The 144,179-nt window shown below is 43.6% G+C and overlaps 3 protein-coding genes across 5 annotated transcripts; 1 reads left to right on the forward strand and 2 right to left on the reverse strand.

The window, feature by feature from the left end:
• Positions 1–2,579: 2,579 nt before the first annotated feature.
• Positions 2,580–71,178, reverse strand: CLASRP (CLK4 associating serine/arginine rich protein). 3 transcript variants are annotated; one of them, XM_082264484.1, is made up of 21 exons: positions 70,914–71,178; positions 63,791–63,918; positions 58,414–58,511; positions 58,218–58,319; positions 57,187–57,266; positions 54,760–54,844; positions 54,357–54,499; positions 50,067–50,163; positions 49,506–49,584; positions 49,234–49,307; positions 29,704–29,745; positions 29,386–29,592; positions 25,836–26,081; positions 24,903–25,061; positions 21,107–21,146; positions 20,363–20,423; positions 13,353–13,411; positions 8,598–8,644; positions 7,951–8,030; positions 6,152–6,176; positions 2,580–2,948 (listed from the first exon to the last, which is right to left on the reverse strand). In XM_082264484.1, exons 2-21 carry the CDS (start codon positions 63,905–63,907, stop codon positions 2,906–2,908), a joined length of 1,884 nt encoding a protein of 627 aa, XP_082120610.1. In that variant the 5' UTR covers positions 63,908–63,918; positions 70,914–71,178; the 3' UTR covers positions 2,580–2,905. The 3 variants fall into 3 exon arrangements, 2 of the variants coding, with proteins under 2 accessions (XP_082120610.1, XP_082120609.1); XM_082264483.1 differs by having other exon boundaries at positions 29,359–29,592; XR_014225523.1 differs by lacking the exons at positions 2,580–2,948; positions 6,152–6,176 and having other exon boundaries at positions 8,004–8,030; positions 21,103–21,146.
• A 25,675-nt stretch (positions 71,179–96,853) lies between these two features.
• TRAPPC6A (trafficking protein particle complex subunit 6A) lies at positions 96,854–107,623 on the reverse strand. The gene is made up of 6 exons (XM_082262543.1): positions 107,248–107,623; positions 102,007–102,074; positions 100,806–100,923; positions 99,032–99,115; positions 98,615–98,708; positions 96,854–97,042 (listed from the first exon to the last, which is right to left on the reverse strand). The coding sequence occupies exons 1-6, from the start codon at positions 107,326–107,328 to the stop codon at positions 97,011–97,013; spliced, it is 477 nt and encodes a 158-aa protein (XP_082118669.1). The 5' UTR covers positions 107,329–107,623; the 3' UTR covers positions 96,854–97,010.
• Positions 107,624–117,651: 10,028 nt separating this feature from the next.
• BLOC1S3 (biogenesis of lysosomal organelles complex 1 subunit 3) lies at positions 117,652–118,273 on the forward strand (the record flags this gene model as incomplete). The annotated part of the gene is made up of 1 exon (XM_082262921.1): positions 117,652–118,273. One exon carries the CDS (start codon positions 117,652–117,654, stop codon positions 118,204–118,206), a length of 555 nt encoding a protein of 184 aa, XP_082119047.1. The 3' UTR covers positions 118,207–118,273.
• Positions 118,274–144,179: the final 25,906 nt, after the last annotated feature.

Consider the following 144,179-nt stretch of genomic DNA (forward strand, 5'->3'; position numbering starts at 1 on the left):
AAGTTGCTTCTTATGAGTCCTTCCCATTCTAGGCAGCACAGTGCATGTGTTTTCATATTTATGCATTGGGATGCATTTAAGCAGTGGTTCCTAAACATCTTCAAGTACCCCCAAACAGGTCATGTTTTCAGGATTTTTCACCTTGCATAGGTACTTTAAAGGATAAGTTCACCTTTCATAACAAGTTACACCCATATTAAGGGTGTAACATGGAATACATCGGTCCTTGACCCCCCCCCCCCCCTCCGCTGTGACAGCAGAACGGAAAGTGTGACTAAATTCAAAAAATGCATGGCTGCGTCACTCATTCACAGTCCTCTGTGAATGGAAAACTACAAAGTCCGGCAGCCCTTGTGGCTGTCCGCTTGTAGTTTTCAATGTTCTACCGTGGCGCTGTGATAGTTCATAGTTTCTTCCTGTCAGAATGTATCAGCTTTCTCATACGAGGAAGACTACCATGGCAGCAGTCATCTGCTGATCACTGCTGCAATGCTTTCCAAGCTCCCAAAAAATAGTAAATGCACTTTTTTTTTTACTTACAGAAAAATGTGCATTTATTATTTTTTGTCAAAAGGTGAACTTCTCCATTAAATTAATGTCCATGGCATGGCATTTATGACAGCCATTTAAGAAAATTTCCCAAAACATGCCCGCTGGAGTTACTTGAGGAAAAACTACATTAAAAAAGGTGTGTTGTGTACCGAGTAGCTGTGTAAGGCCCATTACAAATTAATGAGCTCACAAACCGTGAAAGTAAAAAAAAAAAAAAAGAAGGATGCAGTCCCTGCCAGAAGGTCCCTGAGCTTCTAACAGCTGCACTTTCTGGACTGGACTCTGGACTAGCCATCACGTCTATGGTTCTTTGGGAGGTGTCAAACTGGACCTCCAGATTGGGAGACTCCCTGTGGAGACACCTTTGCAGGTTGTCTGCTGGCTGTCTACTGTTGAGTATAAGTGGCTTATGCTCCCTTTCCAACTTGTACTCCCCACTTCGTTGTAATTCAATTCTCCCTCTCATGCTCCTGGTTAGTAACTTAGTTGCCTCTTTACATGGGCAGCAAGTGCATAATCATTTCCACACAAGCACAACCAAAGCAGGTCCCTTACCTGTGTTAGGCACGGCTCTAATCGTTCATCACTATGCTACCTGCAAAGTCTGGTTTGCCATCAAATGTCCCTTTGCTTCATGGCCAGCCAAGAAGTCCCGCTCCCTGGATGGAGCCAGCTGAACGACATAGGTGTCATTTATTTGGTTTACCTGTGGCAAATCCACATGGGCCTTGGAATTGAGTGTGGTCATATTGTTGGTAACAAACCAATGAAATTAGCCAGTGGGAAGGCTATTCCGTCTAAATATCGGCAGTGAATTGCTTTTACAACCAGCCTGGTTTTCAAAGGTAACATAGTAACGAACAGGTTGAGTAGTCTTCTGACAAAAGCAGAGGCTTCCCTGATTTATAATATACAAACTAGGGGTGCCATAAAGCACAAGTTCTAAAATGCCTTACAATTGTTCAGTTAATTGGCTTCAGAGCTAGCTCAAAATTCAGGATCTCTCAGAAGGCAGCTCTTGGGTTTATGTACAGCAGTCTGTATATAGCAGCCCAACATGCTCCCTGCAGAAAGCCTCAATTTTGTACAGGCTTGCAATTAAAAACCAAGCAAAAAGTCATACATTTAAAAATATTTTTTTTATGCATCCTCAGTTTGCCTAATTTAATTAATATGAAACTACAATTGGACTTTAAACCTAAACTTCAGTCAATATAAAAAAAGGCATATGTGGCCACAGGGAGCTCACTGAATAAAACAAGGTAGGGCATTTTTATTGTACTGCTCCTCATTTCTCTGTCCAATCAGCAGGCTGGGGTTTGTATTGATCAAGTTTTGCTGCTGCAATGGATGTCAAGCGCCTGAGTTTTCTGGCAGGGGTGACCTGATCCCAAAAATGGCTGAAGAGAATAACTCCAAGAACTGACTAACCGGGCAAGAGCGAATTGCATTGCAACTGTGCATTTAGTAACATAATAAAAATCAACTGTCAGGAGAACAGATAAGAAATTAGGCCTCTTATGCTTTCTTGAAATCTTTCAAGATATTCAAAATGTCAAATAGTGGCCATGTACCTATATTTTGGGTGATTATGACAGCATGTTAGTTTTGCGCTTGACTTTATCTGGCAATGAAACACTACTGACAAAAACAGTATCAAGAGATTGTAGGAAGATTAAATGTGTTTGTATGCCTACACTGTATAATGCTGATGTTGGGCTTGAGCACCAAACTGCCAATATTTAAATTTGGCGACAAGCAAAGACAAAGATTCACTTGCCCAACTTTTGATTTAGTGATCAGGTCTACAAAGGCAGATGGACATCTTAGGTAGCACCCATTTTGTACGCATCTAGAACAAAGCTGAACATAATTACGGAAAGTTCAAAGGAAAATGATCTGTGCAGTTATTAGTAACCAATAACTTCCTCTATTTCATTTCATATATTCATCAAAAACATAGAAAGAGGGTAGTTGCTATGGACAACACAGTCGGTTATTAATTAGGATACCCACTGGGACTTCAAAAGGAAGACAATTTATTCCAACAGTGGTCATTTCAACATAGATTCACCAAGTTGATAACCTTGCTATAGCATTTGTTCAGTCAATATGCCTCCAAAAAAGGAGGCAGCCATTTTGTTGACCTCATTGATGCAAACAGTATTGAAGTGCGTTCTGATCAACATCAATGGTTCATTTCCCCAAAATAACGGCTTCCACCTTGTGTGGGCAAATTCTGGCGGCTTCCATACCTTCTGTCTCAATGGAATGTACCAACATGATCAACAAGTCACATTTACCTTATGTGACAACATAGTAACAAAAAAAAAGTCACCGAAACGGGGGAGGATCAATGACGATGATGAGGGCTCCTGGATCTCGAACGGGACCTCCTGTTATAGAAAATAGTTTATTTTCAGAAAAGGAAAAAAAAATCTAAACATTTAAACAGGCATACACTTTTTCAGCAAGGAACAAAGCCAAAGTAATTTGCTCCTTAACCACTTGCCGACTACCCCACGCAGATTTACTACGGCAAGGTGGCTCAACTGCGCATAATCACGTAGATCTACATGATTATGTGCACATGGTCTCGGCGGAGCGCCAGATCGCCGTCGGCCTCCCGCAATCTTCACGGAAACTGAAAGGAGAGCCGCCTGCCCATGTGAACAAGGCAGGTGGCTCTCCTGTCACACAGGCACAATAAGATTGTGCGTCTCAGCTAAGCTGGAACACCAATTGGTGTGCATGTTGGTGCCCCCCCCCCCCCCCAGTTAGGAAGCACAATTTAGGATTAAACTTAACCCCTTGATCACCCCTAGTATTTACCCCTTCCCTGCCAGTGTCATTTATACAACAGTGCATATTATTTAGCACTGATCATTGTATTTGTGTCACTGGTCCCCAAAAAGTGTCGCTTAGTGTCAGATTTGTCCGCCGCAATGTCGCAGTCTCACAAAGCCAATATACGCTTTTTGGGGGGGGTTTTTTACCAAAAATATGTAGCAGAATACAATTGGCCTAAACTGATTAAAACACATTTTTATTGGGAATGTTTTATAGCAGAAAGTAAAAAATATTAAGATTTTTTTTTTTTTTTTTAAATTGTTACTAGTTTATAGTGCAAAATCTAAAAACCGAAGAGATGATCAAATACTAAAGAAAGCTCTATTTGTGGGGAAAAAAGGATATCAATTGTATTTGGGTACAGGGTCGCACGACCACGCAATTGTTAAAGCAACGCAGTGCCGAATCGCAAAAAATTGCACGGTCATTAAGGGGGGTAAAACCTTCCAGGGGCTGAAAGGGTTAATTAGGAGCCTGTACACAAATCACTGCATACCTGCTCTAAACGGGCCTGTTACTAAAAGCCTTGGCAAAAGGCTGATCGGAGCCAGATAGTTCAGCTTCTTTGTGGCAATTCCCATTCCATCAGTTTTAAAAAATGTAAAACTTTTAAATTTTCAATAAAAAAATGGCTACTTGCATCATCATTCTAACGAGTCATATAATACCAAAGCCTCCTGTAGTTACAGTTGATCACCTGCAGATCAAATAAAACATACATACTTGTATGGTATTAACGTGACCCTAGCCGTGAAAAAAGCAAGGGGCCTCTGAAGGATACGAGGTTATTGGGTTGCCTGTATAGAGAGCCTGTCATTTTCCCTAATGGGCAAGAGGACAGAGTTTCTTTAGGTATCAAATTACAAAAAAAAGTGTTAATGTGCTTAAAGTTAAAATGCAGGCTCCAAATGTTAAATGTCAAATTACAAGTTTACGGGTAAAAGAAAAATGGGATTTTTGACTTACGTAAAATCCATTTCTCTGATGTTCATTGGCAGACACCGTTCCTGATCTTAACCATTAGGACTTTCCAAAGCAGTGTCAAACATGAGGGGTGAGAACAGCGAAAAAAGAAATCCACAAGACTAAACTATAGCCAACCAGGTAAACAGGAGCTTCACCAAAACAACTGGAGCCCACCTGAAAAAAATACACCCTCAAAGAGGACCAGGTCCTCTAAATAGTAGCCTGCAAAACCTTGTGGCCAAAAGGAAGCATCTGCAGATGCCCAATTTATAGAACTTTGTGAAAGATACACTGACAACCAGGGTGGCCGCCTTGCAAACCTGCATCACTGGAGCCTGATGATGGAAGGCCCAGGAGGCACTGAGCGCCCGAATAGAGTGCGCCTTAAAAGGAGGAACCTGACCCTTGATGGAATAGGCTTGAATCACTGTCTGTCTGATCCATCTTGATATGATCGCAGAGGAAGTAGACAACCCTTTCCGAGGCCCACCCTTAAGCACAAATAGCGAGTCTGATACCTAAAAGGCTCCTAAAAAGCGAGGCCTCAATCCTGCGTAGAAGTCTTGGCAGAAGCTTGAGAGGAGGGAAGGCGTAAATCAGACTATACAGACTCCACAGGGCCACCAGCGCGTCTGTGGCATTCGCCAGAGGATCCTGTGACCAAACCACAAACCTCTGCACCTTTCTGTTGACCCGAGATGCCAACAGATCTACCTCAGAGATGCCCCACCGGAGACAACTGCTGAAACACTGCCGGACGAAGGGACCACAGCCCTTGATCCAACGCCTACTGACTGAGGAAATTTGCCTGCCAGTTTTCCATCCCGGGAATGTGTACGGCAAAGAGAACTGGAACTAAACAATTCTGCCCACCTCCATAGCCGCCAAGACACTTCCCGTGCCCCCCTGGTGATTTACATTAGCCACGGCCATGGCATTATCCAATTGAATGCACACTAGACATCCCTGAAGACGAGACGTCGAATGTTCCAGGCACAGTCTGATCGCTCGGAGCTCCAGGACATTGATCGGTAGTCTGGACTCTCCAGTGTCCACACCCTCTGAGCAGAATTTCTGCAGAGGACACCTCCCCACCTGGACAGGCTGGCATCCATGGTGACCCCTGTCCAATACAAGGGGATGAAGGAAGGATTTGCCCAGCCGAAGAGCCAGAGAATGAAGCCACCATATCAGGGACTCCTTCGTTCCCCGGCTCCGATTGTCCAGAAACTTGTTCCATTTGCCCAGAATATCCCTTTGAAGGGACCTTGTATGGAACTGTGCAAACCGAACCGCCTCAAAAAGGTAAACACCATCAGGCCCAGTACCCGCATGCAAGTCGGAGGGATGACCATCTGCTGGACAGCAGGAGACGAATTTGTCCAGAGGAAGGAGCACTCTGGCTAAGGCCGAGTCCAAAGTCAGACTCAGATAGTCCAGCTTTGTTGACAGAAGCAGAGCAGAACTAGGTCCTTACTCCTGATTAGGCAGAAAAAAAAAACTGAGTACCTATAGCAGAGAGAGGAAGTATACCCGCTGGGACTGCCCCTAGGCATAACCAGACTATTTCTGCCTAGTGTCCTACTCCTGTAGGGGGCAGTATAACCCAATGGTTAAGAAGATCCGGAGCGGTGTCCGTCAATGACTGAAAGAGAAAGCATGATGGCCTATTAAAAAAAAAAAAAAAACGCTTACTCAGTATTTTCACTGTTCGCAATCATTGGACACCTGCTCTACCTTACTACACAAGCATACAACCTGATAAAGTTTTTTGATCTCTTACCTTTTTGAAGAGCTGTGTTCCCGACCTGCATAAAGAAAGATCTGTGCTGTCATACGGCAACTAAACAATGGCATGACATTTATCAAAATACACCATAATAAGAACAAAAAAAAAAAAAAAAAAAAAGCTGTTGAAGGTCCTAAAAATACAAATCTCTTGCAGTGGGGAACTGGCATATACCATAACCGATCAGCAACACTGCAAGCCTGCAGGATCAGCCTCCCAGGTTTACACTGCATTCAGGTGCTAAGCAGGAACACCGATCTCTCTTCATCCAGTCAGAGCAACCCCCACACAGTTAGCAAGCACCAGCTAGACACACACAACCCTTTGATCGCTCCTGATGCTAATCCCTTCCCTGCCAGTGTCATTAGTACAGTAACCATGCATATTTTTAGCAGAGGTGATCAAATACCACCAAAAGAAAGCTCTATTTGTGGGGGGGGGAGGACTAAATTTATTTGGGTAAGGCGTCAAACGACCACTCAGTTGTCAGTTAAAGTAATGCAGTGCCAAAACGCAAAAATTGGCCTGGTCATTAAGGGGGGAAACTTTCTGGGAAATGGTTAAAGTGGAAGCTTCGCTCCAGCATTACCTCACCTCAAGTAATAAGTATTGTGACATCTGTGACCTCGCTTGGCTGGCACATTCTTGCCAGCTTGTTCGAGATTTAGAATCCTTGACCATTTTACAATTCATACACAGTGCCAAAGAAACTTTAAGTCAGATAGGCCCCATTATAAGAACTTTAGAGGGAGCTATAATCAGAGGAGGGGAGCGGTGTCATAATAAGACATTGCTCCAGGATAAGGGAGAAGCCTTTATCCCGAGAGGCGTTTTGCCTTTCCTGTAGGCCATCAGCAGAATGTGCGTTAAGTCATTTTGTTCCAGCTCCCTTTCCCCAGTGAGCTGCCGCTGCTAAGTGAAGGTATCCACAGAATGAAGTTGACTGTGTTAAGAAAAGAAGAGCTGCTAAAAAACACAGGCACTGACCTAGCTCCTTTGCAGTCTCTCTGTTGTAGAAGGTGGCAGGAAGTGTAGCAAGTGTAGGAACCACTTCTCCAAAAAGGAAAAAAAGTAGTAGTTGGGTGGGGGGGGGGGGGTAGTCAAACAGGTGACAGGAAGCTGGTAACCTTTAGATTACGGTATGTGAAATATATAGATTATATAAAAATCGGGAAAAGTAGTTGCACTTAGAAGAGGGATGCCTTAACCTTTCCACAGGTCTCTTGCCTCCTTTTTTGAGGGGGGGGGGGGGGGGGGGGAGAGAAAATAGGATATAAAATGGTTGCAGAGAAGTTTCCAGGGGGTACACCTTCTCTTATAGGTTTGTAGTCATTTTTATTGTTATATATAAAACTCATATGCTTTTCTATTGTTTTTTTTTTAATGCTGGTCTTGGTTTGCAATTGTGTTGTATTGTTGCAGGTACTCTAACTGGTTAAATACAAATTTAAAAACACAGATTAGCTGCTATAACTCAGGCACTGATCTAGTTTCCTTTGCGGTGTCTGTTGCAGAAGTGTAGCAAGTGTAAATACTTATAGCATTGAAGATAGGATCTATTGCCTGAAGCAAACATTACAGGCCAACCAAACTACAGTGTTATCATTACAAGTTACTATTTCAGAAACTGTTAGACAGCCCCGGTCAATAAGCAGTCAAATTCTAATAAAAGTCTGAAAAAAAAAAAAAACACACAAACACACACCTAAAGAAAAAAGTACCATTATTTTTATTCTACAATTATTCCAATGGAAAAATACTATTTCCAAGAGCTATTCTCACACTACACTTACTGTGTCTTGGTGAAGGCGATCTGCTTCTGGTATAGTGTCTTTCCCACTCGTCACGCTCCCTCTCACGGCGCTCACGCTCTCTTTTGAAAAGCAATAAATACAGACCACTTACTAAGTTGCAACATACAAAAAGGAAAAGATCATAAACACTCATTGCTGCCAATATGCAGGCAGTGAAGAGAAATTCAAAAATCAGACATCTGCAGGAGTATCAATTTTCTGATCCTCCTCATGTCCTATAGGAAAGTAGGGGCTGACAGAAGGAGCCAAAGAGCATATCGGTGGGGACCAGTAAAATTGACATTACTAGAAGTGTGGGATTCTAAGGTGTCTAAGTGGCAACATCTCTTCAATATAGCAGAGACTAGGGGTGAGGCCAGCAGCAGGGGGGCAAGTATTTACCATCATCTATGCAGGGAAGCTTTACATTTGGAAACAAAGTCTTTTGGGGGAAAAAAAAGCTCTAGTCCATTTCCTAAATGTTGCTTTGGATGCAGTGGTTGATATACAGTAGGGTCTGTATGTGGTACACCTAATTCTGTAGAAATAATTTCATCTGGTGTTCACGAATACAGGTAAAATAAATGAACTGGAATATAACCTACTACTGTTTGCACATTCACACATAACTACCATAGTTCACTCACTTCATGCGGATCTTTCGGGCCATGGCTCGTAGCTCGTCTTCCCGCTCCTGTAAAAAAGGAATAGAAGTTGCTGGAAAATCTTCAGAGCATGCTTTATTGCGCTTAGGTCTACATACATGTCAGTATTTCATGGTTACTGTATAATACCTAGAATAATGGAAGAGCCACTAAGAAAGTGCAGATACTTGTGCCAACATCCCAAAGATATTTTGCACAAAAAGGAGAAACAGGAGACTAGTTCCCCAGCTATCAAGTCTCCAAAAAATGAAACAGGACTTTCTAGGTGCCTTAAACACAAATATGTACACAGAAAATATATACAAATTTTATTTAAAACAAATTAGTTAAAAATAAACAGATGCAACGCATGTCCAAAAGATTGTGTTCAACAAAAGGAACATATAAATATAGCCAAGCATGGCTAGGTATCTATCCAGACGGTAGAGGTTATATGCACTCAAAAGGCATTAACACAGAATCTTCCAAACTGGAGTGTTCATTATTCCCAACAGGTTTCGCAGGTGATGACCCGCTTCTTCAGGAGGATGACTTATGATCACTAAGGAATGTAATGGTAAAATATAAAGTATAGATGTATAAACATACACAAAAAAAAGACATGCTAGGTCATAATAAAAAATAAAAAAAAAAGGCAAATTATGATATAGATATATAAATATAGATAGAGCTATCTATTCATGTGACAGCACTGAAGAAATGACACTTTGCTACAATGTAAAATAGTGAGTGTACAGCTTGTATAACAGTGTAAATTTGCTGTCCCCTCAAAAAAAAAAAACGCAGCCATTCAGGTCTAAACTGCTGGCAACAAAAGAGTGCACCCGAAGTGAAACGGTCCAAATTGGGCCCAATTAGCCATTTTCCCTCCCCGGTGTCATGCGACTCGTTACAAGGTCTCATGGGGAATGGGGAGCAGGTGTGGTAAATTTGGTGTTATCGCTCTCACTCTCTCATACTGGTCACTGGAAGTTCAACAAGGCACCTCATGGCAAAGAACTCTTGAGGATCTGAAAAAAAGAATTGTTGCTCTACATGAAGATGGCCTAGGCTATAAGATTGCCAAGATCCTGACACTGCGCTGCAGCACGGTGGCCAAGACCATACAGTGGTTTAACAGGACAGGTTCCACTCAGAAAACAAAAAATAATAAAAAGGAACAGAGCGCACACCGCCCTAGTGTAACACCATTTATTTGAAGTTAATAGAAGCCATAAAAACAGGTACTCACAAACAGATAGGAAGTCATGCATGGAAATAAATATCCCCCAATGATGTTTACAGGGCTCTCTCCTCCTAGCCTCGGCGGCTCAGCTGTTCGTCCTGCACTAGTCAGCGAGTATCGTACGGCTAAGCCAACCGCCTCGGATTACTCAAGGAGACTCGATGTGGTGAGCCTGCGCACGGTCCAGCCGCCGCCGCACACCCTCCAAGAGCCGGATGCTATAGCCGCTCAGAGAAACTGACAATGCGGTTAAGCAGAGGGAGACTCCACGATCGGGACCCAGAGCATGACTTGCATGGGGTTGCTAAGGACAACGTTTCGGAGGCGTAGCCTCCTTCTTCAGATCTCAACACCCCAGAGATCCTTTGCCCTCATTTATATAACAATATAGCGGCTCCTCCCCTCACTATTTCTTAAAGGGACATGACAATAGAGAGCCTGTAATCAGGGGCAATAATATCCAAACATTCATATATATCCATGAATTGTACATATCTAATAAAAATTTATAAAAGTGAATAAGTTCATAATACAATAAAAACTTTAAAAAAAAATTTTTTTTATATACACACACACTATATATATATATATATATATATATATATATATATATATATATATATATATATATATATATATATATATATATATATATATATATATATATATACATACATACATACATATACACACACATACATACATAAACCTACATGACACTGTGGAGACTAGACTAACAAAACAAGATAAACACCATATATGTGCGCATATGTATCTCAAAATATTCCCGTATACTGATACTGGGTGCGTATAAAGGAACATGCATGCCAACATACATGTACACTGACATAGAAGACCATAAGAGATGAGGAAGATGTAAATATATGCTGACAACATGTAAAATATATAGACTGGTACATACATAAAAACAAAGTTTTAAATCAAAGTGCCAACCTCCAATTACTCATTCAAGCCATCGGGGGACATAGAGTTAAGCGTAAATATCCAATACGTTTCGCGCATACATAGACGCAAAAATCTTTCACCTTCTGATAATGTCATAGGGATGGCTTCAATATCAAATAACTCTAACCCCTCAGTGCTGCCCCCATGTACTTGGCAAAAATGGCGGGGAACACTATGTTTGTCTTTCTTTTGTTCGATGAACCGGCGATGTTCACCAAATCTGGTTCTCATAGCCCTCACCGTTCTGCCCACGTAGAATAATCCACATGGGCACCGCAGACCATATACAACAAATTGTGTGCTGCAGCAGACAAACTGTTGAATATTAAATGTCCGCCCATCTTTTCCAACAAAGTGCTTTTTCCCATGGTGCGTGAAATTACAGGCCATGCACCTTTTGAGTTTACATCTATAGGAGCCCACCATATTTAGGAATAACGGAATGTTATTTACTGACCGTTGTTTCTTGTTTTTGACTAGGTGCCACAATATTCTGGACACTTCTAGCCCGTTTAAAAACGATCTTAGGTTTAGTAGGAAGTACTCTACATAGGGCGGAGTCTTGCATAAGGATGGGCCAATGTTTTTTAAATGGCCCTTTTGACAGCCCAATGTTGATTGGTAAACTTGGTAATAAAGAGGGTATTAGAGGGTTCCTCACTTTTACCTTCAATCCTTCTACTCTCGCCACCCATAGTATACCTATCAATGGCCTCATCAATGTGCTCCTCATGGTACCCTTTTTCTAGAAATCTTCTCTTTAATATATCAGCCTGCAGCAGGTACTCTGAGACTTCTGTACAATTCCTACGCAACCTACAAAATTGGCTGTGGGGTATATTCTCCTTCCACTTAGGTAAATGGCAACTTGTACGATGTAAGTATGAGTTGCCTGCAGTCTCCTTAAAATGCGTCCTAGAGGTGATGTTTCCATCAGCATCCCAGGATAGCTCTAAATCCAGAAATACCAAAGTTAGCGCATCGACTACATGTGTGAAGCTGATACCATAGGGATTGGAATTGCAGTAGGCCACAAATTCAGAAACTGAATTGAGGTCACCATCCCATATGATAATCACATCGCCGATGTAGCGCCCATAATAAACAAGATGCTTGGCAAATGGGTTCCGGGTCCAAATATGATTTTTTTCCCCAGAAACCCATAAACAAGTTAGCATAGCTCGGCGCAAAATGTGCACCCATAGCTGTGCCAGCAACTTGTCTATAAAATGAGCCAAACTGGAAGTAGTTTCTTTCCAGCGCAAATTTAGTGCACGAGCATATAAATTCAGACTGAAGTGGGTGCATGTATTCCGCCTCAGAAAGAAAATACTCCACTGCTCTTAACCCACCCTCATGCGGAATAGATGTGTAGAGAGAACACACATCTAGGGATAACCACAGATATGAGGTTCCACTCAGAACAGGCCTCGCCATGGTCGACCAAAGCAGTTGAGTGCACGTGCTCAGCCTCATATCCAGAGGTTGTCTTTGGGAAATAGACGTATGAGTGCTGCCAGCATTGCTGCAGAATTTGAAGTGGTGGAGGGTCAGCCTGTCAGTGCTCAGACCATAGGCCGCACACTGCATCAAATTGGTCTGCATAGCTGTCGTCCCAGAAGGAAGCCTCTTCTAAAGATGATGCACAAGAAAGCCCACAAACAGTTTGCTGAAGACAAGCAGATTAAGGACATGGATTACTGGAACCATGTCCTGTGGTCTGATGAGACCAAGATTAACTTATTTGGTTCAGATGGTGTCAAGTGTGTGTGGCAACCAGGTGAGGAGTACAAAGACAAGTGTGTCTTGCCTACAGCCAAGCATGGTGGTGGGAGTGCCATGGTCTGGGGCTGCATGAGTGCTACATTTACTGTGACATACTGAAGCAGAGTGTGATCCTCTTCCTGGGCTGCAGGGCAGTATTCCAACATAATAATGACCCCAAACACGCCTCCAAGACAACCATTGCCTTGCTAAAGATGCTGAGGGTAAAAGGTGATGGACTGGCCAAACATGTCTCCAGACCTAAACCCTAATGAGCATCTGTGGGGCATCCTCAAATGGAAGGCGGAGGAGCGCAAGGTCTCTAACATCCACCAGCTCTGTGATGTGGTCATTTAGGAGGAGTGGAAGAGGGCTCCAGTGGCAACCTTTGAAGCTCTGGTGAACTCCATGCCCAAAGGGTGGGGACAGTGCTGGAAAAAAAATTGTAGCCACACAAAATATTGACGCTTTAGGGTGTGCGTCATAACGTTCGTGAGATACGAAAAAAAAAAAAAATATATATATTATGTATATACATTTTATTTTTTTGTGTTCTAAAACACAAATCATGTAGCAGGGACGATCCTCCAAAAAAGGTGGACGAAAATAGAGCTTGGAAATCTAACAGAATATAACTAAGTAATCAATTCATTAGTTTTACAATTATATTAAAGTTATAACTGAAATACAGCTTTAAGGGGGCTGACCCTTTAAAGAAAAAAATATTTAGCAGCTCAAAAAGGTTGGCTGTGCTAAAAACAAACAGTTTAGTGTCTACATACTTGGCGTTCATGCTCCTGTTGAATAATCTTCTCTTGAGCTGCCTTTTTATCCGCCTTGTCTAATAAAAAAAATAAAAATACAATTATGAACCAGGCACATTTTAGTTACGTTTTACTAGCACCAAATTGACTTTGAGGTGAAACTTCTGACTTCAGCCTGCAAGAACCTCATTATAAACTTTCCCATTAATTTCTCACATCTGAAGGTATGGTATAGCCACATGTACCGGGGCACATGATGGGGGTCTGACATATTATAGCCATTTTAGAAGCAAGCAATGCTTCTAAACTTGTAGTTTTGCAACAACTGGGGGGCCACAGGTTGCATATCCCTGCTATCGAGTGTTACCAGAATGACACCTTCAAGTCTGCTGATATCACCTCCAAGATGGCAGCATACAAGCAGCACCCTTAGGGCATTTTGATAATTACTATGTTGGGTTTTTTTTTTTTAGATACTGGTGGGTTCAAGGAGTCTCCCAACTTCTGATTTAAATTACAAGGTGTAAGGCTAAAAAAATCATTGGAAGGTACCTGCAACAGAAGAAGTATTGTACTCACATCTCTGGTGGCCTGTCTCACATACATTTGCTCCATTCCAGCACTGCACTACGTGTATCTCCTTAGCATTAGTCACTTCCAGAAGTGTCAATGTGGTTCCATCTTCTGACTCTTACATCACTGTTGTGTCCTGTAGTAACACAGGGTTTTGGAGGATGGTGCCAAACACAGCAAGAACACTTCCAAAAGTACCAATGCTAATTAGACTGACTGAAGCTTCAGAGCACTGTAGGAGGTAAGGATACGGTGTCTTCTATTGCAGGTAAATTCCAGTAGATATATATATATATATATATATATATATATATATATATATATATATATATATATATATATATATAACACACACACACACATAGACACACACAGTACTGTACTGTAGGCAGGTGTGAAGAAATGATGTAAAGCAAGAATGCTTTCAAAAATAAATATTTTAAATTGTTTATTTTTATCAAAATGTACAAAATGCAAAGTGAGCTAACAGAATATAAAGCTAATTCAGATCAGTATTTGGTGTGACTAATCTTTGGCTTCGAACCATATCAATTCATATAGTGTGTGTTACACAAATTTGGAAAGTTTGAATCAGATGTCCAAACAAAAAATTTGAAAAAGGAACAAACTCCAAAATGTACGTAATGATTTTTGTTTAAATGTGTACTGTTTTCGTACGAGAAAAATCAGAAAGACTGTGCATCGTCAAAAAAAAAAAAAAATAAAAAAATAAAGCTTTTCGCCTGATTTTCTGATTGTCCACAAACCTTTACACTTACACAAAGTCAAGGATTTTGTAGGATTAGAGTCATATGTATGATTAACCAATACTACCAAGCAGAAGATAATGAAAATTAATTTCAATTGTAGATTGAAATACAGTCAATACCTGAAAAAGGCCTAAAACTGGGCAAGGAACAGTCAAACTCTGCTACTAAAAGGTGAGGTTGTGGAAGACCCTTTCACGTCACAGGTCATACACAATGGCAAGAGCACAGCAACAAGACTGGTAATTATACTGCATCATCTTTCCAGGCAAAGATTTTAAAGCAAACTGGGGTTTCAAGATTTGCTCTTCTGAAGAACAAAAACAGGCTTTGTTGAGGAACGTAGACGTAGTGGTCAGCCAAGGAAATTTATTGCAGCTGATAAAAGACACACAACATGCTTATTTCCCTTCATCATCATATGATGTCCAGCAGTACTACAACAGCACAGAACTGGCGGAAACCAGTGAGACCTAGGTACACCCTTCTACTGTCCTGAGAAGTCTGGCCAGAAGTGATGATAACCGCTTGCCGATCGCCGCAAGTAGATTTACTGCGGCGGTCAGCCCCTGCCAGGCAGAGTGACGTTAATTAACGTCACTAGCCTGGGAGGGTCTGGGGAGCGGGCGCGGTCACGGACCCCCCCGCGCGTGTGACTGGCGGACCCGATGTCCACCGGTCACTCGGCGATCGGCGGGGGAGAGGGAGAAAGTCAGGCGGCTTGTGTAAACAAGCCACCTGTCATTCTCCTCGGTGTAAAGACACTGATCACACGGATCTACTATGTAGATCCATTGATCAGTGTCCTTACAGCTCAAGCCACAGCCAATCACAGTAGAAAGCACGCCCCTAGGGACACACACAGCCCCTCCCTCCCAAATAAAGTTAACCCCTTCACTACCAGTGTATTTTTACAGTAACAGTGCATATATATAGCACCGATTACTGTAGAAATGTCACTGGTAACTCCAAAAAAGTGTCAAAAATGTCAGTCAAGGGTCTGATCTGTCCGCCGCAATGTCGCAGTACCGCAAAAAAAAAAAAAATAAATTGCAGATCGCCGCCATTACGCGTTAAAAAAAAAAAAACAACAAAAATGACAAAAAAACTTTCCCTTTGTTAGTAAACACGATAACTTTTGCGCAAACCAATAAAAATACGCTTTTTGCGATTTTTTTTACCAAACATAGGTAGGATAAAACAAATTGGCCGAAAATGTTAAAAAATTTAGATTTTTACATTTTTGGGGAATTTCATATTAAAAAAATGTGAAAAATATTGCTATTTTTGCAAAATTTACGCTCTTTTTTTGTTTATAGCGCAAAAAGTAAAAATCGCACAGGGGATCAAATACCACCAAAAGAAAGCTCTGTTTGTGGGAAAAAAAAGGATGTCAAATTCGTTTAGGTACAGCGTCGCACGACCGCGCAATTGTCCGTTAAATTCACGCAGTGCGGAATCGCAAAATACCCCCTGGTCTTTTAGCAGGAAAATCCTCCGGGGCTTAAGTGGTTAATGGAAGAACTGCAGTCAAAAAGCCATACCTCTGACATGGAAACAAGGCTAAGTCACTCAACTATGCATAAAAATATAGGAACTGAGGTGCAGAAAAATAGCAGGTACTCTGAACTAAGGAGTCAAAATCTGAAATTTTTCGCTGTAGCAGGAGGCAGTTTGCTCGCCAAAGGGCTGGAGAGCAGTACAAGTCTCTGCAAGCAACTGAAAAATGATGGAGGCTCCTTGCAAGTTTGGGGCTGCATTTCTGCAAATGGAGTTGGAGATTTGGTCAGGATCAACGGTGTCCTCAATGCTGAGAAATAAAAGGCAGATACTGCTCAATCATGCCATGCTATCAGGGAGGTGTGCGATTGGCCCCAAATGTATTCTGCAGCAGGATAATGACCCCAAACATACAGCCGTTGTCATTAAGAACTATCTATAATTCCATTAGCGTAAAGAAGAACAAGGAGTCCTGGATATGATGGTTTGGCCCCCACAGGTTCATGATCTCAACACAGTGTCTGGGATTACATGAAGAGACAAAAGGGATTTGAGGCAGCCAACATCCAAGATCTGTGGTTAGTTATCCAAGATGTTTGGAAAAAACTACCTGCTGAGTTCCTTCCTTAATTGTGTGCACAAAGCACTGTGTACCTAAAAGAAGAAATGTTGCTGGTTTAAAGCCAAAAAGGGTAGTATCACCAAATATTGATTTGATTTAGATTTATCTTCTGTTTGCTCATTTTTCAAATTGATAAAAATTAAAATCCATGTTTTTAAAGCATTCTTACCCTACAGTGTTTCTTCACACCTACCTAAAACTTCTACACAATACATATACAGTCTCTCACAAAAGTGAGTACACCCCTCACATTTTTGTAAATATTTTATTAGATCTTTCCATGCGACAACACTGAAGAAATGACACTTTGTTACAATGTAAAGTAGTGAGTGTACAGCTTGTATAACAGTGTAAATTTGCTGTCCCATCAAAATAACGCAACACACAGCCATTAATGTCTAAACCACTGACAACAAAAGTGAGTACACCCCTAAGTGGAAATGTCGAAATTGGGCCCAATTAGCCATTTTCCCTCCCCTGATGCCATGTGACTCATTAGTGTTACAAGGTCTCAGGTGTGAATGGGGAGCAGGTGTGCTAAATTTGGTGTTATTGCTCTCACTCTTCTACTGGTCACTGGTAGTTCGACTGTACCTCATGGCAAAGCATTCTGAGGATCTGGGAAAAAAAAAAAAAATAGTTGCTCTACATAAAAAGATAGCCTAGGCTATAAGATTGCCAAGACCCTGAAACTGAGCTGCAGCACAGTGGTCAAGTCCACACAGCGGTTTAACAGGACATGTTCCACTCAGAACAGGCCTCGCCATGGTCGACCAAAGGACCAAAGATGAGGTTTCACTTAACCCTCCTCTTATGTTAGAATTCCGTTACTATCCATGATGTTAGGGTCAGTTTTGACCCGTGTTTTAAATCAGCCATAAAATACCCTCTGAATAATTATTTATCATCAAATTTGTTTCTTACCTCTTGGTTACCTTGTTAGGCTTCTTTATCCTTGAAAAGATTGGTTTTAATATTTTTGGTGTGACCCCTAGACCTTTTTGATAGCATACCTCTCATTGTCAAATTTAAAAAATGGTAAAATAAAGTCAGCAACTCTGAAATGAATTTGTCCTATGTTTCTTCACTTTATTTAGAGAAGCAGACAAGCAGGAAAAGATAGGCCCCTCCCTAACTACAGCTCACAGGGTTGAGAGGGGATTGGCTGTCACTGTTACTAAGCAGAGAGAGTGTTTATGATTTCAGTTTTGGAACTTATTAGTGTCCTAAAATCCTATATTATAACTGGGTCAGAATTGACCCTAACACCATGAACGTCTTAATTTTCACCACAGTATTTTATAATTTAGTGAAAAGGATTATTTTTCTATTACATTGTTTAAATAGAGGTTCCTGACAAAGTAAAAAAATCTTGATGCAATAAACAAATTTATGTGATACTTCTAGACATTCAAAACCTGAAAACGGGTCAGTTTTGACCCTAACACAAGAGGAGGGTTAAGGTCAGTGCTGCTTACTCCCAATCCAATGCCTATTTTGACTGCCTGTAATAATAGGGGTCAAGTTAATTTCGGTAAGTGGGATGTGCATGCGGTGTCAGTGAAGGAGAGCACTAACCCACGAACACGAGTGACTGGTGGTTTTGACATTTACTGAAGCAAAGTTTTCCATTATTTATACAGGTTTTCACATGGAATTTTTTCGGGACATTTTCTGAGCGCGGTCTTTTTCTCTTTATACATACTTAAGCTAAATCGCTTACAGGGGGGTCACTCGAATATAGATTAATTTCATTTATTTCACGTATTTACTTAGTCACATTGTTTACATTTTTTCCTGTGCGCAATTACATTGGTGTCATTTGCTCTGTTTATCTCTTAAAAAAAGTGTGTCTTGTCTACAGTCAAGCATGGTGGTGGGAGTTTCATGGTCTGGGGCTGCATGAGTGCTGCCAGCACTGGGGAGCTACAGTTCATTGAGGGAACCATAAATGCTAACATATACTATGACATACTTAAGCAGAGCATAGTTACATAGTAGTGGAGGTTGAATAAAGACATCAGTCCATCCAGTTCAACCTGTACAGGTGTGTGTGTGTTTCAGTAGCCTGATCATTTCCCATAACCCTGAATGTTGTGATCTGTGAGATGCACGTCCGAGAGTCTTTTAAAAGTAGCCATACTACCCACAGCTACCACCAATTGTGGAAGAGTTCCACCTTCTCACCGAATGAAGAACCCCTTAAGGTTAAACCGCCTCTCCTCTAATCTCAATGTGTGGTCTTCTTGCACTCCTTGAGACTAAATAGTTCTTTGCTGGGATCGCCATTAAGGAATTTGTAAATCGCTATCATGTCCCCTCTCAGTCATCTCCTCTCCAAGGAGAATAAATTAAGCGCTTGTAATCGCTCCTCATAATTAAGGTCCTCCAATCCTCTTATTGGTTTAGTTGCCCTTCTTTGGACTCTTTCCAGTTCCAGCACATTCTTTCTGAGGATTGGCGACCAGTACTGGACAGAATACTCCAGGTGTGGCCGGACCAGGGTTTTATAAAGTGGCAGGATTATAGCTTTGTCTCTGGAATATATCCCCTTGCTTATGCATGCTAATATTCTGCCGGCTTTGACAGCTGCAGCTTGACATTGCATGCTATTACTTAGACTATCTTCCACTAGAACCCCCCTGTAGACCTTAGTTTGTAGATTAAGCGTTTGTGGGGAACAGTGTCGAGTGCCTTAGCAAAATACAGATACACCACATCCACAGGTCTCCCCCTATCTAGCTCACCTCCTCGTAAAATGTTAACAGATTGGTTTGGCAAGAACGTCCTTTTGTGAATCCGTGCTGATTACTGCTGAGCCGATTACTGCTGATATTGTTGTCCTTAGCAAATTCCTGGATATAGTCCCTTATCAACCTTTCCATTAATTTACATACAATTGATGTCAGGCTGACCGGTCTATAGTTTCCCGGAATATCCCTCCTCCCTTTTTTGAATATTGGTATTACATTAGCTTTCCTCCAGTCACCTGATACAGTTCCTGTCATTATACTGTCACTGAAGATTAGGAACAACGATCTCAGCTCCGTGAGGTCTTCCATAGAGGAGTGGAAGGGGACTCCAGGGGCTACCTGTGAAGCTCTGGTGAACTCCATGCCCAAGAGGGTTAGGGCAGTGCTGGAAAATAATGGTCACACACAAAATATTGACAGTTTGGGCCCAATTTGGACATTTTAATTAGGGGTGTACTCACTTTTGTTGACAGTGGTTTAGACATTAATGGTTGGGTGTTGCGTTATTTTGAGGGGACAGCAAATTTACACTGTTCTACAGGCTGTACACTCACTACTTAACATTGTAGCAACAATATTTACAAAAATGTGAGGGGTGTACTCACTTTTGTGAGAAAAAAAAAAAAAAAATTATATATATATATATATATATATATATATATATATATATATACACATACATATATATATACATATATATATATACACACACACACACACATATACATACATATACTCTCATTTTAGTTATGCCAAGGTTGCTTTAATCCATCTTCACCACATATTCATATTTTTTTACACGCTGGTACTTACACTGTTTATTAAGTGCTTTCTGCATGCGGAGTTTTAGCTTCTCCTGCGGTGTTAACTTGGCCTAGAAATAAGAAGGAAAAAAAAAAAAAAAAGGCATGAATGAAGAAAGACCAAATCTTACAACAGAATAGTATTGTGGATATGAAGTCCAGGAATGGAAAATGGCTGCAAAGAAAAAACATTAGACAAATGGAAGAGCTAGGGATTGGAGGAAATGTTAAGTAAATACTTAGAATTGTATGGTTTTATTAAGAAAGCAAAATTCAATACACAATAACTGTGCATATTACATAGTGCTAATAAATTTTGCATTACAATAATTTCAGATCCTGCAGGTGTAAATGTGGTAGTATATATTTGAATAAACAAACGTGTGCCTGTCATATGACTGTCAAAACCATATTTACAGCAACACGTCACAAAAAAGTTAGGCACGCATAGAGTCAATGGTAAAAAAGGGACTCAGACACCCCACATGTAAATGGGCTACAGTCTACTATTTTAAAATGTCAAACACCTCAATTTAGAAGCATTTTTCACCAAACACCACTGCACGTGAGTTATAAATGCAAAGTAGACATAGATTACATTACTCTAGGTTTTCATTACATTCTTCAAAAATCTCATCAACAAGCCACTCTGCAAAGGGGTGCAGCATAACGTAGCCTGCGCAATACATGCTCTGCGTGCTATAGACAAAACTGCATCCTGCGTCAATAACAAGGTGGTAAAATTCTTACTGACTTTGGCTGTTCCGCTCTCTTTGCTAACAGCAAGCTCAGGTCTGGGAAAAGACAGACAATAAGGTTTTAGTTTACTGTACAGTACAATCTATTCTAAGTTGCAAGATAACTAGAGCCCTCAACAAAAGTTGAAACACTAACATTCACAAAAACAGAATACAATGATTTGCAATACTCAAAACACATTTTCTTTACATATCAAATGTTTAACCTGAGAAAATGTACCATTATATATAAAAAAAAAAAGCAATTTTGAAATTGATGGCAGTAACACGTCTCAGACACAGCACCATGTATATTACAGTGTAGCATGCCCTCGTCTTTTAACACCCTAAACATCTGGGAATTGAGACCAGTTGCTGGAGTTGTGAGAAGACTGTTGTCCAATTCATGACTGCTCAACAGACCTGGGGCTTGTTTCAGTTTTTTTCAATGAGTGAAAGGTCTGGACTGCAGGCAGGCCAGATAAGCACACAGATTCTTCTACTACAAAGCCATGCTGTTATAGATGCAGTACGCGGTTTAGCATTGGCCTACTGAAATGTGCAGGGCATTTCCCGAATAAGTCCTTTGGGTTGATTTACTAAAACTTAAGAGTGCAAAATCTAAAACAGCCGTGCATTGCAGTCAAACAGTTTCAAACTTTAGCTTGTTCAGTTGGCAAAAAAAAAAAAACCTGCAAGCTTATTGTTTTTATGCAGAACTGCACCAGATTTTGCACGCTCCAGCTTTAGTAATCAACCCTATTGTCTGAATGGGAGCATATACTGCTCTAAAACTAGGATAGATAGAGATAGTTAGATACTTTCCAGATGTGCAAGCTGCTCCTTCTATACACAGTAATGCACCCCCATACTATCAGAGATGCAGCTTTTGAACTGAGCGCTGATAAGCTGGAAGGTCCCACTCCTCTTTAGTCTGGAGGAAGCCATGCCATGGTTACCAAAAAGGAATGTCAAATTTTGATTTATCCGACCCTAGAACAGTTTTCGACTTTGCAACAGATCATTTTAAATGAACTTTGGACCAGAAATGACAAGGGCCCTTTCTGAATCATGTTTCGATCTAAATTCATTTTTGGAAGCATTCCTGAGCCTATGCAGTGATGCCCATTATAAAATCATGCCCATTTTTAATGCAGCACTGTCTGAGGCCTTGAGGGTCATAGGCACCTAATATTGCGTTTAGGCCTTGTCCCTAGCGCGCATATTTCTCCAGAATCTCGGAATCTTGCTATTATGTAGGGTAGATTATATATTTAAAGGGGTTGTACGGTAGATTATATATTTCAAGGGGTTGTAAAGTCAGAATGTTTATCTTCATGCATTCTATGGATTAAGAAAAAAAAAAAAAAAAAAGCCTTCTGTGTGCAGCAGCCCCCCTAATACCTATCTGAGCGATGTCCACAAGTGTCTCAGCCAGCCCGGGACGCTCTCATTTGATTGGCTGAAATAGCAGTGGTGCCATTGGCTGAGTTCAAAAGCAGCGGGAGCCAATCAGGAGAGAGGGGGCGGTGCTGAACGGCAGCCCCGGGTCTGAATGGATACAAGCTGCTTGCTGTGGGGACACTCAGATGGGAGGAGCCAGGAGCTCCAGCCAGGGACCCGAGAAGCAGAGGATCTGGGCTGCCCTGTGCAAAACCATTACATAAAGCAGGTGCGTAAAAACATTTATTTATTTTTAAAACCACACACACTAGGAATTTACAATCACTTTAACCATCTCCCGCCCATCGTATTTAGCAAAATGAAAGCGGGCGGGATCCCCTTTCGTTCTGGGACGACGACATATGACTCACTGCTCATGGGGCCACGGCATGACCATTATCTCGGAAAAGAGCCATTGACGTGGCTGTTTACCCCATGTGATTGGCCATGTCCAATGTGATTGGCTATGCCCAAACCAATCACATGTAAACATGGAAGTGCCGGTAATCAGCTTTCCTCGCCTCACACAGACAAGAGTGTGAGGAGAGCCTATTAGCGGCATCTCCTCACAGGGGAGGCCTGTACAGGAAATCATGGCACTGATCATCAGTACCCTGATTACAGTGCAGTCCCAACAGTGCCCATCAGTGACTCCAGTCTGTATCCATCAGTGACGCCAATCTGTGCTGCCTTTCAATGCTGACTCATCAGTGCCACCTATCAGTGCGGCATAATAGCGCCTCCTCATCAATGCCCATTAGTGCAGCCCCATCAGCATAAATCAGTGGAGAAAAAAAAAAAAAAAAACACGACTATTTACAAAATTTTCCGACAAACTTTATATTATTTTTTACTTTCGTTTTTTTGTTTTTGTTTATATAAATAAAAAACGAAACACAGCGGTGATTAAGTGCCGGGTCACACCTGTGTGATGCGGGAAGGCTGCGAATTTGCAGCCTGTTCCCGCATCGCAAATGCACATCTGGCAGTTCACACTGCCATATGCGATACGCAGGGGGTGTCAATGAAATGTTAACGACACCCCCAGTTTGATTGCATTTCGCAGTGCGATCTGACAGTTCGCACAGGATCGGATCGCACAAGTGTGAATCACTGTGCGATCTGATCCTGATGCGGCTGAAAAAAATTGTCATGTACGACTTTTGTGCGGGTGCAGTGCGATTTTAGCCATACAAAGGGTATGGCTGAATTCTCACTGCACATCCGATCGCATGTAATGAAGGAGCAGTGCGCTCCAATATTACATGCGATCGACGCACACGCTATAGTGTGAACCGGCACTTAATACCACCAAAAGAAAGCTATAAAAAAATCGAATTTAGATACAGCATTACGACCGCAAAATTGTCAAAGTGTGACAGAACCTGTAAATTGGCCTGCTCAGGATGGGGGCAAATGGGACCAGTATTGAAGTGGTTAAAGTCTGCAATTTTATGTTAAGGAACATTATGCTGAAATTGTTTGACAATTTTTAGGTGTAGCTTTTCACAGATTAAGATGGGCAGCAGTTCACCACTTTTTGAGACACTTTGAGGTGGTTCTAAAACATGCCATAATTCGCACTTCATTCTCCACTCCTGTGACCCAGGTTCAGCCGACAGGGGGCTTAAATTAATTGTTGGCTGACATCACAGAGCTGACCCTAGCGCTAAAGGATTCCTCATAATGTCGGGATCTACCCACGATAACTAACCGGAAGCTGGCTCAGACTTTCTGCATGCCAGCTTTTCCCATACCTTCCACAGTCCCAACGTTCCATTGAGAGCTGAAGGGGCAGAGCACAGAATGGAGACTAGCAGTCACCGCTCACTGCTCAGAAGAGACCCAAGAACTGAGCAATCAGCAGTCTTTGATTGCATAGGTCTTGGTGTAGGAGGCAGCGGGGAACAAATGCAGCATTGGCTGTTGCATGCACCTTGGGGAGTATGAATTACCCCCCCCCCCCCTTTTCACACTTCTCTTTTAACCCAAATAGTTGCAAAACGTTCTTCCATGTTAGCACCATTCACTTTGCCAGATTTTTGTTGCTCTATCCAAAAGTTTTTTTTAAATCGTGCTGCTGCCATGAATTTCAGAAAATACCTTATTTCCTAAAAGGATACACTTGAAGTTTAAACTTTTGAGGTGTTTTCCCATATTAAAATATGGGTTTATGAGACTTGCAAATCACTGCGTTTGGTTTTTATATGTAGATTTTACGCAGCGTCCCATCTTTTTTGGAATTGGGGGCTGTTTTTGTGCTAGGTTTTAAAATGGAAACTACAGTCTATTATTAGTGAAATCTTATTTTGAAGGTATTTTTATATAATTTTACTCAAGATAAGGTGATCCGAGAAAAGCAATGCTTACCTTTTCAAACGCTCCACCACAGCTGGGGATACCTTCTTTCCAGATACTTTTTCTCGATTTGGTGAAGGACTCCTAGAAATACTGCTTTGGTTACTTCCATGTGGGCGCCCACTGCTCCTTCCACCACGCCCACGACGGTCAGGTGACCGAGAGCGACTTCTAAAACACAAGAGTCACGGTCAGACATTAAGGTGCACACAAACCACAGATTTACAGGTATCCTATTCAAAGAATACAAATGTAATATTTTCCAGTTTACCAGTCCTTTGATGGTGTTTGCATTTTTTTTTTTTTTTTTAACCTGGTGATGCAGGAAGAAACACACTTACTGCTCTGGGGTGACAATACGCGCACATTTTTTTGGAGGTGCAGTAGTGTCACTCTAGGCCAGGATGTATTTTAGGCAAAGAGAACACCTATCCCTCTCTATCACATTGAAGGGGGGTTCCGTAGTTCACAGAGAGAATGGATAATACTGCTAACTAATACCAGGTAGTTTAAGCAAAAAGTTTTTTTTTTTTACTTAGATACAAAATATGCAGAAATATTTAACTGACCAGATGGGATCGGGATCCACCCATATTCTGGCTGGACCGGCAGCTGGCTCAGCCTCCCAGCAAGCCACAGAGCCTGAGCCAGATGCTCCCACGCCCTCTACAGCCCAGTACTACAGTGAGTGCTGAAGGAGCAGAGCAAAGAGCTCTGGTTGATGACAGTCACCAGCTCTCTGCAGCCAGAAGAGAGAGAACTAAGCGATCAGCGGTGTTTGATTACTTAGTTCTCGGTCTTGGACTGATGCTGCATCCACCTTGAAGTAGAGTTTTGTTTTTTTTATGAATCCCACACTTCTCTTAACTAATTTTATACATCAAAAACAACTAGCAAAGCTATAAACGAAAACGATTGCATAAAAATAACTAATTTGCCATTCACCGGGAGCGGCGCCTTCCACCATAATGCCTATCACGATCAGGTGACCTGGAATATCTTCTGCTATCTCTTGCCCCTCCTCCACTTGAGTATCGTCTTACAGGACTGCGAGAATAACGCCTTGAGCGGGAACGAGAATTTGACCTTCGCCTTCGATTGTCTCTTCTAGATTTTGAGCTGGACCGAGACCTGGAAGATGATCTAGATCTTGAGGAGGAAGATGATGAGGAAGATGAAGAAGCCCTCCGTCTGCAAATTTAAGAAAAAGGGGAGAACACAAAATGTGTCAAACACACAAAGTAGCAAAATTTAGCACAAAAAAAAAAAGAAAAGAAAAAAAAAAACGCAATACCACTGTACGTCAAGAGCTTCTAGACTCAAACACAGAAACTACACATTTCCATTAGGATTGAAGCAACCTGTTCCTTTGCCAAATATGAACTATTCAGCTTCTATGCAACTCACCGGCATAAACTATGAACAAAATGCTGCTCCAGCCTGTGCCCCGAGACACAAGTCTTGGGGCACAGGCTGGAACAGCAAATGGAGGACATAGTCCTTCATTTGACAGTACCATCCTGCCTCTCGTACTGCATAGAGAGAGTAAATCTAGTCTGTCAATTACTACCTGCATATCGAAGACTATGCTGCCCTTTCAAAGTCACTGTTTTCTATGTATATCAACAGCCTGGCTCACAGGAGACGAATGGATAGGCTGTTTTCTGTCAAAAGTTTAACTTTAAAAATTCGTAATGTGGTTTAATCTTAGACTACACATTTTGACACAAGGAAATGTAGTTTTTATATGGCTTCTAGAGCAATTTATGAAGTTACCACGGTAATTACAAAATTGAATAGAAAGGTTCAATTTAATAAAAAAGAAAATAAAATTACATCTATGCTAGGTCACATTAACTGTTGTGATTAATTTACTATCTACTGAAAGTAGTATGTCATGACTGTAACCTAGTTTAAACTTTCAATAAAAATTAAAATGTTACTAAACCAAGTACCCTGCATTCATTATAACTGGTTTCCCACATTACACAGAACATGCAAATGCAATAGTTTTAGTAAATATAAAAAACTGATAAATAGCTTTTCTCTTTAGCAGTATATGACAGTTTTGTAACTTCTATTAGTGTCTGGTTAAAGCTTGTAGGAGTTTTCATTCTCCCCAGATTGTCCTATAAGGCTGCAGACCCCTGACCCTGCCTGGACAGTGTCGAACGGCCCTGTGCTGACCACATGCACTCTCTCAAGAAGAAAAAATAAATAAAATAAAAATGGATGGATTGGAGACAGTGGAAGAGGGAGGATCAGAGACTGGAACACACAGCCTTTTATATACAATGCAGAGGATTAACCCCTTAGGTTCCAAAGTGAGTATAACAATATAACAAGCATGCTTTACTGCATATACAGACTGATTTTACTGTTGTGGGTTTAGTAACACTTAGAAAAAAAAAAAAAGAATCTCCCTGGGACACAGACAGTAAACATTTGTATTCACTTTGTCCTCTTAACAGAAGTTTTAGCTAAAGTTGGGCTTCAAAAACCAATCAAGATGTCTACACATGGCTTAGAGTGGCCCAATATGCATAAAAATGTGGACATTTATAAGTAATCAGGTCATTGAATATATATCTATTAGTGGGACACAAAAAGAAATAAGGCGTCCTGCACACTGGGTGTTTAGCCATCTCTCCTTTCCTCTTGGCATCAAAGTTTTGGCAAAAAAAAAAAAAAAAAGCTTGATGCTTGTAAACTCGTGTAACGCTTTGAGGCATGTCTAGTGCTTGGGAGCGAATTTCATTGACCAGAATAAGAAATTTGAGGCCACTGAAATTAAACTTAAGCGTATCAAGCATTTTTTCTGCCAAAACGCTACTACTTTTGGCTGTGTGTGTGTGTGGGGGGGGGGGGGGGGGTTCTTCCTCTAAACAACCTATGCAAGAACACATAAGGCTAATATGCAAGGCTAATATGCAGGACCTTTTAAAGGGAGGGAAAAAACCCATGCCAAAACATCCCTCAGAGCAGCAGAGAAGAAAAAAAAATGTCCAGTGTGCACAAAGTCTATAGCTATGGATCTTCTGTACCCACCTTAACATAGATACTTAGATGCCTTGAAAGACATCAGCAGTATGCATCTGACATTCCAATATCAATATGTGACCCACATATAGGCATTACAGCGGGCCAACCTCTGGAATCATCAGTTTAAAAAACAATTGGAGCATGAAGCTCTTTAGGTGAAAGGAAACTAAATATTTAAATGAATTGCTCTTAAAAAAAAAAAATACATCCGAATCGTAAAAATTTAATTTTAGTGATAAAATTATAGCTTAGGTAAAAATGGCATTTAAAAAAATAAATAAATAAAAAACCAAGGGGGAATAAGATATCTGTACCCATACCAATAGTATAAAATATTGTAGAGTCTAGACAGCAGCATGTTCTAGTAATAATGTCTACAGACCTGGTGGGGCTTTTTTAGTTATGCAAGGGACAGAATTCCTGCAATAGGCATGTCTAATAATTGCTACAGAAGTAAACGTTTTTAAAGAAAAAATCTTCCCACACACTTTACACAGTTTGGGCTAACCCGTAAGGCTGCTAGATGGGTGGTATGCTGCAGTAGACTTCTATGTTCCAGGTATGAAACTACATACAGTTTATACTGCATATCTAGTGGCCTCACAGGTTAGTATGTAAAGTGTGTGGAAGATGGGGTTTTTCTTTAAGCCAAACAAAGACAACAATTCATAATCATTCCCCAACAATTACTGGCTGCACCTCACATACATAACCCACAAATGTCTGCTGCGTCTGAACACCCAAGTTATGCAGCCCCTCTGTGCCAAATGTATAGGGTTATATATAAAACAAGATTGTACTTACCCATTTTCCCCAAATATAAAATTAACCAAAAACCCCAAATATTCAACAATAATTTTTGGATTTAGTACATAGATTATAGATTAGTTACAATAATAGTATTCAAAGAAATTCTCACAAAAAAAAAAAAATCCCTGAAACAGAAAAGCTTTTATATTAACAGCCTCTCCAGTGACCTGTGTCCTCTGACATTTGACACTTTTTGTGTTTAAATCCTGAGGGCAGAATGTGGTCTTTCCTTTAAAAGGACAAAAAGGGGCTGCAGCAATGAAACAGAAGGAAGGTAGCAGACACAGGCCACCAGAGAGAATATAAAAGTTCTTTCTGAGCCTTTGATTGGGCTTTTCTCTTAACCCGACAGGGTTGTTCTCAACAGGTCTTCAATAAGTTAATCCGATTTTGAAGGACATAGCATTATCCATCTAGGTTTTAAATGGTGTCACAAGAACTTAGATCGATAAATACTTTTCAATAAGCTTTAGTAAGACTGAAAATGATTGAAACAGCAGGGCCGCATACAAGTACTGCCCCATTCCAATTACCGGTTGGGGAGTTCCGGCCCTTCTAAGGCAGAAGATTCTGGGCCTCCCGCCCTCCCCCGTAAAGGCCGACCCACACGACATACGGCTGGGGAGAATCTAAAGTTACCGACCGGGAGGCCTCTTTACGACCTGAAGAAGTCCCAGAGGCCTGTGAATGTGGGGCCCTTTTGCTTCCAGTTCCTGCAGAAGCTGGGGTTGCATGACCAGATGCGGACTCATCTTCACTACCGCCAAAGCTGGTTATAAAAGTGATGGCTTCCACTCGTCCAGGGCTTGGTGTATGAGAACGTGAACCGGAGGAAGACTCTGACTGGGACCTGAAAAAAAAAAAAAAAAAAAAAAAAAGATGTTCAAAAACACACAATCCCCAAACCCAAATGGTCAAAAATAATTTCTCTGCCATCAAGTATATAGTTCACCCAGTTTACCTTCTATAGGGATCATATGTTGGACTGTCTCGTCGGGCGTAACTGTGTAGTGTAGGACAATAAAGAGAAGTAGTTAATATTTTAACACATTAAGCTAAAAATAGGTTGACTATTTTAATACCTAGGAGCAATGCTATCAATATAACAAAAAGCTCTCCCAAAAACATTTAGAAAGCATGCTGGGGCCAACACTCTCACTTAAAAGGTATAACAAAGGCAAAACATTTTTTTTCCAGTTTTGGATAGAGTGGAGAAGGATTAGAATGATTGTCCATTTTTATTGCTGTCTATGGCCCCATGGAGACTCATCCTCTCCATTTGTCCTGTTTACTATTATCATTGAAAGTAAAAGAAAATCCAAAATGTTGGGTTGTCCCCAGAAAAGTAACAGGGAAAACCTTCCAATTGGGATTCTAGTTTGTTGACCTGGGGGTCCCCAAGTAATTCTCTTAATTTGCAGGGGATTTCCTCTCACTTCCTGTTTGGCTATGGGAGAGGAAGAAAAGGGAAATCTCCGCAATGGGAGACAAATGGTGGAAAAAAAAAAAAAAAAAATCCGGACAGAGGTTCCAACTCTCCCTTATCCCATCCAAACCAAACAAAAAAAAAAGGTTTTGCCTTTAGTTCTACTTTAATTTAGCAGATCTGGGAAGTTCTTTCATCATTTTCTTCTCAAGGCTTCAGTTTGCCTGAGTTTTGTAGGATTCAACAATGATAAAAAAAAATGTGAGTTAGACCAGCATTCGCAACATTGGGACGAGCAACTTCTCAATGCAACGCTGTGAAGAAATTATAACTGAACATGGAGGTGGTCATCATCAACCATTAAAAATAAAGACTTTAAAGCAGGGTTCGAGCCTAAAACATGACTGTGGCTTGAATAATAGAGGACCCCAGCCCCAATCATTCTTGGATATTATTATTTGGTAGCTTTTTAGTAGTCTTGAAGCTGTACTTCCATCCTACCTTGCCACAGCAAGGTACGTTATTTCCGCTTTTCCATTGGCTCCTGGGATAGCGGTGTAATCAATCCTAGGAGTCAATGGTCATCCCTCGCAGCTAGCATCGCGTTATTTCAAAACCAGAAATGATGCAATGCTGACCGATATAATACAGTGGGGAGGGCTTCTTTCCCACTGCACATGCGTGAGATTAGGGAGGTGCATGCATGCTGGGTAGCCAGTATGCACCTAATCCTGTAAGAGGGTCCCAGCAGGCTTCAGATGCCCAGTATCAGGATGGCCGCATTGTGAATCAGGCGCATAAAGTAATTAATGCTGCACAAAAAAAAAAAAAAAAAAAAAAAAAGGGGGACACTTGAGAATTTCCGATTTCTGAAGCATGAGCTGGGACTGTCTGGGGAGGCTATATATATTATATATGAGTCTTACCGTAAAATCCCTTTCTCCTTCGTTCACTGAAGGACACAGCTCCATGTCTTCTAGACCATTGGGATGTCCCAAAGAAGTGTCAATATGAGGGGTGGGAAAAACACAGCAAGATAGAATTCCACACAAGGCTAAATATAGCCAACCAGGTAAAAAAAAAAAAACAAAAAAAAAACAAAAAAAAAAAAAAAAAAAACACAGGAGCTCAACCAGGAAAAAAAAATAAATAAATAAACAAAATTACACCCTCAAGGAGGCAGGAACCTCTGCAACCGCAGCCTGCAAAACTTTGCGGCTGAACGCTGCATCTGAAGATCAAGTATATCCACCTTATAAAACATTGTGAATGTGTGTGCAGATGACCACATAGCCGCCTTGCACACCTGAACCACTGACGCCCGATGACGAAAGGCCCAGGAGGCACTAAGCGACCTTGTAGAATTCGCTTTAACAGGGAAAGGAGAAACCTGACCCTTAATGGAATAGGCCTGCACCACTGTCTGCCTAATTCACTTGGAAATGGTCGCAGCAGATGCGGCCTGCCCTTTACAAGCTCCATCCGTATGAACAATAATCTGATTTTCTAATTTGTTCAGTGACTGCCAGGTACACCCGAATCGCTCTGACCACATCCAAGGAATGTAAAGCAATTTCCTTAGGATGTTTCAGCTTAGGACATAAAGGACGGTAACACAATATCATCAATCAACTGAAACCCCAGGACAACTTTAGAAAGGAACGTCTGACAGGGTCACAACACCACTTTGTCCCTATGAATCACCGGATAAGACAGCCGACAGGACAACACAGCCAACTTTGACACCCTACGTGCGGAAGTAAATACGACTAAGGAGGCCACCTTCTGTGACAGTAAGCAGAGCAAGTTCTCGAATATTTTCAAAGGGAGACTTTTGAAGCACCAACAATACCAAAAATTGAGGTCCCACAGAGGCACCAGGGATCTCACCAGTGGAGCCAGATGGCGAACTCCATGCACAAAAGTGTGAACCAAGGACTTTGCCACTAACGGCCTTTGAAAAAAATATAGCCAAAGCGGAAATCTGGCCCTTGATGGTGCTCAGAGCCAAACGTTTATCCACACGTAGTTGTAGACACTTCAACAGGCGAGACGCAGAAAAGGAAGAGGGAGAAACAGAACCCCCCCTCCCCGAGACTAACACCAAGTAATGTAGGCCTTCCAAACTCGTTGATAAACCTTCCTGGGAGGTAGATTTCCTAGCTTTCAACAGCGTAGGAATCACAGACTCCGACATCCATCTGTCCTTCAGCACCTGGCTTTCAATAGCCAAGCCGTTAAAGCCAGTGACTGTAAAGCAGGATGAAAGATTGGTCCCTGAGGCAGAAGATCTTCCCTGAGAGAAAGTTTCCAAGGGACGTCTGCTACCATGTGATATGGAAATACTCGCGCCAAGGAGTGCAAATTAATGTGTGTTGGGAAGCTGCAATGTAATCAGGTGCACTAAAAATTGAAAATTAAAAATTAGTGATCTAGGATTGTGAACAGAAAAAAGCTTACTGCGCTACCCTTTTAGCTAGTGAACAGCTCTTGGTATGGGTTGTTGATTGACAAAGTGCAGTATAGTGAATAAAAATAAATAAATACGTGGGTAAGTAAGGTGGATTCTTATGGCGTACGCCAAAAAGAATCTATAAACGCTTGTGTGTTTCTCCTAACCTCGGATGGTCCGGTTCTGTGTTTGGCCCATATGTACTCGGGATAAACAAGAAAGAGAAATGCTCCTCATAGTGTAGAAAGGTAACGACCTTTATTACTCGAACACATGCATAAAAACACACTCTTCATGTAAAAACACATCCAGTAAAAAGTCCTTAAAAACTGTGATGAACTCCAGAAACTCTCGTGCAAATACCGCAAAGAAAAACCGTGATAGGTCACAGCAAAAAGTGTGGGGTACCCATATGGATACTAATACCGCTGCTGAGCTTCCATAGTGCCTCGCGGCACGGTAAGTCTGGACGCTGTGTGATCACCGCTGGGTTCGCCGTACCCGGAAGTGGTGTGGCGGCGTGCGGTCCAGCGATAGCTCAGAGCGAGGCAGCGTGCGTACCAGCTTGACGCGTTTCGTCAGAGATGTGACGTCTTCGGAAGTGGTACGTGCGCTGCGTGTCAGCTTGGTTTTATGCGGAAGGATCAAGGTTCAGCCCATCTTGATCCCGCCTCAATAATTTATGCAAACCGGAAGTAATTCATTGAGTCCGCGATCTAATTTCTATGTACATATTACTCCCATTTGTTATTGATGTTAGATATGAATAGCTTTTTTGGATCGGCCTATGACCATTTATTTAGTTTAAAATCATCCCGAAGCCATTTTATTACTATTGTGCCATAATGTATATATAAGAATCAATCAATTACTTCCGTATGGAGCATAATCGATTGTCATTGTCATTGTATTCCTAATTACTAAATCACTCTTTAACCAACAATAATAATTTACATCATTATTAAACATGTTACAATACGCTAAAGATTTGATTAATAAATAGCTCGCTCAATACTGATAGGCCTACTGTAATACACTATGGAATTTGTTCAATATGCAATAAATACAACATGATGAATGTCCCCTTACATTGTTTACATTATAAACCCCTTTGTGTGTTGCAAATATTAAAATGATAAAAATATATGTATGTCCATTTACATTAATAGCATTAGAAAATAAGTTAAATAAATTACTTCAGATTGGAAACCCCTCAATCTATTTAAAAATTTGTTATGAAACAGTTTATGTCTAAATCTTTGTTCATTCCACCAGGTTGTAATGTGCCTAACTCACATATCCAAAAAGTTTCGTTTTTAGATATTGCAATTTTTCTGTCTCCTCCCCTCCAATGCAGGTCTACCGTGTCTATGCCGCAAAAACGTAATAGTGAGGGGTCCCTATTGTGATGGGTCCTGAAATGCATGGAGAGGGTATGTTTCTTATATCCTCTTCTGATGTTCCCCAGATGTTCACCTATTCTTGTGCTCAGTTTTCTAGTAGTGCGGCCTACATATTGCAGACCGCATGGACATGTGGCCAGGTAGGTGACATGGGTGCTTGAGCATGTTATTAGTTTTTTAATTTCATATTCCTTAGAGGTGACGTAAGAAACAAAGGAAGTTTGTTTTCTAACCCTTGATCTCACTGTGTTGCATGCCTTGCATTTATTGCATGCGTAGAAGCCCTTAAAATCTAAAAAGGTGGATATCATCCGCCTTGGTGGATCAGGAATGTTATGGGCTAACTTATCTTTTAGGTTAGGTACTCTGCGATATATGAATTGTGGCTTTGGTGGTAGTATAGTTTTTAGGGTGTTATCCCTCATTAGTATGTGCCAATGTTGTTTAAAAACTTTTTCTACTTGTTTATAATTTCTATGGTACTGTGTAATAAAAGCTAAATTAAAGTGGCTGGTGCTTGGTTCATTAGCCCTATTTTTATCTTGCAATAGGGTGGTCCTGTCCTTATTTTTTACTTGATCTCGCAATGTAATTAGTTTTTGTGTGTCATATCCTTTGTCTGAGAATCTTTCTATGAGGGTATTAGTCTGTTCAATATAATCCCTGTCATCCCTGCAATTTCTTCTCATTCGTAACATCTGACCCTTTGGGATTCCCTCAATCCATCTAGGGTGATGACAGCTGTGGGTGGGTATGTATCCATTGCGGTCTGTGCTCTTAAAAAAAGTTTTGGTATAAAATTTCCCCTCTCTAATGTAAATAGTCAAATCTAAAAAATTTACTTCATGTTTGTTGAATGTACCAGTAAAACTTATCTTATAGTTATTAATATTCATGTTTTCCATAAAAACTTTTAAAGACTCCTCTGTTCCGGACCATACAATAAAAATATCGTCGATGTATCGTTTATAAATTAAAAGATTCTGGTTGGATGTATGGAATATTTCTTCATGTTCCCATTTGCTTAAGAAAATATTAGCAACACTGGGGGCATATTTCGCCCCCATAGCAACACCTCTGTGCTGTCTGTAATATTGTCCCTCATGCCAGAAGTAGTTGCCTCCCATGGCCAGATCTAGCATTTCTCCCATTAAAATTTGTTGTTCTAATTTTAAATCTGTTTTATTTTTTAAAGCCCACATTATTGCTCGTAGTGCATCCGTCTGGTCTATGTTAGTATACAGCGACTCAACGTCGACTGTAGCCATGATCAAATTCGGAACACACTCTGTTTGGTCTAATATATTAATCAGTTGTTTGCTATCCCTAAGGTAGGCCGGATAGGACTGTACCAGAGGCTGCAGGTAGAAATCCAAGTATTCTCCTATTCTGGAAAAGATGGAATTTATTCCACTAATAATGGGCCTTCCTGGTGGGGCTGTGGTGCTTTTGTGTACTTTCGGGACTTGGTATATTACTGGTAATCTTGGGTGGTCCGGAATGAGGTATCTGTACTCTTTTTTATTTAGAATACCTCTTTTATGTGCTTTTTTCAATAGTAGTTTGACTTTACTTCTATATTTACTTGTGGGGTTGTGTTTTAGTTTCTCATAGGTAGATATGTCTTGCACCAGTCTGTTCAGTTCATGTTTGTACATTTCTTTACTTAATATGACTATCCCCCCTCCTTTATCTGCGGGGCGGATAACGATGTTTTTCCTTTTTTCTATTTGTCTAATGCCTTCCCATATATCCTTTTTTGATCTTGCTTTATATTTAGTAATATTCTTTAGATCCTGAGCTACCATATTTTTAAAAGTGTCCGTGTAGTGGTTGTTTAGGGGTTTAGGATTAAAAGTTGATTTGTTTTTAAAATTACTATGTTTAAAATCACTGGGGGTAGTGGGCATAGGATTTGCATCCTTTCCTTCATTATTTTCTTTTTGGTGGAAGTGTTTTTTTATATTTACTGTTCTTATAAATTTTTGCAAATCTATAAATGTTTGAAATTCATTGAATTTATTGTCCGGGGCATATTTTAATCCTTGGTCAAGGACTATAAGTTCTTTCTCTGTAAAGGTCTCATTGGTCAGGTTGAAGATACCCTGACCTAATGATCTCTTTTTCTTTTGGTGGCGGCCCCCTCTGCACCCCCTCCTTCTCCGTCCTCCCCTCCATACCCTGGCTGGGGGGGCGGAGGCGGAGGTGGTGGAGGGGGGGGTGGGTGCTGATAGGGGTAGGGTTGGTACCAGGGTTTCCCCCTTCCCCCCCTTCCCCTTCCACGGTATTGGGGGTTCCATCCTCTGTTTCCCCTGTAGGAATGCGGAGGTCCTGGGGGGTTGCCATACCCTCTGTGTTGAAAATCCTGAGGGTGAGGATAGTAGGGGTAGTTAGATGGATGATAATTGCCCTGTCCATTGTCCCTGTATTGGGGGCTATTATAATGGTTATTGGATGGATGTTTGGGTGTCCTCATTGTTTGAGGGCCTCCCGGTGTTTTCGGTTTGTTTTCTATTCCTGATTGATTAGGCCTCCTTGGAGTATTGCTCATGCTAGTACTCGGCTCCTGTCTATCTCTGGCAGGAGATGAGTCCCTGGAAATGGCTTCAGGTTCCTCCAAAAGTTCTTGCCACTTATACACCAATTTTGTTTCATAATCCTTGATGTCTCTCTGGTATTTTTTTAACCTTTTTATTTTGCGTGTCCCCATCTAGTTTTTCCAAAAAATCTTTCAAATTTTTATACCTATCTTTATACTCAGTGGATTGTGTATATGGTTCTAGTTGATTTTTTATGGTTTTTATTTTCTCCTTAATATTTAATAGTTTTTTCTTTCGTCGAGTTACTATTAGCTCTAATAGTTTAGTTTCGCTATCTTTAAAAAAGTTGTACCATTCCTCTTCTAGTGTTTTATCTTCTATACCGTCATTGGGGGCTAGGTCCCACCGTAGCCTCCTAGGAGTAATGTCCTCCTTGATATATTTTTCCAAGGTGGTGATGTCCCACCAAGTTCTTATCTGTTTATCCATGTTATTTTTCAATACTTTAAATAGCTGTTCCAAATTGGGTGTTTTGGCTTCAATTTGACCACCTGAAAAGAGTAGATCTACATCTACTCTTTTGTTGTCAGCATAGTCAAAGATATTGCCAAGGTCCATGGCTGCGTGTAGCAATTAGTCACCAGTGTGAACTAAGGAAAGTGCAATGTGATATGGAAATACTCGCGCCAAGGAGTGCAAATTAATGTGTGTTGGGAAGCTGCAATGTAATCAGGTGCACTAAAAATTGAAAATTAAAAATTAGTGATCTAGGATTGTGAACAGAAAAAAGCTTACTGCGCTACCCTTTTAGCTAGTGAACTTACCGTGCCGCGAGGCACTATGGAAGCTCAGCAGCGGTATTAGTATCCATATGGGTACCCCACACTTTTTGCTGTGACCTATCACGGTTTTTCTTTGCGGTATTTGCACGAGAGTTTCTGGAGTTCATCACAGTTTTTAAGGACTTTTTACTAGATGTGTTTTTACATGAAGAGTGTGTTTTTATGCATGTGTTCGAGTAATAAAGGTCGTTACCTTTCTACACTATGAGGAGCATTTCTCTTTCTTGTTTATCCCGAGTACATATGGGCCAAACACAGAACCGGACCATCCGAGGTTAGGAGAAACACACAAGCGTTTATAGATTCTTTTTGGCGTACGCCATAAGAATCCACCTTATCTGGTAAGTGGGCTACCTTACCTTCGAGCACTGGAGGGTGATCAAAGGGTCACAGGAGTCACCACCGTTTGAAATTTGCACAAGAGACTTTTATCTAGCACTTTGCACTTTAGTCACGATAAACGGACTGTCACCATTTTTAAGTCATATTTTTAATGTATGCTGTTGTTGCACCATTCTTTGATATTTATACTTATATTGTTATTATACATTTCTTTTTATGTCATATGGGTATCTTTGCACTTTACATTTGAGTTTGGAGTGATCCATACTTACGTATTTATTTATTTTTATTCACTATACTGCACTTTGTCAATCAACAACCCATACCAAGAGCTGTTCACTAGCTAAAAGGGTAGCGCAGTAAGCTTTTTTCTGTTCACAATCCTAGATCACTAATTTTTAATTTTCAATTTTTAGTGCACCTGATTACATTGCAGCTTCCCAACACACATTAATTTGCACTCCTTGGCGCGAGTATTTCCATATCACATTGCACTTTCCTTAGTTCACACTGGTGACTAATTGCTACACGCAGCCATGGACCTTGGCAATATCTTTGACTATGCTGACAACAAAAGAGTAGATGTAGATCTACTCTTTTCAGGTGGTCAAATTGAAGCCAAAACACCCAAATTTGGAACAGCTATTTAAAGTATTGAAAAATAACATGGATAAACAGATAAGAACTTGGTGGGACATCACCACCTTGGAAAAATATATCAAGGAGGACATTACTCCTAGGAGGCTACGGTGGGACCTGGCCCCCAATGACGGTATAGAAGATAAAACACTAGAAGAGGAATGGTACAACTTTTTTAAAGATAGCGAAACTAAACTATTAGAGCTAATAGTAACTCGACGAAAGAAAAAACTATTAAATATTAAGGAGAAAATAAAAACCATAAAAAATCAACTAGAACCATATACACAATCCACTGAGTATAAAGATAGGTATAAAAATTTGAAAGATTTTTTGGAAAAACTAGATAGGGACACGCAAAATAAAAAGGTTAAAAAATACCAGAGAGACATCAAGGATTATGAAACAAAATTGGTGTATAAGTGGCAAGAACTTTTGGAGGAACCTGAAGCCATTTCCAGGGACTCATCTCCTGCCAGAGATAGACAGGAGCCGAGTACTAGCATGAGCAATACTCCAAGGAGGCCTAATCAATCAGGAATAGAAAACAAACCGAAAACACCGGGAGGCCCTCAAACAATGAGGACACCCAAACATCCATCCAATAACCATTATAATAGCCCCCAATACAGGGACAATGGACAGGGCAATTATCATCCATCTAACTACCCCTACTATCCTCACCCTCAGGATTTTCAACACAGAGGGTATGGCAACCCCCCAGGACCTCCGCATTCCTACAGGGGAAACAGAGGATGGAACCCCCAATACCGTGGAAGGGGAAGGGGGGGAAGGGGGAAACCCTGGTACCAACCCTACCCCTATCAGCACCCACCCCCCCCCTCCACCACCTCCACCTCCGCCCCCCCAGCCAGGGTATGGAGGGGAGGACGGAGAAGGAGGGGGTGCAGAGGGGGCCGCCACCAAAAGAAAAAGAGATCATTAGGTCAGGGTATCTTCAACCTGACCAATGAGACCTTTACAGAGAAAGAACTTATAGTCCTTGACCAAGGATTAAAATATGCCCCGGACAATAAATTCAATGAATTTCAAACATTTATAGATTTGCAAAAATTTATAAGAACAGTAAATATAAAAAAACACTTCCACCAAAAAGAAAATAATGAAGGAAAGGATGCAAATCCTATGCCCACTACCCCCAGTGATTTTAAACATAGTAATTTTAAAAACAAATCAACTTTTAATCCTAAACCCCTAAACAACCACTACACGGACACTTTTAAAAATATGGTAGCTCAGGATCTAAAGAATATTACTAAATATAAAGCAAGATCAAAAAAGGATATATGGGAAGGCATTAGACAAATAGAAAAAAGGAAAAACATCGTTATCCGCCCCGCAGATAAAGGAGGGGGGATAGTCATATTAAGTAAAGAAATGTACAAACATGAACTGAACAGACTGGTGCAAGACATATCTACCTATGAGAAACTAAAACACAACCCCACAAGTAAATATAGAAGTAAAGTCAAACTACTATTGAAAAAAGCACATAAAAGAGGTATTCTAAATAAAAAAAAAGAGTACAGATACCTCATTCCGGACCACCCAAGATTACCAGTAATATACCAAGTCCCGAAAGTACACAAAAGCACCACAGCCCCACCAGGAAGGCCCATTATTAGTGGAATAAATTCCATCTTTTCCAGAATAGGAGAATACTTGGATTTCTACCTGCAGCCTCTGGTACAGTCCTATCCGGCCTACCTTAGGGATAGCAAACAACTGATTAATATATTAGACCAAACAGAGTGTGTTCCGAATTTGATCATGGCTACAGTCGACGTTGAGTCGCTGTATACTAACATAGACCAGACGGATGCACTACGAGCAATAATGTGGGCTTTAAAAAATAAAACAGATTTAAAATCAGAACAACAAATTTTAATGGGAGAAATGCTAGATCTGGCCATGGGAGGCAACTACTTCTGGCATGAGGGACAATATTACAGACAGCACAAGAGGTGTTGCTATGGGGGCGAAATATGCCCCCAGTGTTGCTAATATTTTCTTAAGCAAATGGGAACATGAAGAAATATTCCATACATCCAACCAGAATCTTTTAATTTATAAACGATACATCGACGATATTTTTATTGTATGGTCCGGAACAGAGGAGTCTTTAAAAGTTTTTATGGAAAACATGAATATTAATAACTATAAGATAAGTTTTACTGGTACATTCAACAAACATGAAGTAAATTTTTTAGATTTGACTATTTACATTAGAGAGGGGAAATTTTATACCAAAACTTTTTTTAAGAGCACAGACCGCAATGGATACATACCCACCCACAGCTGTCATCACCCTAGATGGATTGAGGGAATCCCAAAGGGTCAGATGTTACGAATGAGAAGAAATTGCAGGGATGACAGGGATTATATTGAACAGACTAATACCCTCATAGAAAGATTCTCAGACAAAGGATATGACACACAAAAACTAATTACATTGCGAGATCAAGTAAAAAATAAGGACAGGACCACCCTATTGCAAGATAAAAATAGGGCTAATGAACCAAGCACCAGCCACTTTAATTTAGCTTTTATTACACAGTACCATAGAAATTATAAACAAGTAGAAAAAGTTTTTAAACAACATTGGCACATACTAATGAGGGATAACACCCTAAAAACTATACTACCACCAAAGCCACAATTCATATATCGCAGAGTACCTAACCTAAAAGATAAGTTAGCCCATAACATTCCTGATCCACCAAGGCGGATGGTATCCACCTTTTTAGATTTTAAGGGCTTCTACGCATGCAATAAATGCAAGGCATGCAACACAGTGAGATCAAGGGTTAGAAAACAAACTTCCTTTGTTTCTTACGTCACCTCTAAGGAATATGAAATTAAAAAACTAATAACATGCTCAAGCACCCATGTCACCTACCTGGCCACATGCCCATGCGGTCTGCAATATGTAGGCCGCACTACTAGAAAACTGAGCACAAGAATAGGTGAACATCTGGGGAACATCAGAAGAGGATATAAGAAACATACCCTCTCCATGCATTTCAGGACCCATCACAATAGGGACCCCTCACTATTACGTTTTTGCGGCATAGACACGGTAGACCTGCATTGGAGGGGAGGAGACCGAAAAATTGCAATATCTAAAAACGAAACTTTTTGGATATGTGAGTTAGGCACATTACAACCTGGTGGAATGAACAAAGATTTAGACATAAACTGTTTCATAACAAATTTTTAAATAGATTGAGGGGTTTCCAATCTGAAGTAATTTATTTAACTTATTTTCTAATGCTATTAATGTAAATGGACATACATATATTTTTATCATTTTAATATTTGCAACACACAAAGGGGTTTATAATGTAAACAATGTAAGGGGACATTCATCATGTTGTATTTATTGCATATTGAACAAATTCCATAGTGTATTACAGTAGGCCTATCAGTATTGAGCGAGCTATTTATTAATCAAATCTTTAGCGTATTGTAACATGTTTAATAATGATGTAAATTATTATTGTTGGTTAAAGAGTGATTTAGTAATTAGGAATACAATGACAATCGATTATGCTCCATACGGAAGTAATTGATTGATTCTTATATATACATTATGGCACAATAGTAATAAAATGGCTTCGGGATGATTTTAAACTAAATAAATGGTCATAGGCCGATCCAAAAAAGCTATTCATATCTAACATCAATAACAAATGGGAGTAATATGTACATAGAAATTAGATCGCGGACTCAATGAATTACTTCCGGTTTGCATAAATTATTGAGGCGGGATCAAGATGGGCTGAACCTTGATCCTTCCGCATAAAACCAAGCTGACACGCAGCGCACGTACCACTTCCGAAGACGTCACATCTCTGACGAAACGCGTCAAGCTGGTACGCACGCTGCCTCGCTCTGAGCTATCGCTGGACCGCACGCCGCCACACCACTTCCGGGTACGGCGAACCCAGCGGTGATCACACAGCGTCCAGACTTACCGTGCCGCGAGGCACTATGGAAGCTCAGCAGCGGTATTAGTATCCATATGGGTACCCCACACTTTTTGCTGTGACCTATCACGATTTTCTTTGCGGTATTTGCACGAGAGTTTCTGGAGTTCATCACAGTTTTTAAGGACTTTTTACTGGATGTGTTTTTACATGAAGAGTGTGTTTTTATGCATGTGTTCGAGTAATAAAGGTCGTTACCTTTCTACACTATGAGGAGCATTTCTCTTTCTTGTTTATCCCGAGTACATGTGGGCCAAACACAGAACCGGACCATCCGAGGTTAGGAGAAACACACAAGCGTTTATAGATTCTTTTTGGCGTACGCCATAAGAATCCACCTTATCTGGTAAGTGGGCTACCTTACCTTCGAGCACTGGAGGGTGATCAAAGGGTCACAGGAGTCACCACCGTTTGAAATTTGCACAAGAGACTTTTATCCAGCACTTTGCACTTTAGTCACGATAAACGGACTGTCACCATTTTTAAGTCATATTTTATTGTATGCTGTTGTTGCACCATTCTTTGATATTTATACTTATATTGTTATTATACATTTCTTTTTATGTCATATGGGTATCTTTGCACTTTACATTTGAGTTTGGAGTGATCCATACTTACGTATTTATTTATTTTTATTCACTATACTGCACTTTGTCAATCAACAACCCATACCAAGAGCTGTTCACTAGCTAAAAGGGTAGCGCAGTAAGCTTTTTTCTGTTCACAATCCTAGATCACTAATTTTTAATTTTCAATTTTTAGTGCACCTGATTACATTGCAGCTTCCCAACACACATTAATTTGCACTCCTTGGCGCGAGTATTTCCATATCACATTGCACTTTCCTTAGTTCACACTGGTGACTAATTGCTACACGCAGCCATGGACCTTGGCAGTTTGGCACCCGCAAAGAAAAAAGTAAAAGAGCTTTTTTCTGTTCACACGTCTGCTACCAGCCTTACCAGTGCTGCGTACCAAGACCGACGAACAAGTCTGGTGCCACCAGAACTGGAATCTATTCTACCTCGATTCTGTGTAACAGTCTCGACAGAAGATGTATTGGATCCCAAGACCTTGACACAAACCTCTGCACCTTCCTGCAGAGGCTGCAGGTCCACATCGGGGGTTACCCACGCAAGGCACAGTTGATGAAACCCCTTCGGGTGAAGGGACCATTCTCCCGAATGCAACGTCTGCCGACTTAGATAGTCCGCTTGCCAATTCTCTACCCCTGGAATGTGCACAGCAGAGAGGGCTGGAAAATATAGTTCTGCCCACCTCAAGATATTGGCCACTTCCCGAGCCGCCAGGGCACTCTTGCTGCCCCCTTGATGATTGACATATGCCACAGCCGTAACATTGTCCAATTGTATCCGCACAGGGAATCCCTGCAGACAATCCGACCAATGAGACAAAGTCTGATCGCCCGAATTTACAGGATGTTGATCGGAAGCCTGGACTCCTCTCGAGTCAACACATTGGGCCGAGAACACTCCCAAGAAACCATCCCATCCGGACAGACTGGAATCCGTGGTGACCACAGTCCAATACAGGGAAAGAAAGGATTTTCCCAGATGAAGGGCCCAGGGACGTGGCCACCATTGCAGAGACTCCCTCAAACCCAGACTCAGTCGGAACCGACATCAGACCCAGCACTTGCATGCAAGTCCTGAGCGACGACCGATCATTGAACAACAGACGCCGAACCGCATCCTGTAGCTTCAGAAATGTCATCTGAGGATGGAAAAACCCTTGCTGACACCGAGTCCAGCGTCAGACCCTAGTCCAGCTTTGTGGACGGGTTCCGTGCAGATTTCTGAAAATTTAGTGTCCCATCCAAACTTTTCTGAACCCGCACAAAGTAGTTTAGAGCCTTGAGATCCAAGATCGGACGAACCTTGCCTTCCTTCCTGGGAACTGTAAACCAATTTGAATAAAAGACGTTCTGACAATAACTCCTTGTGCTAACAGGTCCTGCACTGCTCCATAGAGGCCCTGTAGCCGCTCTTGAGACAGGCGAAAGTTGGAAGGAAAGAACCTTGCTGGAGGGTAAGGACCAAAATTTGATCTTGTAACCAAACCAAGTCATGGACGCATCTGTCCTGAATGAGCAAAGTCCACGGATCCAGAAAAAGACGAAGACATCCCCCTCACCCCTGATGCAGGTGAGGGCGCCCCTTCAAGATGGTGAAGGCTTGTCCGCGGAACCAGAAGTGCCCGCTTTGGACTTACCATTCCAGGGTCTCTAGGAGCCTCCCGCAAAGTTACGGGTGGATCTGGAACCCTTTTCCTGCAATCCAGACAGACGAAAGGGCTGCTTGTGAGCCAAGAAGAAAGGACCACATTTACGACAAGGTTCCTTGCCCCTAGCAACCTGCTGAAACAATGCACTCTTAAACCACAAGTAAGACCCTTAATGATCTCTTTCATAGAGGCCCTGAACAAATAGTCACCTACAAAGGGTAGATCCGTCAGCACCTTTTTAGAAGCCTGATCGGCCGACCAGTACTTCAACCATATCACGCGGCGAAGAATCACCGTCATCACAGATACCCTGCCGGCCAAGGGGGCCGCATCCAAAGATGCATTACAAATGTACTGTAATCCCCCCCGGATCAACTGATCTGCCATATCAGGAGGGTGTTGACTCCCTTCCAGATGCTGGCGTGAAATCTTTGCCTATTCCGTTAAGGTCTGAGATACCAAGGTGTTCGCAAACACCGGCTTCAAAATTGACCCAGTCACGGTGAAAAAGGTATCGGACCAGAGCCTCAGCTCTTGTCCACTGGATCTTGTCCACTGGATCCCTGAAGGTTGGAGAATCCTCCACCAGCAAAAGTGTGGCCTTGTTTAGGCTGGAAACCCGAGTCCACCGACGGTGGAACTGTCAGTTTCTTCAAAAGAGACTCCTCAAAAAGGGATATCTCCTAGCGAAGCGCTTAGGTATTCCAACCATGCGTTTCGGGGAACCCCACTGACTAGTGACAATCTCAGCAAAATAGGCAGGAAAGGGGAACACCTTAATCACCTTGGAAGATTTGCGGGTGCCAAACTGCACCAGCATCGTTGACTCAGCATCCGCTTAGTCTTCCAACTTTAAAGTTTCCCGCACAGACACAATTGGGGCCTCCACCAGCTCTTTTTCCTGCACGGCTGTGGAGGAGAACTCCTCCTCACTATTAGAGCACTCAGTGTGCGTGGACGCAGACCCAATGGGCTGACTCTCGTCCGCAGCGGCCAAATCCACCACAGGCTCTGGTTCTTGATAGGCATCCTTTGCAGGGCCATATCTACTTTGGATACAAGTGACTGCAGGGATGCAGCCGTGGCCGCAGCTTCCAGGAGTGGGTCAGTTTTTTTTTTTTTTTTTTTAATGGGGGACCCCGTGCGCCGCTGGAGCGCCACAAGAATCAGCGCACTTGCGGCGCTGCATATAGCAGAGGAGGGATCGTATACCCCCAGAGACTCACCACTCAAGAGCGCCAAACAGCTTGCCTCTCTGCGATGGAAAAGGAAGAGGAAGTGCCGACACTGACACCAGAGGCCCCCACTGTACTCAGACTACAAGAAAATGGCCGCCACTATTCTCTATGGGAAACCCAAAACATGGCCGCTGGACTACACAAACATGGCCACCGAAGCTGGGAATGCAGAATCCACTACAAAATTGACAGCGTCACACGGGGCTGCAAGGGACCCCAGCGAACAGCACCAGGAGGGGGGACTGACCCCCCCCCGCAGGGTTGCTTCTCAGCCAAGGGAGTGGTCTCACTCAAAAATTTTTCCTAAAAACACAGCCATGAAGAATGGTACAAAAACATCATCCGAGAGCAACTTCTCCTAGTCCAACAAATTCTGACAAACTCCAAGCATTGATTATGCAGGAATGGGCTGCCATCAGTCAGGCTGTGGCCCAGAAGTTGATAGACAACATGCCAGGGTAAATTGCAGAGGTCTTGAAAAAGAAAGGGCAACACTGCAAATTTTGTGTTTTTTTGCATAACACTTCTGAAATGCTATTTATATTACAGTATACCATAGTAACATTGACAAAAAGATCCAAAAATACTGAATCCGCAGACTTTGTGAAAATTTATATTTGTGTTATTCTCAAAAAGGGGGTTGTTAATCAGTTTCAACTGCTTTTGTGTTAATGAAATTAACAGGTGCACTAGATGGGCGGCAGGACGACCTACAAAATGGTTTTACAGGTGGAGGCCAATGACATTTTTTCCCAACTCTTTTCTGACGGTTTTCACTAGTTTTGCATTTGGCTAGGGTCAGGGTCACAACTGGTAGCATGAGGCAATACCTGGACCCTATAGATGTTGTACTGGCAGTCCAACTCCTCCAGGATGGCACATCAATATGTGCTATTGCCAGAAGGTTTGCTGTGACACCCAGCACAGTCAAGAGCATGGAGGAGATTCAAGGAGACAAGCAGATACTCTAGGAGAGCTAGACAGGGCAGTAGAAGGTCCTTAACCCATCAGCAGAACCAGTATTTGCTTCTTTGTGCAAGGAGGAACAGGATGAGCATTGCCAGAACCTTACAAAATGACCTACAGCACTGGTGTAAATGTCTCTGACCAAATAATCAGAAACAGACTTAATGAGGGTGACCCGAGGGCCCTACGTCCTCTAGTGGGCCCTATGCTCACTGCCCGGCACAGTGGAGCTCGATTAGCATTTGCCATTGACCACCAGTATTGACAGGTCCGCCACTGACGCCCTGTGCTTTTCACAGATGAGAGCAGGTTCACCCTGAGCACGTGACAAATGTGAACGGGTCTGGAGAAACCGTGGAGAATGTTATGCTGCCTGTAACATAGTTCAGCATGAACGGTTTGGTGGTGGGTCAGTGATGGTCTGGGGAGAAATATCCACGGAGGAATGCACAGACCTCTATAGGCTAGACAATGGCACCTTGACTGACATTAGGTATGGGGATGAAATCCTTGGACCCATTGTCAGACCCTACACTGGTGTAGTGGGTCCTGGGTTCCTCCTGGTGCACGACGATGCCTGGCCTCATGTGGCGAGACTATGTAGCCAGTTCCTTGAGGATTAAGGAATTGATACCACTGAATGGCCCCCACACTAGCCTGACTTTAATCCAATAGAAACATCTGAGACATTATGCTTCGGTTCATCAGACGCCGCCAGGTTGCCCCTCAGACTGTTCAGGAGCTCAGTGATGCCCTGGTCCACATCTGGGAGGAAATACCCCAGAAAACCATCTGTTGTTACATTAGGAGCATGCCCTGTTGTTGTCAGGCATGCATACAAACACATGGGAGCCATACAAATTACCGAGTACCATTTTAAGTAGCCGCAATTAAATTTAAGCAAAATGGACTAGCCTGCTGCATCTTTTTTCACTTTGATTTTCGGGCTGTCTGAATTCAGCCCTCTGTAGGTTGATCATTTTTATTTCCATCAAAAGATCTGGCATCCTTTCCTTCCTAACACATTACCCAGTCCATATTAGTTTAGATATCCAGCATTATATTTTTCCCCTTGGAGATCAGTTGTGTTTTTAAAAGTGTTTCTTTAATTTCTTTAAACAGTGTATATCAGTCGAGCTGTCACTAACTTGCCTAGAAAGATCAAGTCGGATTGCCAAAGCATGAAGCAGAAAAAAGTTACATAGAACAGATTGGGAAGCCTCCTGTCAGCTGAATTACAGATACCACTCATCCATACCTGCCCTTACCATCAGAGAAAGTTAACGAAATTGGGCTACTTCACCTTAGGAACCTTCCTCATTTAGTCCTAAATGTATGCCTAAATGAAGCAGACAAATATGGTCTGCAGAAATTCTCAAAGCTCCCTAGAAAAAAAAAAAAATCTTTCACCTGGTTGTAGCTACAGAGTAGATTCCTACAGACCTCTAAAATGCCATCTTTCAAGTACTTCTGTTGTTTTATGTCCATAGGGATTAAATGTGCATGTGGTCAAGTAAATTAAATGCACGTGTGGCCAGGGTGAAGACATTTTTGTGCAGAGGCTTTGATAAATCCTGTAGTGCAAAAAGTTTCTGATTCAGGTAAATATACCCCTCCAGGACGGACGGAAAGGTAGGCCCAAAACATTTTTTTGTTAGAGTAAGGAATGGTTAAACTTTTGTTTTGTATGTGTATTTTTCTATGTCCCCTAGGAAAGGCTGCCCTTTACTTCCTGTCCCAGAAACAAAATGGGAAGGGAGAGTGTCTCCAGAAACTGTGTGTTTCATTGGTAGATTTCTCCTCACATCTGGGGACAACGGTAAAAACTTTGTATATCTCACTACTGTCTTGGTAACAATGATCACAAGGACGAGCCTACCTAGTGGTGATAAAGAGAGCAATAAAAACTTAACCAAAGATCCATCCTTTTTCTACACTAGCTATGCAGCTCATCTTTATTCCAGCATTACTAACTCAGTATGCCTTATCTTTGCATGGACGCACCCATCTTGGTAGATGGCAGGGCCTTCCTCCTTCATATCAAAGCCTCTAGCTGAAGAGTGAGCAGTGCAGTAGTGACAGCACCGAATCTCACCCCCAATTTCCTGAGGATAGCAGACAGACAGCAGCGTTTAAGCTCTTACACTGCAAACATCCAGCCACAAAGCACATCCAGGAGGCACACTTCTTTTTTCCTAACGAAATCCAGACAGATACTACTGCTGGATGTTCCCTAAACGTATACAAATTTTCACGTTTGAGTACAGGACTCTTTTTTCCACACCAGTTTTACAATTTAACCGAATCAGTAGAAACTGTCAGACAGCCGTTCATATTTCAGATAAATGACAAGTTATGTTTTTGGCGAATCTATTTTGATCATCCATACCTTGGTGGACTAATCTTTCTTCCCTTTAGTCGTTTTTCTCTGAACTCCCTCCTCTGGCGACGGGAACGGCGTCCCTGGAAGTACATATATAAAACGTTACATCTGTACGAGACCAAATTAGTCCAATCCTAATAAAACCAAAAGGTCTGTAGACCGTAAAACAATCTGTTGGGGAAGCCCCAAGGCAGAGATAAGCAAGTTACTAGCTGAGGATATCAGTCTGCTGCAATGAACCATGTCACGTCGAGCTGTTATATGGTGCAGATCCTTACAGAATACATGGCCTTCTCTTCTTCCAGTGCCTTAGCATGTTTTATTGCTTCGGATTCCTCTTTGTCTTTACGTAGCATTCTACAAAATACAACAAACAGATACCGATTACACCTGCTTAACATACAAAGTTTGGAATTAGAGAGCTCTAGAAAGCAATTGCAAGTCAGCAATATTCAAGAGAAATATGGAAGCTAAATATATAAAAGTGCAGGCTATAGGAATAACATTCTCATTCTTACTTCATGACACCAATTTGGACTGGTCAGATATTCTCATTTAACTAAATAAATTTTCCCTGGTTATTGATTAAATTAGCAGTAAAACCAAGATGGCCAACCTAAAGTATATCCCTTTAAAAGTCACTGATGGCAGGCGCCACATAAACAGAACTTCAGTACATTTGCAGAGACCACCACACTGCCAAATCCTAAATGACAAAAAAAAAAAAAAAACCCACCCACACCCCTATGTGCAAACTTTTTTTTTTTTTTTTTTTTTTACTGTGTTCAGTGAATTTTGTGATCCAAACATGCCTTCCGGAAAACTGCACTGTTACTTACCGTACAAAATCCCCTTCAGCCATTCCATAAGTTGTTGCTTGCCTATTCAGATCAGCAACTTGTTCTTCCGTGACCTCATCCACATCCACCTCGACATCTAACAAAAAAAAAAAAAAAAATTATATAAAAAGTGAATCTTGCAAAATATATAAATATTCTAAGTCTCTCAAGACAGCAATATGGAGCTGCAGCCAAAACCTTTGCACTTCAAAAGAGTGGACAAGGGAGTGATTACAACCGGTCAGGTTTTTACTGTCACTTGTGTTACGGTTGAGAATATTTTCTCTCACCAGGACTATATATATATATATATATATATATATATATATATATATATATATATATATATACACACACACACACACACACACACACACACAGTATCACACCTCTCATATTTTTGTAAATATTTTATTATAGCTTTTCATGTGACAACACTGAAGAAATGACACTTTGCTACAATGTAAAGTAGTGAGTGTCTACTGGAATTTTTAGCACTAATAGGTAAAGCGGCAAAACTAGGATCAGTCATCATATTGGGGGACTTCAATTATCCCGACATTGACTGGGAAGAGGGGACTGCACACTCGCATAAGGCCCGGCTATTCACGGAAACCTTACAGGATAACTACATGTCGCAGTTGGTGGATTCCCCTACTAGAGAGAATGCTATCCTGGATCTATTGATCACTAATGACCCAGACATAATCTCGGAGGTAGGAGTCCAGGACAACCTGGGCTCTAGCGATCACAGGATGATCACATTTAGTATAAATAACAATATAAAAAGGCAAGTGGGGAACATAAGAACCCTAAACTTCAGAAGGGCAGACTTTCCAAAATTGTACTCATTGATGGAAAGGGTAAACTGGGACCAAACCCTGGGATCACTGACCACAGAGGAAAAATGGCCTTCAAGAAATATAAATCAGAGGGCACCGTATCGGCCTTCCAGCAATACAAGGAGGAAAATAAGAAGTGTAAACACGAAATCAAGATGGCTAAAATCAACTTTGAGAGACAAATAGCGGAGCATAGTAAAAAAAACCCAAAGAAATTCTTTAATATATCAACAGCAAAAAAACTAGGGCAGAGCATATTGCACACATAATTAGCGATGATGGGAGGATGGTTACAGAGGACACTGAAAAAGCAACCGTGCTGAATTCTTTTTTCTCGTCAGTCTTTACGCAGGAAAAGGAAGGGTACACTGACCATGACTGTATGGTTAGTAGTAATACACAGGACTTGCCACTATGGCTAACAGAGGGGGAAATCAGGGAAAGACTGGATAAACTTAACACAAACAAATCACCAGGCCCGGATGGCGTACATCCGAGAGTGCTCAAGGAACTCAGTATGGTTATATCTAGACCACTGTTCCTGATCTTTGCTGACAGTATTAGGACAGGAGATGTACCAGGGGATTGGAGGAAGGCTAACGTGATTCCGATATTCAAAAAGGGCCAGAGACATATCCCGGGAAATTATAGGCCTGTCAGTCTGACATCAATAATATGTAAACTTTTGGAGGGGATGATAAGGGACTATATCGTAGAGTATGCTAAAGACAACAACATCATCAGTAGTAACCAGCACGGGTTTACAAATGGGCGATCTTGTCAAACCAATCTCTTAGCATTCTACGAGGAAGTGAGCTAGATAGGGGGAGACCAGTGGATGTGGTGTACTTGGATTTCGCTAAGGCGTTTGATACAGTTCCCCACAAGCGCTTAATTTATAAAATAAGGTCTGCAGGTATCGACAGCAGGGTTTGCTCTTGGATACGGAATTGGCTAAAAGGCCGTGTCCAAAGGGTAGTAATAAACAGCGCATACTCAGACTGGTCTGAGGTAGTAAGCGGGGTGCCCCAGGGCTCAGTCCTGGGACCAACCTTGTTCAATTTATTCATAAACAGCATTGAGGACGGGATCAGTAGTTCGTTATCAGTTTTTGCAGATGACACAAAATTGGCCAGGGCAATAACTGCACAGCATGAAGCAGATATCCTACAGAATGACCTGGACAAAATTACGGAGTGGGCAACGACATGGCAAATGAGGTTTAATGTGGAGAAGTGTAAGGTTTTGCACTTGGGGACCAAAAACATAAAAACACAATACACGTTAGGAGGGGAACCCTTGGGGGAATCAAAAATGGAGAAGGATCTGGGAGTCTTAGTTGATGATAGATTAGGCAACAGCATGCAATGCCAAGCGGCAGCTTCCAAAGCCAACAGAATATTAGCATGCATAAAGAAAGGGATGTATTCCAGAGATAAGACTATAATCCTTCCACTTTATAAAACTCTGGTCCGACCGCATCTGGAGTATTCTGTCCAGTTCTGGTCGCCAGTCCTCAGGAGGGATGTGTTGGAGCTGGAGAAAGTCCAGAGAAGGGCAACTAAACTAATTAGGGGGTTGGAGGACCTTACCTATGAAGAGCGGCTGCAATCGCTCGATTTATTTTCCCTGGAGAAAAGACGTCTGAGAGGGGACATGATAGCAATTTATAAATATCTTAATGGGGATCTCAGCTTAGAAGAAAAGCTGTTCATTCGAAGGAATTGCATGAGGACTCGAGGACATACAATGCGATTAGAGGAGAAGCGTTTTAACCTCAGGCAACGTGGGGGGTTCTTTACTGTTAGGGCTACAAGATTGTGGAATTGTCTACCACAAGAGGTGGTTTCTGCGGGTAGTATGGTGACTTTCAAAAGACTCTTAGACTTACATCTCAAGGATCAGGAGATTGAGGGCTATGTTAGATGATTACAGTCACACACACCTACACAGGTTGAACTGGATGGACTATTGTCTTTATTCAACCTCACCTACTATGTAACTATGAGTGTATAGCTTGTATAACAGTGTAAATTTGCTGTCCCCTCAAAATAACAACACACACAGCCATTAAGTGAAAATGTCCAATTTGGGCCCAAAGTGTCAGCATTTTTTGTGGCCACCATTTTCCAGCACTGCCTTAACCCTCTTGGGCATGAAGTTCACCAGAGCTTCTCCCACTCCTCCATGACATCAGGGAGCTGGTGGATGTTCGAGACCTTGCGCTCCTCCACCTTTCATTTGAGGTTGCCCCACAGATGCTCAATAGGGTTTAGGTTTGGAGATGTGCTTGGCCAGTCCATTACCTTTGACCTCAGCTTCTTTAGCAAGGCAATGGTCATCTTGGTAGTTATGTTAGAATACTGCCCTGCGGCCCAGTCTCCGAAGGGAGGAGATCATGCTCTGCTTCAGTATGTCACAGTACATGTTGGCATTCATGGTTCCCTCAATGAACTGTAGCTACCCAGTGTCGGCAACACTCATACAGCCCCAGACCATGACACTCCCACCACCATGCTTGACTGTAGGCAAGACAGACTTGTCTTTGTACTCTTCACCTGGTTGCTACCACACACGCTTGACACCATTTGAACCAAATAAGTTTATCTTGGTCTCATCAGACCCCAGGACATGGTTCCAGTAATCCATGTCCTTAATCTGCTTGTCTTCAGCAAACTGAGGCCTTTGTGTGTCATCTTTAGAAGAGGCTTCCTTCTGGGACGACAGCCATGCAGAACAATTTGATGCAGTGTGCCGCGTATGATCTGAGGCTGAGCACTGACAGGCTGGCCCCCCACCTCCTTCAACCTCTGCAGCAATGCTGGCAGCACTCAAACGTCTTTCCCAAAGATAACCTCTGGAAATTACACTGAGCACGTGTACTCAACTTCTTTGGTCGACCATGGCGAGGCCTGTTCTGAGTGGAACCTGTCCTGTTAAATGGCTGTATGGTTTTGGCCACCGTGCTGCTGCTCAATTTCAGAGTCTTGGCAATCTTCTTATAGCCTAGGCCACCTTTATGTACAGCAACAATTCTTTTTTCAGATCCTCAGAGAGTTCTTTGCCATGAGGTGCCATGTTGAACATCCAGTGACCAAGTATATGAGAGTGAGAGCGATAACACCAAATTTAACACACCTTATCCCCATTCACACCTAAGACCTTGTAACACTAACAAGTCACATGACATCAGGGGAGGGACAATGGCTAATTGGACCCAATTTGGACATTTCCACTTTTGTTGCCAGCGGTTTAGACATTAATGGCTGTGTGTTGAGTTATTTTGAGGGCACAGCAAATTTACACTGATATACAAGCTGTACCAGCCCTCGCTCTATATGGTTACTTACATTTTGAAAGAAGAAGTTTTTGTTTAGCCAGCAACCTTTTAACAACAGAATATAAACAAATTGAGTGTATTATTTCCCCAAGGCTGCAATAAACAAACCTATGTCAGGGATTACTTCATCTTCATCAGATTTGCTTTCATCATCAGAATCCTCTTCATCCCCTTTATCTGGAGATTCCCCCAATTCAGCAACAGTGCTGTCATCATAAGTATAGCCAATTGTGGCCTTCTTCTCTGCTAGCCTGCAAGCAAATTAATAAGGTTTACTGTGACGCTCTTTACAGACAAAACCATGTTGTCCCTAATTACAACGAACACTGAAAAAAAAAAAAAAAAAAAGGGAGAAAAAAAAGGATGAACATTTAATGCATGACAAAAATTGCAGCGCTAAATGCTAAAGAAAACATTTGAAGAAGACTAAACATTCTTTGTTTTGAGGTCATCAGTATCAGAACCTTTTTTAGCCAAGGTTGTAAACTGAAGGTGTCAAACAAGAACTTACTTTTTCTTCTCATCTTCGCCAGGTCTCTGTAGACCACCATAAAGCTCATCAATATAGATCTGGTATAAGCACTGCTCTTCAGAAACTACAAAACAAAAGAACAAATTATTATACTGTAACCATAACTATGCTGCACATATTCTGGAGCAAGGTTTTTGTATACTACATGTACCCTATTCAGACAATAACTGTTACATGTTTTACCTATACCTGCTAATGCTGCCACAAAAGTGTATATCTAGGGAACAAAAACATTTGCAGTTTCTCTCCAAAATACATGTACAGTTCCTTATGTTTTGTCTATTTAACCATTTAAAGACCAAGCCTTATCTGGCACTTTTGTTTTTAGGTTTAAACCAGTATTTTTTGCCAGAAAATTACCCTACTTATAACCCCCAAAGATATAATTTTTTTGCAGCAGATATCCTAGGGCAGGGGTATTGAATTAAAATTTACGGAGGTCTGATCAGTAAAATTTTCTTCCAGCAGAGGTCCGAATTACATGTTTATGTGAAGACTCAGATCTCCTTCCCACCACAGCCAACCCCCCCCCCCCCCCAATATTACAATCCTGTTCTTACTTTAGTGTTATGAGTCCCTCGCACATCAGTACCTCATTTTACATCACAGTAGTGTACTGAACCCCCGTTTAAATCATCACCCCCCCCCCCCACATAGTTCACATTACAAATCCCTCCCACAGCACTGCCCCTTCACATCACCCGTCTCCCCACAGCACTCCCCCAACCACACAAAGTGTGCTCTGCACATCATTTAGTGATGCCGGTGTCCTGCCGAAAACTCCAACCTGCCGAAATCTCCAACCACGTTATTTCCGGTGACTGTACGCTGGGAATAATTGGAGATTTCGAGCATTTGGTGTTTTCACACAACACCGGCAGCCTTTACACACAAGTACATGGTATAATTAGTGCAGATTCTTACAACCCCCGCTAGTAACCAAAAACATGGATGCCTCCAAGGCGGCGACAACAACCGGGCGGAGTAAGAATCTGCATTAATTATACCATGTACTCGGGTGTATAGGCTGCCGGTGTTGTGTGAAAACACCAAGTACTCGGAATCTCAAATTATTCCCAGTGTACAGTCACCAGAAATAACATGGTTGGAGATTTCAGCAGGTTGGAGTTTTTGGCAGTACACCGGCCAGTGTACAGTCACCAGAAATAACATGGTTGGAGATTTCAGCAGGTTGGAGTTTTTGGCAGTACACCGGCCCTGGGGAATAAAATGGCGATCATTGCAATTTTTTTTTATGTCACACAGTATTTGCGCAGTGGTTTTTCAAACCTAATTTTTTGGGGGAAAAATACGAGGAAAAAAATAAGATAAACAAACACCCACTCTATATATCCACAATGATTTTGTAAAATGTGAAACCTGTTACACCAATATATACCCAACAGGTCATGCTTTAGAACTGCACATTTTCGTGGAATGGCGACAAGCTACAGTACTTAAAAATCTCCATAGGTGACATCAAAAAAGATCCCAAACTTGCTCTTATACCTTGAAAAGCTAAAAATCTAAATCTTTTCTCTTTAAAGTAAAGGATCAAATAAAATAATGAATTGTTTACTTCCACCTTGAACCAGAGGGGACATTATGACATCGATCCAGTCCTCCAAGGCCATTGAGGCAGAGACATCTAGTCTTTCGCTGCCTCTGTGACCAGCCGGCCACACCGTCAGATCGTTTTTCGGGCAAACCGGCAGAAACAGTAAGCCCGAGAAACAACAGCGAGCAGCGGAGGGACATCCCCTCCCGCCACTTTGGAAAGCGATCCAGTGGCTTATGAGCCACTAGGATCGCTTTCATGAGAAAGCCAGCCGCCAGCTGAAAATAAGATACTAGGGTTATGGCTGATGGCTTTAGCCATAACCCCCAGTAAACCACTTGCAACCCACAACGCATATATACATATGCTGCAAGTACAGAAAAATAACTGCCTCTCTCACCAGAAACTCTGAGTGTTCCCTTGTACAACTCCACGCCAACAAAATTGCTGCACTGAAATCAAGACTTTTGTCATTCTTATCAGTCTTCCCCTCTGCTTAGCAACACCAATTCCATGCCCAAGTGGAAAAGGCTGCAATGGGCTCGCAGTGTGGACAATACATGAACCATCAAAACACCCTGATATTCACGTTTACAGGTTCAAACTCAGAAGAGGTGGATCAGCTAGGTGAAGATGATGAATACCAGGAATACAAAATGTTATCACTCAGTAAATACAGTCTAGATGCCATGAAGTTAATTCATCCAAAATATTCATCCCTGACTTGAGTGTACCTTTAAATTCATGATAAGTTATTCTTGCATTTAGTGTGACTTGCATAAAAAAAAAAAAAAAAAACCCTAGGTAATTTTGTCCAAGTCAGGCTAAAACCCAGAAAGAATACTCACTTCCAGCAAAGTCATTCTGAACCAAGCCTCGATATCGCTCATAATTACACTTTCTGTCGTCAGCATCTTGCTCAGGCGAGCTGATGAAATAAATACAGGTGAAATATTTAATATAATCAAGTCTCATCTCCAAAGGGTAGATTTGGACATGCATCTAAATCTCCTTTTCCTCTAAAGCATGATCCACGTTTTGTATCATGGTTCAGAGGCTACTGACAGGCAGAAGTGATGTGACATCGTCTCACTGCCTGTTTTAACCCCATTTTTGCAGACAAACGCATGCACTGCATGCGGTTGCTAGGCATATGCGGTGCTTCCCTATTTGCCAGAGCATGTCGTGTTTGGCAGGCTTGCTGCCACCAGATAGCAACATGTCGGGTAGACTTTGCTGCAGGCATAAAGCATTGAGCCTGCGGCATGTAAACACCCCTGTTCAAGGACTTCTGCAGCTTAAGAGGGGGCAATTGGCAGGCACAAAACAACTCAATTGCGTATAACTGAAGCCTTACTGGATTGCTAAAAACTAAAGAATATGTAAATTCTATATTTTAGATTCCTGATGTGTGCCTGCTGTACTATGTACTTGTATAAGAACTTCCGTTCTCTTTGTATTGCTTCCTCTTATTGAAATTCCTGGTGTTCCGGCCAGTCGCTCTGCTTTCCTATCAAAAACTAACACTAGGCATGAGAACACAGCGCGGTCAGTTTTCTTGCTTTCCTTCAATGATCAGACTTGTCCTGACAAAACCCAACACAGCCATTCACTAGAAAGACAAGTGTACTGCTATTGTTTCCCTCCTCCCCAAGCTCTTATGCAGCTGAGAGCATGTGATCACACATACATTACAGTTTTTTTAAATGTTTTCTCTATATATTATACACATATACACACACACACACACACACACACACACACACGTTTTGCTATTCATTTCTATTTAAACAGAATAGGTTGTTGTACAAGGTAAGGGGTTACCTATACTTTAAACCATTAACCTTGTACTGCGCAAATTACAAAACTGGATACTCACATTGTTGTAAGGAGAGGGGGTTTATATTCTGGAATGTAGTCCAGGTGGGCTCGGACATCAAAGCGGTCAATCATGTTATTAGGATCGCCTTGCCATGGCATCCTTAAAGTAAAAAAAAAAAAGTGTAATTGAAAGGCTGTCATTCTGTCTGAAGTTGGTTTTGAAAACTATGCCGTTTGCTGTAAAAAATGCTCACATGTTAACAGGGCTCTCTGCTGCCAAAGCCACAGCAGAATCCAGATGGATCTTACATGATCTCCCGTGTACTTGAAGAAATTGAGCAGGATCCTTTTTCTGTGGGAAAAAATTACATGTTTTTTTAAATCTAACATACACTAATAAGGACCTTTTAAAAATGTCCATACTGTATTAAAACCTCCAATTTAAATAATAAAAAAAAAAAAAAAAAAAAAAAAAAAAAAGAAGACTGTGGTTTTAAAAAGAGGATTTGATGAAAAAGGAACTAACAAATTAGCACTTTAAAAACCTTTCTTTGCTGTAGGAAAGCAGCTATAACCCACTCGTGCAACATGAAGTGAACCTAATAAGAATAGAATTTCTTCACTGCTGGCACACATATATCTATATATATTAAAAAAATGTAAACATTCCCGAAAGGAAATATGGGAACTGCCATTGTTCTAACAAAACAGTTAGGTACCTGGCAACTCTTTTTCCTGAGAATTCTTCCAGGGCAGCACCTGAGAGATAGACTCCTCCCACCTCAAACAGGAAGCACAATAGTCCGCATTATAAAAATATTAGTCATACCTTCTGCCTCAGTAATATCAAAGCACCGAAGGAACCCTCAGTAAGCTTAAGAATCTGCAAAGACCCTTTTTTATGGTTGTTTAGGGCGGGAACGAGTGCTGCCCTGGAAGATTTCTTAGAAAAAGAGTAATAGGTAACTATTTTCTCCAATCGTCTTCCAAGGTAGCATCTGAGAGGATGTAGCAAGAAATACCTACCAGGAAGGTGAAAAAGTCTGGAGCACTTGGTGACCAAATATCTGGTCCTGACTGGACAGCTGGTTGATGCAGTAATGCCTTGCAAAGGCATTGAAGCTTGACCATGTCGCAGCCCTGCTCCGGTGTTGCCCCAGCTCTTTCTGCGCTTGATGCCCAAGCTCTGGTTGAGTGGGCCGTGATTCCACTCAGTGGGGCAAGATTTAGTGCATGGTAGGCTGTCTGAATAGCAAGCGTTATCCATCTTCTGGCTATCGTACTTTTGGGGGCCAGCTTTCCTTTGTTGACTCCTGCATGGAGGATGAATTGTGTGATGGCTTTTTGCCACTCTTTGGTTCTCTTGAGGTAAGCTATCAGGATCTTTCCTACATCTAGCTTGTTGTAAGTGAATCTTTTCCTGCTATCCACTGAAGCTGGAAGGGAGAGAACGGCCACCCGAGTTCTGTGGAAAGTTGGAGACTTTTGGTAAAACCATCAGAGACGTTTTAGCAGCCAAGAATCTTGTGTAATTACCATCTGAATATATTCAAAGGAATGCAGTAGAAACAGAACCCCCGTGTCATTATATAAAATACATTAAAAATAAAGTGTTCTGTATAGTGCACCATCACATGGAAACTTTTGGAAAAAAAAAAAAAACCTGCTTCTAAAAGAAGGCTTATTAGAAACAACGCATAGATGGAGCAATAGTTTATAAAATGCAATCAGATGTGAATTTCACATGAAACGTTAATTTAGAAAACAAAGGAAATCTAGTTGAACTACAGCCACCAGAGATCCTGCCCCCAATATATCTACTTCATGTGTATGTTCAAGATAGACCTAAAATACTAGCATACTGCAGAACCCAGGACAGTCATGGTGCATTCAACTCCTTGTCTGCAATGCATACGCAATTGAGGTTTAGGTCATCAAGGAGATAGAATCCAGGACCTAGGTAAAAACTTTCTCTGTGGTTACCAATGCATTATAGATCTATGCAGAGGAAGTACTGGGGGACTTAAGGTAAAAGGCATGAAGGTGAGCACACCAGGTGGTGTGTATAGTGGATACTAGTAACGCATGATAGGTACAGCTTCCACTCCTCATGGACCATGTCCACATGTTTAGTTGGAATGAGTCACCCATAGAGAGAAGTACGCTGAAGTAAACCTGAATATCTCACTCAGTTCTCTCAATTCCTGAGGTCTTAGGCTGACCATACTTATAAAAGCCCTAATTGGATACAATTGAAAGTGTTGTATAGTTTTTGACCTCGCATCACATGGTCTTTGGTAAATCCAAAGGAAAAATTGCACAAGATAAGTGAACATGCATGGCCAGTCTTAACCTGGTCAGGCCTGTTGGTAAATTAAAGCTTCTAAAATCCTGAAAATGTATCCAGAGCAGTCAGAAGTACACCACCTGCCTGTAAAAATGAGCAGTCATTAGGCACAGGTTTCTCTATGCAGCCCTTGCTTAGAGGACTATCCAAGATCCAGTCAATTATATGTTGCAGGATCCACACCAAAATCAAGCACAAAGATCTGATTGCACTTAGACTGAAGGGAGAGGAAGGTGTCTGACTTCTTTTGCAGAGGAGACTAATCCTTTTAGGACTCCAAGGGGTTCTTTTGCCACAGGTTTGCTTATGCACTTTAGGCAAAGATTTTTGGCCCAGCTGGCTGCCATTTGCCCTCATAGGAAGCAAATGCTTAGGGAGGGAATGCGTGCTTCTGGTCTTAGCCAAAAATCGCTGCTACCACTAATTAGCATTATAAGCATAGTGGTTTGACATGTACAGAGGTGGCCTCAGCATGCTCTGGCTTACCTTGGAGCAGTCCTGGCTGGCAGGATCTGCAGGGCAGGGAAGGGAGGCATCAGAACTGGTCGGTCTCAGAAAAGGAACCACAGCATAGGGACCTTTTCCTGCTTCCTGCCCAGCTCCAGCCCCGCCCCCAGCTGCCCCCCATGCAGGTTGGTGGACATACCAGCATTGTAACCTCCGGGTATCCTTGGGTCAGCTTCTCGTAAAATTGAGGCATTTAGCTTCCCTCCAACAGCGAGGATGCTGCCTGGAAACGCCAAGGCGGTCTTCCAGGCCAGGTGCCCCGAAGGATGGAAGGACCAGAGGTGCTGTATGCAAGGGGCACATGCCCCCCCAGGATAGCTGTGGCTAGCAGGAACTAGCCTAGAAGATCCACTGGCTCCAGGTACGGTTTGGGGGGGGGGGGGGGGTGAGACCGAAGGCTTCTGTGGGTCCGGAGGAAAGACAATCAAACTGAGATAGAAGGTATGACTGACATGTTTATAATGGTGGACTATTGCGTTTCCTGTGTCAGGTGGGAGGAGCCTATCTCAGATGCTGCTCTGGAAGAACATTAGATTAAAACTTTGAACCAAAGACCAGCTACAAGTATGCAGCACAGAAACTTAGTGTCACAAATTTAGGGATAGATTCTCAAAGAATTGACACAATGCCAAACTGCATATTGGCTTTAAATCAGTGATGTTCTAGAAAGGACAACAGGGCCACAGTCTGCACCTTTATCAAATTAATGGCAGCATGAATACCTTTAGGCCCCGTTTCCACTAGTGCGACTTGACACGTGTCAAGTCACATGACAAGTCAAAACCTATTATTTTCAGTTAGGACCGTTCTAACTGCTGCGACTTGAGTTGCAGCAACTTGATAAAAGGTTTTTGCACTACGTCTCACAGGTTCCATTCAAACCGGAGAACTGTAACTATGCGCATTACCTTCTCTACATCTTGAAGTAGAGCCAAAGCTTTTTTTGACTATACTTCTATGGATCACAGGAGTGCAGTTCGTTCTGCACTCCTGTGACCCATTTTTACCCAACAGCAGCATTAAACCGGTCCAGGCTCTGAAAAAATCCCAACCATATGTCAGGATCCACCCAGCAGTCTGAACTGGCACCTGCCAAGCCCCTCCTGCCCCCTCCACAGCCCAGCATTACAGTGAGTGCTGGAGGGGCAGAGCAGAGAGCCAGTAATTGACAGTCTCAGCTCTCTGCTCAGAGTGAATTATCATTCAGTAACATTACACAACAGCCATAGAGTTTGCAAAGTTAATAGAAATCTGAACTAAAACACAGAAGGTGCCATTGCTGATCTTTTTCTGATAACTACCCATCTGGTCATCCTTGGCTTTAATTCCTTTTTGTCAGAGGTGTTGAGAGGATGCTAGAACCTTAGGGTAATTTGCCACAAAATATGCAGAGTTGATAAGGGCTTAATGTAGAATGACAGAGAGGTGGATTTAGGAGACGGTGCAGGAGATTCACAGGCATCCTCATCAACAGCTGGTGTATGTATAGTTAGATGCACCTTAAGCAAATGGTGCAGCAGCTGCAGATCCTGTTTAAACCCAACAGGCTGGTTGTACACAAGTTGATTGGATCAACAGTGTACGACCAGGGTGCCCATACATGGATCAAAATGAATGCGGTCCCTGCTAAACCGGAAAGATTTCGATCCATGTAAAGCCGCTTAAGACAGGTAGCTAACATTCTTGGAAGATCAGCAATTTTTTTTGAAAAGTTGATGGCTGCGCTGGACTGACCTGCTCAATAGGAGGGTCTGTGGGTCGGCGGTAGGTGAGAGAGGGCCACTTGGGGAAATTCCCAATCAATCTGGCCCGACTGGATAAAAAAAAGGCAGTGGACCCTTGTTAAGGGGTCTGGGCTGCTACCTTAAGATATGGCCTAGTGGTCATTTCCAAAGTTTCTAGTGATGGTCAGTTAAAGAAGCAATAAGAATACCACTTGGATCAAAAGATTGTCGTTTTGAGTTATGATGTCGGTTGCAGATACGAATAGCAACATTTATGCCCTGAAGAAGGGGGGAGTCTGTTCCCCCGAAATGCATTGGCTTGAACATGTTCTGCTACCAATAAAACGACGATCTTTTGATCCAAGTGGGGTTCTTATTGCTTATTTTGGGCACTCCTTTAACCGAACACCACTAGGAAGATCAGCAATGGCAGCTTACACATTTGATTTAGAGCAGGCTGTCTTTATAAGTAAATTTACTATTTATACATGCTGACTGGTTCCTTTTTAGTAAAAGTACTCCATACGGTTACATTTTCTGGATGGATATGGTTTTCAGCACCAATGTCTCATTCACACAGGAACTCTACCACATGCAGTACTTAGAGATGTATATTTACGTTCCCCCCCCCCCCTTACTGCTGAGCTGCATGCAGGCAGCCCAAAGAAAGTAAATAGGTACTCATCGGCCATACACTCACTCACAGCGCCAAATTTGACAGGTACACAGAGATGAGCACACAGATCTGGACGCAGAGCCTGTGCCTCCAGATCCTTGCACCTGTCAAAATCTACCATGCAGGCGAGTCCCAAAAGCTGATGCATACCTATTCACTTCTATGGGCAGTCTGAATGCAGCTCCTTGGTATTGAAAAGAGGAAACAAATGGCTCTGGCCGCTGCACTATCCCTATGTGAAGAAGCCCCTTTATGCACACTTCATAAATTTACAAATCAGGATACATCGCATTTAGTATTTAGTATACTGGAACTCGAAGAATGAGTATCAGTGCCTTGCACTGTGGCCATAATACCAAAATGATTATACCACTTACAATTTTCTCATAGTATTCCCGTCGACGTTCCGCCCGCTTTTTATAATCCACCATCATCCCCCGAAGCTTCCGCTCGTGTTTACGAGCTTCATGCCACATCCTTGAACCGGTCTTCATCCGCCAACTGACTGAGATATGGGTGAGAAAAGAACAGGCCATGAGATATACACAACACAGATACAGATGTGAGCCAAAATTCTTATGTGATTGTATCGTTCAGACTGGAGTCATCTTTTAGCCAATGGTCTCCCTCTGTTCCACCCACCCTGCCAGTCCCAGGTCCACAGCAGAGCCTGGGATACATGGCAGGGGCAGGCTGGTACCTGCTGGCTGTGGAAGTGATCGGGCGGCTCCACAGCACCCAGAATTACTTCCACCTTAAAGCAGATTATCTGCTGTAAAATTTAAGCACAGTGGGGGAATTCATCAACACTGTAGCTGCAAGAATGGGGAAAATCAAGGGATTTCATTTTCAAGTAATCGAGCGAAAATTATTTTTCTTCTTCCTTTTTAAAAGCTATTTTAAATATACTACACCATGGGAGAATTCTTTCTATGGCGTATGGTATATGGTAATCCCGGAGCACAGGAGAATCTAAGGGGGACATACAGTGGAGTGACCGATATCCCTGGAGGAGGTGAATTGCAGAATTGCCAGTGTAATCCTATTGGGCTCATACCTTGCCTATATCTGGTGAGTAGGGAGGAGAGAGGGGAGCACTGTTTACAGCACTGGGCACAGTGAGGAACATGAGTGTGTTTTGTCTGCACATCAAGCCTTGTCACTTTATTAATGGACTTTTTGCACCAGCACTTATCACTGTATTCACTTATTTGTCTTGCTTCATTTATATCAGATCTATTTATTTGTTTGTTATCATATTAATTTGAGTGTGTATCACAGGTATTGCCGTATGGCACCTTATATTTATGGTACCACTTTTTACTTAATATTCACATGTGCACTTTAGTATTTGCTAAGGGTGGCAACACGCTTCGTAATGATTTCGTATTTTGTAAAACAATTCACAAGTTTATGGATAGTAGTTCTTATTTTTACATTGGCTAAAGAGCAGCGCTGAGATATATATATATATACATTTATCCCTGAAGGAACCTTTCCTTTTTTATCAGCAGCAGCCCAAATTTGCATTGTGCACTGGCATAAATTTTAATGTTCAATAGTTTTTTTTATTAAAGATTTTGCAAAATAACATAAAATAAGAAGTTGGAAAATCCAACAAGCAAAAGAAAAATGTTGTTACGGCAACATTGTACAAACACGTCAATGACTTTCTAGAGCAGGGATTCTCAAACTACGGCCCTCCAGCTGTTGCGGAACTACACATCCCATGAGGCATTGTAAAACTCTGACATTCATAGATATGACTAGGCATGATGGGAATTGGAGTTCCTGAAAAACTGGAGGGCCATAGTTTGAAGACACCTGTTCTAGAGTGTCCCATCCATATGCACAGCGATCCCAATATATAACAGCTTGTGTCAAAACAAGTGGGTTCAAAGTAGCGATCACTAGCGACAGTCACATAACAGAACAGCATGGGAGAACATGAACTGTAAATAAACCGTCCAAGGCATTTCGGGTTGTCCCGATCGAGCAGAGATCAAAGCTAATAGAGCAGAAGAGAAAGAGCAAAAGAGAAAGAGAAAAGGAAAAGAAAAGGGAAAAATGGAAGGAAAAAGAAACAAAAGAAAAGAGGAGACGAGCATGTAAGACCCCCCCCAAAGTCTGAGCCCCAATGCGAATCTAGCATACCTCCCCGCGTTCATGGAGCCTGGAGATAACCCACCCACGGGTTGCACACCCTCTCAAACTTTGTCTGAGTGTCTCTACGAATACTAGTCAACTTTTCATTAACCATGATCCAAGATATTTTCTGTTTAACCATCACAATATTGAGGACCGGCGACTTCCAGGAACGACTGGCATATGGCATAAATTTTAGAGACACTTTCCTAAGCGCAGGTACATTCTTTCTTTTAAGGGAGGATTCTGACCCCCCGTGAGGTTTTTTCTTTGTCATCTAAACCTCACCAGGGAAATTTGCCTTTACTATCTGTCCCATAGTCAAAACAGGAAGTTATAGGAAATCCCTGGTGTTCAACAGAGCTAATGTACCCATTGGAAAAATTTCCCTCTACTATTATTCTGGGGACAACCCAAAACATGGGATTTTCCCTTCACTTTCAGTGATGATGGTAAACAGAACACATGAAGAGTGAATCTCCCCAAAAGGGGCACAAACAGCAAAAAAATGGGTGGAAGGAAAGAAAACTGCCCTATTAACCCATTAGCACAAGCAGTGTGGATGGGGGAATCCCTCTCACAGCGCTATTGTATTCTGCTGGCGGGAAGCCTTCCTAACAGCAGAATACAATGAGCTACTCTGGAGCATTTTTCATGTTGCCTTCCATGTTACAATTTGACTGTACAACCAACTTTACCAAAACAATGTAATATGAACACATACCTGATCTATCCCATTTGTATCCAATCAGGCAGGAGGCTCTTTCACTATATAGTTGTTGCTAGATCTAAAGGGGACTGTAAAATCCGATTGTATAGTTTGATGAGCTTATGAGGAGATTTATTTAAATTATAACTAAAAAGGCAAAAAACTTTAATATAGAGGAAAGGGACTAAAACACCAGTGAGGTTAATATTGCTGCCTATGCCCCCGCTAAGGAGATTAAACCTCTCTTAGTCCTGTTTATTATAAACACCAAGAGTGAAAGAAAATAAAATACTACATTTTGGAATTGTCCCTAGAACAGGAAGAGGGGGGAAATCGAATGGGGACACTAGTTCTGGTGACAAGCAGGAATTCTCTCATTTTGAAGGGTTTTCCTCTAACTTCCTGTTTTGGCTATGGGACAGGAAGTTAAGGAACATCTCTCCAAAGTGACACAAATGGCAAAAAAAAAAAAATATTAGCCTTTTGTTTTATAAGACAAAAAGAACAGGGAGATGTCCTTAAAGCGGAGTTCCACCCTGGAATTTTTTTTTTTTTTTTAAATACCCCCGGGACAGTCAGGGCTAGTGCATTCCACAATGGCTAGCCTCTGATCTGTCCCGGGTTGCACTTACCTGTTAGGAGAAATACTTACCTTGAAAACGTCTTGTCCAGCACTGCCATCTCAGGTGTGGGCAGCTTGAAGCCAGCGAGATCCTCTTCAGCATCCTCTTCCGCCTTCTTCAGTTCCACGATGCCCTGCGCCGGCCCCGCTGTCACTTCCGGGTCGCGCGCGTCATCCCTCCACAGCTTCTGGGCATGCCCAGAAGCTGTTTAGAAGGGGATGATGCGCGCGGCCCGGAACTGACGTCGGGGCCGGTGCAGGCGCAATGATTCCTGGGAGCTATGACGTTCAGCTCCCAGGAATCATTGCAGAGCCAGGAAGTGACGACGGGCCGCGGCCGAGGAAGGAGGAAGAAGGAAGTAAGGCAAGTACATTTTCTTCGCTACGAGGTAAGTAAAAAAAAAAAAAAAAATGCGATTAGCCATTTCTTTTTCAGGTGACCCGGAGCGAGAAGATGGAGGCAAGTATAAAATGAGGGTGGAACTCCACTTTAAAAAGCGGAGTTCCACCCAAAAGTGGAACTTCCGCTTTAGGTAGTGCTAACCCCCTGACATGCCACATTTGGCATGTCATTTTTGGGGGGGGGGGGGGGGGGGGGGAGCGTGTACCTAGTTTTGACAGGTACCCGCTCCCACTTCTGCTCGAAGCGCCACGGCACCCTGAGCGGAAGTTCTCCTCTCCCCCTCCCTGCAATCTTCTGGGACATGTCAGAGGTCCCAGAAGATTGCCGGCCAATAACGACGCGTAGCGCAACTCGCGCATGCGCAGTGCGTACCTGGCCGTGAAGCCGCAAACTGTCACAGCCGGGTGCCCACACCAGTGATGCCGGCGCTGGAAAGCAGAGAGGGAGAAGAGCGAGGCTTCGGGCGGCCGCATCGCTGGACCGTTGGACAGGTGAGTGTGTTAGGCTGGAACACCGCTTTAAAGTGGAATTTAGTCAGAAAATGAAGTGCTACTAGATTACTTCAGGCTGGCCTCTTTTGCAAGTATAGCTATGTAAAACATTCAAAATAAGTGTCTAAAATCCAGTAATAAACTGTCCTACCCTGCTCTGCACATGCTCAGTTGCGCTCTATTTTTATGCACTGCCAAATTTGTAGAGGCCGATCTGCTGACAGCCTCAAAGCAAAATAACCCCTCCTACCCTTTACAACCAAGGAAGGGTTTCTGTTTAACCTGCAACTTCCATGGTGCTGCACATGTGATCAGTTAGGACACCAGCCATTTGATGGTTTGACAGTTTGGTTTAGGAAACAAGCAAATGTGTCAGTATTCCAAAAATGTAACTTTTTTTTAAATCTTGAAATAAATGTTTTTATTTACGCTTTATGATTTACTTCTGTTCAGGGGCTCTGGGCTTCAGCAAAATGGAAGCTTCCAGTAAGAAGAAACAGGAGCAATGCTGAGGCAATTTACAGCACACAATACTTGAGCAGCATAATTATTGATGTATGTTCCTTGCTAAAGAACATTAGTTAGTATGGGTAAAGTTCCACTATAGCTTAAAGCGGAGTTCCACCCAAAAGTGGAACTTCCGCTTTAAACAGTTCTAACCTCCTGACATGCCAAATGTGGCATGTAATTTTTTTTTTTTGGGGGGGGGGGGGAGCGGGTACCTAGTTTTGACAGGTACCCGCTCCCACTTCCGCTCGGAGCACCCTAAGTGGAAGTTCTCCTCTCTCCCTCCCTGCAATCTTCTGGGACATGTCAGAGGTCCCAGAAGATTGCCGGCCAATCACGACGCATAGCGCAACTCGCACATGCGCAGTGCGCGTACCCGGCTGTGAAGCCACAAACTGTCACAGCCGGGTGCCCACATCAGTGATGCCGGCGCCGCAGAGCAGAGAGGGAGGGAGAAGACAGCGCATCGCTGGACCGTGGGACAGGTGAGTGTGCGGTTAGGCTGGAACTCCGCATGACTGTCAGGTTGCCATATTTCATGATTTAAATCTATTGGCTCAGGCAAAATTGAACTTAGCCATACACAGAGATGCCCAATTAGTATAAAACGTGGAATTTGGGTGAGCCAAAATGTTTTTTATATAGGGATTGCTTGTTTTTGTTTTTTTTTTTCAGAATTTCCCCGATGAAATGTATTGCTGTCATGTTGCCAAGTTTGGTACCTTAGTTTATGACTTATATCACTTGCCTCGGGCCAAAATTAACTTTTCTACATAGATGAAAAATTAGTATAAAACTAGTGAAATTTGGGTGAGCCAAGATGGTTTAAATATAGGAATAGCTTGGCTTCTTATTTGGAATTTCCAATTGAAATGTATAGCTGTCAGAGTGCCATATTTTATGATTTATATTAAGTGGCTCAGGCCAAGTTGAAATTTTCTATATAGAAGGATGCCCAATTAGTATAAATCTAGTGAATTTTGGGTGAGCCAAGATGTTTTTTTACATAGGAATAGCTTGGCTTCTTATTTGGAATTTCCAATTGAAATGTATGGCTGTCAGAGTGCCATATTTTATGATTTATATTACGTGGCTCAGGCCAAATTGAATACATAGAAGGATACCCAATGAGTATTAAAAGAAGTGGAATTTGGGTGAGCCAAGGTGGGATTTATATAGGGATAGCTTGGCTTCTTATTGTGACTTTCCTATTAAAATGCATGGTAAACACGGTGACAAGTTTGGTGCCATATTTCATGATTTATATTCACATGGCTCAGGCCAAATTGAACTCTTCTATATAGAAGGGTGCCCAATAAGTATAAAACAAGTGGAATTTGGGTAAGACAAAATGGTTTTCATATTAGGAATAGATTGGTTTCCTCTACAGAATTTCCTATTAAAAAGCATGGCTGTCAGGGCGCCATGCTTTACTATTTATATCACTTGGCTCAGGCCAAATTGAACTTTACTAGAGAGATGTCCAATTATATGAAAACAAGTCACAGATGGTTTTCGTAGAGAAAAGGGTATTTATTCAGAATTACGTGGCAGTTAGGGAGATATAATTGTTGCAAAATTTCACAATTTTGGTATAAACTTGGCAGATAGTAAATCACTTCTGTGCATAAGATCCAACCTTAATAAGCTGTGTGAAAAGAAGGGTAAGGGCTCTTTCACGCGGTCCGCCTCCGTAGGTAGATCTGTGCTGCTCAGCAGGGGATCGATACACAGATCCCCACTGAGCAGGAAGGTGACAACTTCCTCTCCGCTTTGTGTACAGAGAGGGAGGTATCAGAGCCCCATGCATCTCTATGGGGGAATCGGATGAGAGCGGACCGCCTGTCTGCTCTCATCCGATCCCATCTCCTGGACGGATGGGAAATAGGGTTTCCCTCCGTCCGGATTTCACGGACAGGATCGGATGCGGATGGCAGCGGGTGTCATCGGACATGTCTCTGCTGACATCCGCTGCCCCATAGGGGTGAATGGAGCATCTGATCAGATCCGCCTAAAAAACTGACAGGCATATCTGATCGGATCACTCGTGTGAAAGGATCCTAACTTCTGCATTCCAATAAGAAGCTGGCCGAAGGGGAGCCGGCTTCAGCATCATCAAAACGCACATGTATATACATTTTTTGTGCATTTCTATTGCAGTCTATGGATCAAAAAAACAAAAAATGCAAAACAAAAACAAACATTACTGCATGAAAAAAAGTCCCAGCACCTCTTTCAAAATCACATTGCAGGAAAGTGCATAGATGTGAAGGGGGCCCATAGGAAGCCATGATAAAATCAATTGACGAGCGTTCCTAAAATATGCTAAAGAACACAGGTGCGAATCTCACCTTCGGAGGCGAAAACGCTGCCAGGGTTTCTATCCCTCCCTGTGCAAAGCACAAACTAAGCTATATCCCTATGTGTATAAACTCCTGTGTCTGATAAAACTGTTGCACTCTCCATATGTACTTCCTGCAGAGCTGGCCTCTGTGCTCCCTGTGCACGTCCATGCTGTATAGAGATATAGACTGACTGACCATAGTCCTAGTCTTCCAGAAAGCCCCTCCACACCATACACAACCTATGGCCATTACACCCTACAGGACACACACACACTTACCAGCTGCTTGCAAGTTAACACCGGAAATGACGCAACGTAAAGCAGCTACACCCGCACTGAGGATGCGCGCTTATCAGGCCGCAAAGGTTACGTCACTCAGCCCTCTGAGTAGCACGGTGCAGAAAGATGTACATTGGCGTCCGTAAGTGCCGCGTACAGTGACCAGCGGGAAAGGCCCAGCACCAGCGGCCTCTCCTAACCTTCCCCGCACATCCAGCGTGCAATTCTCGGGTAGCCTACGCCCTCTTGAATAAGCTGTCTGCTGATTGCTCAGGGGAGATCACGTGACGGGTGTCAGGCTTTTCTCCGTCTATTGCTAGAGGAAAGGCTGTACTTCCTTTCAGTAAATCTGAACTGTATCTTATGTCTCCAATTACGGAAGGAAGCCATTTTACCGGAGACCTAGTTTCTTGTAGGCAGATGCGTTCATAGCAGTCAGATGTACACTATATTGTCAAAAGTATTGGGACGCCTGCCTTTACACGGATATGAACTTTAACCACTTCACGGAGGATTTTGCTGTCTTACGTCTGGGCCATTTTTTGTGATTCGGAACTGTGCAACTTTAACTGACAATTGCGCGGTCATGCAATGCCGTACCTAAACGAAATTTACGTCCTTTTTTTCCCACAAACAGAGCTTTCTTCTGGTGGTATTTGATCACCTGTGCGATTTTTACTTTTTGCGCTATAAACAAAAAGAAAGCGTAAATTTGAAATTCCCCCCAATAAAATGTAAAAATCAAAAATTTTTATCATTTTAGGCCAATTTGTTTTCTGCTACATATTTTTGGTAAAAAAAATTGCAATAAGCGTATTTTGATTGGTTTGCGCAAAAGTTATTGCTTTTACTAACTAAGGGAAAGATTTCTGTCGTTTTTGGTGTTTTTTTAACGAGTAATGGTGGCGATCTGCAATTTCTTTTGCCGGACTGCGACATTGCGGCGGACAGATCATACCCTTGACTGACATTTTTGAGGGGTACCAGTGACATTACTACAGTAATCAGTGCTATAAATATGCACTGTTACTGTAAAAATGACACTGGCAGGGAAGGGGTTAATTTTTATTGGTGACCAAGGGGTTAATGTATGCCTGGTGCTTACTGACGTGTGTGGGGGGGAGGGGACTATGTGACACAAGGACAGATCGCAGGTTCAGCTATGCTGAACCCTGCAATCTGACCCTGCCTGTCACTTAGGAGATCCGCCCACTTGTGTTTACACAAGCAGGCGGATCTCCACACTCGATTCCCCGACGATCGCCGCCGCTCCTCCCCTGGCCCGACTTCCGCTGTGACTTAATACAGCGGGAGCGAGCCTCCGGCGGCGTGCACGCGCCGATGAAAGAGGGGAATGTCTGGCGACGTAGGTCTACATTATCAAACGTTATCGAGCCACTTTGCCGCAGTAGAGCTCTAGTGAGCATTGGCAAAGTGGTTAATGGTTCAATATTGAGTTGGGCCACCCTTTGCAGCTATAACAGTTTCAGCTCTTCTGGGAAGGCTGTCCACAACGTTTAGGAGTGTGTCTATGGGAATGTTTGACAAGTCTTCCAGAAGCACATTCGATCAGGCACTGATGTTGGACCACCATGGATGGTGTCCGCAACAAAACCCCGGATGTGGGTATAAAGGACATCAAACTGGACCTACTTGCTCCCCCAATGTAAAAATATAAATTAAGAGGTGACAAAGCAAAATCTTCCAATAAAACCACATGTAGTATGCCTCTGAAAATTAAACTATAATATAAGGACACAAAATAAAACAAGGTTATGTGTCGCCTTAAAATAAATTGTTCAGTCTAACGCTGACACTGGAAGTACCCTTTTTCCTCTTACAACCTTGCAATAACATCTTAATGGATGAATGTAGGTTGGGACAGCTATAAACTAATCGAATGCAGGTCTAATAAATACATTGACCAGGATTATAAATGCATTACAACAATGTATATCAGAAATTAAAAATTAAATGAGAATTAAAAATAAATTCTTGGATCTTATAAAATTGGGTTACCCTCAGGGGTACAGTATACTTCCCCATAGTGAGGAAACATATATGCTAAAAGGAATTTAGGAATGTATATTAATTAGCATTAAAAGGAAATAAATTGTCAGCTATTATTGATATGGGCATTTATGTCCCATTCAATATTGTGTCCCAATGGGCGGAAACATTTGAGTTCATAAATCCAGAAAGTTTCCCTTCTAGATATTGACCTTTTTAGATTGCTCCCTCAACAATGAGGAACATATTTTTCAATAACAGTAACTTCAAGGTTCGTGGGGTCTTTTTGATGACACTTGGCGAAATGCTGTGAAAGACAAAACCTTTACAGATATTGGCCAGATGTTCCCCTATGCGTATACTGGCGGTCCAGATAGTCCTCCCAACGTATTGCTGTCCGCAACTACATTTAAGGAGGTACACTACTCCTTTGGTGTGGCAGGAGATGAAATTCTTGATTTGATATTCTTTTCCTGTGACCGTTGAGGAGAATTTATTGGTTCTAATGGTTTTAGATTCCTTGCATACTCTACAGCTCTTGCGCTGTCACTTACAACATCCGTGGTCCACGCTGCAGGCGGCCACGGACATCTGAGGCTATCTGGCTAAATCTCAGTGGCCATATGGTGAATAAGAGCACGGGATCACTTCCACAACACAGGAGTTTACTCTTGGGGGAGTCTATTGCACCTTAACCTTATCCGTCTGGTAAGGAGATAGCCCTAGAGGTGGTGGGATTCACTTGCACGTCATTCGTATTTTGATGTACATTCACTGTTTTATTTGGATCCACATCTCTTCATTTTTTCACTTGAGGATTCGTGGTTTATACACTATGGACATTTGTGGACTTTAAGTTTGGACACTAGTCACTATTTAGTTTTACTTTGTTTGAGACACATTTGGATCACATTATTTGATTACAGATACACAGATTTTATTTGTGGTTCTTGGTTCTTTTATACACGGAAGATAACAGTTGTATATAATTATTTATTCAGCATAGCGCACCAAACCACTATTTTTTCATTTTCATTATTCCAAATCAGGTATTTGGATCTTTGGTTGCAGCTTTAGTTTTATATCAGCGCACCCTTCACATATATTTTAAATATATATTTGAAATTAAAAACTTTACTATTTTGTGGAAATAACATGGTGTGGACGAATTTCTGGCAGTCGCAGGCTGTGTCACGCTCCCCCCCCCCCCCCAAGCCTGTGTCTTAGAATAAGAGGGAGATAAAGCCTCCAATAATCTACATGTAATATCCCACCCCCATTGTGTTAACTGGTTAGAGGGCATGGAGGAGGGAGGGAGGGAGTGGGCTGTCATTTACCACTGTGTATACGTCCACATGTGTGACTCTATAGTCTCATGGGCTGCTCAGAGGTGATGGGGAGGAAACGCTCAGTATAGAAACTCACCAAAAACTGAACATGTGCAGAGTTGCCACAACAACTACAAAATCCCTAGCTGAATTGGGGACATGAACAGAAGTTGGAGATAGAGAACAGCAGAATCAACCAGGTTTTTTGCAGAATACAGAAAAAAAATCTCATAGTGACCATACCTTCTGTCCCGGATTCGCCACGACTGTCCCAGGAGTTGATGTAATTCCCAGTGCATGAAGGCTTTGTCCCAAGTTCCAGCACTTGTCTCCAGTATCTTGCCCACAAGCAAGCACCAGCACAGGCAGAAGTAACATCCGCCCTGTGGCTTGTGTAGGATGTCTGGGGTACCACCCGCCATAAGCATAGCTGTGTATATGTGAGAGGCAGCCGGGGGTCAGAGATGCCTGCTGCCTCGCATATACACAGAGCACTGCTGAACCCGCCTCCTTCCCCTTGGCTGCAATGCTGTCCTGCACACAAACAGGAGGGGGAGGTGGGGAGGAGTCATTAAAGGATCGTGGGGTGGCACCCCCAATTCACCTGTGCCCTCCCAGGTTGGCCCCACATGGATACTGTGCCTGGTTGCTCTGCTCCTTTGCCCATTCCTGCACTCAGGGGAAGGTCGCCTGGAGCAGGTAAGTTAAAAGTCTGGAGAGAAGAGACAGGGGCTCCTGTGATTCCAGCAATCCTTCATAAGGCAGATGACACCGGATCCAAAGATCGGACTGTACACGGTATGATTAGCGCCCCCTATCTCTTCCAAGGACTGCCTTCCGGCAGCAGGAAATGTGGATGGGGGACAGTAATCATACCGTGTACAGTCTGATCTAAGGATCTGGTGTCATGTGCTGTATGGAGGAGCATTGGTATGGCAGGAGGGGGCGAGCTTAGCCCGCAACCCCCCCCCCAACGATTTTGTACTTAGGTTGGGATGAGAGGTTTGTGAAATGAGGGGGGGGGCATTTGCACAGGGAAGGGTAATTGGGGAGGAGGGAATTATGCTAGGAGGGAGAATTTGGTTAAGAGGAATGGGGGAAGGGGGACATTTGTCCCCCCTTGTACCCTGCCCTACTGACTCCTGTCCTCCATCCTGCTTACAAACAAAAAAGAGGTTGGGGGGAGCACACCCTGAACATGCATTTCTAAAGCTGGTGCAGCTATAGACCAAGCGACATGCATATTTACAAAAAAGCGCACACATGCAAAAGAAATGACTATCAAATATAAGGCAATCAATGAATAAATAAAAATGGGGTTTTGGTCCCACCATATGGCCATATCGTGCTCAAGCCCACCACTACGTCAAAGTACCCCATTGTCAGTGGGTCCTACACTATCCATGTAAAAAAGGATGAATCCAACTTCTCAAACCCTTGGAGATACTAACTCCTAACTGGGAGAGATGTGCAACTGCACTATGTGGAACTCATCCAATATCTGCTAGTCAATGGACACTAATGGAGTACAGGTGTGGGAGGGTGGGGTGCTCACCTCAGAGTCTGGTCAGACCGAATACATTACAAACAAAAAAGAGGTTGGGGGGAGCACACCCTGAACATGCATTTCTAAAGCTGGTGCAGCTATAGACCAAGCGACATGCATATTTACAAAAAAGCGCACACATGCAAAAGAAATGACTATCAAATATAAATGGGGTTTTGGTCCCACCATATGGCCATATCGTGCTCAAGCCCACCACTACGTCAAAGTACCCCATTGTCAATCAATGAATCAATCATTGATTGACAAAGTACCCCATTGTCAATCAATGAATCAATCATTGATTGACAATCAATCAATGAATAAATAAAAATGGGGTTTTGGTCCCACCATATGGCCATATCGTGCTCAAGCCCACCACTACGTCAAAGTACCCCATTGTCAGTGGGTCCTACACTATCCATGTAAAAAAGGATGAATCCAACTTCTCAAACCCTTGGAGATACTAACTCCTAACTGGGAGAGATGTGCAACTGCACTATGTGGAACTCATCCAATATCTGCTAGTCAATGGACACTAATGGAGTACAGGTGTGGGAGGGTGGGGTGCTCACCTCAGAGTCTGGTCAGACCGAATACATTACAAACAAAAAAGAGGTTGGGGGGAGCACACCCTGAACATGCATTTCTAAAGCTGGTGCAGCTATAGACCAAGCGACATGCATATTTACAAAAAAGCGCACACATGCAAAAGAAATGACTATCAAATATAAGGCAATCAATGAATAAATAAAAATGGTCCTCCATCCTGCTTACCCCTGTACCCTGCTCTACATCCTGCTGACTCCATGTCCTCTGTTCTGCTGACCCCTGTACTCTACCGTACTATCTCTGTCCTGCTGACCCCCGTACACTGCCCTACTGACTCCCTGTACCCTGCCGTACTAACTCCCTGTCCTCTGTCCTGCTGACCCCCGTACACTGCCCTACTGACTCGCAGTCCTTCGTCCTGCTGACCCCTGTACCCTGTCCTACGTTCTCCCTGTCCTCCATTCTGCCATATGAACTCCCTGTCGTTTGTCCTGCTGACCTCTGTACCCTGCCCTACTGAATCTCCCTATCCTCCTTCCTGCTGACCCCTGTATACTGCCCTCCTGACCCATCCACTGCATAGCATATGTGTTTCATTGTCTTGATCTGGGGCACGCTACATCAGTGTCCCCAAGAACTGTGAACAAGCTGTCAATGATAGCGCATAGTAAAGTACTGATGATCAGCAACGGGAAGGATGGGCTTCTGATGACGTCAGCACTCTGCAGCCAATTACAGTGCCACATGATCAGGAGCCCCCCTACCAGCCCGGGCATCACATTCCATTTAACTACTTCTGGACCGGAAGGTTTTCCCCCTTAATGACCAGGCCATTTTTTGCAATTCGGCACTGCATTACTTTAACTGACAATTGGGTGGTCATGCAACGATGTACCCAAATAAAATTGGTGTGCTTTGTTTCCCACAAATAGAGCTTTAATTTGGTGGTATTTGATCACCTCTGCAATTTTTTTGTTTTGCACTATAAACAAAAAAAGAGTGACAATTCTGAAAAAAATATATATATATATATATATATATATTTTTCACTTTCTGCTATAAAACATTCCCAATAAAAACAAAATTAAAAATCAAAAATTTTCATCATTTTAGGGCAATATCTATTCTGCAACATATTTTTGGCAAAAAATCTCAATAAGGTTTCTTTCACATGATACGCCTTCCGATGAGCTCCGTTCTTTGCTCAGCGGGGATCGATCTGCCGATCCCCGCTGAGCAGGCAGATGACAGCTCCGTCTCTGCACTGTGTGCAGAGAGGGTGGTGTCAGAGCACCGCTGCTCTCTATTGGGGAATCGGATGACAACGGACCGTCTGTCTGTTGTCATCCGATCCGATCTGCTGGACGGATGGAAAATAGGGTTTCCATCTGTCCGGATTTCACGGACAGGATCGAATGCGGATGTCAGCGGAGATGTCTCCGCTGACATCAGCTGCTCCATAGGGATGCATGGAGGATGCGATCAGGTCCGCCTAAAAAACTGATCGGCGGATCTGATCGGATTGTTCGTGTGAAAGGACCCTAAGAGTAAATTGATTGGTTTTTGCAAAAGTTATCGCGTCTACAAACTAGTGGAAAGCTTTATGTCATTTTTATTTATTTTCTACTATGAATGGCTGCGATCAGCGTTTTTCGCGGGACTGTGACATTGCGGTGGACAGATCGGACACCTGACATTTTTGACACTTTTGACCAGTGACATTACTACAGTAATCAGTGCTAAAACTATGCACTGTTACTGTACTAATGATACTGGCAGGGAAGGGCTTAACATCAGGGGCAATCAAAGGGTTAAATGTGTCCCTAAGGGGTGCTTTCTAACTGTGTGGGGGATGTTCTTATGGAATTAACACAGGGACCTTTGTTCCTAAATAGGAGGAACACAGGAACCTTGTGTTCATTGTAGACAGAACAGCGGTCTGCTGTGTTTACAACGGCAGACCGCTGTTCTGTCTCCACGGGGAGAGATTGCGGGTGCCAGGCGGCAACCGCGCCCACAGATCAGCTTCCCCTGTGGTGAATAGGGGCGTGCGCCCCCACTTGCGGTCCCCCGAAGCGACGTACAGTTACGTTGTTTCATGGGACAGAGCCGAACTGCCGCAGTGTATGTACTGCTGGCGGTCAGCAAGTGTTTAAAGTGCGGGCTCCTGATAGTATAGAGAGGTTACGCAGGCCCACTGCTGAAGCATCAGCCATATACGCCTTTTCTATCAAGAGTAGGGAATCCTGTGCCTCTTCAATGCCAGGAACTTTCCCCAAGTGACCCCGGAGCTGGTCGAGCCAGAAAGTCACATTCCTGGGTACACAGGTATTTGCCATGTTGGGTTGAAAACCAGCCGCCCCTGCCTCGCACGCCTTCCTTAGCATCACATTGATCTTCTTATCCAGTGGGTCTTTGAGAAGGCTCGTATCTTTAAAGGACAAATCTGAATTTTTAGAAGCCTTTGCCAAAGGTGCATCCACCTTTGGGCATTTGGCCTGGACATCTTCAGTTTCCTGGAAAGGTAATCTTCTTTTTAAGGCCTCATGAAAGAACAATTTGTTCTCCGGACATTCCCACTCCTTGTTGATTATTCTTTTAAGAGATTGGTGGACCGGAAATTATCAGTTTTTGGTCTCTTGCATACCTCTATGTAACCGGTCCCGGATGGTGTTGGTGTTCTCGATCTCTTGTATATCCTCAGTCAAGTTAATGGCCTTTAGGAGTTCCTCCGTTTCTTCCACTGGAAATAAGTGTTTTTTGTGGCACCGCCCGGTCTGATTCGACAGAAGTACCTTAAAAGACGAGCTCCCCTTTTTCCGATTCGGTGTCAGAGGAGGTCAATCGCGCCAGGGGGACGGCTGGGGATTTTCCCATCTTTTTTGGTAAAGGCTCCTCGGAATAGCTGCTGATGTTGACGGCTGGTCCAAGTTTTTAATCTCGCTAATGGATGCCTGAAGGAACTTCAAAGTTGAGGTTACTTCTTTCTTGAAATCCAGAAATGCCTTTGATAATGGCTTAGTCTCTTCATTGATAATATTTTTTATGCATTTATGGCATAATCATTTTTCGGTATCTGAGGGGATCTTTACGCCGTAGGGAGAGACTAATTTCTGTACATCATATCAGACAGTATAGCAGTGTAGGGAGGGCCAGGTTCCTGTGTAAGGTAGAGAGCACGTTCTTTCTTTACATCAGATACCAGTCAGTCAGAGTATTGTTCATTGGTTAGTTTCTGCAACATTCTATAATATTCTTGGACCGCTAGGAATAGAGATCACTTCAGATATCAGCCAGAGTAATCATTGCTCAGTTCTGGAACATTCTATAAGCATCACAGACCTATAGGAATAGAGATCACTTCAGATATCAGCCAGAGTAATCATTGCTCAGTTGTAGAACATTCTAAAGGCATCACAGACCTATAGGAATAGAGATCACTTCAGATATCAGCCAGAGTAATCATTGCTCAGTTGTGGAACATTCTATAGCCATCACAGACCTATAGGAATAGAGATCACTTCAGATATCAGCCAGAGTAATCATTGCTCAGTTGTAGAACATTCTATAGCCATCACAGACCTATAGGAATAGAGATCACTTCAGATATCCCAACAGGGACACTTTCCATGTTCCATGCTTGGCACATGTTCTGAATCTGGTGGGGCAGCATTTCTTGAGCAGATACCCGGGCTTCCAAGATCTCCTGAGGCAGGCCAGGAAAGTCTGTGGCCATTTCCGCCGTTTGTTCAATGCCAGTGATCACTTATCTGACATTCAACGGGAATTCAACCTGCCCACAAACCGACTAATTTGTGACATGCCCACCAGGTGGAACTCATCATTCGCAATGCTGCAGTGGCTGCACATGCAGCAAAGGGCCATCAATGAGTACCTATGTGAGTATGGCACAAGGACAGGGTTAGGGGAGCTTGGCTTTTTTTTGCCATGCCAGTGGCTTTTGATTAAGGATGCATGTTTCGTCCTGTCACCATTTGAGGAGGCCACAAGGACGGTGAGTCGGGATGATGCATGCATCAGTGACACTATCCCGCTAGTCTACCTGCTGGAGCACACATGGTGTGGAATCATGGAAAGGGCACTTGAGGCAGAAAAGCGGCAGGAAGAGGAGGACTTCCTTTCCTCACAAGGCCCCCTTTATGCAGATATCATTCCTGCAGGGCCACAAAACACACAGGAGGAAGAGGAGGAGAAGGAGGATGAGGATTTCAGCAGCATGGATGTAGAGGAAGAGGATAGCATACAGCAGTCTTCAAGGGATGGTTTTGATTCCCCAGAAACCACAGGAGTTGTACGTGGTTGGGGAGAGGTTGCTCCTGCTGACAATGTCATCCTTAGTGACCGAGAGGACTCAGAATCTCATGCCTTCTCCAACTTACGTTGCATGGGCTCCCTGAATCTGCAAAGCCTGCGAAAGGACCGGAGGATTCGTGCTATCAAGGAGAGGGATAATTACTGGTTGGCAACCCTTCTTGATCCACGTTACAAGGGTAAAGTTGCAGAGCTCATCCTGCCTTCGCAGAGGGAGCAGAGAATGAAACATCTTGAGGAGGCCTTGAAAGAAAATTTGTTCACAGCCTTTCCAAACACTGGGAGGTCAACATTCTCCGGACGTGTTTCTAAGGCATCATTCAGCCAAAGGAGGAGCAGTGGAGAAGGTGGCCGACTGACCGATGCCTTTAAACAGTTCTTTTGTCCTCAGCAGCACCCAGGGCTATTAGGTTTAAGCAACCATTGCCAGCGTCTCCATCATATGGTGCATGATTATCTAGTTGCAAGAGCAGACTTGGAGACCTTTCCAGCTGCGCATCCACTGGCTTACTGGGTCTTGAGGCTGGACCACTGGCCAGAACTTGCTCAATATGCAATTGAGCTACTGGCCTGTCCTGCTTCCAGCGTGCTTTCCGAACGGACGTTTAGCGCTGCTGGAGGTTTTGTGACGGACAAAAGAGTGTGTCTGTCCACAGATTCTTTTGATCAGCTGACTTATCAAAATGAACCAGTCCTGGATCAACAAGAACTATCAGGCCCCTGATGCTGATGTAACTGATTGAATTTGCTAGGGGTCTGCCATCCCTTGAAGACTGCATATGCTGCCTATCCTATTCATCTACCTTAATTCTGCTAGCTTTTCAACAATGTTTTTGGTTTAGGTCACTACCAACCCCCAAGGCCTAATTTTTCTGCACTTGTATGACAGGTGCATGCAATTGAAATGTCGTATGTCATTTGTAACATCAGACCCTGTCCCTGTGCCCTGCTAACTGTGAGGAGTTACGGTGTTCAGGCACCACCTACCGCAAAGGCCCAATTTTTGGCCTTTGTATAGCACATGCACTTTCAAATATGCATGGAATTCTTACCAGCAGGTCCTGTTCCTGCACCCAGCAAGAGTAACTGCGAGGCCTTGGTTACGATGTTCAGGCACAACCTACGGCAAAGGCCCAATTTTTGGCACTTGTATAGCACATGCAATTTCAAATTTGCATGGAATTCTAGCATTTTCAAACGAATTGTATACTCCTGGAGTAAAAATCGAATAATATATTATTATAAGGTTTGAACACGCACTACAGACACAGATTTAGCCATTGAGATATACAACATCTTTACAAATAAAGCCAAGTTTCATAAACAAACAGAAATATTGCTTTTTGACAAACCGAAGTGCAACTTTAAAATAAAAAAACCTCAAAAAACTGTAAACTCCATTGGCTGTAATGTCATTGCACATATTACCTGAATATATTACCAACATTAAATATTAGGGAAAAATATAAGAAAAGCCTTTTTCCTAAATTGTTTCGTTTTCAGCAGCTTAGTAGATGCTCCTTACTTACAGTATGTGTATGCGGTAGTGCAATACATGTTTAAACTTTAATGTGCTATTATTACATGCTCTGGATGGAATTGTGTTGCCGATAAAGAAATAGCCAGCAGAGGAGTGTTCATTTTGATGATGTCAATTTTTTATTTAGTTTTAGTTATAGTTTTATGACTAAAATGGCATTTTAGTTTTAGTCGTATTTTAGTCATCTGAATTGTTTTAGTCGACTAAAATTGTGTTAATTTAGTCGACGAAAACGTTTTAGTCGAGGAAATGAACACTGGTATGTATATTTGTACATGACATTTTTTGCTTTAGAAATGTCAGTATTGCTGCAGCAGGTTACATACCGTAGAGATGCACTACTTTACAGGCACATTCAGGGGACCCCCCAGGCACGATATTAGAAGGAATTTTTCATTTTTATAGTTTCACTTTAAGCCTCATTAAAATCAGTAAAATCACTGCTCCTTTAAAAACAATTGTTTTTAAAAACTTTTTTTTAATTGCTACATGTTCCCCAGGTCAGTACTCGGACCCCCATACACTTTTTTGGGGCAATAACTTGCATTTAAGCCTTCAAAATGAGGCCATTTGATTTTCGAGGTTCGAGTCCCCATGACTTCAATGGGGTTTGTTTGTTCAAACAAATTTTCCTCTGTTCGCGGTGTTCTGGTGCGAACCGAACCGGGGGGAAGTTCGGCTCATCACTACCCAAGAGCCTGAGTATCGGTGACCTCACTGGCTAAATCCATGCAGAGGGAGGAGGTGTCCAGGGACACCTGCCTTGGACAGGGTAAAAAACAACAAACAGGGTGAATGTCGTCTTCAACTAATGCTTGCAGGACAGGAAACACAAGAACTGATGGGCGGCCTTTTTAAATCTATCTGTGCTTGCGTTTCCTGCAGGAGGAGGAGCCTATCTCATGTGACCGTCTTGGAGGATGACTTGGGGGAAAAAAAGGGTTTCTGTGGTCACTGTAAAATCATTTTCTTGGACTCCTTTGAGGGACACAAGAAGTCATACATTTTCAGGTTATGGCCTTATTTACATGGGCATACCAATCCATACACCTATGTGATGGCCTATCTTTACCTGCATGGGATGCACAGGTGTTCTGTTTAGGTATCCTGTTTAAATCAATTACAGGGAGCTAACTGCACAAATCATTAAGAGCACCCAGAGTGTATATCCATGCAGGTCTGATGCATAGATCAGAAAGCAGCCTGTCTGCATTTTGATCAGTACATAGGACACACACGGGTGTACAAAAACGCTTAAAGCAAGTGTTCCTGTAAAGCATGTTAAACAGCACAGTGCTTATGCTGTGTAATTTGTCCCATTGTATGATGTAAAAATACCTGGTTGATCCTGCCTGTTCCTGTCTCTGCTAACCAAGGTAATCATGGCTGCTGATCCATGATACCATGGGTCAGTTTGCTACCTCTGTCATTACGCCATCTGCTCTCTGTCTCTCCTTCTCCCCCTCCCTCCCTGTCAGTTCCAATGCCTGTGTGTGAAAGCTATCTCCTCCCCGCCCCTCCCCTCCTACTGCTCTTCCCTATCACTTAAAATACCATTTAACCACTTTAAGACCAGAAGGATTTGCCCCCTTAATGACCAGGCCCTATTTTGCGATTCGGCACTGCGTTAATTTAAAGGACAATTGCGTAGTCGTGCGACGCTGTACTCAAATAAAATTGACGTCCTTTTTTTCCGACAAATAGAGCTTCCTTTTGGTGGTATTTGATCACCTGTGCAATTTTTATTTTTTGTGCTATAAAAACAAAAAAAGAGCAACAATTTTGAAAAAAAAAAAAAAAAAAAAAAAACAATATTTCTCACATTCTGCTATATGATATTTAGGCCAATTTGTTTTCTGCTACATATTTTTGGTAAAAAAAAAAAAAAACCGCAATAAGCGTATTTTGATTGGTTTGCGCAAAAGTTATCGCATCTAGTAACTACGAGAAAGATTTATGACTTTTTTTTTTTTTTTACTAGTAATGGCGGCGATCTGCGATTTTTTTTTTTTTGCGGGACTGCGACATTGCAGCGGACAGATCGGATCCCTAACTGACACTGACACTTTTGGGGGTACCAATGACATTACTACAGTGATCAGTGCTATAAATATGCACTGTTACTGTAATAATGACACTGGCAGGGAAGGGGCTAACAGTGTGGGTGATCAAGGGGTTAAATGTGTAGGGGAGTGATTCTAACTGTGGGGGGGGGGGGGGGCTTGGCTTCTGAAATGACCATAGAGACATGTGATCCTATATAAAAGGATCACATGGGCTCTATGACCATTCCAGGGAGAACGGTCGGCTGTGTTTACAACAGCCGACCGTCCTTTTCTCTCAGCGGGGAGCGATGGCGGGTGTCAGGCGGCAGTCGGACACACGCATCGGCTTCCCTGCTGACGATCGGGGGTGGGAGTGCACTGCCGGCGGTGCGCGATCGCCCTCTAGCTGCCACCAAGCGAGCAACGAATCCATACGTTGTTTTGCCTGTATGAGCCACCCTGCCGCCGTATATATATATATATATATATATATAGTAAGCGGTCGGCAAGTGGTCAAAAGTAACTTGCTTACCCTCCTTTTTATCAAGATCTAAACTACTAGGTGTCAGTTTTTAAAAAATATATTAGTAAATACCTTCTCTCACAGTGGTCACATGACATTCTTCTGGTGGCCAGCTGTCAAAGGGTTATCTCAGCCCCCCCATCCGTATTCCTTACATTGGGGAAGGAGAGCCGAGGAATGTCACGTGACTGCTAATCTTTGCTGTGAGATAAGGTATTTATGATCAGAATTTAAAAAAAAAAAACAGACATATTACTGAAGTTGATGGTAGTGTTTTATCATCCTGACTTTACAACCAATTTAAATTCAAATTACACGGAGGTGGAGGATATTTGGCTAGGGGAGCCACATGAGAGACCCCTTGCACAAAAGTCTTGATCAGAGGGTGGGAAGCTACGTGGTCTCTAGAGGAAAATTACAAGAGCAGCCCCTAGCCCGCAATATTAGGGGCCAAACAGTGGACCAGACCCAACTGTAGCAATGAAAGGATCAGTCCCATGGAGAAATTATTGGGGTGAAAGCAACAGGAATTAGGGATCGACCGATTATCGGCAGCCGATCTGCACTTTCCCCGATATATATCGGAATCGGCCACCAAGGTGACCGATATTGCAGATATTTCGGAAAGTGCTTGTAACGGAGTGATGCCTGCAGCTAGAGGCATCACCCTGGTACCGGCATCCATAGCCGACGGTCGGCTGTCTTATAATGACAACCGGAGCAGCTGAAAAGCCGCTCCGCTGTCATTACAAGGAGCGGGAGGGGACGTCCCCCCCTCCCCCCGCCTTCTGCAGCTCGCCCGGGGCTCCCGTCCCACCGGGAGACCCGGGCAACCAGCCTGCACAGCCGCCGAAGACCCAATCAAAGCTGCATTTGGCTCTGATCGGGTCTCCATGCAAAAACCCGGAAGTGATGTCATGACATCACTTCCGGGTACTGGCGCCAGATTAAAAAAAATGACAGCATTCAAAACAGCCAAACTTGGCATTTTGAATGCTTTTAAGTGCAGGGGAGGGGTTTGGATCGCTCCACAAGAATACCAGCCAAAGAAAGAAAAATAAAAAATAAAAAATGTTTTAATATGCGAAAATATCGGCCTATACCGATAAGCGATTACCAAAATATCGGTATCGGCAATGGAAAAAAAGCGATATCGGTCAATCACTAACAGGAATCACACCAAGCACACGCCTGCCATGTCTGGAATAAGACCTACCAGCAGAATTGGGCTGAAGGTGGTAGAAGGTTACTGGCCCTGCACTGGGGAATGCAGTGGATCCCCCCTGGGCTTCAAGGCCACCCTGAATCAATGGATTTTAATGTCATTGGTATCATAAAGAACATGATGGTGCATAGTCTTTATGTGCATAGTTAATTTGGGGGTTTGTTGTAAAATGAGAAATGTATTTTAAGAAATCTGTATGACCTACCATAAGGGCTGTGTAGTCCTTATGGTAGGACATACTAAAAATGGATTTTTGTAAAATCTTACCGTAAAATCCTTTTCTCTTAGCTCATCGACAGACGTAGTCCTCGGTGATACACCACCTTCGGGTTATGTTACCTCCGCAGGAGCAGGACTAGACAGGAAATTAAAAAGCTCTGGCCACACCCTAGGGGCAGTCCCAGAGGGTATATCCTCTCTCTCTCTGCCTCAGCAAATCAGTTATGTGAAAAAGCAGTGCTTAGAGAATTTAACCCAACCCAACTCCAAAACAGAGGGGCGGGGACTACGTCTGTCGATGAGCTAAGAGAAAAGGATTTTACGGTAAGATTTTACAAAAATCCATTTTTCTCTAGCGCTCATCGACAGACGTAGTCCTCGGTGATACACCACCTTCGGGACGTCCCAGAGCAGTATCACAACTGAGGGGTGGGAAAATGGAAATCAAATCCCAATCTAGAAGGCCCAACCGGTGCCAACTAGAAGTTTACAATGCTCATCCTTAATGATGAGACTCAACAAAACAATTTTCAAACAGAAAAAAACCCTCGAGGTAGACCACCGGTCTCCTCAAATTGCGGCCTGCAAAACCTTGCGGCCAAATGAGGCATCCGCCGATGCCGTCACATCAATTTTATAGAATTTAGTAAAGGTATGTACCGACGACCAAGTGGCCGCCTTACATACCTGGACCACTGACGCCTGATGGCGAAAGGCCCAGGAAGTACTGAGCGCTCGAGTGGAGTGCGCCCTAACAGGGAACGGAGGACTCTGACCCTTAATAGAATAAGCCTGTACCACCGTTTGTCTAATCCATTTGGCAATGGTCGCGGCAGATGCAGGCAAACCCTTTCTGGGGCCATCCGTGATCACAAAAAGTGAATCCGTCTTACGGAATGATTCCGTAGCTTTCAGGTATACCCTGATTGCCCGAACCACATCCAAGGAATGCAACGCATGTTCCCGATGATGCTTGGGCTGAGGACACAAGGAAGGTAGTACAATATCTTCATTCAGATGAAAATCTGAAACCACCTTAGGAAGAAAAGATGGCTTAGGATGAAGTACTACCTTATCCCTATGAATCACTAGGTATGGGGACTGGCATGATAATGCAGCCAGTTCTGACACCCTGCGAGCAGAAGTAATAGCCACCAAGAAGGCCACCTTCTGGGATAAAGTAAGCAAGGGAATCTCCCTGATGTTTTCAAAGGGAGGTTTCTGTAGAACCGACAAAACCAAATTAAGATCCCAGGGCGGTAAGGGCGCGCGGACTGGAGGAGCCAGGTGCCGCACCCCCTGGATGAAATTCCGCACCAAGGATTTGGTAGCTAAAGGTTTCTGAAAGAAGATTGCTAATGCTGAAACTTGACCCTTGATGGTGCTCAAGGCTAGCTTCTGCTCAACCCCTTGTTGCAAAAAGGCCAATATTCGAGACACCGAATAGGTACGTGGAGGAAATCCTAAAGATTCGCACCACGCAATGTAAGTCTTCCATGTGTGATAATAGACTTTGCTGGAAGTCGCTTTCCTAGCTTTAATAAGGGTAGGAATGACTGAAGTAGACAAACCTCTGTCCTTCAGTACTTGGGTCTCAATGGCCAGGCCATTAAAACCAGCGACTGTAAAGCACGAAGGTAAATAGGTCCTAGAGACTACAGACACTCCCTGAGACGAAGTTCCCACGGAACGTCTGCGACTAACATGTCCAAGTCGGCCAGGCCGGCTTGAAGAGGCCAGCCTAGAATTTCTAGGACCACTGGCGCTGATAGGATCTGAACCAGGCGTCCCTAGAGCTATCTGGCCCCGACCATCCGAGAAAGTCTGGTCGTTTTCTGTTCCCACACATTTATCAGATACCTGATAGTTATCAGGAAAGGTGATCTTTTCTGGTTGAACCTCAGGGACCGAAGTCACCCGACTAGAGGCTACTTGGCCTATCTGGTCAATCAGATCCGATTCCTGTGAGGTATCGGGACTAATCTTAGGAAAAGGTAAAGGAAAAGATCTATACAGGGAACGGTAACTACCGCTTCCTGTACTTAAATGTTGGAAGGGAAGAATCGCACCGGTAGTAGTGGTAGATGCTCGATCTAATGTCCTGAATACCGGTGAAAACGTCCCCCCACCCTGAAATCGGGTGGGGGCGCACCTTCAGGCTGTGTACTCCTTTACTTCGGGTTTGGCTGGGTTGGTCCTCTGCTTGTCCGACCATCCCTTCTTGAACCCTCCTGGAGGAGTCTTGCCTTTCCCGGGAGTACCAGCCGGGCGCCCTTTATGGGCGGTAAAGAAAGGTCCTCGCTTGTTGCGAGGTCCCTTAACTTTTGCAGCCTGTGGCAAAAAAGTACTCTTGCCCCCGGTGGCATCCTTAATGATTTCATCTAGGTTGGCTCCAAATAGACGATTCCCCTGAAAAGGGAGATTGGTCAAAGTCTTTTTGGAACCTAGGTCAGCTGACCAGCATTTTAACCACAGCACACGTCTGAGGATCACTGCTAACTTAGATGCATGCCCTAACAAGGGAGTAGTGTCCAAGGCTGCGTCACAGATAAACCGTAGCCCTTGTATGATCTGTTCTATCAAATCAGATGTCTCCTGGGGAATATCTTTTCCCCTAAGATCTTGGCGTACCATTTTCGCCCATTCCGTAAGTGTCTGGGAAACTAGACCAATAACAATTACTGGTCTAAATGCTGACCCTATCAGAGAAAAGATAGTGCGGGACTCCGCTTCTATCTTTCGATCCACCGGATCCTTAAAGGACGAAGTGTCCTCCACTGGAATAACCGTGGCTTTATTCAGCCTGGAAATAGGCGGATCCACGACTGGTGGTACCGTCCATTTCTTAATGATGGATTCCTCAAACGGATAGCGTCTAGCAATACGCTTGGAAATAGTAAAGGTACGTTTAGAATGCTCCCATTCTCCTTTAATCTGATTACCAAAACATTTAGGTACAGGAAAAGCCTTCGCCGTCTTGATGGGCTTATTAGTCCCAAAAGGCCTTTCTGTTTCAGTTGCCTCTGCCGGTAAAGCCTCAAGTTTTAAGGTTTCTTGCACTGCCACAACTAGTGCGTCCACCAATGCTTCTTCCTGAATTATAGCAGGAGAAGAAGCGTCCTCCTCACTGTCTGAGGGGGCTTTACCTGGGATAACAGCCCTTGCAGAGGAACCTGCAACTGCAGTGACCATCTCTGAATCAGAGTCAGAGGTGTCAGATAGTATAGGGGTAGGCGGGGGTCGCTTCCTTGACCCCCGTCCCTGACAGGCCGCCTCCACCCGAGCCACCATAGACTCCAAAATTGCTGTAAATGACTCTATACTCTGTGCACCGGCGGGTCCCGAGGCCCCCTCGAGGGAAACAGGTGGGGGAATATGTGTGGCAGGGTCCATAATAACTCCAGTTACTTCCTGGATGATATAATTCAAAAGTAAAGAAAAAAACTTTTTTTTTTTTTTGACCCTCAGTGCCACAAAAAAACCCCTTTAGTGTTACCTGCTAGGGATCCCTATCGATCGAGAGAGAGAGAGATAGACCCCCAGGCTCACCACTTGATGTTCAGAGTTAAACTGCAACAGCTTACAGCGCTGTCTTAGACAAACAGGAAGTCTTTTGGCTGGCTGCCCAGGAAGAAGGGAGGCGGCTCCGCCCCTCTGCACGCCTTCCGGCGCCTCCCCCAAGCTCCACGAGGTGTAGAATCACCTCAAACATGGCCGCCCCCATGCTGGAGACACGAGGCTACGCCAAAATGGCGGCTCGTGCGATCCAGCAAAAAAAATGGCGGCGGCCTGTGTTGACTAGCGGTGTGCTGCAGGCACACAACACTCTCTCTGCATGGGGATATGGCGTGGTTGGCGGTACCGGCCCTGGTGGACCGCATGGCCGTTCGGGAGGCCTGCTAATAGCTGGAGATCTGATTTGGAAGGCAGTCTACATGTCCATGGCTTCTGACTGGTAGGTAGCTTATACTTAACCCATAAGATTCCCAGAATGCCACAGATTACATCTTTAAAACATGTATACAATAGATTGTTAGCTCCCAAACCAAGCCTCCTGGCTTTTTGCACACATAAAATCACACTCAAAGTAGGAGGATTTGTGACATGTTATAGGATAGAAAGAACTCTTTCTTACCATACAGAGAGGGGCCCGCGTTCACCACAAAACCCGTCAGGGAAAAAGGGGGAACATACTACTCACCATACCGGAACCAGGCGGGCACCAACTCCTGACAGTACCCCTCTCCACCGGAGCGGGAGGGCTGTCGACCGATACGGACGCCGTGACTCATGGTCTTTGGCGTTTCAGCGAGACGTTTAACTCGCGGGTTCAGTCCTTTTAATGGGACTTTGTCGCGGCCGACCCAGCGCGGAGCTATGGCCTGCACGCGCTCGTAGGCTGAACTGGGGTGACCACCGGATCTCGACATCCAGCCCGTCGCCCAGTTCAGCTTTCTTGCTTGAAGATCTCACAGGAACACTGGAGAAAAAAAGCTGTCTAAAAATCCTTTTAGAAAAAAATTCTTGCCAGGACCTAAGATCCCAGCAAGGTATCTAGGTCCTTACTCCTAACTAGACAGAAAATAACTGATTTGCTGAGGCAGAGAGAGAGAGGATATACCCTCTGGGACTGCCCCTAGGGTGTGGCCAGAGCTTTTTAATTTCCTGTCTAGTCCTGCTCCTGCGGAGGTAACATAACCCGAAGGTGGTGTATCACCGAGGACTACGTCTGTCGATGAGCGCTAGAGAAAACATGTTCTAACATAATCGATGAACAGGTAATTGCTATTGCTCCTTTAGCCCCCGTTCACACTATGGCGACCTGTGAGGCGACCTGGTCGCCTCACAGGTCGCCGCAGGTCGCCTCCCATAGGGAAGCTGCGGACCCGTTCTGATAGGAGCGACAAAAGTCGCTCCGACTCAGAAAAAGGGTCCGGAGCTTCTTTGGGGCGACCAGGAGACGACCGCCATAGACTTCAATGTTATGAAGTCCGTGGCGGCCGCTCCGAGGTCGCGGCGCGCTGCTCGCACCGCGACCTCGGAGGTCGCGGTGCGAAGTAGCGTCGCCCCAGTGTGAACGGGGGCTTAGTAAACATTCTTTTTCGCGTGTTATTTATTCTAAAAAAAAAAAAACCAAACAACATCGTCTGTATATTAAATTCAAATTTATTAACAAAAACTTTAGAAAGACAAAAACCAGTGCAAAACTAACCAAACATAAATCACAGCTTAATTAAGAGTAATATACCGAAGTTATGCAGTGCTCAAAATGATTCAAAAACATTCTCTAAAGTAATTTTTTAAAGCTGAACTCCAGGAAAACAGTTCAATATACCAATGACTGACAAAAAAAATGTTTAATAAAAAATTACCTGATTGAAAAAAAAAAAATATATATATATATATATATATATATACCACTAAAATAAATATATAGGATCTGTTTTACCTGCCAAAGTATTTTTATTTCCATCCATCCAGTCCTGAGATTTACACAGGCCTGCTAAGGAGCACAGCCCTGATGGTCATTCAATTTTCTCAACTATATTTACAGGAATAGAGATAGGTCACCTCCCTGGCCCAAAGTCTAAGAATGGAAAGTAAAGGAGCAGCAACGTGACTTAAGGAGGAACTTAACTCTAAAAACTGTGCTCAAAAAGGGAGGAAAGAGGGAAAAGAAATAATGACCAGTATTGCCTCCGGGTTATCTAAAGCTAAATTATTCCTAATCACTGACTTACCATGCCCTTTTCTGCACTGTATTTCAGTGTAGAAGTGTCCATCTTGATGAAGGCAAGGGTTTTGTGTTCCTTTAGAGTGTTCAGCAAGGAGTAGCACAGTCGTGACATCACTAAATCTCACTCCAAATATCCAGAGACAAGTTGTCAGAAGCAGCAGTAACGTATTTCTCACACAGCAGATATACAACTATAAAAGCTGCAAGGCTAGGGGTGCCTAAGCCCCCCCTCTCCCCTCCCCCGCCTACCATGAAGTGGACTGTTACTTTTTATGAGAAATTTAAAGGGGGACATTAGTCAGAAAAGTAAATCCTGCTAGATTACTTCAAGCTGGCCCCTTTTGCAGGTATAGCTATGTAAAACATTACAAAAAAGTGTCTAAACAGTTAAAAATCCAGTAATACGCTGTCTCACCCTGCTCTGCACATGCTCAGTTGCTCTCCATTTTTAGGCACTGACGATTTTGTAGAGGCCGATCTGCTGACAGCCTTAAAGCAGAATTAAACCCTCCTATCCTTTTACAACCAATGAAGCTGCTTTTGTTTTACCTGTAACTGCCATGGTGCTGCACAAGCGATCAGCTATAATACCAGCAATCTGATGGTTTGACAGTTTGGTTGAAGACACAAGCAAATGTGAGTCAGCAAGCCCAGCATTCCAGAAATGTAACTGTTTTTTTGAAACTATTAATTCGATGGGTTTAGTTCCGCTTTAAGAATTACGGCTGCTCAGGGGCTCTGGGCTTCAGCAAAAAGAAACAGGAGCAATGCTGGAGGAAATTACACAGCACAGCACACACTAATTTTGGTAGCATCATTATTAATATGGAATGTATGTTCCTTGCTCAAAAAATAATACTTTTTATCAATTTGTTATGAGAAAAGTTCCACTTTAAGACAAAAGGGTAATTTCTTTCAATCTACTGCTAAATTAAATTAACTACATTTCTAAATATTCCCTGTAACATGAGAAATCCTCACTTTTTGAGTCCAAGTCCACTTTAACTGCTACTTCACTGCCTCTGTTCTCTTTGGTGTTGCCCTTTCCTCTCCCAATCTGGGAGTTGCAGTACAAAAGGCTAAAAAGGGGTGATATCTTGTCAAGTTCAACTACATACAATAGTTAGATGCATGTACTTTTTATAGAGTGGATGTTTTTATATATATATATATATATATATATATATATATATATATATATATATCTGTATGGAGTTCAGCTTTAAGGTAGAACCCAACAGTATAATTACAGATAAACAGGGCAAGTTGCCTTAGTGTGTACCGTATGAAACAAAACCGTTTACTTTGCAATAACTGTTTGTTGCTTTTACATGCACTGTACAACTTGGCAGCGACTAAAAGGCCACATGGGGGCTTCACAAAGCTGTGGCTGGGTAACAAAATAAATATCACACAGATCCCAAAGATCCTGATTTTTGTAGGAAGGTATTGGATTACAAACCTTAAAACGTGCAGGCTACACACTGATTTTGACCTTGGATCAGAAAAGATACCATATTGAAACAAAACACTGCTATAAATATATATATATATATATATATATATATAGAACTAGGGATGCACCGAAATGAAATTCTTGGCCGAAGCCGAATAATAATGAAATGCTTGGCCGAAGGCCGAATACCGAACGCGGTGTTTCAAATTTTTTCCATTTATTTTGCCAATTTTTAGGGGGCACGCTGATGGGCACATTTTATGTTAGGGGGCACGCTGATGGGCACATTTTATGTTAGGGGGCACTCTGATGGGCAAAACAAAACATTTAAATCAGCGTTGCTCTTAACATAAAATATGCCCAGTAGCGTGCCCCTTAACATAAAATATGCCCATCAGAGTGCCCCTTAACATAAAATATGCTCATCAGCATGTCCCTTAGCATAAAATAAGGGGCACGCTGATGGCCACATTTTATGTCAAGGGAGCACTCTGTTGGGCACATTTTTTTTCTTTTTTTTTTTTTAAGGGGCACTTTATAGGGCACTCTAATGAGCATGGCAAGTGGCAACATATGGCAAAATATGCCAGTCTGCACACTAATGCTTGTGCAGCTACCGTATTCTCCCCCAAATGTGCTCCACATACCTGAACTGCAGCCAGGTCGGAGCCAAAAGCCGCGAACTGGGGGGCGGGGCGTGCACATAGTGTCACGCTCGCTGGACCTAGTGTGAAGGAGCCGCAGTCAGGAGCAGGGGGCGGGACATCACACCCCCTACTCGCGGGCAGACAGGACACCGGCGGCGTGTGAGCAGGGAGACGGGAGCCGCAATGAGGAAGGGGACTGAAGGACTCCTAGGTAGCGGGCTCGCGGTCCGGGCAGAAGCATCACGCGGGCCGCCATTTAGTGACCGCCGCTGACATTGTTCGGCACAAATTTATTCGGCCTTTTTACTTATTCGGCCGAACACCGAAAGTGCTATTTTTTCTATTTTCGGCCGAATAATCTTCGGCCGCCGAACATTCGGTGCATCCCTATATAGAACCTTCAATCCCCTTTCGAGGAAACTGAATGTTGCTTTCAGGTACATAGTACAATGTGGCAGTGACTAAAGGGCCAAACTGGTGGGTTTACTAAATACTCTATTTAAGGCCCCTTTCACACTTGTGTGACTTGTCCTGTGACATTGCATGACGAGTCATACTCCATGATTTCCAATGAGTACCGTTCAGATCTATGCGACTTCAAAGTAGTCCCTGCACTACTCTGGTCCCGCTTTGATGTGTTTTGAGGTCCATAGACATTGCTTCAAGTCCAGTCAAAATCCAGCAAAAAAAAAAAAAAAAAAAAATCACAGTAAAATCACATGACTTTTAAGTCGCACAAGTGTCATAGGGGCCTTAGGGTGATTTATTCAAATCACAAATTGTGTTGAAGTAACAAAAGCATACATCTCAAGTGTACTAATCTTGACAAGTGAGTGCCATTTTTTGCACCTTAAAAAAAAAAAAAACACATAGTGCAATTTGTATAGCTACAGACTAGGGATGAACTGCGTTCGGACACCAGTCTGAATCTGCCTGAGCTATTGCAAGAAGCGGTCAGAGGCGGCAGAGACATGCCTAGCACATACACAAAGGGCATTTATGCATGCAGCTGCGGGGGTGGGGGAATGCCTCTGTTGCCCATGTTTAGTTGTCTGCTTTAACAGCTTCTTGGCAGGATAGTTCAGGCAGATTCGGACCCGTGTCCTAACATATCTGAGCTCATCCCTGCTACAGACTAATTCGTAGTTTAGATAAGACAGCGTACCATCACTAAGAAAAAACAGTTTACACTGCAGTAAATATAGCCCAAAATCCCCTTGTCACAGGCTTTTACATGCATCATTCAACTTGAATAAAGATCAAACAAAAAGGTTCACTAGAACCTCAATATTTGAAGATAACTGCCTATTCCACAAAACTGTATTTTGCACCTCAAATATTCGGTTATCCTTTCTAAAAAAAAAGAAATAAAAAACTCTATATTTACTTCTTGGCCTAGATCTTCTGTGATCCCTCCATTCCAGCACTGCAGCCTCCATGACTTTCTAAGGTATTTGTCAATTTTGGGAGTGTGGGATACCTGTGTTTTTTCTGCCAGCACTGTGGCATCAGCTGAACCCCATGTCACCACAGGACTCATTAGCGATGTAGGGGTTAGAGGAAGATCACACAAGAGGAAAAACACAGGCATCCCAAACTCGCAGAAAAATCAACTGTTGGAATCACTGACAGAGGCTGCAACACTAGAATGGAGGGGAGGTAGGAGACACGGGAAGCCAGAGAGGTTAATATAATGGCTCTTCTCTTGCAGGGTACTGTGGGTAAGATCTTTGACAGAGTCTCTTTAAAATTAAATCTTACTTTGCAACTCAACTCACTGTACATAGTGCAGGCATCCCAAGGTGTCGACTCACATGTTTATTTTATCTTCTAAAGATTCTAGTATTGCATAAACCCAGAACACACTATTATAAAAAAAAAAAAAAAGAAAAAATATTAAATGCAGGTAAAAAAAATGTGCATTTACTAATTTATTTTGTTTGGAGCCTGGAAAGCATTGCACCAGCGATCAGCAGGTCTCGGGTGCAATGCAGGTCTCCTGCAGACTGTCAGTGTGAGCTGTCTGCCCCATACATCATTTTACACTGACAGGAAGAATCAATGCACTACCAGTGCTGTAATTCACTGAGAACTATAAGCTGACAACTGCAAAATAAGTCAGTACTTGTAGTTCATTTATTCAAAGAACTCTGTGAAAGAATGACGCAAGAATGAGAGCCCCACGCGACTTCGCTCTTTTCAAAAAGTGACAGCTGGTACGGGGAACATCTCCCCGTACTGCTGTCACACATAGGGCTTGGATCAGGTTACATGTTCCAACCCAAAAACTGGTAAAACATGTAACATGTTCCCGAAGCTGAACTTATCCTTTAAATTATACCCACAACTTTCATGGTATTTGAGATTTGTCCCACCTCACTAGTTCCTCTCCACTGACCCACAAACGTGCTCATTACATTTGCAGGCATTAGGAAGGCAGGGGGATGAGAGATGGTGATATATGGATCACAGAAATTTATGTAAAAAAAGGTAGGTTTTGATTTTGGGAAAACCAAAGCACCTTGCAATCAACAGCATGCTGCAGACAACTAGGGGCGCCTGCTCTTAGTAGGCAAGTTGAGCCCATGGGGTTTTTTTTTAGAGTAGGTATGACATAATACACTATGAAAAGCTATAGAGAGATTTAGAGAGGGGCTTGAACTAGAAGCAAGGATAATATGAACTAAAGTTCACACTGTAAAGGTCTGGGAGGTAATAGCAGAATCCTAAATTATCCCAATTCATAAAAAGTGCATAGCCTGGACTTATCCCACAAAAATATTTGGTAATCAGTGTGAAAAAAGGCTATATCTTATAGCTGGATTTTTGGTATATTTAAAATCCATTGCATATGTAAAATTGCTGGTTTAGATTCTTGCAAGTTTTTTTATGTTTCACTCTTTGTGTAAAAGAAAACAGATTTCGTCCACAGGTAGTCCACTAGGTCCGGTTAATATTAACCTGGAATTTACCTAAGAAAAAAACAAAACAAAAAGTAATTACTAAATTACTTCGGAGAAGAGGGAGTACAGTATGCTCATAGGGAAAAAATAAGGCTTTAGAGTTGCAGAATATGCATCAATCACAGAGAATTATGAAAAAATAGTCCTTTAAAAGTCCAGAAGCATAGCCGACATAAGCTTGATCATGTCACAGGAAGCGTGATTTGCAACGCGTTTCAGAGCATGATCGAAGGTAGCACTGCGCATGCTCCAAAACACAGTGGCCAGCATTCTTCCTCTCCACTGCGATTAACCCTAAACTTGTTCGTGGACCTTTCAGCATCATTCAGCGGATGACCACTGGATTGATGAGCCTGTTATGGTTGATTACATGTTAGTGGCCCCTTTGCAGCTTTTAAGATATTACACTAAGTGGTACTTTCCCTTTTTGTCTTTGTTGTTAACATACTTAGACTGGCTTATTGAACCCTAAAAACATTACTTCCCATGCCCATTTTAAACAGTGATAAACAGTTCTTATTTCCTATGTGCCTTTCTTAAATGATAAAGTGCTTTGCTACATGTGGGATTCAGCATTAAGCACCTGCCTAGCCCTTAGGAAATTGTAGGGTGTATGGGCATGATTTTCAGAACAATTAAGGTATGCACAAGCACATTTTTGTGCCCGCTATATGTGGGAGTTTAATATACTTGCAGCGACGATACATTCACTTTTTGAAGTAGTGGGCTGGGTTGAGGCTAGCTCTACATTTAGGGCTAGAGTCCACAACCCCTAGCAAGAAAGAAGGAAGTGTGTACAGCCTCTGAATTATTCAGCTATGTGTGTATTGTGAAAAGACCTGAATAGAAGTCTAACCACCTACATAGTCTATTCACAACAGCAAAAGACTGGTCAGAAAGCTTGCAGGTGTAGGTTAACTGGCAGCTGCAATTGGTGAACAAAAAAAACATTCATATACAATATTACATATTCCCTGACTAAAACTAAATAGATTATTTTTTAGTTCTGAACATAAAGGAAATATATACAGAAGCCCTACACACTCTCTTCATTCAATCACAGATATCAAGTGCTTTTACAGTGTAATGAGTCACAAGGCCGCTGCAACCCACAACACCCAAAACTAAAATTTACCTTTTTAATAGTCTGACTACAGAAACTTAAAATTGGATTCATTTATATGGGTCACTGCACTTGGCATACCATCCCCGCTGTTTGCAGTATGCAAATAATCCTGTATATCTGCCAGCAGATTGTTTTATCCTTTAGAAAATAAAAAAAGTTTTTCTTAACATTTTCATAAATATGTTACGGTATATAAAAATGTTAGGTATTTATATTCTAGCATTACATCTCTTTCCTGAGACAATTTTTGGATATGGGAATTTCGTATTCATGGTAGGCTTGATGCATTGACACAGACTGTATACTAGGGAAGCTTGTATGCCACTAATACCCTTACAGGAATCAAGACTTTATCATTCTGTAGAAGTACACCATGGAAGAAAGCAGTTTAGGTTTCACACAAAATATTTGGTGTTAAAAAAAAAAAAAAAGAAAAAAAACCCATTAGAACTCACAGGTAGGCATTATAGGAACTTCTGCAGATACTGTACAGTTGATCCCTAAGTTAGAGAGACCTCCTTTTATGAGTCCACATGTATAAGCTAGAAACTGAAAGACAATAAAAGGAACAAAAGTTTTATTTATTTATTTTTTTAAATATCCTTAACAAGTTACAGAAGATCTCCCACTTCATTTATTCTCAGTGTTTTCCGCTACAGGGGACTAAGTACAAGTAGTACTTTGTCTCATGTTCCTACTATCTTTGTAAGCCTTGATACAAGACTCGACAAGGTATTCCTCCCCTCCCTTCATAACATCCCTCCCATCACTGCTTGTCTGGTGCAAGTGCTTGAGTAGAGGTGATCAAACAGCTGTCTCCCTATTAGCTAGGTCGTTGGACCACTGTGAGAGAAGGGAGCATGATGATTTACCTTTGGTGCTTCCTCTAGGTATTGCTTAGTGCAGGAAAGCTGTGTCAGGAGCAGAAACCGGTTGTCCTGTAAAACATAAGTACCCTATGGATAAAAAAAAAAAAAAGGGACATTATATTGACAATATTTTATAAAAGAAGCCTTCATAAAATAAAACAGATGTGAAGATTTACAAGGTACAACATTCAAATGCAAAAAATAAAATGCCTTAAAGCGTATGTATAGCTTTTTTTTTTGGATAGAGCAGGGACGTATAACAACCCATGCCAAATGTTTTTGCTATCTGTGTCCCTTAAAGGTAGATTCACCCTCTTTTTTTCCTAGTGACTACTGTCCCTGAAACAAAAAGTGATGGGAAATCCAAATTGTTTAAGATGTCCTCTGAATAGAAGGCGAGGGGAACTCTTCCAATGAGGACACATCTTCTCACTTTCTGTTGTGTCCCTGAGACAGATAGTGAAGAAAAATCTTCACAACAGGACAAAGACAGCAAAACAAAAACTGATAAGGGCTTTACCCCTTCCTAAAGCCTCGTACACATGCACCGATTGTTGGCTGTAAATTTTTGGCCAACATCTGATCGGCCGATTGTCAGCTTGTTAGTATGATGCTTCCGACAACCGACTGCGACTTTTCGGCCGAACAAAATCTGGTGTGCAGGCTATAAAATTTTTGTTGGCCGTCAGCAAAACGGCCGATTGTTCCTCAGTCAGTACAGATTTCGGCCAACAAAAATGTGATGATCAAGACTGGGCATGCTCAGTGAAGAAAAAACACACGAAAAGTAGACCAGAACATGACATCACTTCTGCAGTTGGCCGACAAAATTCGTGTGCAGTCTAGAGCACAATTCAACCAACACAACAACACTGGACAAAAGACGGCCGATCGGTCGGCCGACAATCGGTGCGTGTGTACGAGGCTTTACTCTATCCAAGACTGCTGGCTAAAGCCATCAGCTGACATTACAGAGCAAGTCCTGGCTCTGCAGAGGTCCTGACAATGTGGGGATCAGCCCACATGCTCGATTGGTAGCTGGCTGAGACTCTCAGCACGCCGTTAAGCCAGCTGCTCCTGTGCCCTACATAGCCTGGTGCTCCGGTGAGCACTGAAAGGGGAAGAGCAGAGAGGGAGTGAATGACCAGCTCCATCCTCATCGATGACCGAGAGCTGAGCAATCAGTGCTCATGTGATCACTCAGTTCTCAGTGTTAAGAGCCAGTGGGGGCCACTTGCAGCATTGGATCACTGCTGCAGCCACATAGGTGAGTATGAATGTTTTTTTTTTTTCAATCCCGCACTTCTGTTTTAAGTGGTCTCATAAGGAATCCTCTTCTATTAGCATGGATGGTTGTTTGGGACTTCATACTGCAGTCTATCCCCTCCCTCAATAAGGTTGGAATCAGACTCAAGCTCTCACTCAAGGAATACTTCCCTGCTTAAACAGAGGGCTTTTCCAGGTTCCAAGGACAATTATTTGTCCACAGAAAGGAAATACATAGTGTAATACATTCTTGTAAAGTCATTTATGAAAACAACTTTTATACTCCCAAGTAACAAGTGAATAAAAGCAGGCATCAAGACATAAATCCAGTCTAGCCCCCAGTAAACTAAAAGCACTCTGTACAAAGGAATTAACAGTCGGCTCGCTCGGTGTGTGCTGGGGAGTTCTAGACTCCGGGTACTTCAGCCCAAACTGTAGCTCCGCCCTAATGTGTTTTGCCACTTTGGCGACTATATCAAGAGGAACCTTGATGTGCCCAAATATCTCATACCTGGTGATTTGTTCTCAGATTATCAATCTGCTTCTTGAAAACGATTGTCCAGAAATCCTTACAAATGAACTTCACAACATCCAGGTCATCCTTGAATGAAGGGCTGTCCTTTGTTAATCTAGAAGTATAAAGAAAATACATGATGTAAAAACAAACTGAAATTACATGTTAGGTTTTTTTTAGCCATGAAAAGGAGAAGTACAGACAAACCTTTGTTGGCTGTACTTCTCCTGTGGATCACAAGAGTGCAGTTTGTTCTGCACTACTGTGACCCATTTTCAGCAGACAGCGGGCTAAAGTCCGCTGTCTGCTTATGTCACAGAGCCGCTGAGAGCTTGAGCCGGCCGCTCCTGCCTCCTCCACAGCTCGGCTCTCCAGTGAGCGAGGGGAGGGCAGAGTAAAAAGCAGTAACTGACAGTCACCAACTCTCTGCTCATGGAGCTCTTAGAAGCAATCGTTCGGCGGTGTTAGATCGCTTAATTCTCAGCATTAGAGCCGGAGGCGGACAGATGCAGAATTGGATCGATGCTGCATCCTCCATGGCAAGTAGGATTGTGAGAAAAAAAAAACCCATACATCTCTTTTAAAGTCTCCAAGTGCTTCCAGGGTGTCATACAAGACAGTCAGATGCATAAATGATTAAAAAAAAAAAAAAAAAAAAAAACACACACAAAAGCATTCCCGAAGTTAACAGCTGTCAGTGAATAATGCTGGGAACTGCAATTATCCATCAGCTGAAATCTTTGATTCTCCTATTCTAATTTACTGCATCATGCATTTTTATTTTGAACTCCAAACAAACATCCTGGATTGTGTAAATACCTGCTTCCCCACTGCTCACTGTGGTTTCTTCCACTAACTTGTATGCCATCACAGGATTTTTGAGCCTGCAGAAGAAACCACAGCCAACGGCAGGGGAAACAGATATTCGACCCATCTGATCAGGTGCAGAGGAAGGTGAGCAGGAAAACAACAGCTTTTCAAGAAAACGGGCTGCCAGAAAGGTAAATATATTCAGGTATGTGCTGAAAAGGTCACTCTAAAGTAGTTCTGGGTTGAAGACTATTTGAAAACATAAAGAAGACAAGCCATAGATAAAATTGATACAAAACAAAAACGGTTTCCCTTTAATGTCTTTCACCTGCCTCCCCCCCAGAATAAATATCAGCCCAAAGTGGAAGAAAGAGGATTTCACACTTGCCTTTCAATAAGTCCTTGGCCTACGCGGAAACCCATACCTTCTAAGATCATTATATGTTTGCCTTGATCCTGCAAGCATAAAATAGCAACATTTTCAACAACATGTAATAATATGCACCAAATCTAACAGGAAAAGCATAAATACCTTGAAAGCACGAGTCAATCTGTGCATAAATTTTTTTCAAGTATCCACTTTCCAGGAAGAAATTATGGTTATAATGTCTCACTATAAACACTACAAAGCTGATGTCATCAGTTTTATAACACAAATAAAATGAAAGCCGTACACAAACCAAAACGTTTCCATGGTAAAGCACTACCGTGCATTGTACACTGCTTTGCAAAATAAAATAGCGCATTCCTCAGTGTATTCTCCTCAATTGGCAGCCCATTCAAAAGAAGGGATGCCTTAAATTGGGAACAACCCCCCCCCCCCCCCAACGAAAAACTTGACTACATTAATGGAATGTCCTTCCTAAAACTAAGAACGTTAGTAGTAGATACTAACCTCCTTCTGATGACGTTTGTGACTCGTCTTGTACAGGCTCCTTACTATATAACTCATGCTTTGAATTTTGATTCAATTTCAAGATGATTCTAGATCAGTATGTAGAGCTGCATGATCCACTTATTTTTATGTTTGAAGGGGATAGGTCCACTTTAACACAATGTGCCTTAAATTAGAACTTCACCCAAAAGAGGTTCTGCTTTAAGACCTTCTCCCCCCTTCCTTTGCCTATTTGACATATCATTTTGGGGGGGGGGGGGGAGTGGGTACCTAGTTTTGTCAAGTACCCGCTCCCACTTCCCTCCCCACAGTCTTCTGGGACACTTCACAGGTCCCAGAAGACTGCGGGACCATTAACAAAGCTCTGCGTGGCTCATGCATGCGCAGTAGGCAGCCAGCTGTGAAGTCCAAAGCAGCCTAGCCAGTCGCTGACAGTTATAATGCCGGCACCTGGAACCAAAGCCAATTGAAGAATCGGCTCGGGTGAGGACGACGCTGGAACCCATGGACAGTCAGTAGCTACAGAATTTGTGGATGCTGACTTTTATTCATTATTTTATCCTGAGTGGACAATGGCTTTAGAGAAGAAATCTAGACAGGGGTTATTTTTACATAGTTACATTGGTCCAGCCTGGATCAATGTAACTATATATGTACCATACCTGGTCAATCCCCCTAGAACAGGGATTCTCAAACTACGGCCCTTCAGCTGTTGTGGAACTACACATCCCATGAGGCATTGTAAATCTCTGACATTCACAGACATGACTAGGCATGATGGGAATTGTAGTTCCTGAACAGCTGGAGGGCCATAGTTTGAAGACCCCTGCCCTAGAAGCTAGAAATTACAGAAGTAGACACCGCTACTCCAGCAAACTCCACTTGCTTCTTGGACTTGCCGGATACATTCTGAACACAGGAGCTTGGCTCTTTGGCACGGATGCCATTCAGAGAATGCTTTCTATTTTCTACAAAACATTGTAGATGGACGAATTTCCCACTGCAGCTGTTGTATTCTGACAGGCTGTCACGAATACTCGAACATCGCCGGCATCCGATTGGATACATCTGTGGTTCGGCTGACAATTTTCCATCCGGCTCCTTCAAATTTTTTAATTTAAAGATTTTTTTTTTTTGTTATAGGGATGGAGACGCCAGGCACTACCTGCTTGGGTCTCACTTAAAGTCCCACCTAGCTTATTGTGTCTTAATTGAAAGAAGGATGCTGACAGGACCACCCACTGAGCATTCAGACCAGTCCACCCCTTTGTGTACGGCCAACCTGACACAATAAATCAGACAGCAAGGGTGCGATTGGGACCCAACAAGAGTTTTCATCTGCTTATTTTATCTAACAATGAAACACAAATTCTTGAACCTAGACATTTTCTGTATATAAAGTGTAAACATAATAAGAAACAGACACATTTTATGGTAGCAGAAGGCACTTTGAATCACATACACTGATCAGCCATAACTTTATGACCACTGACAGGTTACGTTAAAGAGGTTGTAAACTCGTTTTTTTTTTTTTTTTTCCCCCACCCTGCAAGAGAAAGACATAATGAGCTAGTATGCATTGCATACTAGCTCATTATGTACTACTTACCTTAGAACGAGCCCCCGCCGTGCCGCTCACTCACCTCTATGACGGGCGACATGTCCAGTCGCCTGTCTTCCGGGATCGCGGCATCCGGCCATCTGATTGGCCGGAGCCGCGGTGACGTCGCTCCCGCGCACAAGAGCCGACAGTCACGGCACGGGACTCTGAAGGAACGGCACGAGCGGCCGTTCCTTCAGAGCGCATGCGCCAGTGACGTCACTGGCTGCATGTAAGGTAAATATCTCCTAAACGGTACATGTTTAGGAGATATTTACAGTACCTATAGGTAAGCCTTATTATAGGATTACCTATAGGTACAAGTTGTAGAGGAGGGTTTACTTCCTCTTTAATAACACGAATTATCTTGTTACAATGGCATCTGAAAGTCATTGGGATATACTAGGCAGTGAGGAACATGTTGCCCTTGAAGTTGTGTGATGCAAGCAGAAAAATGGGCATCGCGGTTTGTTATGTATGGGCTGTGTACCCACAGACAGGTCAGGGCGCCCATGCTGACCCGTGTCTACAGGCAAAAGTGCCTACAATTGGCATGTCAGCATCAGTACTATCAGTACTGAACCACAGAGCAATGAAAGAAGGTGGTCTGGTCTGATGAATGTTTTCTTCAGGATTACATCATGTGGATGGCCAGGTGTGTGTGTACATTGCTTACCTGAAGAACAGATGGCACCAGGATGCAGTATGGGAAGAAGGGCAAGCCAGGGGAGGCAGTGTGATTATTTGAGCAATATTCTTCTGGGAGACCTTGGTCCTGCCATTTGAGTGGATGTTCCTTTGACACGTACCTTCTACCTAAACATTGCTGGTGACCAAGTACACCCCTTCATGAAAACAGAATTCCGTTATGGCAGTGGCCCCTTTGACAAGGATAATTCACCCTGTCACACTGCAAAAATGGTTCAGGAACACAAAAATGAGTTTAAAGTGTTCACTTGGAATCCAAATTCCCCAGATCTCAATCCAGTTGAGCACTGATGGGATGGGCTGGACAAACAAGTCTGATCCATGAAGTCCCTATCTCGCAACATACAGGAGAATTGGGCCATACACACTATAAGATTTTCTGAAGACTTTTTCCTTTAGACTTACCAAAACCATATAATATGAGGTCAAACCTAAACACTTTCAATTTGTATGCAATCTGGCAGTCCCTTGCATTACATAGAAAAGGTAAATCTGAAGGAAATCTAACCACAAAAGTTGGATAGTGTGTATCCAGCTTTAAAGTGGTATTAAAACCAAAACTGCAAAATATTGCAGCTTGCCAATCATTAGATTTGGTGGCTGCATTAGTTTTCTTTTTTAGGCTTTTCCTTCTGTTTTCACCTTTTAATCTATCCAGTAACACCTCCTCCTGTATTAGAGTGCCCCCACTCAGGATGAAGGAACACAGGAGCATTTTTGAACAGCAGCATTGCCATTCTGGGGGAGGGGGGGTTGATATACTAGTAGATTTAGATACACTAACAAATTGAAGACACTAACAAATTGAAGCCAAACACCAGCTAACACTTTATAACCAGGTATAGCAAACAGTTTGTTCCTTTTGGGATAAAGGTTTTACACAAAAAATCTGATTATTGTAAGCACCCCAGTGGTAAATGGTTTGTCCTGCCCCTCTAACTGCGCCATCTGCAGGACAGCTTGTTCTGCTAAAAAAAAAAAAAAAAAAAAAAAAAAAAACAGACTTACTGGTTGGATCACCAGGTGAAAAAAAAAAAACAAAGTCTAAAAAAGAAAACTAATTCAGCCACCACATCTAAGAAATGGTAAGCTACAATAGAATAAATGTTTGTGTTTATTACTGCTTAACGATCTGCTCCTGGTGGATTGGTGCCAGATACCACAGCATACATTCAGAGGTCTAGTGGTGTCGCTGCTCCCTGTTCCTGGACGAGCGGGGGTTCCATGGCATCAACAAGAATGGATGTCAGGGAGAGCTAGCAGCAGAGTAAGGCACTTGCTCTCCATGTGCAGGCATTGTGACTTCTACCATGAGCCCTGTCGCCTGTCCTGGGGGCCGCTGGAAAGCAATGCCTGGTACCAACCACCTACCCACAAGAACTACAGCATATACTGTGTCTGTATGCAGTGAAAGACCCCATGTGCTGAAGGAGGGCCGGCACCACAGCCACAAGTTCAAGGCTCTGGGGGGCCATTTGGAAGCTGTACAAGGTGAGGGGGGGGGGGCATGAGTGGGTTTCACAAGGTGGGGGGGTTGTACAAGAGGAGGGGGGGCAGCTGCACAAGATGAGGAGAGAGGGGGTACACAAGTTTGGGATGGAGGAGGATGAAGTAAGGGGGGGTAAGGGGGAGATGCTGCACAAGGTTGTGGGGTGCACAAGATATGGGGGGGGGGGGGGGACAGAAAAGTGTACAGGGGGGGGCAGCAGCACAAGATGAGGAGAGAGGGGGTACACAAGTTTGGGAGGGAGGAGGATGAAGTGAGGGGGGTAAGGGGGAGATGCTGCACAAGGTTGTGGGGTGCACAAGATATGGGGGGGGGACAGAAAAGTGTACAGGGGGGGGGCAGCAGCACAAGATGAGGAGAGAGGGGGTACACAAGTTTGGGATGGAGGAGGATGAAGTAAGGGGGGGTAAGGGGGAGATGCTGCACAAGGTTGTGGGGTGCACAAGATATGGGGGGGGGGACAGAAAAGTGTACAGGGGGGGGGCAGCAGCACAAGATGAGGAGAGAGGGGGTACACAAGTTTGGGATGGAGGAGGATGAAGTGAGGGGGGTAAGGGGGAGATGCTGCACAAGGTTGTGGGGTGCACAAGATATGGGGGGGGGGGGGACAGAAAAGTGTACAGGGGGGGGGGCAGCAGCACAAGATGAGGAGAGAGGGGGTACACAAGTTTGGGAGGGAGGAGGATGAAGTAAGGGGGGGTAAGGGGGAGATGCTGCACAAGGTTGTGGGGTGCACAAGATATGGGGGGGACAGGAAAGTGTACAGGGGGGGGGGGGTGACACCATGTTACCGCACGAGGTGACACCAATCCTAGTGTTGCCACTGATGGGGACCTACTCAGTACTAGGTGGGTGACGATAATATTATGGCTGATTGGTGTATAATAACATGAGGAATCAGATTGTTCCTGCATCGTACCTCTTCATCATGTCCTCCACTCTTCTGTGCATGGGAGATCATCTCCATATGTAACAGTGCAAACAGAGTCTCGTCAGCCATAGCCGGGCTCCTCGGATGTCTCTACACCTGCTGTGCTGGGGGGAATCAGTCAGTAGCTTGTCACATCATACTCCTATATCATGGCACTGTAATCCTCCTTCACAGTCACATATGGCACACAGCTGTCCTAGGGCTGCACTAATACCTACTTCTTACACCAGCCATCTATTCTACCAAAACACAGAAAGCTCACAAATACAACTACAGCGCGACAGAGCTACTGTCACTTCGAATTATCATAAATATCTGCTGTAAACTACACTTCTCACGTCTTCCTGGTAATTAGGTTCCCCACTTCCGGGCAGGCTTAATGAAGCTTTGCCCCACTTCCGGTTCTGAAGCTTTGGCCCCACTTCCGGCGCTCCCACCTGTCATCTGATTCCCTGCTTCCTGTAATAGTTGTTTCTGATTCCGTAGCACTTTTGGGCTGGTGTATTTCAATGAGAGAAACGTAACAGATACCATTGCGTTCCTTATTGCGTCATCGCAGTGTGTCTGAAAGATAAAGACAGGGGGAGGGTGTGTTCAGTGTTAATGTGCCCCACTTCCGGTCACCTGATACCTATTACAAGGGGAAGATTTTAATGCGAGAAGCTGTGCGTCGGTGTTACCTGCACTGGGAGGTGAGGATCGTGTCCTGTGTGGCAGTACAGTGTACAGTGTGTACAGTGCATACTTCTCCTCGCTGCCCTGTAGTCAATATATAAAAAAGGAGGGGAAAGCTCAGGTCAGGGATATTCCATAGTAAAGGGTTTTTATGTGCACATTGATAAATGTTTGAAGCGGTATTGAACCCAAAAGCAAGCATTTATTATACTGCAGATTACCAGTTCATAGATCTGATGCTTGCATTTGTTTACTTTTTAGACTTGCTTTCTTCTATTTGCATCTGGTGATCCAGCTAGTTAGTCTGTTGTTTATGACAGCACAAGCTCTCCAGCAGAATGTATCAGTTTATGTGGATGAGACAAACCACTTAATATTGGCAGAGGTAATTAAAGTTATCAGCTCTTATTTATTCATGCCAAACCTTTATCCCAAAAGGTAAAAAAAAACTGATGTAAACTGTTTTATTAGGGATGTATCGATACCATTTTTCTTTTACCGATTACTGATACCTACTGCAACTGTTTTGTTTACACTTAAGTTGTCAGCAGTGGTACAAAGCATTGAGAAGCTTTTTACAAATGAAATGCATTTTTTTTTTAAATTTGCACTTTTTTTTTTTTTTATTGTGCAATGTGTTACTATATGTTAAAGGTGTAAAAATATTAACCAACAAAACAATTTAAAAAACGCTTTAATTATTAATAGTTTATAAAGTAGAAGTGAATAAAAAAATAAAAAAAAACAGCAGGAGAATAATATTTAAATGGAGCAGAATATGGTGTTAGGGCTGATGGGTTAAACAGAGGAACATCTCACTTAAAAAAAAAAAAAAAATGTTTTTTTACTTGGCCGGTTGCTTGAAACTGACTTCATCTGCAGATCGAAGTTCATTTGTAGATGAATAGAAAGATACAAAAAAAAAAGTTTCTTTTTATCTGTCTGTTTCAGCAGCTGAGCAATGTTGTTGATAAAAATTGCTCAGCTGCTTTTTTTTTTTTTTTCAGCTCCAATTGCTGGGATTTTGTTTACACTTCAGCTGTCAACAGGGGAGCCCCACTGACCGCTGAAAAGTCAAAAAAGTCATCGCTTGTTAAGGATGTGGCGGCCCCGCACCTTAACAATAGATAATTGCCAGATTTATTTTTATTGTTTTTCACATTTGAGCTGTTAGTGGGGGAATCACGCTGACATCTGAAAGAACTGAGTCTGAAAGTAGCAATGGGCTCAGTCATGTTTGGATCGAGCCCACCAGGAAGCGATCGCTGCACACCGCCAATCATAGGCAGCGTGAGTATGTGCAACTGCTGGTCGGGAAATGCCTCACTGCCTATGATTGGTGGTGTGCAGTGACAGCTTCCTGGTGGGCTCAATTCAAACATGCCCATCACTATCTGAAAATATCAGTTTCAGGTATCGGAGCATTTGTATGGATACCAATAGTCGTGCAAAAAATTAGAATCGGCATCAGTATCGGTACAACCCTACTGTTTATAAAGTGTGAGCTGGAGTTTGCCTTCAATGTGTTAGTGATTCTAAATCTGCTAATACATTTAACACTTCCCTCCCCTCTCAGCTGCAAATACAGGGGGTGTGTTACTGGGCAGATCACCAGAGGGAAAAAGCCAAAGAAAAAAAAATAATGCCGCCACTGTTCGAAAATTTTGTTGGACCCATGGAAATTACGGACCACGTCACTTCCGGCTGGTGCGAGCCCAGGTGCGCATGTGCACAAGACATTTTCAAGGTCCGATGAAACTGGGCCTCGGGGTCACTGCTCTGGGCCCTTTCATCCCAGAGACCCCACATTTTTATCAAATGTAGGGGAGCGTCTTGGCTACCTGCGATACAATTTTGGGGTCTCCAGCACCTTTGGTTCGCCCGGGACAGCAATTTTCCCGCGGCGGTGTGTGCGTCCCACCTCAGCCCCTCCTCCTCTCAATCAGCTGTTCGCTAAGTCTTAGAATTTCATCGAACCTTGAAAATGTCTTGTGCGCATGCACACCGGGGCTCGCACCAGCTGGGTTATGACGTAGCATCACCGGAAGTGACAAGGTCCGGAATTTTCATGGGTCCGACAATTTTAGAACACCACCACACCTTCTGATTAGTAAGGTGCAATATAATACCAAAAAAATACCAGCTTTTGGGTTTAATAGCGCTTTTAACTTTCCACTCATCAGTTTGCAGCTGTTAGATTGTGCAGTTTGTGAATTTCCTATTGTGGGCTGACCACACAGCATTTTTGTGGATTAAGTGGTGTCGGCCCTCCCGATTGTCTTTAACTAATTTACTCAACCAGTCCTAATGTTTTCTTATCAACAGCACTCCTACTCTCAGATCCCTCCAACATAAACTCCAGTCATTCTGTAGCCCAACATAAGAACTAGGGGGCAACACAGTAGCACAAAAGACGCAGAAGAGCTTGGAAATTCGGACAAGAATAACAGGTATATTTTTTTTTTTTTATACTTCTAGAACAAATATAATGCTTCTAATTGTATATTTAACAGAGCAAAAAGGGAACAAATACGTTGTTGTCATTGTTGGAACTTACATACACTTCTGAGTGTAACTAAAGGCAAAACTTTTTTTTTTTCCATTTTTGGATAGAGTAATGGAGGGTTTCTAACCCCTGTCAGTTTTTTTTTTTTTTTCTTGCCATTTCTGTCCCATTGGGGAGATTTAACATTACTTCATGTCCCATAGCCAAAACAGGAAGTGAGAGGAAATCCCTGTAAATTTTATGGGCCCCAGGTCACCAGAACTAGTGTCCCCATTGACAGATTTCTCCAATATTACTGTTCTGGGGAGAACCCACAATTTTCTTTCACTTTTACATTTAATGATAATGGTAAACAGGACAAATAGAGAGGGTGAACTTCCTTAACCACTTGCCAACCGCCCGCTGCAGTTTTACTGCAGCAGGCTGGCTCAGTTGCGCAAATCAACGTAGGGGTACGTTGGTTCATGGGAGTGGTGCTGGGGGGCGAGCGTGCGCCGATGGCGGTGGGCTTTTGGCCCCACTAGGCAGTGGGGATGCTGATCCTTGGGACCGGCGGCCAGGCTTTCGCGATTGCTGCCCGCTGAGAGAGAACGGGCAGCTGTTGTAAACACAGAGTGCCTGTTGTTCTCTCTGAAATGATCAGAGTGCCTGTGATCCTTCTGCGTAGGATCACAGGTCGCTATGATCTATTCACAAGTCCCTCCCCCATACAGTTAGAAAACACTCCACTAGGCTCACAATTAACCATTCTATCACCCTCAGCTTAACCCCTTCCCTGCCAGTGTCATTATTACAGTAAGGGTCCTTTCACACGGCCGCTCCGTGTGAAAGGTCCGCTGCTGGACTTTTTTTTTTTTTTTTTTTTTTTCCACGGAGCGGATGACATTTCTGTCATCCGCTCCGTGTGCCCGCATATCATCCCATCCGTTTGCGGATGATATGCAGACATAATGTAAGTATATGGCACTGCGGATGTAAGCGGATGACACCGCTGACATCCAATTTTCCTTCCTTTCCGTTTTTTACACGGAAGAAAAAATGGGGTTCTGTTCCATTTGTAAAAACGGAACAGAACTGAAAGGAGGAAAATCGGGTGTCAGCAGATGGTATTCCACTGACACCCGCAGTGCCATTCACTTACATTATGTCCGCAAATCATCCGCAAACGGATGGGATGATTTGCGGACACACGGAGCGGCCGTGTGAAAGGACCCTAAAAGTGCATATTTTTTTGCACTGATTACTGCAGTAATGTCCATAATCCCCCCCCTCAAAAGTGTAAAAAATGTCAGAAATCCAATCTGTCTGCCGTAATGTCACAGTCCCGCTAAAAATCACAGATCGCTGCCATTACTAGTAAGAAAAATAACAATGACATAAATCATTCCCGTAGTTAGTAGACGCGATAACGTTTGCGCAAACCAATCAAAATACGCTTATTACGATTTTTTTTTTGACTAATAGGATGAAACATTTTGAATTGTCCTTTGTTTATAGTGCAAAAAATAAAAATCACACAGGTGATCAAATACCACAGAAAGAAAATTCTATTTGTGGGGAAAAAAAGGACATCAATTCTATTTGGGTACAGAGTCGCACGACCGCGCAATTTTTCATTAAAATAACGCAGTGCCGAATCGCAAAAAATGGCCTGGTCATTAAGGGGGGCAAATCCTTTCCGGTTCAGAACTGTTTAAAGGGCGGCGGTAGTAAATAAAAACCTAACAGGTATTCTAATCTACTGTAACTCCACTCTTTGCAAAACGAAAAAAAAAAAAAATATGCATTTACAAACTTTTTGGTGCTTGCAGAGCATTGCACCGATTAGCAGATCGCTGGTACCATGCAGGACTCCTGCAGACTGTCAGTGTTATCGCTCTGCCCGTACATCGTACAAGCAGGCAGTTACACACTAACTTGAACAATCCGCTAACTACCAAAGCTCTCAACAGCGCCATAGTAGTTCATTGAGAACTGCAAGCTGACAACTAAAAAGGATATCATTACTTGTAGTTCATTTATTCACAGAGCTCTGTGAATGAATAACGAGGGCAGGGCCCTGAACGGCCACGGTCTTTTCAAAAAGTGACAGCAGATACTGGGAACTTCTCCCTGTACTGCTGTCACACAGAGGCAGCGGATACCTGAGCAGCTGCAGGAGCAGGAATGAAGGTGAACTTATCCTTTAATGGCCTATTTATATCTGTGCATTGTGTTCAGGCAGCCTATTCATTTTAAACGGGCTGCCAGTGCACCCCAGCATGGGAAAAATCACACATGACCCCTTTTTGTACCTCAATACACAGCCCTTCTCTCCTGTGCAGTAAGGCATGCTACAGTGTAGGTGCGCTGCCTTAGTGCTTTGAGTTGCCATTTAAAATGAATGGTATTACAACACACCAATGCACGTTATGTACGATGCTGCATTGCAGAAGTGTGAATCATGTAGATCTATTTTGCCCATGTGCCATTGTCAATAATTTGGAGAAATCAGAATTTCACAAGAAAATGTTCTTATGAACTTGAAGTGTCATTAAACATCACATTTTTATTTATGCCTCCTTCAAAGGATTAGTTCACTTTTACAAAAAAAATATTAAATGCACCTTTTTATGATTATTGATCACCTGGGTGAGCCTGTCTTTTTCATGAGCATTCCTATAGTCCGTGTCACTGGTATAACAGCCGATTCTCTGTTGCCTTGCCACTCTCATTGTAAATGCTCCACCAGTTCCCTGAGAGAAAGCTGTTCTTGGGAAGCCATCCCACGTGTTCATCCAGCAAGCCCACCCCCACACAGTTAGAAAGCACCCCCTAGGGACAAAGTTTACCCTTTGATCACCCCTGGTGTTAACCCCTTTCCTGCCAGTGTCATTAGTACAGTAACCGCGCATATTTTTAGCACTGATTACTGTAGTAATGTCACTGGTCCCCCCCAAAAATGTCAGATAGGTTTCCGCCGCAAGGTCTCAGTCTTGCTAAAAAATCGCTGATTGACACCATTACTGGTAAAAAAAATTAAAATTACATATCTTTCCCCTTGTTTGTAAACGCGATAACTTTTGCGCAAACCAATCAATATACACTTATTGGGATTTTTGTTTACCAAAAATATGTAGCAGAATACATATTGGCCTAAAATGGTGAAAAAATTAGATTTTTCATTTTCTTTTATTGGGAATGTTTTATAACAGAAAGTAAAAAATATTTTTTTTTTTTTGTTTATGGGCTTTTTCACACGGGCGATCCGATCAGATCCGCCTGTCAGTTTTTTTTAGGCGGATCTGATCGGATCCTCCATGCAGCTCTATGGGGCAGCGGGTGTCAGCGGAGACACCTCCTCTGACACCCGCTACGATCTGTGTCCAATCCAGTCCGTGACATCTGGACAGAAGGAAACCCTATTTTTCCTTCCGTTCAGTGATCGGATTGGATCTGATGAGAGAGGACAGGCAGTCCGCTCTCATCCGATCCCCCATAGAGGGCAGCGGGGGCTGAGACACCTCCCTCTCCGCTCTGCAAGCGGAGACGGAGCTGTCATCCGCCGGCTCAGCGGGGATCGCGGATCGATCCCCGCTGAGCAACACGGATTCGCCTATGGAGGCGGACCGTGTGAAAGAGGCCTATAGCGCAAAAAAAAAAAATTGCAGAGGTGATCAAATACCACCAAAGGAAGCTCTATTTGTGGGGGAAAAAAAGGACATAAATTTTATTTGGGTACAGCGTCGCACAACCATGCAATTGTCAGTTAAAGTAATGCAGTGCCATATTGCAAAAAATAGCTTGGTCATTAAGGGGGTAAAACTTTCCGGTCCAGAAGTGGTTAATGACACTAGAAAAGTATATCTTTCTGTTTCAATAGTTTTTATTCAGTTTTAATAAGTAGTTAATGTGCAAAGGTTCTGCCCACGCAGGGGCTAGCATTGCGTATATAACAGAAGTTAGCTCACAAGGAAGGCAAAAATAAAGCAATACATAAGCAGAAAAAAAAACAGCAGTAAATAGGGGTGTACATGAAGCCATAAGGACCAAGGGGTCCCCGAAAGGTTCCCTACACAACGGGGCATCCCCTGAGCCCACCAATATCCAAATGGTGGTACAATATACAGTCTAGACAGATCTAAAAAGGAAAGGAGGAGCAGAAACTAGAAGGAAGTTAGGGTAAAGGAAAGGAGCTACCAAGTAGGGAGCTGGAGAATAGATGGGGGAGTCTAGGTTAGAAAGAAAGGGCAGAAGGGTAGAGGCCGAGAGATGGGGAGAAGGTAAGGGCTCAGGAGCATCGGAACCATCCGTCACAGGCCCAAGCTGGCTGGGGGGAAGGTAGGAAAAGAATAGAACAACCATGGTTCCTAAATTTTGTGGAACTTGGCATGAGAGTCGTTGCAGATGCTCTATATCTGTTAGTTACGCATCAGAAAAGTATATCTTTAGTTATGAATACAGATTACAACATCTGTGGCTAATAGTAATTGCCAATCAACTCGATTATTTTTTAATTTTTTGCGGTGTTTGTCCCATGGGGAAGATGTCCTTCACTTTCTGTCCCAGAGTCACAATAGAAAGTGAGGGGAAATTTGCACAAGGTGAGAGAAGTCCCTTTCTGGACAGTTGTCGTTTTTTGGATGACATTGAAAAATTTGGATTTCCCTTCACTTTATGGTTACCAAAATAAATAGGTTGAATTTCCCTTGGAGGCATATAAACCGCTATAAAAGCTAAACCTGAGAGGGTTCTTACCCTGCTGTATGCAAACCTTAAACATTGGCCTTAGATACACTTTTTAAAGTAAAAAGGTAATGATTCATCTAGCCATTGAAAAATGGGAGTTCAGTGTTTAAAATACTTTCCTCTTCCTTGTAGTGATCACCTGATGCTTTACTGCCATTGCATCCATGCCCAAAGGTCATTTCTGTTTGAGGCAAAGGCCAATCAACGCCACCACCTCATAGAAATGTCACTTGGTTTCTGCCTCACAAAGAAGTAAACTTCAAGAAATGGCCACAAGCAGCAGCTGGTTGGATTCGAGGAGAAAAGAAACTGTTTAGGGAGTTGAATGTTGTTGTGTTTTTTTTTTTTGTTTTTTTTTTTCATAGCAGCACCAAGGGGACTGATGTACCTTAATCAAATTGTGACTTTAGGTCTAATTTAACTTTTATTAGTAGTAGGGATCGAACGATTCTCGAGGGCCAATATGCACTTTTCCCCCGATATTTCGGAAAGTGCTTGTACCGGAGTGATGCCGGCAGCTAGAGGCATCACCCCGGTACTGACGTCCATAGCCGACGGTCAGCTGTCTTGTAATGACAACCGATGCGGCTGAGAAGCCGCTTGGTTGTCATTACAAGAAGCGGGAGGGGACGTCGCCCTTCCCTTTGCTTTCCGTGGCCTGCCTGGGTCTCCCGTCCCGTCGGGAGACCCGGGCAACCAGCCTGCACGGCCGCCGAAGACCCGATCAAATCCGCATTCGGCTCTGATCGGTCTCAATGCAAAATCCCGGAAGTGATGTCATGACATCACTTCCGGGTACTGGCGCCAGATTCAAATAAATGATAGCATTCAAAACAGCCAAACTTGGCATTTTATATGCTTTTAAGTGCAGAGGAGGGGTTTGGGGTCTTTTAGACCCCCAGATCCCTCCACAAGAGTACCTGTCAAGAAAAAAAAAAAAATAAATGTTTTTAAATGTACGAACATATCGGCCCATATCAGCCGATACCTATACGTGATGACCAAAATATTGGTATCGGCAATGAAAAAATGATATCGGTCTATCACTAATTAGTTGGTACAGCTCGCTATCTGTGTGTTTTTAGTATTTTTTTTTCTTTTGTATACTTGCTTGTTATTTGCACCCTCAGAGGAGATACTGTATGTGCCTAAAAATGTGTGTGTGTATATATATATATATATATATATATTAGGGATGCACCGAATATTCGGCGGCCGAACATTATTCGGCCGAAAATAGAGAAAATGGCACTTTCGGTGTTCGGCCGAATAAATCAAAAGGCCGAATAATTTTGAGCCGAACAATGTCTCACCTTCCTCATTGCGGCTCGTGGTCCTCTATTATGATCTATGTAAAAAATGTCCTCTGCAGTAAGTAACCCTCTGATAATATATGCAATGATCCTCTGTCTCTTCCGCCCTGACCGCTCACCTTCCTCATTGCGGCTCGCGGCTCCCTTCTCACACGCCGCCGGTGTCCTGTCCGGCCGCGAGTAGGGGGTGTGACGTCACGCGCGCGTCCCGCCCCCTGCTCCTGACTGGCGGCTCCTTCACACTAGGTCCACGCCCCGCCCCCCTGTTTGCGGCTTTTGGCTCTGGCTGCAGTTGAGGTATGTGATGTGGAGCTGAGCACATTTGGGGGAGAATACGGTAGCTGGCAGCTGCACAAGCATTAGTGTGCAGACTGCCATATGTTGTTGCCACTTGCCATGCTAATTATATTAGAGTGCCCTATAAAGTGCCCCTTAACATAAAATGTGGCCATCAGCGTGCCCCTTATTTTATGCTAAGGGACATGCTGATGAGCATATTTTATGTTAAGGGGCACTCAGATGGGCATATTTCATTTTAAGGGGCACGCTAATGGGCATATTTTATGTTAAGAGCAATGCTGATTTAAATGTTTTGTTTTGCCCATCAGCGTGCCCCCTAACATAAAATGTGCCCATCAGCGTGCCCCCTAACATAAAATGTGCCCATCAGCGTGCCCCCTGACATAAAATGTGCCCATCAGAGTGCCCCCTAACATAAAATGTGCCCATCAGCGTGCCCCTTATTTTATGCTAAGGGACATGCTAATGAGCATATTTTGTTAAGGGGCACTCTGATGGGCATATTTTATGTTAAGGGGCACGCTAATGGGCATATTTTATGTTAAGGGGCACGCTAATGGGCATATTTTATGTTAAGGGGCACGCTAATGGGCATATTTTATGTTAAAAAATGCAAAACACCGCGTTCGGTATTCGGCCTTCGGCCAAGCATTTCATTATTATTCGGCTTCGGCCAAGAATTTCATTTCGGTGCATCCCTAATAAATAAATAAATAAATAAAAAAAAAAATATATATATATATATATATATATATATATATATATATATATATATATATATATATATATATATATATATATATATATATGTGTGTGTAATTTTTTTTTAACATTTATTTCTCTTTTACTCTGCCCATTTCAGCACACAAGATGTCTTTTAGAGAATTCCAAACCGTTGTTAAAGGTGAAGCTTCTGAAACTGATGATGAAGAAGAGATGTATGTGACATCTGTCCCAGTGAGTACCTTATCTGCTGCTTGTGGTGTAAAAATCCAAGGAGAAGCTTCAGAGACAGATGACGAAGAAGACAGTATTAAGGATAGAAATGACTTGCATTCCAAGAGGCTGGAAAAGGAGCTACCTCCGCTGGTGGTCATCAGAAATGAGGGAGAGAGCTCTCCTGTTGCTTTGGAAGAAAAACCACTTGTGAATATACAGCAGCCAGGCCGTTACAGCACTTTATTACAGCAGAAACTTCTAGAAAGTAATGCACGGCTGTACCATGATGTTAATAACACGATACGACAAGTCTATCATACAACTACCAGTGAGATCCAGGCTTTGACCAGCCAGCTGAGTAACTCACAAAACGGGATCATCAACGCATCTCACAACATTCGGCTTGCCCTTGAAGACTTAAAAGGGGTGTCTGATAAGATTGACATCATAACGAGTTGTAACCTACTACCTGATATCAGGATATGACTGTGTAACCCATCTATACCTGAATGTTCCTTTATTGCAATGGTTCAAAGAAAACATGAACCTGTGAATTGCGCAAAGTAACAGGTCCACTCACAATCTCTCTCCCTGCTGCTCCTTGCTCATCAGAACGTAGTGAACTACACAGTACCCTGGGGTCTAGGGTAGCGTGTACTGTTGCTCTCATGATGCACTGCGAGCCAGAGTTGCCAAGCTCTTGGCCTGACAGCTGTCATTTGGGGGGGGGTGCAAATATTGCTATTAAAGCTACAAACAGACCAACTTAGATTTTAAACCTGGCTTTGGTGGTTCAAGGGGCAGAATCATAGCAGATGAAAAGTAAGTATAAACAGAGGGGGAAGTGAGCTTTTAAAGGAACCTGTTATTGTGCCCGCAATAGGCAAAGTACCGATTCACTTAAATAGACAAGTGAACCTAAAGCATGTAGGGCTAGGTTCCAGGTTCTAGCTCTGTTTTTAACTTGTATTGTTTGCCTTGTACATGGTTTTTCATTAATCAACAGTTACCAGTTACTTCATTCATTTAAAAAAAAAAAAAAATTATCTTTCAAGTGTTTATTCGCAGACCATAGTGCTAGCTCTTATTAAAGCCACTTTGATAAATAAGGTCTATTGCAAACCATAGCTTTGATTTTTCTCACAATATCTACTGTTAGAACACAGTAGTTACTATTTGTTCGAGTAAACAAATATTAACTCGCATGGTGCTGATATGAGCAGTGCACATAGCTCAAGCTAATCCTGTGATGCCAAATATATTTAGACTGTAAATACTGAATTATGTTTATTGCACAATCCGGAGGACACTAGCACTGATGTAATTCCACATGTTTTACCAAGAAGTTACGTTTATATGGTCGGTTTTGCTAGAAAGAAGAGAAAGGTGAATGATGGGTAGTTTGGTGGGCTACTAATGCAGTCATTGTAGCTTTTGAGAGACAAGGGCCAGGTTATGCTCAATTTTACTTCTTTAATAAAAAAATTAAGTAGAACAATAGGCAACATTTTTTTTTCATTTTGGGTAGACTTAGGCCCCTTTCACACTGGCTTCAAAGTTGCACGATTTTGACGCGAATTTGTTGCCGCGATTTTGATGCAAATTTGAGTGGGCTTAGAATGTCTTTTCCTCAAAGCGCATCAAAATCATGCCAAAAGTAGTGCAGGGACTACTTTGAAGTCGGTGCGACTTCAAGTCGCACAGATATGAATGGGGCTCGTTGGAAATAATGAACGACTTGTCATGCGATTTTTGCAGTCCCAAATCGCATGACAAGTCGCACTAGTGTGAAAGGGGCCTAAGGGAGGGTTATAACCCCTGTTGATTTATCTTTTGCCATCTGTGCTCCATTGAGGAGGTTTACCTTTATTTCTTGACCCATAAGTAAAACAAAACGTAGGAGGAAATCCCTGCAAAATAGGGGAATTTGTTGGGGACCCCCGGGTCACCAGAACTAGAGTGCTCATTGGAAGTTTTCCCCATTATTACTTTTATGGGAACAACCCAAAATTTGGGATTTTCTTTTACTTTCAATGCTAATGGTAAACAGGCCACATAGAGAGGGAGAATCTTCCTAACCGGGCACAGAGAACAATAAAAACTGACAGATGTTCTAATCCATCTCAAATCTATACAAAACTAAAAAAAAAAGTTTTGCCTTTGGCTGTACCTTACCACTTAACCCCCGGAAGATTTTACCCCCTTCCTGACCAGGGGGTATTTTGCGATTCGGCACTGCGTGACTTTAACGGACAATTGTGCGGTCGTGCGACGGCGTACCTAAACGAATTTGATGTCCTTTTTTTCCCACAAACAGAGCTTTCTTTTGGTGGTATTTGATCACCTGTGCGATCATGAGCTATAAACAAAAAAAGAGCGTCTATTTTGCAAAAATAACAATATTTTTCACATTTTTTTTTTATATAAAATTCCCCAAAAAAATGTAAAAATCAAAATTTAACATTTTCGGCCAATTTGTTTTATGCTACATGTTTGGTAAAAAAAATCGTAAAAAGCGTATTTTGATTGGTTTGCGCAAAAGTTATCGCGTTTACTAACAAAGGGAAAGATTTTTGTCATTTTTGTTTTTTTTTTTAACGCGTAATGGCGGCGATCTGCGATTTTTTTTTTTTTTTTTTTTTTTTTTTTTTTTTTTTTGTGGTACTTCGACATTGCGTCGGACAGATCGGACCCTTGACTGACATTTTTGACACTTTTGGGGTTACCAGTGACATTACTGCAGTAATCGGTGCTATATATATGCACTGTTACTGTAAAAATACACTGGTAGTGAAGGGGTTAACTTTATTTGAGAGGGAGGGGCTGTGTGTGTCCCTAGGAGCGTGATTCTAACTGTGATTGGCTGTGGCTTGAAGTGTAGGAACAATGATCAACGGTCCTACATATTAGAACCGTATGATCACTGTTTCTACACAGGGGAGAATGACAGGCGGCTTGTTTACACTAGCCGCCTGCCTTTCTCCCGCTGTCACGGACGATCGTGAGTGAGCGACGGACATTGGGTCTGCCGCTCACACACGCGGGGGGGGGGCCGTAACCACGCGGGAGCAGGAACGCGCCTCCGGCGGCGCGCTCGCTCCCCAGAGCCTCACAGGCTAGTGACGTACCGATACGTCTCTTTGCCTGTGAGGGGCTGACCGCCGCAGTATATGTACTTGCGGCGGTCGGCAAGTGGTTAAAGTCTTACTAAACCCACAACAGTAAAATCTGTCTAAAGATGCAGAATAGCATGCTTGTTATATTCACTCTGTAACTTAAAGCGGAGTTCCGGCCTCAAATACCTTTTTTAACTAAAAATACCCCTATAATACTAATCCATCACCCTTTACAGAACCGCTATTCTCATACTTACAAGGTGTACAGTATTGGATTTTAGTCAAAATCTTACTTTTAAAAACGCTGTCTGAGCATGGCCATCTTGGATGTGGGCATCTGAAGCCGCAGTGTAATCTGCTGTGTCCTTCTTCCTGATTCCAGGGAGTGTTCTGTGAATTCTTCCTGATTCCAGCCTCCTGGGAGTGATGACAAACAGCTTCCAGGATGCAATGCAAAGGTGGAAGTGATGTCGGTGGCCGTGGCCACAGAGGGGGGAGAAGGAGGAAGTACAATCAAAAATGCCCTGAAAATAAGGTAAGGGACCCCCAAAAAAATTTGAAAATGCCCAATTGTTGATCAGCATAGCGAGCACTCCAGGAATCACTAAAGTTGCAAAATAGGCCTGAACTCCGCTTTAAGTAATTAATCCTCTGCATTGTGTAAAAAGGCGGTGTGATCCTGTATGCACAGATCCTCCCCCTCCTGCAAGTTCACTCTGGACAAGTCCAAATGAGCACAGTAAGTGTAGTTCAGCTGCACATGCTCTTTTTGTTCTCTATTGCTGGAGAGGAAATGTCCTAGTTTTTTAGCTATTCCGGTCACATGCTATTAACATCACACATTTGGGCGTGTAGACAGATCCTAAATGACAGCCCATTCCATCCTTTCTCCTCCATGCCCAGTAACTAAAAAGAACACAGTGGGTGGGATGTCACATCTTGATTGATGGACGATTCTTTTTTTTCCTTGGCAGGGTACATGTGATCAGCAGAGGGCCAATCAGCACTGTCCAGACATGTTCAGACAGAGAATTAAGGGTCTTGAAGCCTGATAGGACAATCGTGGGAGAAATGAAAACTCCCACAATCTATCAGCACTTACTGATACAAGTGACAAGATTGCTTTAATTGCGATATACAGCTAATGAGAAAAGAGATTTATTTTTTTATATATGTAATATATTCTAGTATAATATAAAATAGTTGCATTTCCATGTACTGTGGGAGACTAGATATAGTGAATTCAGGATCTGGGTTTGATAACGCTTTATAGTTGCTTAAAAATCATATGATGAGGCTGTCTGAGTGTTACACAGTTTCTTGAAAGTCTGTAAAATTGATCAAGACAACCTAAAGCTGTCTGGGTTTTATCATTCAGCTTCTTCACAGATTCTTCCTCCAGCAGAGTCCTCCTACTGGTTTTTGATCTTTGTTTAGCTTCCCCCTTGACCAGGCAGGACAGCTTCTGACAATCACTTCTGGCTTCATTTCAGACCTCAGCACAAAGCACATTAATTAGGTCTCGTATAGGCCTAACAGGTCAGACTGCAGCCAGCTCACCTGCCCAGAATGAAGCTTGGTGGAGGAGAGAGCGTCACAAGGTCAGCCCCCTAATGTTTATGTCATACCTCAGAATGCACTGCTGGCAATAAACCTCCAGGTGTTTGGCCAAAGTAAACATATACATTAATAATCCAGTCCTACTGTGGACTCTTCTCTATTGCCAGAGTCACCAGTGACACTAACTAGTAGTAGGCAGAAACAACATCAACACTGAGCTTAGGGGAAGAGCAAATGAGTACAGCACTATAAACCAACCTCGGCCATTTACCACCCAGCAAACTAAATTTAGATAGTCACCCTTGCTTAGGACACTCTCACCTACTCATCTGAACAAGGACTTGGCAATCCTGCTCTCCAGATCTACTCTCTGGATTCTACCTTTCACCATCATACCAAGAGTGCACAATCTGACTGCTACAGTTCTCTCCACTGACATTCCCGAGACTTCAGTCTGCTCCCTGGGTCACTGTCCATGCGGGCCAACTCCAAAGACAACTACCAACCGACCAGAGCTCCAACATCCATGCTACTTTGTGCCTTGCACTCCTGTCCCTGTGATCATTGAGTGTTCGTACCAGAGCTGCAAGGGAAGCCTTCTTGTCACTTTGGCCTCCAACCAGGTATATGACAAGATGCCTTGGTTTTGCAAGGCATCCAATTTAACAGCTCAGATCCAGCACTGTATAAAATCTCTAATTGAATCCTAGTGCTAGTTCAATTGCATCCCAAACTCCACCCCCGAGAAAGGGAGAGGTATTTGGGTTTAACTTTTTAAGTGTCATAATATTTTGTATTGGGCGATCCTTAGCACTCACCCTAAGGCTCAGTTCACATCTAGGCTTTTTGGGGCGTTTTTCTGCTCTAGGATCAGCTCTCAAAACGCCCAACAAGACAAATCCTATTCATTTCAATGGCCCCTGTTCACATCTGAGCGTTTTGACGCTGTATACAAAACGCCCAACGCTCAAAAAAGTACATGAGCTTCTTTTTGGGCAGATTACAGGCGTTTTCCATTGATCTCTATTCAATCTAAAAACGCCTGCACAAAAATCGCGGTAAAAATCGCGGTAAAATCGCGGTAAAAAACGCTGCAAAAATCGCGGTAAAATCGCGGTAAAAAACGCGCGAAAAACGCTACGCTCAGGTGTGAATGTAGCCTAAAGCTGGATATCTACTGTATGTCTTCTTTTAAGACCAACAGAGAAGCAGCCCTTTTGAAGGTCTGACACTAGATAAAATACTAATGTTACATCTATATTAGCCCAGCGCTAACACACACACACACTAGCTATTCTAGCTCCTGCTGTGATGCTTGCACTAAAAATCACAAAAATAGATGTAGTCAGGTGTGCAGCATCATCACTGTGCAATGCCCAGGCAGCAGGCAAGAGATGATGCAATCAGAGTCTATAAGAGGCAGCAGTCTGCACATGTCCAAGAAGGCTGGACAACAGGGGGGGCAAGGTAAGACCTTGACAAGGCGTCTGTAACCTTTATGTTATACTGCCACCTACAAGAAGATTAGACACTCCTCCCACTAACAGCATGCCTCAGTTTTGTAGCAAAGCAGTACCAAGAGCATGATTAAAAACAAGAAGAGGTGAGACTTGTGTCTCTCAATGGACCCTAAGAAGAGGATTTTACAGCGAGAACAAAAATCCTATTTCTCTTACGTCCTCCGACAGTCGCCGCCTCTTCATATTCGTCACATATGGGGTATTAGACTTTGCTCCGAAGGAGTAGCTAGGCAACAGAATATGTTAACATTAAAGCTTTTAACATATCCCACCCTCAAGGGGTGGTCCCCTCAGTCAATACCCTCCTACTTCCTGCAACCATATCTCAGTTTCAATGTCTAGCTTGTCAGGAGTGGCTGGCTCTCTCTGTGCTGGGGCTTTGTGCCCCAGACTCTTTCTTCTTTTTTGATTTTTTGTTTGAGTTTTCTCTCTACCTTTTACTTAGCTGTTCTTTTTGTCAGCATTAGTTAGTTCTTCGGATGAAGAGGATCATGCGGGCTGGGTCTCGGGCTGATCCCCCTGGTCGCAGGTCGTGGGTCAGTGGCTTTCCAGCCTGCCATCGAGCGTTCAGCCAGGTAACGCTCCTGGCACAGTGAACGACCCATCCCTGTTCGGTGCAGGGATGATTGGTGAGGTGGCTACCTCACTGGACGCTGTGCGGTTTCTTAACCCCCATTCTGTGCATCTTGTATGCGACTCTCCCTGCCTCATGTGCAGCGGCTTGTTCGCCTGTGCGGGTCCCCCACGCCATTGTGAGGTAAGTGTATCTATGTGGGGACCTGTCTGTCTGGGGGGGTGTCAGTCTGGGACTGTGTAACCTGCCTCTGTTCTCACTGTTTGTCTCCCTATCACTCGGCTGCATGCTGTGGGCTGCAGGGGGGGGGGGGGGAGCTGTGTGACACTGTGTGTGTCAGCCTTGTCAGTGTGAGAAGCTGTGTGCTGTGGGGCATGTTTTGTGGCATGTTTGGGCACTATACAGCGATCGCTGCGGCGATCTAACATGTTTTTTTATACATGGATAACATGTGTGCATTACTGTACTGTGGAGCGGCGGTTTCGGCGCCAAACGGCGCCATTTTGCCTACACTCGCTCCGGCCGCATGTTCTACATGCATGGCGGCCATTTTCTTGTAGCCTCCCATAGGCTTTAATAGAGCGCCCTGGCCGCATCACTTCCTCTTCTCCAGGATACACCGATCGAGGCAGCAGCAGCGGCGAGGGTCTCCTCAGGTTATATCCTTCTTATCCATTGCCTGTGTCAGTTTTGTTGTCCCTGTGGGGGTCTCATTGTGCTTGTGTGTGGTGCGGTGGGCTGCGCTCGCCGCGCTTGTTAAAGGGGCAGTTAACCCTTTATCATCCGGCATTTGATATTGGGGCAATGGATTCTCAGGAGGGCAAATTTCCTACCGCCTTGGTGGAAAGCCAGGGGACCGCTGTTTCCCCCCCAGGGGGGGATTTAGCCACTATTGTGGCTGGCCTTGCTGCTCAGGTGCAGATGCTGGTGGCTGCTCAATCTACTAAGAGACCCAGAGTTTCTCTTTCCTCTGATTCTGAGGGTGAAGGTGATGGGGCTGTTATGGCGGGGGCCTCCTTATCGGGGTCCCGCTCCTCCCTGGATCTAGTGGGGTCCGAGGTGGAGGCTGAAGTTGAAGGGGTTGATAATTCTCCCCCTGGCTCGCCTGAAGAGCTTGCAATCATGGATGAATTGATTGCTTCCATAAAACAAACGCTGCGTTTGCAGGATGAAGTGTGTCCCCCCGCTGCCTTGGCGGCTTATGGGACGCAGAGAAAACGCAGGACGCCGCAGGTTTTTCCCTGCAATGATGATTTTCAGCGCGCTGTTAAGGAACAATGGCGCAATCTACGCAAACCTTTTGCTGTACCAAGTAGGTTCAAGCCGCGTCCTAGTGGCCGATTCGGCCTCGCCGGCGACCCTGGATATGGTGGATCAAATCCACCAGGGTGTCATGTATCTGTGTGATGCGGACTTGGACTTAGTCCCGTTGGCTGCACGTGTGCACAGCGTGGCGGTGTTGTCTCGCCGCCTGGTTTGGTTGAAATGTTGGTCGGTGGACCAATCTTCACGTAAGACCTTGGCCAATCTGCCTTATGATAGGTCTCGCCTTTTTGGGGAGTCCTTGGATGTGTTGATTAAGGGGATCACCGGAGGTAAGAGTACTCTCTTGACCCATTTCCCCAAGGCTAAGGGGGCTTCTGGGAAGAAGCATGCTAATTTTCGGCACCCTCAGGGGTCCTTTCGTGCCTTTCGGTCGCACTACAAGGGCAAACCATTCAAAGGTCAAGGCTCTCAGAAGAAGCCCTGGTCTGGGAAGCAGAAGTCCGGTCAATCCGGATCCGCAGCCCATAACAGTGCGGCCTGAAGGGGCGCCCTCACCCAGTTTTGGGGTGGGGGAACGCTTGCTCGGTTTTCTTCAACCCTGGTTGGCCCGCGTGCGGGACAGATGGGTTCAGGAGATCGTTCGATCTGGTTACAAGATCGAGTTTCTCTCTCGGCCGGAGAGCAGATTTTTCCCCTCAAATCTTCAACTGTCTCCAGAGCGTTTGCGGGACCTGCACCTGGCGGTGCGGGACCTGAGGGCTCAGGGAGTGGTGGTTCCGGTGCCTCATCGGGACAGATTTCGGGGGTTTTATTCCAATCTGTTCACCGTGCCCAGGAAGGAGGGCAAGGTTCGTCCAATTCTGGACTTGAAGGCTCTGAACCGCTCTGTGCAGGTTCGCAAGTTCCGCATGGAATCCCTGCGGTCGGTGGTGGCTGCCCTGGTTCCGGGGGAATTCATGGCCTCCATCGATTTGAAGGATGCGTATCTTCACATCCCCATTTTCGAGGGTCACCAGAGGTACCTTCGATTCGCCATTGCGGAGGATCACTACCAGTTCGTGGCATTGCCTTTTGGTCTCGCCTCGGCTCCGCGGGTTTTCACCAAGGTGCTTGCACCGGTTCTGGCATTATTGAGAGCCCAGGGCATTTCTGTCCTGGGGTATCTGGACGACATTCTGGTTCGGTCTGCGACCAGCCAGGGTCTGGAGAAGGACCTGTCTGTCACGATGCAAACTCTGCAGGAGTTTGGTTGGACGATAAATTTTCCAAAGTCGACACTGAGTCCGTCGGTTCGTCTTCCCTACCTGGGAATGATCCTGGACTCGGTGCAGGCGAAGGTCTTCCTGCCGGAAGACAAACTCAGAACTCTTCAGGAGGAAGTCAGGTCCCTCAGGGACGTTCCGCACTCGTCTCTGCGGACGTGCATGAGATGTCTGGGATTGATGGTCTCGGCCTTCGAGGCGATTCCCTTCGCCCAGTTTCACACGCGGGGTCTCCAAGCGTAGATCCTGTCCATGTGGGACGGGCGACCTCAATCTCTGGATCTTCAAATCTCGTTGAGTCATCGCACCAGAAGAGACCTTCTGTGGTGGCTCCAGTCCCCGATGGTGTCCGGGGGCAAGTCGTTCCGTCCTCTCTCGTGGACGGTAATCACCACGGATGCCAGCCTGTCGGGCTGGGGTGGTGTTCTGGGCGTTCTGTCTGCCCAGGGGACTTGGTCGGAGGGGGAGTCCTCCCTTCCGATCAACATTCTGGAATTGCGTGCGATAAATCTCTGTCTTCATCGCTGGACGGACCGGCTGCAGGGCTGCCCGGTTCGGGTGCAGACGGACAATGCCACAGCGGTGGCCTACATCAACCACCAAGGGGGCACCAGGAGTGCCCGAGCGGCTCGAGAAGTGGCCAACATTCTGTCTTGGGCCGAGACTCATGTCCCGGCGATAACGGCGGTGCACATTCCGGGGGTGGAGAACTGGCAGGCGGACTATCTGAGTCGCCAGACCCTGGATCAGGGGGAATGGTCTCTCCACCCGGCTGTCTTCCAGATGTTGTGCGCGAAGTGGGGTCTTCCAGATGTGGACCTGTTCGCGTCTCGTCTCAATAACAAGGTGAGAAGGTTCGTGGCAAGGACGCGCGACTCTCGGGCAGACGCGTCGGACGCGTTAGTGGCCCCGTGGCATCAGTACAAGCTGATGTACGCGTTTCCACCGATTCAGTTGCTGTCCAGGTTCCTTCGCAGGTTACACTCGGAACACAGCACGGTGATTCTTGTGGCACCGGACTGGCCTCGCCGGTCCTGGTACGCAGTCCTCGTGAATCTGGCGGTCGACGCCCCGTGGCGTCTGCCTCTTCGAGACGATCTCCTGTCTCAAGGGCCGATATACCATCCTGCTTTACAGTCGCTGGCTTTGACGGCCTGGCTGTTGAGACCGAGGTCCTGAAGGAGAAGGGTCTCTCCCCAGAGGTCGTTCATACCTTGATCAACGCGAGGAAGTCTTCCTCGGGGAAGGTTTATTACCGTACTTGGAAGGCCTATTTTGCCTGGTGTGAGTCCAGGGGGTTTTCACCCCGCACGTACTCAGTTTCCCGAGTGCTGTCCTTCCTTCAAACGGGTGTCGATCAGCGTTTGGCGCTGGCTACGATAAAGGGTCAGGTGTCTGCGCTGGCCGTTCTGTTTCAACGTCCCGTGGCTTCCAACTCCTTGGTTGGCACTTTTGTTCAGGGAGTGCGGCATCTGGTTCCTCCTAGGAGGGATCCTCTGCCCCCTTGGGACTTGAATCTCGTTCTATCTGTGTTACAACGTGCTCCTTTTGAATAGATCAGGGAGATCTCGTTGTCTATGTTGTCCAAAAAGGTCGCCTTTTTGGTTGCGATCACTTCAGCTCGCAGAGTGTCGGAGCTGGCGGCTTTGTCCTGCAAGTCTCCATATCTGGTTGTTCATTTGGATAAGGTGGTCTTGCGACCTAATCCTTCTTTTCTTCCGAAGCGAGTTTCGGAATTCCATCTTAATGAAGATGTTGTCTTGCCTTCGCTGTGCGCGAAGCCTAAACATCCAAAGGAGGTGAGACTACATTCTTTGGATGTTGTTCGGGCGATAAGGGTTTACCTTAAATCGACTGAGTCCTTTCGAAAGACGGACTCCATGTTTGTTCTTCCAGAGGGTCCTCGGAAGGGCATGGCGGCGTCGGCCTCTACCATCGCCAAATGGATCAGGCAGACCATTGAACAGGCCTATGCTTTGCAGGGGAAGGTTCCCCCTGTGCCTGTGAAGGCGCACTCTACTAGATCTCTGAGTACGTCTTGGGCCTGTCGTCATGGGGCTTCTGTAGCCCAGGTGTGTAAGGCGGCGACCTGGTCGACCGTGCACACTTTCACAAAATTCTACAAAGTAGATGTTCAGGCATCGGCGGATGCTTCCTTTGGCCGCAAGGTTCTTAGTGCGGCAATTCCCTAGGGTCCCTTGTTGGGGACCTCTGGCTGTTGGGATAAGTTTTTTATCCCCTGGATATTTGTCTTTTCTTGGGTTGTTGCTCCTGTTGAGCAATTATTTTTTCCTGTAGCCCAGCTGGTTTCCTTCCTTTGGTAAGGTTCCTTTCTTTGATGCGGAGACTGCGTTGCCTTTCGGCGCGAATGCGTTTCCCACCCCTCATGTTTTGCACTGCTTTGGGACGTCCCCATATGTGACGAATATGAGGCGGCGACTGTCGGAGGACGTAAGAGAAAACGGAATTTTTGTAAAATCTTACCTGTAAAATTCCTTTCTCTGAGTCCTCCGACAGTCGCCTCCCCCGCCCCTCTTTTGGGGTTTGGTTGTATACTCTACTGCTATTCCACTGAAACTGAGATATGGTTGCAGGAAGTAGGAGGGTATTGACTGAGGGGACCACCCCTTGAGGGTGGGATATGTTAAAAGCTTTAATGTTAACATATTCTGTTGCCTAGCTACTCCTTCGGAGCAAAGTCTAATACCCCATATGTGACGAATATGAAGAGGCGGCGACTGTCGGAGGACTCCGAGAAAGGAATTTTACAGGTAAGATTTTACAAAAATTCCGTTTTTCTTTTTCCTCACACGGTCAGTCTTTAGCTTTCAGGAAGTTTAAAAACAGTGCAACTGAGGGGTGGGCAACATTAAAAAAAATAAAAAATACTACCAGAAAACAACAGCTCAAAAGCCTCCTGTAAAACCTTACACCCAAAGCTAGCACCAGTTGAGGGAGGCTGAAATATCCACTTTGTAGGAATTAGTGAAAAAATCGAACAGAAGAGCAGGTGGCAGCCTTGCAAATCTTGGGAACAGTTGCAAATGCCAAAAAGCCCCAGAAGCGCCCATATATCTAGTAGAGTGCGCCTTGACAGGAAATGATCCTTGAGACTATAAATATTGATGATGGTCTGCCTGAGCCACCTTTAGATGATGGAAGGAGAAGCCAATGCACTCTCACAAGGTCTATTCACAATAATATAAAGTGAATATGTCTTTTTGAAAGAAGAAGTAGCTACATAGTTACATAGTCTGGTTGAAAAAAGACACAAGTCTATCCAGTCAAACCAATAAATAATAGCTGAGAGATAGACTTGCGCAACCTACAAATACATCAAGACATTGAAGATAACTTTTGGGTGAAATGAAGCCAGACAGAGGAAGAGAAGAACAATGTACTTACTGGTTGAGGTGAAAGGCAGAAACTTCTTTAGTTAAGAAGGAGGTTTTGGACCCAAACACCACCTTGTCCATAGGCAGAACCAAAAATTGTTCTTAGCAGAATAGGGCCACCAGTTCAGCCATTTCCCTTGGAGAGGTGATAGCTACAACAAAAATCACCCTGTGGGCAAGAGTAGAAAGCTGAATGTCTCTGATTTCTACAAAAAGAAGCATAGAGCAACTGGGAATGGACAAGGGAGCCAAAGGGGAGACACCCTGTATGAAGGTCTTACAAGGTGTGAGAGGCCAGAAATCACTGAAACACCATAGAAGGGCAGAAACCTGACCCCTGATAGTTGTGAGAAACAATGCTAGTTCAGACCCAGCTGCAGGAAAGGGGGGAATTATCCCATATGGAAATTCCACTGCAAGTGAAATTTGCCTTCTGCATCTAATGATAGACTTTGTAAGATGAACATTTCCCAGCATTTAGCATCACAGAATTTAGGCTTCAACTGCCATAAAGCCATTGACCATTTAAAAAGGATGGCAAATTGGTCTTCGAGACAGAAAATCCTGACAATCTGGTACTGCCCATGGAGCATCTGCCTGGAGTCTAACTAGGCTGGCGTATTACATCTTGGGTCAGTCCAGAGCATTCAGAATTAATAAAGTGCTCTCTATCTCAATTCTGCATAGCAGATGAGAAAGAAGTTTCAGAGGAGAAAATGAATAGATCAGGGTGTACAGATGCCAGAGCTTCAGCTAGAGGATACCTATATTTGAAGACAAACCTGTCCAGTTTGTTGTACCTGAAAACCAGGAGGTCCACATCTACCAATTATCTCCTGCAACAGAAGTCCTTTAATACCCCAGGGTGAAAGAATTCTTCCCCTGGGTCCAATGCGTTTCCAGCTGAGATAATCTATTGTCTATGCCTGGAAATGTACATGGTTGATAAGCCTGGGGCATGAAGCTCTACCCAGGAAAGCATCCATTCTATCCCTTTTGCCATTACGAGACCTCTGATTCCAGTCTGTACTGTACACCACCACCACTGACTTGTTCAAATGAAAAAAAAAAACAAATGACCCTCCATCAAAGACGCAAAGCCAAAATTGTGAGGATGTTAACTTGAAGATGAGCATGACAATACCCAAGTCCCCTGCCCAGGGTGCCCAGAACTCCTCCACAGACCTACAGGCTGGTATCAGTCATGAGGATTCTCCAAAGAAAAAGAAGAAAGGAAAGACTTTGCTGACTCCAGAGCTGAGTTCTTGTGCCACCAAGCCAGGCCAAGGACAATCTGGTCCTCGGCAACAAAGTGTTCTGTCCAGAGACTCGATCGAATTGTCCATGATGACAATAAAATGCATTGTAGAGGTGTAGGGCAAATAGAAATACCTTGAAGGAGGCTTCCATCAGGCCCAGGATTCTCATGCAAAAGTGAAGAGTTAGATGGCTCCTGGACTGAAGAGTTCAAATCTTAGATTTTGTTACTTCTAACCATCATTACTTTTACTCCAGTATTAAAAAAGAAGTGATGATGTTTCTCTTGGAGAAGCTCAGCGAAGAACAAATAGGAATAAGCACAAGGTAAATGGGCTATTAAATGAACCTGTTAAGTTTCCCTGAATTGGCAAAGTACAGGTTCATTTAAATTGACCAGTTAACCTTAAAGTCATTGTAAAGTCTTGTTTTCTTTTCTATAAAAATCTTTGCAAAGTGTAACAAAAGCTGGAGTTCAGTTTTAAACATATAGGCTGGTCAGATGTTTCATTTTTACTTCTACTGAGTGCTTTGTACATGTCATGAGCCAGCAGTTTTGATTTAAAAAAAAAAGCATTTTCAAGCTGTTTGATTACCCTCAGATATAAAGAGAAAAAAAGCGGCACCTCCAGTAGTAGAAAGACGATTTATTGCAGAGTCAAAGGTCCAACATCAAAACACAGGAACACACTGGATCATGTCTGTCCTGTGTGTTCCTGTGTTTTGATGTTGGACCTTTGACTCTGCAATAAGTCGTCTTTCTACTACTGGAGTTGCCGATTTTTTTTCTCTTTATACATGGACTTTCTAAGGCTGCGGACCTTTGGCGAGCACACAGTAGTTTAAGATACCTATAATTCACCCTGGATCCCTTGTTCAACTGACAGCCTTGAGCGGTGATTTGTCTTTCTTTCCTGCCTTTTGGTTACCCTCAGACACAGGGCCGTTGCCACCTATAGGCGAGGTAGGCGATGGCCTAGAGCACACTATAGTTGGGGTCGGTGCTGGCAGGGGCGGACTGGCCTGGGGCTGCAAGTATTTTTGGGGCCCAATGCTGCTCTTCGGGCCAACCACTCACCCGGCCTCCCTGTGCTGGCCCAAGTGGGCTATGCTGCGGCGGCCTATTGCCCCCCCCCCTCCGATGAGGTGCGCTCCTCCACAGCAGCCTATTGGCCCTCTCTTTGCCACAGGAAACACTCTGGTGTGGAGAAAGGCGGAAGGGGAGGGGTGGTGCATGGTGCCGATACCATGGTGGAGTGCACGTACAGCGGCTGTGCCTGGACAAGCAAGGGATACAGAGGAGAGGCTGGGTGGCTGAAGGAGCCCGATTATGGAGCCTGGAGGCCATGGAGAGGTATGAAGGATCCACAAAGTCCATTGTACTGGGGAAGGGAAAGGAGGGGGGATGTTGTGTGAGGTCTGTGTAGTGGTCAATGTAGTGGACTACTAGTGGTTAGGTAGGTCAATGTAGTGGTCAGTGTAGTGGTTAGGTAGGCCAGTGTAGTGGTCAGTGTAATGGTTAGGTAGGTCAGTGCAGTGGTCAGTGTAGTAGCTAGGTAGTTCAGTGTAATGGTCAGTGTAGTGGTTAGGATAGGGGTTAGGTTGGTCAGTGTAGTGGTCAGGTGGATGAATGTGGGAATCAGGTAGGTCTGTGTAGTCTCCACCATATACATGGGCAGGGTAAAGGGGGTGGGGTCAGGGTCAGGGCCAGTTGGGGGGGAATGGGGGGGGGTTGCAAAATAAGGTTTGGCCTAGGGCAGGGTTTCTCAACTAGGGTTCCTCCTGAGGTTTCTAGGGGTTCCTTGAGCAATAGGCAATTTCTGCCTCTCAGATAAGTTTCCAATGACACCATTGTTCCTTTTAGCTATCTGTAAGGGAGTAATTCTTCCCAATGATGACAAGAGTAAGGAGCATTCTTCCCACAGACTGTCACACGAATGTGTCACGAGTTGTAGATTTTAAATTTTTAGCAGGGGTTCCCCGAGACCAGAAATTTATTTCAAGGGTTCCTCTGTGTTGAAAAGTTTGAAAAGCTTGGCCTAGGGTGTCAAAAATCCTTGCACCAGCCCTGCTCAGACAATAGTGCTGGAACTTTTTAACAACACTTTGACAAATGAGGTTTGTCTTGAATTATATCTATTTTTCCCACAATATCTACAATATTGTTGGTTTCTACTATGTTATATATATTTTCAAGTAGATAAATATTAACACACGGTGCTGATATGAGCAGAGCACATAGCTCAAAGTAATCCCTTGATGCTCACTAATAAAACTCCACCCAGACTTTATATAACTAGACATTTTGTTTATTGCATAACCTGAAGGACATTACCACTGAGGTTCTTCCACTTTTTTTTGATCAGAAAGTTAAAGTGGTTGTAAAGTCATAAAGAGATTATTGCCAGCCCCTCTGTTCTACAAAGCTATAGCTATACAACACTGCATACTTGTTTGTTTAAAATTATACCTCTAAATACCTTTTTTAGATTGATTATTTTCGGTCATGTGACCTCTGGCCACTCTCCTCCTCCAATCTAAGAGCTACAGGGGAAGGGGCCGAGACCCCCCTCTGCCATCAGCCAGGAGGTAACAAGACCACTGTGCTGTCCGCTCAGCCCCTCCCCCTGTAGCCCTTGGAATGGAGGAGGAGAGCGGCTGAAAGTCATGTGACTAAGGAGAACCAATCTAAAAGAAGGTATTTAACCACTTCCAGACCGCCTATCGCATATATTACTGCAGGGTGGCCCTGTACATGTATGTGATTTTGTGCACGGGATTTCGGGGCACAGCCACTCACTGCTCCTGCCGTGATTGGACACAGCTGGAGCCAATCAGCAGGTCTAGCGGCCGCGATGGCTGCCGAAAGTTCGGCGGAATGACAAGGCAGACCACTGTTCTGTCAGGGAGGAAAAGAGAGATCTTGTGTTTCAGCTAAGCTAAAACACATATCTCTCTTTTCCTCTAGTACATCCACTGCCGCCACAGTTAGAAAGCACTCCCTAGGAGTACACTTAATCCCTTGATTGCCCCTAGTGTTAACTCCTTCCCTACCAGTGTCATTTATACAGTAACAATGCATTTTTTTTTATAGCACTGATCACTGTATTGGTGTCACTGGTCCCCAAAAAGTGTCAGATTTGTTTGCCCAAATGTCACAGCCCCACTAAAAATCGCTGATCACTGCCATTACAACGTCAATCGGTAGGTCTGTGTGGGAGAACCTCAAACCGAACAGGAATAAACATAACCACCAATCACGTTTAAGTTGGAAATGTTAGTTCATGAAGAGGACATAGACCTTGTGGGAATAGCGGAGACTTGGTTCGACCCCTCACATGACTGGCTGGCAAATATCCAAGGGTATTCGGTGTACCGAAAGGACAGGATAGGAAAAAGAGGGGGAGGGGTATGTCTCTATGTCAAGAACAATGTAAGGGTGATAGAGCGGAGTGACATTACGGAAGGGATGAGTATGGAGTTAGAATCCGTGTGGGTAGAACTCCTTAGGGAAGGAGAAAAGGGAAAAGTAATTGTGGGGGTTTGCTATAGGCCACCTAAACAAGGGGAGGAGGTAGAGCTGGAATTTTTAGCACTGTTGGGTAAAGTGGCAAAGCTAGGATCTGTCATCATATTGGGGGACTTCAATTATCCCGACATTGACTGGGGAGAGGGGACTACACACTCACAGAAGGCCCGTCTATTCACGGAAACCTTACAGGACAACTTCATGTCACAGTTGGTGGACTCTCCGACTAGAGAAAATGCAGTCCTGGATCTATTGATCACTAATGACCAAGACATAATCTCGGAGGTAGAAGTCCAGGACAACCTGGGCTCTAGCGATCACAGGATGATCACATTTAGTGTAAATTACAATAGAACAAGGCAAGTGGGGAACATAAGAACCCTTAACTTCAGAAGGGCAAACTTTCCAAAATTGTTCTCATTGATGGAAAGGGTAAACTGGGACCGAACCCTAGGATCCCTGACCACAGAGGAAAAATGGGAATGCTTTAGGAACATATTAAGCAAAGGCATCTTGCAGTGCATTCCTATGGGAAATAAATTTAGAAGAGACAAAGCCAAACCTGGCTGGCTAAACCGTAGCGTAAAAAACCTTATTAGGGGAAAAAAATTGGCCTTCAGGAAATATAAATCAGAAGGCACAGTATTGGCTTTCGACCAATACAAGGAGGCAAATAAGAAGTGTAAACACGAAATCAAGATGGCTAAAATAGACTTTGAGAGACAAATAGCGGAGGATAGTAAAAAAAACCCAAAGAAATTCTTTAAGTATATCAATAGCAAAAAAACTAGGGCAGAGCATATTGCACACATAATTAACGATGATGGGAGGATGGTTACAGAGGACACTGAAAAAGCAACCGTGCTGAATGCTTTTTTCTCGTCAGTATTTACACAGGAAACGGAGGGGTTCACTGACCATGACTGTTTGGTTAGTAGTAATACACAGGACTTGCCACTATGGCTAACAGAGGGTGAAATCAGGGAAAGGCTGGATAAACTTAACACAAACAAATCACCAGGCCCGGATGGCGTGCATCCGAGAGTACTCAAGGAACTCAGTAAAGTTATATCCAGACCACTGTTCCTGATCTTTGCGGACAGTATTAGGTCAGGAGAAGTACCAGGAGATTGGAGGAAAGCTGACGTGATTCCGATATTCAAAAAGGGTCAGAGGCATGTCCCAGGAAATTATAGGCCTGTCAGTTTGACATCGATAGTATGTAAACTTCTGGAGGGGATGATAAGGGACTATATCGTAGAGTTTGCTAAAGACAACAACATCATCAGCAGTAACCAGCACGGGTTTACAAATGGGCGTTCTTGTCAAACCAATCTATTAGCATTCTATGAGGAGGTAAGCTGTGAGCTAGATAGGGGCAGACCAGTGGATGTGGTGTACCTATATTTCGCTAAGGCATTTGATACAGTTCCCCACAAGCGCTTAATTTATAAAATAAGGTCTGCAGGTATCGACAGCAGGGTGTGCTTTTGGATACGGAACAGGCTAAAAGGGCGTGTCCAAAGGGTGGTAATAAACAGCGCATACTCAGACTGGTCTGAGGTAGTAAGCGGGGTGCCCCAGGGCTCAGTCCTGGGACCAACCTTGTTCAATTTATTCATAAACAGCATTGAGGTCGGGGTCAGTAGTACAATAGCAGTTTTTGCAGATGACACAAAATTGGGCAGGGCAATAACCACACAGCATGAAGCAGATATCCTACAGAATGACCTGGACAAAATAACGGAGTGGGCAAAGACTTGGCAAATGAGGTTTAACGTAGAGAAGTGTAAGGTTTTGCACTTGGGGACTAGAAACATAAAAGCACAATACACGTTAGGAGGGGAACCCTTGGGGGAATCAAAAATGGAGAAGGATCTGGGAGTCTTGGTTGATGATAGATTAGGCAACAGCATGCAATGTCAGGCGGCAGCTGCCAAAGCTAGCAGAATATTAGCATGCATAAAGAAAGGGATGTATTCCAGAGATAAGACTATAATCCTTCCACTTTATAAAACTCTGGTCCGACCGCATCTGGAGTATTCTGTCCAGTTCTGGTCGCCAGTCCTCAGGAGGGATGTGTTGGAGCTGGAGAGAGTCCAGAGAAGGGCAACTAAACTAATTAGGGGATTGGAGGACCTTGATTATAAAGAGCGTCTGCAATCGCTTGATTTATTCTCCCTGGAGAAGAGACGCCTGAGGGGGGACACGATAGCAATTTTTAAATATCTCAATGGGGATCTCAGCTTAGAAAAAAAGCTGTTTAGTCGAAGGGATTGCATGAGGACTCGGGGGCATACAATGCGATTAGAGGAGAAGCATTTTAATCTCAGGCAACGTGGGGGGTTCTTTACTGTTAGGGCTACAAGATTGTGGAATTCTCTACCAGAAGAGGTGGTTTCTGCGGGTAGTATGGTGGCTTTCAAAAGACTATTGGACGTGCATCTCAAGGATCAGAACATTCAGGGGTATGAGAGATGATTACAGCCACACACACCTACACAGGTTGAACTGGATGGACTATTGTCTTTATTCAACCTCACCTACTATGTAACTATGTAACTAGTAAAAACAATAAAAAACGAAAAAGTCCATAAATGTATCCCATAGTTTGTAGACGCTAAAACTTTTGCGCAAACCATTCAATATACACCCTTTGGGATTTTATTTACTAAAAGTATGTAGCAGAATACATATTGGCCTAACTAATGAAAAAATTAGATTTTTTAATTTTTTTTTTTTGGGAATGTTTTATTGCAGGTTATTTTTTTTTTTTTTTTTTTAATTGTCGTTCTTTTTTTGTTTGCAGCGCAAAAAATAAAAACCACAGAGGTGATCAAATACCACCAAAAGGAAGCTCTATTTGTGGGAAAAAAAATGGATTTTTGTAAAATCTTACCGTAAAATCCTTTTCTCTTAAGCTCATTGACAGACACAGTCCTCTTGATTAATATCAAATTGGGTTATACTGCCCTCTACAGGAGTAGGACACTAGGCAGAAGGAAAACGTTCTGGCCACACCTTAGGGGCAGTCCCAGAGGGTATATCCTCTCTCTCTCTGCTACAGGATGTTAGTTATGTTACAAAGCAGTGTCAGAGAATTTAACCCAACCCAACTCAAAAGTAGAGGGGCGGGTACTGCGTCTGTCAATGAGCTTAAGAGAAAAGGATTTTAACGGTAAGATTTTACAAAAATCCATTTTATTCTGTCGCTCATTGACAGACGCAGTTCTCTTGATTAATATCAAATTGGGACGTCCCAAAGCAGTGCCACAAATGAGGGGTGGGATAACAGAAATCAAAATTTAAATCCAGAAGGCCCAACCGGTGCCGACTAGAAGTCTTAAAGGCTCATCAAACCAAAGGATGAGACTCAACTGAAAACCCAACAGAAAAAAACCCTCGAGGTAGACCAACGGTCTCCTCAAATTGCGGCCTGCAAAACCTTGCAGCCAAAAGAGGCATCCGCCGATGCCAACACATCAACTTTATAAAATTTTGTAAAGGTATGAACCGACGACCAGGTAGCCGCCTTGCAAACCTGAACCACTGACGCCTGATGGCGGAAGGCCCAGGAAGCACTAAGCGCCCGAGTGGAGTGCGCCTTAACAGGGAACGGAGGATTCCGACCCTTAATAGAATAAGCCTGTACCACCGTCTGTCTGATCCATCTGGAGATAGTCGCGGCAGATGCAGGCAACCCCTTTTTGGGGCCATCCGTGATCACAAAAAGTGAATCCGTTTTACGAAACGAGTCCGTAGTTTTCAAGTATACCCTGATTGCCCGAACCACATCCAAGGAATGTAACGCAAACTCCCGAGGATGACTGGGCTTAGGACACAGGGAAGGTACCACAATATCTTCATTCAGATGAAACTCTGAAACCACTTTAGGAAGGAAGGATGGATTCGGCCGAAGAACCACCTTATCCCTATGAACCACCAGCTATGGGGAACGACAAGATAATGCGGCCAGTTCTGACACCCTGCGTGCAGAAGTAATGGCCACCAAGAAGGCCACCTTCTGGGATAACGTAAGCAAGGGAATCTCCCTGATATTTTCAAAGGGAGGTTTCTGAAGAACCGACAACACCAAATTAAGATCCCAGGGCGGTAAGGGCGCGCGCACTGGCGGAGCCAGGTGCCGCACCCCCTGGATGAAATTCCGCACCAAGGAATGGGTAGCCAAAGGTTTCTGAAAGAAAATTGCTAACGCTGAAACCTGACCCTTGACAGTACTCAAGGCCAGCTTCTGCTCAACCCCCTGTTGCAGAAAAGCCAAGATTCGGGTCACCGAATAGGCCCGTGGAGGAAATCCAAAGAATTCACACCACGCAATATAAGACCTCCATGTGCGATGATAGACCTTTCTGGAAGTCGCTTTCCTTGCTTTAATTAAAGTAGGAATAACTGAAGTTGACAATCCCTTGTCCTTCAGCACCTGAGTCTCAATAGCCAGGCCGTTAAAGCCAGCGATTGTAAAGCAGGATGGAAGATTGGTCCCTGAGATCGCAGATCCTCCCTGAGAGGAAGTCTCCAAGGAGCGTCCGCGACCAGCCTGACCAAGTCGGCGTTCCCAGGTCGACGAGGCCAGTCCGGAGCTACCAGGATAACTGGAATTCCCTCCACCTCTATCCTGCGAAGAAGTTTCGGCAGCAACTTGAGAGGAGGGAAGACATACAGTAGCTGATACTGTCCCCACGGGGCGACCAGCGCGTCTCCTGCGTCCGCTCGAGGATCTCGGGAGCGGGCTACAAACCTCCGCACCTTCCTGTTGAGCCAAGCTGCCAACAGATCCACCTCCGGGGCGCCCCAATGAAGGCATAGCTGGTGAAATACCTCTGGATGAAGAGGCCATACCCCTTGATCCAGAATCTGACGGCTGAGATAATCTGCCTGCCGATTTTCCGACCCCGGAGTGAATACCGCGGAGAGAGCCGGAACAAACCATTCCTCCCAATGAAGAATGCTGGCCACTTTTATGGCCGCCAGGGCACTCTTGGTGCCCCCTTGGTGATTGACATAAGCCACGGCCGTGGCCTTGTCCGACTGGATCCAAACCGGGCTGCCCTGAAGCTGCTCGGTCCAGTAAATCAGACAAAGTCTGATCGCTCTCAGTTCCAATACATTTATCGGTAACCTGGATTCTATCGGAAGAAATGACTTCCCCTGGGTGAGCATCGGAGACCGAAGCCACCAGACCAGAGACTCCCTGGTCCGCTCGCTCAACCGGCGGATCCGATTGTTCAGAGAATCGGGATTCCGATTCCATTTGAAAAAATTCTCTTTTTGGAGAATTCGGGTATGAGACTGGGCATACGGTACTGCCTCTAAGAAGGCCACCATCAGTCTCAGGATCCTCACCGACCAGCACTTTAACCACAACACGCGTCTGAGGACCACTGCTGAAACCGATGCACGCCCTAGCAAGGGAGTGGCGTCCAGGGCGGCGTCACAGATGAACTGTAGCCCTTGTATAATCTGCTCCAGCAAATCTGATACTGCCAGGGGGATACTTCTCCCCTTTATGTCACGGCGTAACAATTTGGTCCATTCTGTCAATGTTTGTGAAACTAAACCAATGGCAACCACTGGCCTAAATGTTGACCCTATCAGGGAAAAAATGGAGCGGGATTCCGCTTCCACTTTTCGATCCACCGGATCCCTAAAGGACGGAGCGTCCTCCAACGGGATAACAGTGGCTTTATTTAGTCTGGAAATCGGTGAGTCCACCACTGGTGGTACCGTCCATTTTGTTAAGGAGGGATTCGTCAAATGGATAGTGCCTAGCAATGCGTTTGGAAATAGCAGGGGTTCGTTTCGGACGACCCCATTCTTCTTTAATTAGATTACCAAAACATTTGGGCAAGGGAAAAACCTTCGCCATTTTGGTAGGCTTGCTAGTACCAAAGGGAATTTCAGTGTCCGCTACCTCTGCTGGTGTAACCTCAAGACTTAAGGTTTCCCGGACAGACATAACTAGTGCGTCCACCAACGCTTCTTCTTGCGCTATGGCGGAGGCAGAAACGTCCTCCTCGCTGTCTGAGGAGACCGTACCCGAGACAGCAGCCCCAAAAGAGGGACCTGCAGCTGCAGTGACAAGCTCAGAATCCGTATCTGAAGTGTCAGATGAAATAGGGGTAGGCAGGGGTCGCTTTCTTGCCCCCCGTCCCTGACAGGCCACCTCCACCCGGGATACCAAAGACTCCAAAACTGCTGATAATGCATCAATCATAAGTGGGGCACTGGAGGGTCCTGCGGCCACCTCGAGGGGATCAGGTGGGGATACATGTGTGGCAGGGTTCATGATTAATCCCAGACACTTGCCAGCAAACAAAAAATAATTGCAAAGAAAAAAACTTTTTTTTTTGTAATCCCCCAGCGCAACAGCGCCCCTCAGTGTTACCTGCTTTGGACCCCACAGAGAGAGAGAGAGACCCCAAGGGCTCACCACCTGATGCACAGAAGCTTCTACCAACTTGCTCTCAGCGCTGTCTCTTACAGACAGGAAGTCTTTTGGATCGTTTTCCCGGGTAAAGGAGGTGGCTCCGCCCCTTTACACGCCTTCCGGCGCCTCCCATGCTACTCCTCGAGGTAGCTGATCATCTCCAAAATGGCCGCCCCCATGCCGGAGACACGAGGCTACGCCAAGATGGCGGCCCCGCGCGACCTGCGGCGGCCCCTGTGGAAAGATGGCAGTGGCCTGCTGCATCGTGCGGCCTGCGGAAGGCAGGCATCGGCCTGTGCGGCCTGCGGGAAGTGTGTGGCCTGCGGGAGGATGGCGGCCTGTGGGAGGATGGTGGCGGCGGATGGCGGTAGTCCAGGCAATTGCAACCTTATGTATAAGGTAGGATCATATCACCCTCTTACATGGCCATCCTAACAGTAATGCCAGCCACTGACTTCAGTCATGGTCCCTTTACAGTGCCCACTCATACAGTGACTTACGATAGTCAGCTCCCAAACCAAGCCTCCTGGTTCTTATTCACCCAATCACCCTCCAGAGGGGGATCTGTGACACCTGTTATAGGATAGAGGGGGGACCCAGGATCATGAGGGTCCGATCATCCCAGGGAGGGGCCCGCGTCCACCCACAAACCCGTCAGGGGGAGAGGGGGAACATATTACTCACCATACCGGAACAGGCGGGCACCAAATCCTGACAGAACCCCTCTCCACCGAGGTGGGGGGGCTGTCGACCAATACGGACGCCGCGACTCAGTTTCCAACTGGTCGTTGGCGTCCCGGCGAGCATTTAACTCGCAGGGTCAGTCCCCGTCCAGTGGGACTATGTCGCGGCCGACCCAGCGCGGAGCTAGGGCCTGCACGCGCTCGTAGGCTGACTGGGGTGACCACTGGATCTCAACATCCAGCCCGTCGCCCAGCTCCAGAATAATTGCTTGAAGATCTCACAGGAACAACTGGAGAAAAAAGCTGCCTAAAAAAAAAAATTTCTGAAAAAATCTTGCCAGGACCAAAGATCCCAGCAAGGAACTTAGGTCCTTACTCCTGACTAGACAGAAAAAAACTAACATCCTTAGCAGAGAGAGAGAGGATATACCCTCTGGGACTGCCCCTAAGGTGTGGCCAGAACGTTTTCCTTCTGCCTAGTGTCCTACTCCTGTAGAGGGCAGTATAACCCAATTTGATATTAATCAAGAGGACTGCGTCTGTCAGTGAGCGACAGAGAAAGTACATTGATTTTATGGGTAAATCGTCGCAGGACCACGCAATTGTCAGTTAAAGAACCACAGTTCGATATCGCAAAAAATGGCCTGGTCATTAGGGGTAAAACTTTCCGGAGCTGAAGTGGTTAAAGGCATAATTTTAAACAAACAAGTACACAGTGTTGTTTAGCTTTGTACAATAGAGGGGCTGGCAATAGTCCTTCTTTGTTTTTATTGCCAGCTACTATTAGCAGCAGGAGGGGAGGGGAGGGGAGGGGCGGATTTGTTTATCGGCTCAGATTCAGGAGCTGACAGGCAGGGAAGGAGGGGGAGAGAGGAGAGCAGTGGGATGATAGAGACACATAAACTGACCACAGTATCATGGATCAGCAGCTATGATTACCATGGTCAGCATATACAGGTGGACACAGGAGTAGACAGGATCAACCAGGTTTTTTAGAACATAGAGAGGGACAAATAACACAGCACAAGTAACATAATCTATTTTTTTTTTTATTTTATTATCTAGATTTTGTTACTCCTCGCCATCACTGCTTTTACTTCTGAGGCAGTGATGGCTTTTTTTCAAGTATCAGCCAGACAGGCATTATGTGGATGTAAACTACAAAAAAAATGATATACTGAAGGCTACCAACCTTTAAGCCTTTTTCAAATCTGTGCATGCACATCTTAGGTACAGCAGCTTATTTATTTCCATGGGCTCCCCTACCAATGAGAAATTCAGGGAAAGGAGTCCTTGACCATTTTTAAAAATTATGCTTTACCAAGCCTCAATCAAATCTAATATAATATCTTTGATCCTAAAATCTTAATACTGTATCTTTGATCTTTTTGATGTATTTGGTGATTATTTTTTTATTTTATTTCTTTGATGTATTTGAGGATTCATTTTTTCTTTCTGTTAAATGTTTATTTTACTCTGTATACAATAAAATCAGCAATACAATCAGCACTGTCCAGACAGAGGGTCAGGAGTCATGCAGCCTCATAGGACAGTCAGAGGAAAATGAAAACTCCTCCTACAAGTTTTAACTAGTGCTCGGCTGGACACTGATAGAAATCAAAAGACTGCTATATACTGTTGATGAGAAAAGGTGTTTAGCAGTTAATATTTACTAAACAAATAGAATTTTCATGTTCTGTGTACTGTGGGAAACCAGATATAGTGACTGCAGGGTCCTGGGTTTAGTAACACTTTATACTCTGCAACAGCTAAAATGGGCGCCAGAGTCACATAGGCGGGCAGCATCCAATTGAATCGCTGCCCTAGTGACTCGGGAAACCATAGAGGA

Source organism: Pelophylax lessonae (genome assembly GCF_965119305.1).
Source record: "Pelophylax lessonae genome assembly, chromosome: 7".
Classification (NCBI taxonomy): Eukaryota; Metazoa; Chordata; class Amphibia; order Anura; family Ranidae; genus Pelophylax; species Pelophylax lessonae.

Bases quoted from the DNA above. Each gene is read 5' to 3' on its own strand.
- TRAPPC6A (XM_082262543.1), bottom strand. From the start codon at position 107,328: ATGGCTGACGAGACTCTGTTTGCACTGTTACATATGGAGATGATCTCC. The intron at 102,075-107,247 runs GTACGATGCAGG...TTATGCTTGCAG, and splicing joins GTGGAGGACATGATGAAGAG to GATCAAGGCAAACATATAAT. The intron at 98,709-99,031 runs GTAAATCATCAT...ATTGTCTTTCAG, and splicing joins ACCTAGAGGAAGCACCAAAG to TTTCTAGCTTATACATGTGG.
- CLASRP (XM_082264483.1), bottom strand. From the start codon at position 63,907: ATGAAGACCGGTTCAAGGATGTGGCATGAAGCTCGTAAACACGAGCGG. The intron at 58,320-58,413 runs GTGAGCATTTTT...TTTTACTTTAAG, and splicing joins GCAGAGAGCCCTGTTAACAT to GATGCCATGGCAAGGCGATC. The intron at 50,164-54,356 runs GTTTGTTTATTG...TTTTTTTGTTAG, and splicing joins TGAAGTAATCCCTGACATAG to ATGTCGAGGTGGATGTGGAT.